The sequence below is a fragment of the Capricornis sumatraensis genome, chromosome 2 (assembly GCF_032405125.1).
Source record: "Capricornis sumatraensis isolate serow.1 chromosome 2, serow.2, whole genome shotgun sequence".
In the NCBI taxonomy this organism is placed as follows: domain Eukaryota; kingdom Metazoa; phylum Chordata; class Mammalia; order Artiodactyla; family Bovidae; genus Capricornis; species Capricornis sumatraensis.
The window spans coordinates 106,058,060-106,202,238 of record NC_091070.1 but is presented as its reverse complement, the minus strand read 5'-3'; positions in this window follow the sequence as shown (position 1 = coordinate 106,202,238).

The following is a 144,179-nucleotide window of genomic DNA, read 5'->3' as shown; positions in this document are numbered from 1 at the left end:
ATCTCATGGGTCATGATCTACAGAAATAATAAGCATGAAAGTGTCTTGTTATCATGATAATTTTAACAAATATTTTGTTATGATATGATATGAAATTCACTCAGTCATGTCCAACTCTTTGTGACCCATGGACTATAGAGTCCAAGGAATTCTCCATGCCAGAATACTGAAGTGGGTAGCCTTTCCCTTCTCCAGGGGATCTTCCCAACCCAGGAATCAAATCCAGGTCTCCCGCAGTGCAAGCACATTCTTTACCAGCTGAGCTACAAGGGAATCCCAGACATTGTGTTATAGTGAGATAATTTTTCATTACTGTATCAAAAAGGGGAGTGAGAAAATGATCATAGCATCCAGACAGTGCTGGAAAGGTGATGCAAATTTTTGTGGTTGAGAGGCAGTATAACTCTGAGACAGTTTTATCTGGATCCAGATTCAGCCAGGTATAAGATGTTGTATGACTGGGGGATAGGTTTTACCACCTCATTGAGTCTCAAGTACCCCATCCGCCAAATAGAAATAATAAAACCCATTTTGCAGGAGTTTCTGCAGAGGAACAAAAGCTAATGTAAAGTACCTGGAACAACAGAGACATTCAGTAAAGATGTCTGCTAGTCTCATCATTATTTTCTCCATCACTATCATTGTTACTTTGTATTTTTTTCTGTTCTGCAAATTTCAACCATGGCCGTGATGGGAAAGAGATCTGTTCCAACAGAAGCACAAGTGGAGACTTTGCATTTCTTATTGAGCTCCAAATCCACTGGGAGGAAGCCCCCCTTTGGAATATAGTAGATTTTCAAATTTCTCCATTCTGCCATTGAAATCCAACTAAAGTTTGTAAATGACACTTCTTTGAGCTAAAAATGGAAACCAACAAGAACCCAAATTTTGTCAATGCAATAATGATCTGGCTTCAATAATATGAGCAGAGTGAAATAAGGCAGAAATCTATTTGGAGATCACAAGGTCAAATTTTATTTCTATATTTTTAAATATATTATTTCTATATTTTATTTCTATTCAAATTTTGTTTTGCTTATTTGATATGATTGTGTATAAGATGCTAAATAAATAGAAGCTATAATTTTGGCAGTCTTAATGATTGCTACTTCAGTGTTTGAACACTGAACAATACTCACAGAGTAAGCAATTTAATAAACTAGCAATTGCTCATGCAAGGGCAATTACCCCCATTTTGGTTTAATTATTAATGTGGGTTTTTTATATTCCCAACTTTAGCAAGCAATCTTGTTGTAATGAAAAAGTACAAACTGTTACATGCTACAATGATTATAAAATGATCATTTTATTAATATAATGGAATATTATTCCTAATTTATTAACAGGAATATTCCGCTAATAATATCTCTTGAGGCTCTGAAATTCTGTCTTAATTCTGTCTTTATCCATGGGGAATGCCAAAGTTAGAAAAGCCAGTTCTGTACAGGTAAAGTTATAGAGAAACTTAAGGGGCACTGGATAATCTGTGACCATATTTATTTCTTTCAGAGACCTAGTATGATTCTTGAAGTCTCATTGTTAAAGGGAATTTGTGCAAGGAAAAGAATAATCCTGAACCACTTAGTGCTATATGTGAAAGGGAATCCTGAAGAAACTCTGTCATGGGGTACTAGAAATACTAATATCCAGAGGTAGGAGTGTGAGGTGGGAGAGAGATCAAAACACAAGGGGTGGGGCACTTCCTCGATGTCCAGGGGTTAAGACTATATGCTCCCAGTTCAGGGAGCCCAGGTTTGATCCCCTGGTCAGGCACCTAGATCCTGCATACCTCAGCTAAGACCTGGTGTAGCCAAATAATTAATTTTTTAAAGGCAAGGGGTAAACTTCAAAAGCCAGTTCTGTTTTTTTTTTCTTTTTTCAATTTATATTTATATACATATATATATCATGAAGTCGCTCAGTCGTGTCCAACTCTTTGTGACCCTATGGACTGTAGCCCACCAGGCTTCTCCATCCATGGCATTTTCTAGGCAAGAGTATTGGGGTACTGCAATGTACTTTTTTAGATCCTTTTCTTATACAGGTTATTACAGAGTATTGAGTAGAGTACTCTGTGCTATATAATAGGTCCTGATTTGTTATCTATTTTATATATAGTAATGTGAATATGTCAGTCCCAGTCTCCCAGTTTATCCCTTTCCTCTCCCCTCCTGGTATCTGTGTTTATGTTCAACATCCATGACTCTGAATAAATCATATAAGGCATCCTTCAAATAGACTGGATTGTGAAAGGGCATCTTCCCTGGACACCACTATAGCATTAAGAACTGCAGTACTGGAACTAAACTCCTGCCATTACTACTCCATCGAGCCTCCCATTCCTGATGACCTCAGTCATGACTAGAAGTCCAAGCCTCCTAGGCTATTCATCACCGTAACTCCACACCACATATTCTTTACATATTTGTTAGTGTGACTCAATCCTTCCCTCCTCCAGCTCTCCTAAATCTTCACTGCCTTCTGGAGCTGTCATTCTGTAACCACCAGCTCCCTCAAATGACCCAATTTCATTCCACATCCTCTTCTGGAAATTTCACTTTACAAAAAAAAATTAACCATATCCCAAATTCTTTACTTCCTCTACTGTCTATTCCAATGTAAGCGTATTCATCTTACACTAGCAGACCAGAAAGTAGGATTAGTTTTATTTTGTTCTTTATAGCTAACTATATTTCTGTTCCTCTTATAATAATTCCTTCCTCCTCTAAGAAACTACCCAGTTTTACTTTCTGTTCTTACCATTATCTCTGTTAATGTGCACCATTCATTGAAATCTTGAACTCCTTGCACACAGTACTTCTTTCCAACCTAATTCTAGTTATAATATGTGGCAATTTCAATTGGTTATTCGTGTAACTCTGTCCTCTCAAAGCCTTGACCTTTCAGATCTTTGAGCTTTTCATCCCCAAAAACCATTAGCTCCAGTCTACATCAGCCATTCTATCTGTATTAGTCAGTTTTTGCTTAAGGGTCAGTAAGAAACAGCTCCAACATCTCAGCACCTTGTAACAGGAAAAGATACATGTTTTTTCTTACTCATGTGAAATGTCAGCTACTGGTAAGCTGCAGCTCTGCTCCATATGTCTGGAATCTAGTGTGAAGGAGCAGTCCCTGTTTGAAACATATTGGGTTGTAGGGGGAAAAAAACACAGAGAGAGGGAGGTCAGGAATGACAGAGTCATATGCTGGTTCTTACAGCTGTTGCTCAACAATGATCAGTGTCACTTCTGTTCATATCCTATTGACCAAAGCAAGTCACATGGCCAAGCCTAACTCAATCAATAAAGAAAGTATTAATATGTCCCTTTCACAGGGTATAACATGAGGGAAATCAAGGCACATGTTAGGGAAAATCAGGCATAATACTGATACAGGGAGGAGAATATTACATAATTTAGAATAATAGTATAATTTATCACACTATTCCTTTTTCCAAAAAATATTTTATTATCAGAAACATCTTGATCATGCCTAAAATCTTGAATGCTAACTTCCAACTCTCTGACACCAACTTTTTATCCTATCAACTTTCTTATTCAAGTGTAACTACTATAGTTAATTCTACATCATTATGACCTATATACCATTGTTTCACTACTTTCTCACTATCAATCTATCTTCTTCTTAATTAATTTCTATTCTTGTTCTGTTTAGAAACCATGGTCCTAATAAAAACAATAATAAAAATTATAGTGGAAGCCATTCCATATTCTGCACTGGTCTAAACATTGTCCATGTAACAATGTGTTCAATATGTGCAACAACCACAAAGTATAGGGGCTTTTATTACCTCTGTCTTCCTGATGAGGAGACTGAGGTGCACATATACTAATACTGTGTCCAAGATCACAAATTTAATAAAAAGAAAGCAAATACCTCACATTTAGCAGTTGTACAGTATTGTGCAATTACTCCTTTCCTTAAACCTTCAACTCCCTTAGGAAAATCACACAAGTAGATTAAAATGTTTTGCATTAAGCATGATCTCAAATGTAGTTGTACTCTCTATACTGCTTGGCATATCTACTCCATGTTTCCTGGATCTCCAAGAGGATTCTTTTTTATCTTCTCCACTTTCTTCTCTTCTCATAAGTCATACTTCTTCCCCTTACCCCTCATTCTCTGCTGATGACCTTGACTCTTCTATACGGTCGTTCCTTGGTCATTGCAAGTACCCCTGGAAGTGAAGTCGCTCAGTCGTGTCCGACTCTCTGCGACCCCATGGACTGTAGCCTACCGGGCTCCTCTGTTCATGGGATTTTCCAGTACCGGAGTGGATTGCCATTTCCTTCTCCAGGGGATCTTCCCGACCCAAGGATCGAACCCAGGTATCCTGCATTGTAGACAGATGCTTTACCATCTGAGCCACCAGGGAAGTACCCCTGAAGGACACCAAAATCTGAGGATGCTCAAGTTCCTTATATAAAATGGTACAGTATTTGCATATAACCTAGGCACATTATCCCCTATATGTCAGATCATTCCTAGATTACTTATAGTGTCTAATACAATGTAAATGTTTTACTTTTTGAAGTTTTCTGAAGTTTTTTCTGAATATTTTTGATCCATGATTGCTTGAATTTACAGATGCAGAAGAACCCACAGATATAAGGACCAACTGCATTTAGATATTCTAAATACATAAATATTTAGTCACTCAGAAATCCTTGATGGCCCATTACTACATCTACAAAACCAGCTGCATCTATATCTATTTTTCTTTTTGTTCTTTCTTTCAGTTACAGTGGAATAATTTATTTTGTTTTTCTAAGGGTTATTATTTCATGTGGGTTCTGAAACCCCTTACTTTTTATAGACATCTCTCCTCTTTTGCATCACAAAATTTTTATTCCTCTTTAGTGGCATAATTCAGCCAGAAATTCTTTATTTTCTCTCATCCTAAAACAGCTCTTCCTTGATGTGTATCTTCTCCACTCCTCTTCACAGTCTAAGTGCTCACAAGAATTGTCTATGCTCTTCTCCCCTTCCTTACATTCTATTAACTCTTCAAGCCACTCTAATCTGACTTCTGCCCCCATCATACCATAGCAGCTATGACTGCCAAGGTTATCAAGGGCTGAAACAAAGAGTTACTTATCCTACCTTATCTTATTTTCTTCCTTAAAAAAGTGCTTTCATGGTTTTGTGTTAATCTCTCTCTTATGGTTTCCTCCTACAACTACAGTTACTATTCATTGTCACTGGAACATGCTTTTCCTTCACTTAACCTCTAAAAGCCAAAGTTTATGGCCAGTAGAACCTTAACCCTTTATTCTTCTCCTTCCTTTCTGGAAGATCTAACAGTGCTCCTCCATTCATATGGTTTTAAATGCCATCTATATGTCAACAATTACCCACTTATTTCTCAGCCAATACTGCACCTCTGTGTTTTCTTGTATAACCAATATTTACCAAATATCTCTACCGTGAGGCTTCTTGATTACCTCAAGCTCAACATATGTCAATTTAAATCCTTCAGTTATCTCCTCCTTCATATATATCTATTTATTTTGCAGTATTTCTCATCTCAGTTCATAGCAGAACTAATAACACAGTTTCTCAAGATAGAAACTTGCTTTCACCCTTGAGTTATCCTTCTCTATCATCCCAAATTCTAATTGATTATCAGTCTTGTAACGTCTCTTTTATTTTATTTTTTTGATTTTACTTTAAAATATGTATTGGTTTTGCCATACATTGACATGAATCCACCACGGGTGTACATGAGTTCCCAATCCTGAACCCCCCTCCCACCTCCCACTCCATATCATCTCTCTGGGTCATCCCAGTGCATCAGCCCCAAGCATCCTATATCCTGTATCAAACCTAGACTGGCGATTCATTTTTTACATGAGAGTATACATGTTTCAATGACATTCTCCCAAATCATCCCACCCTCACCCTCTCCCACAGAGTCCAAAATTCTGTTCTATACATCTGTGTCTCTTTTGCTGTCTCGCATAGTGGGTTATCATTACCATCTTTCTAAATTCCATATATATGTGTTAGTATACTGTATTAGTGTTTTCCTTTCTGGCTTACTTCACTCTGTATAATTGGCTCCAGTTTCATCCACCTCATTAGAATGGATTCAAATGTATTCTTTGTAATGTCTGAGTAATACTTCATTGCGTATATGTACCACAGGTTTCTTATCCATTCATCTGCTGATAGACATCTAGGTTGCTTCCATGTCCTGGCTATTATAAACAGTGCTGCGATGAACATTGGGGTACATATGTCTCTTTCAATTCTGGTTTCCTCAGTGTGTATGCCCAGCAGTGGGATTGCTGGGTCATAAGGCAGTTCTATTTCCAGTTTTTTAAGGAATCTCCACACTGTTCTCCATAGTGGCTGTACTAGTTTGCATTTCCACCAACAGTGTAAGAGGGTTCCCTTTTCTCCACACCCTCTCCAGCATTTATTGCTTGTAGATCTAAATGTAAGACCAGAAACTATAAAACTCCTAGAGGAGAACATAGGCAAAACACTCTCCGACATAAATCACAGCAGGATCCTCTATGATCCACCTCCCAGAATACTGGAAATAAAAGCAAAAATAAACAAATGGGATCTAATTAAACTTAAAAGCTTCTGCACAACAAAGGAAACTATAAGCAAGGTGAAAAGACAGCCTTCTGAATGGGAGAAAATAATAGCAAATGAAGCAACTGGCAAACAAGTAATCTCAAAAATATACAAACTTATGCAGCTCAATTCCAGAAAAATAAACAGCCCAATCAAAAAAATGGGCCAAAGAACTAAATAGACATTTCTCCAAAGAAGACATACAGATGGCTAACAAACGCATGAAAAGATGCTCAACATCACTCATTATAAGAGAAATGCAAATCAAGACCACAATAAGATATCATTTCACACCAGTCAGAATGGCTGTAATACAAAATTCCCTTTTAGAATATAACCTGGAGGGACTTCCCTGTTGGGCCAGTGGTTAACACTCTATGTTTCCAAAGAAGGGCACAAGTTTGCTCCTTGGTCAGGAAACTAAGATTCCACATCCCTGTGACGTGGCCAAAAGAGAAAAGAGGAGACCTAATATAATAAAATATACCTGGAATCTATCAGTTTCTGTCAGTTTCCACTGCCTTAAATTCAGCTACTGAAATCTCCTACTTATATTACTAACATATTTTCTTTATGATGCTTGTACATCCTTCTCTTGTTTCTGTAAATACTATGTCTTGCAAGGTAGATAAACTAATGAAAATAAAACTCACAGTTAAAATTTCCAAATAACTCATCAAATTCTTTCCTCCTTACAAACCCTGAATAATCAGACTCCTACCCCATTCTCCATCCTCATTTGAGGTTGCTCACCCCTCATCCAATACTCTTCCTCCTCTTTGTCTTGTTTCATTTCCTTGGACACATAAAGTTTTCTTTCTACCTCAAGGGATACATACTTTCTTTGTGAAATACTTTTCTGTACTTTTCACATGTGACTAGCTCATTAGTTTCCTTTAGGTCTCTGTTTAAACGTTTTAAATCTCAACCATATTTTTCCATCTTTACCACCTGGGTTCTCATGTTTCCGTCAAGGCCCCCATAGGTTATTCTATAGCATCTTCGACTCTTTCGTGGCTCTTATTACAATGACTGCATGTGTACTTCTTCATATGCTTGCCTATTATTAGACTCCTCATCACACCAAGACCCCCATAAGACAGGATCCATGCCTGTTTGATTTATGAACATGTACTAGTTGTCTCCAGTAGACTGACATACAGTAGATGCTCAATAAATATACTTCTTGAACAAATGTATGAATTTGATTTCAAGTTATCCAAATCTCAGTTTCCTCACATTTAGAAAAGGAGAATTATTATCTAGGATTATGCTAAAAAATCAATGGTCTAAATAAAATAACCCCTGATAGAATCTTTACACAATAAATACAAAGTCTTCTTTCCTGTATTCATGTACATCTTTCAGGTCATATCACAAACAGGAGGGCCTAAAGTATAAAACAATTATTTCGATGAATTAAAAAAAAAAACAGAATTCAGAGCCTAAAAGAGCTAGAAATTGTAGTTAGGGTACCAGAGAAAAGGGAGCTACAGGCAGAGAGGAAAAGACCTTGAAATCTCCTTAAAGTCACTGTGAGTCTAGCTGAATAGTAAGCCATTTATGCATAGAGTGAAATTCCTTAAAATGAGGCAGCCCTAAGTTGAAAATTTTCCATAACTCACACAAGATTGGGAGATGTTTGCATTCTAACCAAAGTACACAGACTTTACTGAATATCTGAAATAACAGGAGAGAAATGAAAGATCAGACCTCAGTCCAGGGTCTGAATTAGTCCTAAGAGAAAGTTACTACCCTAGACTTACTCAGCCATTAAAAAATATATACAAATCAACTTATTTGCAAAGCAGGCTTACAGATTTAGAAAACAAATTTATGGTTACCAAAGGGGATTGTGGGGCTGAGGGAGGAATAAATTAGAAGTTTGGGATTAACATATACATACTACTGCATATCAGATGGATAATCAGTAGGGACCTCCTTTATAGCACAGGAAATCCTCAATATTCAGTAATAACGCAAATGAGAAAAGACTCTGAAAAAAAATAGATACATGTGTAATGGAATCACTCTGCTATACACCTGAAACTAACAAAATATTGCAAATCAACTGTACTCCAATATAAAATAATCTTTTTATTAAAGGCTACCACCCTAGGCTTACTCAGCAAAGAAAAAATAGTCTCAGAAAGATGTCTGAACTGCAAGTAACTTAATGATCTAGCAAAATAAAATCATCACAATTTATATTAAACATAAAAGTGCCAACATTAAAGTTGTAACATGATAATATCTAGAATCCAAAAAAATAAAATAAAATACTAGGTATACAAAGAAGTAGAAAATGTAAATTATAATCAAAAGGAAAAAATAGTCAATAGGAACAGGCACAGAAATAGCATACATGGAATTTAAAGGAGCTCTCAAAAATCTGATCAAGGCTTCATAGGGAAGCATAGACATAATAAGGAAAATATGAAAACTACTGAAAAAAGTCAAATGGAATTGGAGGATCAAAAAACATAATATCTGAAATATAAAAACTTCAGTGTGGGTCTACTACCAAATGAATGATCAGTGAAACTAAAGCATAGCAATAGAAACTAGACAACTTGAACCACAGAAAGAAAAGAGGCTACACAAAACAGATGCAGAAAAAAGACTGAACACCATCCATATGACTAGTAGAATATAATTGTTTATCATGCAATCATGCATGTAATTGGAATCTTAGAAGGAGATGGACCCAGGAAAAAATATTTGAAGAAATATTTCAAAATTTTTCAAAAATATGGTAAATCACAGATACATGAAGCTTAATAAATATCAGGAAAAAAAAACACACAAATAAAATTACATCCAGATACATCACAAACAAATCACTGAAAACCAATAGTTAAGAGAGAAATTTTAAAGAGCCCGGGGGAAAAAAAAAAAAAAGGTAAATCATATTCAGAGGAAAAAATAAAAAAGAATTACTACTAACTACCTATTGGGGGGAAAAAGTGCAAATCAGAAAATAATAGAAAGATATCTTAAAGTGCTAAAAGCAAAAAAAAAAAAAAAAGTGTCAACCTAAGATTCTATACCTTTGAAAATATCCCTCAAAAACAAAAGTAACATAAATATCTTTTAAGACCAACAAATCTGAAAGAATTCCTCACATCAGATCAGCAATATAAGAATGTTAAGAAAGAATATTAAACTAAGTTCTGAAAGAAAATGATACCAAGATAGAAACTCTTATCTACCCAACAGGAAATGAAGAAGACTAGGGGTAGGGAGGAGAAAGCAATGGCACCCCACTCCAGTACTCTTGCCTGGAAAATCCCATGGACAGAGAAGCCTGGTAGGCTGCAGACCATGGGGTCGCTAGGAGTTGGACATGACTGAGAGACTTCACTTTCACTTTTCACTTTCATGCATTGGAGAAGGAAATGGCAACCCACTCCAGCATTCTTGCCTGGAGAATCCCAGGGATGGGGGAGCCTGGTGGGCTGCCCTCTATGGGGTCGCACAGAGTTGGACACGACTGAAGTGACTTAGCAGCAGCAGCAGGGGTAGGGGAGAGATAAACTGGGAATTTGGGATTAGCATATATATACTGTGTGTGTGTTAGTCGCTCAGTCATGTTCAATCCTTTGTGACCCCATGGACTGTATGTAGCCTGCCTGCTCTTCTGTCCATGGGGATTCTCCAGGCAAGAATACTGGAGTGGGTTGCCATGACCTCCTCCAGGGGATCTTCCAAATCCAGGGATAGAACCCAGATCTCCAGCATTTCAGGTGTATTCTTTACTGGCTGAGCTACCAAGGAAACCCAGCATATATACACTGCTGCTTCTAAGTCACTTCAGTCATGTCTGACTCTGTGCGACCCCATAGACGGCAGCCCACCAGGCTCTGCCATCCCTGGGATTCTCCAGGCAAGAACACTGGAGTGGGTTGCCATTTCCTTCTCCAATGCATGAAAGTGAAAAGTGAAAATATATAAAATAGATAAACAAGATAAACAACAAGGACCAACTGTATAGCACAGGAAACTATTCTACATCTTGTAGTAGCCTATAATGGAAAAGAATATAAAAAAGAAATATATATATTCTGAATAACTTTGCTATGTAACTGAAATATTATAACCCAGTTATCTGATAATATTTTTTAATGCCAGAAATAGTGGATGTGTGGGTAAATACAAAACACTGAAAAGCACTCAAGGTTTTTCAAATAATAATTGATTATTTAAAACAAAAATAATATATTTTGGAGTTTATGACATATGCAGAAGTGAAAAACATGAAAGTAATAATGAAGAAATTAATGGGTGAAAATGCATATTATAAACATTTTATATGTTACCTGGTATAGTAATCTAAATTAGAGTAGGATGAATTAAGGATGAGATTTTAAATAATAGAGCAAAAAGTAAAAGCTTAAAAAAGATGTGCAGTTATTAAGGCAATAAAAGAAATAAAAGTGAAATTACATAAATATGTAATAAGTCAAACAAAGCAGGAAATATGTAAAATAGAAACAAAGAGCATAAAAGATAAACAAAATAGTAAATGACACAAAACCCAACTATATCAACAATTACATTAAATTAGATTAGTATATCAAAGGATATCATCAAGAGAAAATACAATCCCCAGAACAGGAGAAAATATTGTAAGCCATGTATCATATAGGCTTTTAACCAGATAAGATATTTGTATTCAGAATATATAAGAATTCTTACAACTAAACAACATAAAGACAACCTGATTAAAAATTGACAACAGGATTTAAACAGACATTTTTTCCAAAGATAAAAAAATGACCATAAGATGCTTAACACCATTAGTCTCTAGGCCATCACTTCAGCCACATCCGACTCTTTGCAACCCTATGGACCACAGCCCACCAGACTCCTTTGTCCATGAGATTCTCCAAGCAAGAATACTGGAGTGAGTTGCTGGGCCCTCCTCCAGCGGATCTTCCAAACCCAGGGATCGAACCCACATCTCTTCTCTCCTGCACTGATAGGCAGGTTCTTTACCACTAGCACCACCTGGGAAGCCCCATTAGACCTAGAGAAATGCAAATCTAACCCATACTGAGATACCATTTCACACCCTCTGGGATGTCTAAACAGACAGACAATAATAAATGTCTTCCAGAAGCTAAAGAAATTTTTGAGAACCTTCATACATTGCTGGTAGGAAGATTAATAGAGCAGCCACTTTGGAAAACAGTTTGGCTCTTCTTGAATATGTCAAATATAATAATTATCATGAAAGTGAAAGTGAAAATCGCTCAGTTGTGTCCGACTCTTTGCAACCCCATGGACAGTGTGTGGAATTCTCCAGGCCAGAATATTGGAGTGGGTAACCTTTCCCTTCTCCAGGGCATCTTCCCAACCCAGGGATCAAACCCAGGTCTCCCTCATTGCAGGAAGATTCTTTACTAGCTGAGCTATCAGGAGTAATTACCATATGATATAGCAATTACAATCCTAATATATAGATAATATGTAATATCTGTATGTTAGACATATGCCCAAGGAAAATGCATGTCCACACAGAAACACGTACACAAATATTATAGCAAAATTATACATAATAAACAAAAAATGAAAACAATTCATATGTTCATTGGTGGAGGAATGGATTTAAAAAATGTAATATATCCACACAGTGGAATATTATTTGACCATTTATAGGAATGGAGTGCTGATTCATAGTGCATGAATGAAACATTATGCAAAGTGAAAGAAACCAGTCACCAAAATACCAAAGACCATATGTCATATCATATATTTAGTGATAGAAGATAGATTACATGCTGGTGGTCTGAGGGCTGGAGTGGTGGAAAAGGAAGCAAAGTGGGGAAGAAAAGGTTGATGTGTGACTAGTCCCAGACATGGTTTCTTTCTGGGTTGATGAAAATGTTCTGAAATGCATTAGTAGTGATGGTTTCACAAGTCTGTGAATATACTAGAAATCACTGCATCATACAATTTCAAAGGAAGAATTTTATGGTATGTGAATTTTATGTCAACAAAACCATTAATTTTTTAAATGCACACACACACACACACACACACACACACACACACACATATATATATATATATATGTCTTTAGTCAGTTATAGCTGAGACCACCTGGCAGAAATGGCTGAAATAAGGAGAGAGAAGGTTGAAAATGACCTTGACTTACTAAGAAAGAATCTGAATTCTAAGCCCTGCTCTTAGGCAGCTTATTGCAGGTGTCTTCTTCTTAATACATCTGGTCATGTTTAATATAGACTTTAAAAAAAAAAGAAAGAAAGAAAGCAGCACCAGGAAATGGAGGAGAAGAGAGAAGAGGAGAATAGAGGAGAGTTAGCAGGATCACAGAAAAAGGCTGCTAACAGAAGGTGCCTAGTTACTTTCAAAATAGTCTATCTTTGATTAATAAGCTTGGTGAGAAACATAGATGCCCTACAAGAAAAGAATATGGATGTTTTGTTGCAGGCTAAGAAAATAAATTACAGGACAGTGATTTAAAGAAAGAACAGCCTTGTTTTGCCTTTAAGGGAAAAGGACATTTCCAGTATACTTTCCATGCTGGTCAGGAGGAGGAACCAGAAGTTCTGCTCTGGTGTTAGGTCCAGGTTCAAATATAAATTCCCCATCAGTTGTTAGCTGTGTAATTTGAAAGTCATCCTTTCTGAACCTCAGCATTTTCATTTGTAAAATGTGAATAATAAAATATATTTCATGGAATTGATATATAAATTAAATTAGACAGTAAACAGAAATTTTTATGTCGTGTCTATCACAATAATCCATCTATATCCTCTGCTTTTCCTCAACTTGTTTCTCCATTATTTCCCAAATATTCATTAAATGTGTGCTCTGAACAGCACTGTGGATACAGAAACTTCCCAAATGTTGGGATATATTTTGGGTGGAATTAGCTGTGCACAACTCTAATCTGGTAAAGCCGTCATGCAGAAAGAGAACATGTCTCATTCATCTTTTTTAACCTCAGTATCGAGAACAGTGCCCTGGTGAAAAACAGGAATTTGATAGTTATTAGCTGAATAATTGAATGTACTAATTCAAAGCCATGCCTCCAGGGCAACCCAAGATGGGTGGGTCATGGTGGAGAGGTCTGACAGAATGTGGTCCACTGGAGAAGGGAATGGCAAGCCACTTCAGTATTCTTGCCTTGAGAACCACATGAACAGTATGAAAAGGCAAAATGATAGGATACCGAAAGAGGAACTACCCAGGTCATTAGGTGCCCAATATGCTACTAGAGATCAGTGGAGAAGTAACTCCAGAAAGAATGAAGGGATGGAGCCAAAGCAAAAACAATACCCAGTGGTGGATGTGACTGGTGACTGGTGATAGAAGCAAGATCCGATGCTGTAAAGAGCAATATTGCATAGGAACCTGGAATGTCAGGTCCATGAATCAAGGCAAATTGAAAGTGGTCAAACAAAGATGGCAAGGGTGAACGTCGACATTCTAGGAATCAGCGAACTAAAATGGACTGGAATGGGTGAATTTAACTCAGCTGACCATTATATCTACTACTGCAGGCAGGAATCCATCAGAAGAAATGGAGTAGCCATCATGGTCAGCAAAAGAGTCCAAAATGCAGTACTTGGATGAAGTCTCAAAAACGACAGAATGATCTCTGTTCGTCTCCAAGGCAAACCATTCAATATCACAGTTATCCAAGCCTATGCCCCAACCAGTAACGCTAAAGAAACAGAAGCTGAACGGCTTTATGAAGACCTACAAGATCTTTTAGAACACCCAAAAAAGATGTCCTTTATTATAGGGGACTGGAATCCAAAAGTAGGAAGTCAAGAAACACCTGGAATAACAGGCAAATATGGCCTTGGAATGAGGAATGAAGCAGGGCAAAGACTAATAGAGTTTTGCCAAGAAAATGCACTGGTCATAGCAAACACCCTCTTCCAACAACACAAGAGAAGACTCTACACATGGACATCACAGATGGTCAACACCGAAATCAGATTGATTATATTCTTTGCAGCCAAAGCTGGAGAAGCTCTATACAGTCAACAAAAACAAGACCAGGAGCTGAATGTGGCTCAGATCATGAACTCCTTATTACCAAATTCAGACTCAAATTGAAGAAAGCAGGGAAAACCGCTAGACCATTCAGGTATGACCTAAATCAAATCCCTTATGATTATACAGTGGAAGTGAGAAATAGATTTAAGGGCCTAGATCTGATAGATACAGTGCCTGATGAACTATGGAATGAACTTCTTGACATTGTACAGGAGACAGGGATCAAGACCATCCCCATGGAAAAGAAATGCAAAAAAGTAAAATGGCTGTCTGGGGAGGCCTTACAAATAGCTGTGAAAAGAAGAGAGGTGAAAAGCAAAGGAGAAAAGGAAAGATATAAGCATCTGAATGCAGAGTTCCAAAGAATAGCAAGAAGAGATAAGAAAGCCTTCCTCAGCAATCAGTGCAAAGAAAAAGAGGAAAACAACAGAATGGGACAGACTAGAGATCTCTAAGAAAATTAGAGATACCAAGGGAATATTTCATGCAAAGATGGGGTCGATAAAGGACAAAAATGGTATGGACATAACAGAAGCAGAAGATATTAAGAAGAGGTGGCAAGAATACACAGAAGAACTGTACCAAAAAGATCTTCACGACCCAGATAATCATGGTGATGTGATCACTAATCTAGAGCCAGACATCTTGGAATGTGAAGTCAAGTGGGCCTTAGAAAGCATCACTATGAACAAAGATAGTGGAGGTGATGGAATTCCAGTTGAGCTGTTTCAAATCCTGAAAGATGATGCTGTGCAAGTGCTGCACTCAATATGCCAGCAAAGTTGGAAAACTCAGCAGTGGCCACAGGACTGGAAAATGTCAGTTTTCATTCCAATCCCAAAGAAAGGCAACACCAAAGAATGCTCAAACTACCACACAATTGCACTCATCTCACACGCTAGTAAAGTAATGCTCAAAATTCTCCAAACCAGGCTTCAGCAATACGTGAACCATGAACTTCCTGATGTTCAAGCTGGTTTTAGAAAAGGCAGAGGAACCAGAGATCAAATTGCCAACATCCGCTGGATCATGGAAAAAGCAAGAGAGTTCCAGAAAAACAACTATTTCTGCTTTATTGACTATGCCAAAGCCTTTGACTGTGTGGATCACAATAAACTGTGGAAAATTCTTCAAGAGATGGGAATACCAGACCACCTGACCTGCCTCTTGAAAAATCTGTATGCAGGTCAGGAAGCAACAGTTAGAACTGGACGTGGAACAACAGACTGTTCCAAATATGAAAAGGAGTACGTCAAGGCTGTATATTGTCACCCTGCTTATTTAACTTCTATGCAGAGTACATCATGAGAAACGCTGGACTGGAAGAAACACAAGCTGAAATCAAGATTGCCAGGAGAAATATCAATAACCTCAGATATGCAGATGACACCACCCTTATGGCAGAAAGTGAAGAGGAACTAAAAAGCCTCTTGATGAAAGTGAAAGAGGAGAGTGAAAAAGCTGGCTTGAAGCTCAACATTCAGAAAACTAAGATCATGGCATCCAGTCCCATCACTTCATGGGAAATAGATGGGGGAACAGTGGAAACAATGTCAGACTTTTTTTGCGGGGACTCCAAAATCACTGCAGATGGTGACTGCAGCCATGAAATTAAAAGACACTTACTCCTTGGAAGAAAAGTTATGACCAACCTAGATAGTATATTCAAAAGCAGAGACATTACTTTGCCGAATAAGGTCCGTCTAGTCAAGGCTATGGTTTTACCTGTGGTCATATATGGATGTGAGAGTTGGACTGTGAAGAAGGCTGAGCGCTGAAGAATTGATGCTTTTGAACTGTGGTGTTGGGGAAGACTCTTGAGAGTCCCTTGGACTGCAAGGAGATCCAACCAGTCCATTCTGAAGGAGATCAGCCTTGGGATTTCTTTGGAAGGAATGATTCTAAAGCTGAAACTCCAGTACTTTGGCCACCTCATGTGAAGAGTTGACTCACTGGAAAAGACTCTGATGCTGGGAGGGATTGGGGGCAGGAGGAGAAGGGGACGACCAAGGATGAGATGGCTGGATGGCATCACTGACTCGATGGACGTGAGTCTGAGTGAACTCCGGGAGATGGTGATAGACAGGGAGGCCTGGCGTGCTGTGATTCATGGGGTCACAGAGGGTCAGACACGACTGAGTGACTGAACTGAACTGAACTAATTCAAAGAAAATTTTCAATTTTCCTACCTCATAACTTGAGCTTTTTTATCAAGTGCAGAACTAACTTGGAAAAAGTTATTCTATAAAACCCAGATGGGCCAGTTTTAATGAAAATTAATATAAGAAATCAAGGTAGCCTGATATTCAAGTCACTTCTACATAAATTGTCAAAACCAAGATGACTGCTGTTCTGCTGGTGGAAATTTTATGATGTGAAGACTGCAATCTGGCTCCATCACTTATAGGCTATGCTGTGTTGGACAGGTCATTCAGCACTTTCAGCCCCAGCTTCAACTTCTAAACAATTCCGTTGTTCAGTTGAAAAGTCGTTTCAGACTTTTTGCAACCCATGGATTGCAGCATGCCAGGCTTCCCTGTCCTTCACCATCTCCCAGAGATTGCTCAAGCTCATGTTCATGTAATCAGTGATGCCATCCAACCATCTCATCCTCTGTCACCCTCTTCTCCTCCTGCCCTCAATCTTTCCCAGCATCGGGTTCTTTCCTGATGAGTCAGCTCTTCACATCAAATGGACAAAATATTGGATCTTCAGCTTCAGCATCAGTCCTTTCAATGAATATTCAGGATTGATTTCCTTGACGATTGACTGGTTTGATCTCCTTGCTGTCCAGGGGACTCTCAAGTGTCTGGTGTGTCTGGTGACAAACATCAATTCTTTGGTACTCAGTTTTCTTTATGATCAATAGGGATCATTATATATAAGTCAGGGAGTTGACAGCAATGTCCAAAGAATACATGTAAGTATTTTGCATACCAACAAAAATTTGTGTAAATATGAGATATAATCATTTTCATAATATGTTTAATACCTGTTTTAACTTTTACCAGTTAAAGTTGTCCAGAACAATTTTTCTACACTAAAGTGTCACAAGTATAACTTTAGAACAGTGAATATGTATGCACATCAAAAAATGCTAAAATTCACTAATAAAACATTTTTAAGACATTGAATTTTTTAACAATGGGCTCACTATTATATGGTGGGTTTCTCAACAGTCAACTACAAATAAAAAATTTATCTAAATGCTTATATGTGAAATCTAAAAAATGATACAAATGAACTTATTTACAAAATAGAAATAGACTCATGGACACAGAAAACAAACTTGTGGTTATCAAAGAGGAAAAGAGGGGAAGAGAGGGATAAATTAGGAGTTTGAGATTAACATATAGATTACTGTATATAAAAGAGATAACCAATAAGGACCTGCTGTATGACACAGGGAACTATAATCAATATCTTGTAGTAACTTAAAATGGAAAATAATCTGAAAAAGTATATATATATATGTATATATATATATATATGTATATATATATATATAAAGCAAGTTCAGTTCAGTTCAGTCGCTCAGTCCTGTCCGACTCTTTGCGGCCCCTTGAATCGCAGCACACCAGGCCTCCCTGTCCATCACCATCTCCCGGAGTTCACTCAAACTCACATCCGTCGAGTCTGTGATGCCATCCAGCAATCTCATCCTCTGTCATCCCCTTCTCCTCCTGCCCCCAATCCCTCCCAGCATCAGAGTCTTTTCCAATGAGTCAACTCTTCGCATGAGGTGGCCAAAGTACTGGAGTTTCAGTTTTAGCATCATTCCTTCCAAAGAAATCCCAGGGTTGATCTCCTTCAGAATGGACTGGTTGGATCTCCTTGCAGTCCAAGGGATTCTCAAGAGTCTTCCCCAACACCACAGTTCAAAAGCATCAATTCTTCGGCACTCAGCCTTCTTCACAGTCCAACTCTCACATCCATACATGACCACAGGAAAAACCATAGCCTTGACTAGACGGACCTTATTCGGCAAAGTAATGTCTCTGCTTTTGAATATACTATCTAGGTTGGTCATAACTTTTCTTCCAAGGAGTAAGTGTCTTTTAATTTCATGGCTGCAGTCACCATCTGCAGTGATTTTGAAGCCCAAAAAACTAAAATCTGACACTGTTTCTCCTGTTTCCCCATCTATTTCCCATGAAGTGATGGGACCGGATGCCATGATCTTCATTTTCTGAATGTTGAGCTTTAAGCCAGCTTTTTTGCTCTCCTCTTTCACTTTCATCAAGAGGCTTTTTAGTTCCTCTTCACTTTCTGCCATAAGGGTGGTGTCATCTGCATATCTGAGGTTATTGATATTTCTCCTGGCAATCTTGATTTCAGCTTGTGTTTCTTCCAGTCCAGCATTTCTCATGATGTACTCTGCATAGAAGCTAAATAAGCAGGGTGACAATATACAGCCTTGATGTACTTCTTTTCCTATTTGGAACCAGTCTGTTGTTCCACGTCCAGTTCTAACTGTTGCTTCCTGACCTGCATACAGATTTTTCAAGAGGCAGGTTAGGTGGTCTGGTGTTCCCATCTCTTGAAGAATTTTCCACAGTATTATATATATGTATGTGTATATGTTTTGCTCTATATCTGAAACTAACACAAAATTATAAATCAACTATACTTCAGTATATTTTTTTAATTTTATGTAAATAATAGCACCATTATTACTCTAACAAAGAGATACAACAAAAATGCAGAGAAACATTTATGTTTGTCACTGAACCACAGAGGTGAACATTCCAAGTTGGGGAGCTACTACATTCCATGTACCATTCATGGATCAAAGGTTCCTTCTACTCTGGTGCTGCAGGGTATTGTCCTCCTCTACATAGCTGGAATAAGTTCAAAAAGTTGGGCTGGAGAGAGGAAACAAAGAGGAAGGACTATATGGTCTGAAGAAGTCACTCACCTAGAAGCAGCACATTATGCAGAATTCTCATATTAGTCATGATCTACATTAGCAATGATTGCACAATAACACTACAGGAAAAGTAGGGTACTAGGTACACATTAAAAAAAAAACCATGATAGCAAGTGCTACCTTTCATTCAGTGCCATTTGTATTTATTTTTTCCCCTCAACAGCCCTGAGACATATTATCCTAATGTCAGAAGTGAAGAGATGAGGACCAGAGTGACTCTAACATTCTAAGGTCAAGTAGATATGAAATGACAACCAGAATCACCCTGGTCTGTCTGATCCATAGTGTATGACCTTTCTATTTCACATTTGTTTCTTATTAGCCACAAAAATTTAGAAAACTGCCAGACTTTCAGAAAAACAACTTTTCACCTAGACTTGCAAGAACTTCATATTAGGTGGAATTTTTTCATTTTTATAGCTCCTTACAATTTACAAAGTGGTTCATGCTTGGCCTCATTTGCTTTTCATAACTCAGTGAGGCCAAAATCAATGCATGATTACCTCCATTTCTTAGATGAGAAAGGGGAGGGTAAAAGTATTTAAATAATTTCCTCTAAGAGGGAAAAACATCAGTGTTCACCATCCTGATCCCACGTCAAGGAATATTTTTTAAACAGCGTGATTATGTTATACTGATATTGATTACAATAGGATTTTACTTGTATAATCACTGGGAAATTTATATGATGATGAAACATGTAGAGAATTTGGAAGAGAGCCACCAAATTCAAGAATTAGGAATAACATTTAAAATAGAAATTGAGGGACTTCCCTGGAGGTCCAGTGGCTAAGACTCCATGCTCCCAGAGCAGGGGGCATGGCTTCAATCCCTGGCCAGGGAATTTAGATCCCACCTGTAGCAACTAAGAAATCCTGAGTGCTGCAGTTCAAATGCAAGCAGTACCAGGCTCCTCTGTCCATGGGATTTTCCAGGCAAGATTACTAGAGTGGGGTGCCATTTCCTTCTCCAGGGGATCTTCCCGACCCAGGGATTGAACCCCAGTCTCCCGCATTGTAGGCAGATGCTTTACCCTCTGAGCCACCAAGGAAGTCCAAAATAAATATAATAAAATAAAATAGAATTGGCTACGTTTTAGGAAATGAAACAGAATGTGATCAAAACTGGCTTTATGTTTCAAGAGAAAATAAATTAGTTTTAAATTGCAGCAGGAAAAGAAAAAAAAAAAAAACAGCTGTTAGATATTAGAAAGGACTTTTGCACCAAAGGAAAAGAAAAATCATATTGAATCTCCTTACCTAAAATCCTCTGATTCAGGATCAACAACTGAATTAGACAACACTTAGGTGCAGCTGAGTAGTGTCTTGCCCAGAGCTTTGAAGCTGGAGCAGAGGTTCCTAGCCTGCACCCACATATGTTCTAGACAACTCTGGGATCAGGAACCTAAGTCTGTTTTATGTTCATAATTATGCCCCATGTAATTCATATGATGTTAAGCAAGGCACTAAATCCTATTGAACCTACATCCTCAACTGGAAAAATTTGATAGCAATCCCTGCCCTGTGTCATAAACCTTACATGAGATGACCTAGGTAAGGGCACATTGTCAACCATAAATGCCTTCACAGTCACATTCATATTTCATAATTTTCTTGATTTAACCAATGTCAGTATATTTCACTTTTTACATACACAATTGCCCTCGATACTCTATCTTGTTTTATTTCTCATTTCATTTAAAATAAACACTTTACAAAGTCTTACTGTATAGCACAGGAGGATATCCTGTGATAAACCAAGATATGGAAAGAATAAGATATGTGTGTGTATATATATATATGCACATATAATATATGTGTATTATATATATATACATATATATATAATTGAGTCACTTTGCTGTACAGCAGAAATCAACACAACACTGTGAATCAATTATACATCAATAAAAATGTTTTAAATAAATACTTTGATGTTATTTTTCATATGTCTGCTTAGACAATCAAGAGATTTTCTGCAAAAATCAAGACTGTATCAACCTCAATTAAAGCATCTGTAAACCAGAGAATATTTTGTTAGCCCTTCAACTGTCAAAGATACTTCTAAACATATTCACAAGTCTATCCATTTCCTAGGGTTATCACCTGGCCCTTTTGGAGCTGCTATGTTATTATTAATATTGGTGCTAACTTGTTTTGGCTTTGCTTTTTAGCATTATCTTTTTCCTTATTGGTGTGTTTTTCTAAATGGAGATGCTACAAGTCCCCCTTCCTCATGCTAAGTGGTCCTATAAAAATTGAATTTTCCATGAAGATATTCCCTAGAGTGTGAAATCAAAGCAGAATTAAGCCTGAGGCATCGCTGCAGGATTTGGTATGAGGTTGAGACTTATAAACGCTTCTCTGGTGGCTCAGAGGGTAAAGTGTCTGCCTGCAATGCAGGAGACCTGGGTTCGATCCCTGTGTCAGGAAAATCCCCTGGAGAAGGAAATGGCAACCCATTCCAGTACTCTTGCCTGGAAAATCCCATGGACAAAGAAGCCTGGTAGACTACAGTCCATGGGATCGCAAAGAGTCAGACACGACTGAGCGACTTCACTTCACTTCACTTCACTTCATTTCACTTCACTTCACTTGAGGCTTATAAAGGGCCAGCCAACAGGAAACACGAAATATGAAACCAACTCTTGAGGCAAATCATCCTCATCTGTCAGTTTTTCAGTAACTGGAAGATACACTAGCATATTTCAACCAGTTGAAATCAAACTGTTGAATCAAAAACTTTCAACCAGTTTTATTTTTCATGACAAAATTGCTTTAATGCCAGATAGTTTTGTGGTAAAATGCTTGTGGAAAACATTTATGGCAAACAAGTTCATGGAGAAAACACTGGACTCTGACACCCCCACACACACACGTTGCCATGGATGTAACAGATGGCAGAGTAAAAGGGCATGCCATCTTCTCCTATGAGAACTCCAGAATTACAACTCACTGCTGAACAATCATTGACAGGAGAATATTGAATCCTACCAAAGAAAGATACTCCACATCCAAGGTCAGAGGAGAAGCCCAAGGAAGACTATAGGGCCGACTGTTTGAACTCAAAGGGTTCAAACAAAACCCTGTATGCACTAGGGCACAGAGACCCCACAGAGACTGAGGCAGACCTTCCTTTGAGTGTTTGAGTGTCTCCTACAGAGGTACAGGTCAGCAGTGACCTACTGCAGGGTCAGGGGTTCTGGGTGCAGCAGACCTGTCTCACACAGCCTATGCCATAAGCCCACTTGGAGGAGGTTGCCATTAGCACCACCATAGAGCCAACAGGCAGATGACCCACAAACTGCAAAACAATTATACCAAAGAAATCCTCACACTGTTAAGAAAGTTCTAGAACCCACAACAGATTTTCCAACCTGGGGAACTAGCAAAGGAACTGAGAACCCCCAGGGAATTTGACTTTGAGGCCAGTGGGATTTGATTACATAACTTACACAGGACTAAGGAAATACACTTGTGGAGGGCACAAACAAAACCTTCTGCACACCAGGACACAGGAGAAAGGAGCAGTGACCACACAAGAGACTGACCCACACTTGTCTGTGAATGTCCAGGAATCTCTGGTAAAGGCATGGGTCATGCAGCATGTGGGCTACAGAAGGGTTGGGGGCACTGAGTGCAGCAGTGTTTGCATGGGACTTTTTGAAGGAGGTCACCATTATCTTCATTACCTCAACCATAATTTGGTATCAGGTCAAACAACAGGGAGAAAACAGTCTCACTCATTAACAAAAAAAAAAAAAAAAAACTGGATAAAACATTTACTGAGCATGGCCTCTCTCATCAGAATAAGACCCAGATTCTCCAACAGTCAGTCTGTCCCATCAGGAAGCTCACATAAGCCTCTTATCCTTATCAATCAGAGGGCAAATGGAATGAAAATGACAGCCACAGAAAACCAACCAAACTGATCACATGGACCGCAGCCTTGTCTAACTCAGTGAAACTATGAGCCATGCGATGTTGGGCCACCCAAGGTAGATGGGTCATGTTGGAGAGTTCTGACAAAATGTGGTCCGCTGGAGAAGGGAATGGCAAACCACTTTGTTTTTCTTGCCTTCAGAACCCCATGAGCAGTATGAAAAGGCAAAAAGATATGACACTGAAAAATGAACTCCCAAGGATGGTAGGTCCCCAATATGCTACTGAAGAAGAGTGAAGAAATAACTCCAGAAAGAAGAGATACGGCTAGAGTGAAAACAATGAACAGTGGTGGATGTGATTGGTGATGGAACTAAAGTCTGATGCTGTAAAGAGCAATATTGAACAAGAACAAGGAATATTAGGTTCATGAATCAAGGCAAATTGGAAGGGGTCAAACAGGTCAAGAGTGAACATCGACATTTTAGGAATTGGTGAACTAAAATGGACTGGAATGGTTGAATTTAACTCAGATGACCATTATATCTACTACTGTGGGCAGGAATCCCTTAGAAGAAATGGAGTAGCCATCATAGTCAACAAGAGTCTGAAATGCAGTACTTGGATGCAGTCTCAAAAACAACAGAATGATCTCTGTTTATTTCCAAGGCAAACCATTCAATATCATGGTGATCCAAGCCTATGCCCCAACGAAGTTGAAGCTGAATGGTTCTATAAAGACCTACAAGACCTTTTAGAACTAACACCCAAAAAAGATGTCCTTTTCATCAAAGGGGACTGGAATGTAAAAGTAGGAAGTCAAGCGATAACTGAAGTAACAGCCAAGTTTTGCCTTGGAGTACAGAATGAAGCAGGGCAAAGGTGAACAGAGTTTTCCCAAGAGAACACAAACACTCTCTTCCAACAACAAGAGAAGACTCCACTTGTGGATATAAACATATGGTCAATACCGAAATGAGATTGATTATATTCATTACAGTCAAAGATGGAGAAGCTCTATACAATCAGCAAAAACAAAACTGGGAGCTGACGTGGCTCAGATCATGAAATCCTTATTGCCAAATCCAGAATTAAATTGAAGAAAGTATGGAAAACCACTAGACAATTGAAGTATGACCTAAATCAAATTCCTTACAATTATACAGTGGAAGTGAGAAGTAGATTCAAGGGACTAGATCTGATAGAGTGCCTGAAGAACTGTGGGAGAAGGTTCATGATATTGTACAGGAAGCAGTGATCAAGACCATCCCCATGCAAAAGAAATGCAAAAGATAAAATGGTTGTCTGAAGAGGTCTTACAAATAGCTGTAAAAAGAACAGAAGCAAAAGGCAAAGGAGAAAAGGATAGATATACCCATTTGAATGCAGAGTTCCAAAGAATAGCAAGTAGAGATAAGAAAGACTTCCTTGGCAATAAATACAAAGAAATAGAGGGGAAAAACAAGATGGGAAAGACTAGAGATCTCTTCAAGAAAATTAGAGATACCTAGGGAATATTTCATGCAAAGATGGACACAATAAAGAACATAAAAGGTAAGGACCTAACAGAAGCAGAAGATATTAAGAGGTGGCAAGAATACACAGAAGAACTGTACAAAAAAGATCATCATGACCCAGATAACCATGATGGTGTGATCACTCACCTAGAGTCAGACATCCTGGAAGGCAATGTCAAGCGGGCCTTAGGAACCATCACTATGAACAAAGGTAGTGGCAGTCATGGAATTCCAGTTGAGCTATTTCATCCTAAAAGATGACCCTATAAAAGTACTACACTCAGTATGCCAGCAAATGTGGAAAACTCAGCAGGGGAGACAGGGCTGGAAAAGGTCAATATTCATTCCAATCCCAAAGAAAGGCAATGCCAAAGAATATTCAAACCACCACACAATTGCACTCATCTCATACGCTAGCAAAGTAATTTTCAAAATTCCTCAAGCCAGGTTTCAACAGTATGTGAAGCATGATTTTCCAGATATTCAAGCTGGATTTAGAAAAGGCAGAGGAACCAGAGATCAAATTGAAAACATTCGTTGCATCATCAAAAAAGCAAGAGAATTCCAGAAAAACATATATTTCTGCTATATTGACCTCGCCAAAAACTTTGATTGTGTAGACCACAACAAAACTTTGATTGTGTAGACCACAACAAACTGTGCAAAACTCTTAAAGGGGTGTGAATATCAGCCCACCTTATCTGCCTCCTGAGAAATCTGTATGCAGGTCAAGAAGCAATAGTTAAAACTGGACACAGAAAAACAAACTGGTTCCAAATTGGGAAAGGAATACGTCAAGGCTATATATTGTCACCCTGCTTATGTAACTTTACAGAGTACATCATGAGAAATGCTGGGCTGGATGAAGCACAAACTAGAATCAGGATGTAGGGAGAAATATCAATAACCTCAGATATGCAGATGACACCACCCTTATGCAAGAAAATGAGTAGGAACTAAAGAGCCTCTTGATGAAGGTGAAAGAGGAAAGTTAAAAATTTGGCTTAACAATGTGGAGAAAGAAGAATGGAACTGGAAGAATCAACCTGCCTGACTTCAGACTATGCTACAAAGCTACAGTCATCAAGATGGTATGGCACAGAGACAGAAATATAGATCAATGAAACAAAACAGAAATCCAAGAGATAAATCCACACACCTATGGACACCTTATCTTCAACAAAGGAGGCAAGAATATACAATGGAGAAAAGACAATCTCTTTAACAAGTGGTACTGGGAAAACTGGTCAACCACTTTTAAAAGAATGAAACTAGAGCACTTCCTAACACCACACACAAAAATAAACTCAAAATAGATTAAAGATCTAAACATAAGACCAGAAACTATAAAACTCCTAGAGGAAAACATAGGCAAAACACTCTCTGACATAACTCATAGCAGGATCCTCTATGACCCACCTCCCAGAGTAATGGAAATAAAAGCAAAAATAAACAAATGGAACCTAATTAAACTTAAAAGCTTTTGCACAATGAAGGAAACTATAAGCAAGGTGAAATGACAGCCTTCAAAATGGGAGAAAATAATAGCAAATGAAGCAACTGACAAAGAATTATCTCAAAAATATACAAGCAGCTCCTGCAGCTCAATACCAGAAAAATAAATGACCCAATCAAACACTGGGCCAAAGAACTAAACAGACATTTCTCCAAAGAAGACATACAGATGGCTAACAAACACATGAAAAGATGCTCAACATCACTCATTATCAGAGAAATCCAAATCAAAACCACAATGTGGTACCATCTCACACCAGTCAGAATGGCTGCTATCAAAAAGTCTACAAACAATAAATGCTGGAGAGGGTGTGGAGAAAAGGGAAGTCTCTTACACTGTTGGTGGGAATGCAAACTAGTACAGCCACTATGGAGAACGGTGTGGAGATTCCTTTAAAAAACTGGAAATAAAACTGCCATAGGACCCAGCAATCTCACTGCTGAGCATACGCACCAAGGAAACCAGAACTGAAAGAGACACGTGTACCCCAATGTTCATCACAGCACTGTTTACAATAGCCAGGACATGGAAGCAACCCAGACATCCATCGGCAGATGAATAGATAAGAAAGCCATGGTACATATACACAATGGAATATTACTCAGCTATTAAAAAGAATGCATTTGAATCAGTTCTAATGAGGTGGATGAAACTGGGGCCTATTACACAGAGTGAAGTAACTCAGAAAGAAAAACATCAATACAGTAAATGAACGAATATATATGGAATTTTAAAAGATGATAATGATGACCCTATATGCGAGACAGCAAAAGAGACACAGATTTAAAGAACAGAATGTTAGACTCTGTGGGAGAAGGTGAGGGTGGGATAATTTGAGAGAATAGCATTGAAACATCTATATTATCATATGTGAAATAGATCACCAGTCCAGGTTCAATGTATGAGACAGGGTGCTCAGGGCTGGTGTACTGGGATGGGATGGGATGTGGTGGGAGGTGGGAGGGGGGTTCAGGATGGGGAACACATGTACACCCCTGGCTGACTCGTGTCAATGTATGGCAAAAAACACCACAATATTGTAAAGTAATTAGCCTTCAATTAAAACATATAAATTAATTTTTTAAATATCTACCTTAAAACTCAATATTCAAAAAACAAAATCATGGCATCTGGTCCCATCACTTCATGGCAAACAGATGGAGAAACAGTGGAAACAGTGGCAGACTTTATTCTTCGGGCTCCAAAATCACTGCAGATGATGACTGCAGCCATGAAATTAAGATGCTTGCTCATTGGAAGAGAAGTTATGACCAACCGAGACAGCATATTAAAAAGCAGAGATGTTACTTTGCCAACAAATGTCTGTCTCATCAAAACAATGGTTTTTCCAGTAGTCACGTATGGATGTGAGAGTTGGACTACAAAGAAAGCTGAGCACCAAAGAATTGATGCTTTTGAACTTGTACTGCAAGGACATCAAGCAAGTCAATCCTAAAGGAAATCAGTCCTGAATAGGCATTGGAAAGACTGATGCTGAAGCTGAAGCTCCAGTACTTTAGTTCTTTAGCCAGATGCAAAGAACTGACTCATTGGAAAAGACCCTGACTCTGGGAAAGATTGAAGGTAGAAGGAGAAAGGGACGACAGAGGATGAGATGTTTGGATGGTATCACTGACTCGATGGACATGAGTTTGTAGAAGCTCCGGGAGTTGGTGATGAACAGAGACGCCTTGCGTGGTGCAGTCCATGGGACCACAAAGAGTCAGACACGAATGAGTGACTGAACTGAACTGGACTGAACAGGAGAGAAGATGGGAGGGCTTTCAATCAACTCTAATTTTGCTCAGTGTCACCCTCAGTCATTCTCTCCCATCAGGAAGCTTCCATAAGCCTCTTATTCCTTTTCCATCAGAGGCCTGACAGATGGAAAGACACAATCACAGAAAACTAACCAATCTGATCACATGGACAACAGACTTGTCTAACTCTAATGAAACTATGAGCCAGACCATGTAGAGCCACCCAAGATGAATGGGTCATAGCAGAGAGTTCTGACAAAATGTGGTCCACTGGAGAAGGGAATGGCAAACCACTTCAGTATTCTTGCCTTCAGAACCCCATGAAAAGGCAAAAATATAGGACACTGAAAGATTAACTCCCCAGGTCATTAGGTACCCAATATGCTATTGGAGATGAGTGGAGAAATAACTCCAGAAAGAATGAAGAGATGAAGCCAAAGCAAAAACAACAACCAGTTGTGGATGTGACTGGTGATAGAAGCAAAGTTTGATGCTATAAAGAGTAATATTCCATACGAACCTGGAATGTTAGGTCCATGAATCAAGGCAAATTGGAAGTGGTCAAACAGGAGATGGCAAGAGTGAACATCAACTTTTTAGGAATCAGAGAACTAAAATGGACTGCAATGGGTGAATTTAACTCAGATGACCATTACATCTACCAGTGTGGGCAAGAATCCCTTAGAATTAATGGAATAGCCATCATAGTCAACAAAACAGTCTGAAATGCAGTACTTGGATGCAATCTCAAAATTGAAAGAATAATCTCTGTTCATTTCCAAGGCAAACCATTCAATATCACTGTAATCCAAGTCTATGCCCCAGCAAGTAATGCTGAAGAAGCTGAACTTGAATGGGTCTATGAGACCTACAAGACCTTCTAAAATGAACACCCCAAAAAAGATGTCCTTATCATTATAGGGGACTGGAATGCAGCCCCCTATAATAGGAAGTCAAGAAACACCTGGAATAACAGGCAAATTTGGCCTTGGAGTACAGAATAAAACAGGGCAAAGGCTAATAGAATTCTCCCCCCCCCAAAAAAAAAATGCACTAGTCATAGCAAACACCCTCTTCCAACAACACAAGAGAAGACTCTACACATGGACATCACCATAGAGTCAATACCAAAATCAGATTGATTATATTCTTTGCAGTCAAAGATGGAGAAGCTCTATACAGTCAGTAAAAACAAGACTGGAAGCTGACGTGGCTCAGATGATGAACTTCTTATGTAAAATTTAGACTTATATTGAAGATAAGTATGGAAAACCACTAGACATTCAGGTGTGGCCTAAATCAAGTGCCTTATGATTATATAGTGGAAGTGAGAAATAGATTCAAGGAATTAGATCTTATAGACAGAATACCTGATGAACTATGGACAGAGGTTCGTGACTTTGTACAGGAGACAGGGATCAAGACCACCCCCAAGAAAAAGAAATGCAAAAAAGCAAAACGGTTGTCTGAGGAAGCCTTAGAAATAGCTGTAAATAGAAGAGAAGTGAAAAGCAAAAGAGATAAAGAAGATAAAGATAAAGAAGGATATAACATTTGAATGGAGAGTTCCAAAGAATAGCCAGAAAAGATAAGAAAGCCTTCTTCAGTGATCAGTGCAAAGAAATAGAGGAAAACAATAGAATAGAAAAGACTAGAGAACTCTTCAAGAAAATCAGAGATACCAAGGGAATATTTCATGCAAAGATGGGCTCAATAAAGTACAGAAATTGTATGGACCAAACAGAAGCAGAAGATATTAAGAAGAGGTGGCAAGAATATACAGAAGAAATATACAAAAAGGATTTTCAGGACCCAGATAATCACGATGGTGTGATCACTCACCTAGAGCTAGACATCCCGGAATGCAAAGTCAAGCAGGGCTTAGGGAAGCATCACTGTGAACAAAGCTAGTGGAGGTGATGGAATTCCAGCTGAGCTATTTCAAATCCTAAAAGATGATGCTGTGAAAGTGCTGCACTCAATATGCCAGCAAATTTGGAAAACTCAGCAGTGACCACAGGACTGGAAAAGGTCAGTTTTCATTCCAATCCCAAAGAAAGGCAATGTCAAAGAATGCTCAAACTACCACACAATTGCACTCATCTCACATGCTAGTTAAGCAATGCTCAAACTTCTCTAAGCCAGGCTTCAGTAGTATGTGAACAGTGAACTTCCAGATGTTCAAGCTGGATGTAAAAAAAGCAGAGGAACCAGAGATCAAATTGCAAGCATCTGATGTATTATCAAAAAAGCAAGACAGTTCCAGAGAAACATCTATTTCTGCTTTATTGACTATACCAAAGCCTTTGACTGTGTGGATCACCACAAGCTGTGGAAAATTTTTAAAGAGATGGAAATAACAGACCACCTTACCTGCCTCCTGAGAAATCTGTATGCAGGTCAGCAAGCAACAGTTAGAATTGGACATGGACATGGAACAATAGACTGGTTCCAAACTATGTCAAGGCTGTATATTGTCACCCTGCTTATTTAACTTATACACAGAGTACATCATGAGAGATGCTGGGCTTGATGAAACCCAAACTGGAATCAAGATTTCCATGAGAAATATCAATAACCTCAGATATGCAGATGACACCACCCTTATGGCAGAAAGTGAAGATGAACTAAAAAGCCTCTTGATGAAAGTGAAAGAGGAGAGTGAAAAAGCTGACTTAAAACTCAACATTCAGAAATTGAGATCATGGCATCTGGTCCAATCACTTCATAGCAAATAGATGGGGAAATAGTGGAAACAGTGAAAGACTTTATTTTTTTGGACACCAAAATTACTGCAGATGGTGATTGCAGCCATGAAATTAAAAGACACTTGCTCCTTGGAAAAACAAAAAGTTATGACCTACCTAGACAGCATATTAAAAAGCAGAGACATTACTTTGCCAACAAGGGTCCATCTAGTCAAAGCTATGGTTTTTCCAGTAGTCATGTATGGACGTGAGAGTCGGACTGTGAAGAAAGCTGAGCGCTGAAGAATTGGTACTTTTGAACTGTGGTGTTGGAGAAAACTCTTGTGAGTCCCTTGAACTGCAAGGAGATCCAACCAGTCCATCCTAAAGGAGATCAGTCCTGAATATTCATTGGAAGGTCTGATGTTGAAGCTGAAACTCCAATACTTTTGCAACCCTGATGCTGGGAAAGATTGAAGACAGGAGGAGAAGGGGACAACAGAGGATGAGATGGTTGGATGGCATCACCAACTCAATGGACATGAGTTTGAATAAACTCTGGGAGTGGTGATGGTCAGGGAAGCCTGACTTGCTGCAGTCCATGGGGTCACAAAGATTCGGACATGACTGAGTGACTGAACTGAACTGAATTTAGGTCAGTAGATTCAATGAATGCCTTCGAGGGGTGGATAAGAAATGGCTCTGGCACTGAGCTCCCATGCCAATAGCTACAGATGTCAAGTATCTAGTCTTCTTCATATGTAATTTTATTGCATTTCTCAATTTATTCTGCTTGGTAGATATTTTAGAATTTTAATTCAGATAGTTTTTGACATCTAATCATTAAAATCAAGAAATTAAAAATGAGAATCCATCCTATTCAATAATTTAATAAAGTTTAATTTGAAGCCGATAGTTTTCCTAAAAGATCAAATACGTGGTAGGGGAAGAATGAAAAGTAGAAAAAACATAACAAATTTTCTTTTCACAAGATTTTTCTGAGACCGGCACAGCTCCAATTACACATTGCCAGCTCTTCATCTCAAGATGCCCTTGACTGTTACATTTTTCTCTATTAAAAAATAAAAAGTAAATCAAACAACTAAGCTTGAAATTTAAGACAGACCCACTATCTCTAGCACTGTCCCTATTGAGTAAGTATGGGCTTCTCCTATGTCCCTTTTTCTTCATCACAAAGCTGGATAAATACCCTTTGCAACTCTGGCTTTTCTCATAATATTTAAGTTCTCAATTCACATTTTTAACTGTAGAAAGCCACCAAAAGAGTGTGGTAACTCATACAAGATACCTAGAAGAGTCAAATTCATAAAGTCAGGAAGTACACTGGTAGATGCCAGGGTGTGGGGGGAGAGCGGGGGGAATGGGTACTTCGTGTTTCATGGGGACAGAGTTTCAGTTTAGGAAGGGTAAAATTTTTGGAGATGGATGATGACAAGAGTTGCACAACAATATGTATGTACTCCATGTCACTGAACTGTACAGTTAAATATGGCTAAAATAATGTTTTATATTATGAGACTTTTGCCACACACACATACACACAAAACATTTAAAACAAAAGTGGTGAAATGGATTTCCTATAATTTTATTTTCTTTTCCCATTTACCTACAAACTAACTCTTCTGTAGCTTTCAAAGTTTGGCCTTCAATGTACACTAAAAATCTCTACAGTTCTGCCTCAAACTTCTACATTTCTCAACTCTTAATTTTGACATTACAGGAGGAAAAAAAATTGCTCCCACTTTTTCTCTTCATCTCTTATGTTCATTCTCAGACTTTTAACCTCTCTTGGAGGAGACCTCTTCCTTGTCTTCTCTCAAGTTTCCTTTGAGAGAAGTGGGCATCTCCTCTACCCTCCAGAAAGGAGAAATACTTGAGTGAGCTCCACCATCCTTCCTTTATTCCCTGTCCACCCATCCACATGATTATGAGAAAAATAATTAACAGATAACTGAGACTAGGCACCGACTGAGAGTCCAAGAGCAAAAAAATAAAATTATGAAATAAACTCTATCTTATCTTGCTCTTTATCCCTCAAAAACAACCTGGTCTACAGTGAGATGAGTTTCTCTCTGCTAGCTGACCCTGTGGGGTCAGCTCTTCATAGCTAGATCCTTACCCGTGGGGGAAACTTGCTCATCTCTAGATTCTCATCCTGTGACCAAAGTGGGTACGTTTGTTAGAGAGCCAGACACAGAAGGTTCTATTGTGCTCCCCAATCCAGTCCAACCAATTAAAAAGCTAATATCACAATCTCTATTTGGCTTCTTGTCTGTTCTTAATTGCTTAGAAGCCAAAACAGAGACTGGTGAGTGATTAACATCCCCTAACACCAACACTTCCTCTTCTTTTTCTGTCTCTTTGCCTCTTGATCTTAATTAATTCTGTGCAGCATAATATGTCCTGAGCTTCTTTGTCTGTAAGAAGCTACTTAAAATTAAATCATGGACATAATGAAGAATTCAAAATAGCCCTTTAGTAAGAAAATTCTGACTCTCTTTCTGTTAATATGTGAAATAAATAGAGAGCATATTGTGGGTCTAGCATGACACCTGGCACACAGTAAGTATAAAACAATTATTTGTTGAAAGAATACTAACTACAGAAATATTTTTTGACAATTTGTCCAAGGACTTACAGAGTAGCATATGAGAAAATGTATAGATTTTTTTTTAACCTAAGAGTACCATATTTCCTGATTTTAAAAATCTAACATTTAGATATTTTAAAGTAATGATTATATGAACCTTACAGATTAATTGGGGAAAAAATGTAAATTTCAACTGTTTGACCAGAGACCTTATTGCTAATCAATCCATCATCAAAATGGGGCATTTTTCAACCAAACTGATTCAATATAAAAACATCAAGGAGTTTTCCTAAGTTATCCATTCATTCATTCACTAACTGAACTTTTATTTCTGCTATAAGAAAGATACTGCACTTGGAAATAAATGAAGAATGAGACTTTTTCTGCCCTCAGGAGCTTATAAAATAATTCACATATATAAATGGTTTTAATATAGGAGCCATTTCATGATATATAAGATGTATTTTAAGTAGTAAAAAAGGCCTGGGAGTTCCCTGGTTGCCTAGTGGTTAGGATTCCAGTCTTTCACTGCCATCACCCAGGTTCACTCTCTGGTTGGGGAATTGAGAAGCCAAATGGTACAGCGAAAAATAAATAAGCAGAAAGACAGATCAGCTATGCTCTGTTTTTGTTGTTGTTGTCGTTGTTGTTGTTGTTGTTGTTGTTGTTGTTTTAGTAGCAAGGTGGAAGATTTGGAGGGATGGGGAAGCTTACTTATAGTCATGTAAATAGATAAATGTTAGGAATTAAGGTAGTTTAGGGAAGAGCTGTGGAGAGGGAAGTTCAAGAAGAAGGAAGACCAAAAACAGTAACACAGAAAAGAATGCAAATCGAAGCACAATTCACAGTAGGCAAAAACTCCAAATAGCCCAAATTTATATCATCAGAATGCATGTACTATGGTATATTTATATAATATAGTACCATGTGCTGTGTGCTGTGCTAAGTTGCTTCAGTCATGTCCAAATCTTTGTGATCCTATGGACTGTAGCCCACCAGGCTCCTCTGTCCATGGGATTCTCCAGGCAAGAATATTGGAGTGGGTTGCCATGCCCTCCTCCAGAAGATCTTCCCTACCCAGGGATCAAACTCGAGCCTCTTACATCTCCTGCATTGGCAGGCCGGTTCTCTTACCACTAGCACCGCCTGGGAAGCACATATAATACCATTAGACTTACCTTATGGCTCAAATGGGATCTCAAATGGGAATCTGCCTGCAATGCAGGAGAGCTGGGTTCAATCCCTGGGACAGGAAGATCTCCTGGGGAAGGGCATGGCAACCCACTCAAGTATTCTTGCCTGGAGAATCCCATGGACAGAGGAGTCTGATGCATACAGCAATGAAATTCATGAGCCAACACTAAGTGCAGCAACATGGATGGACATCATGTGTATAATTTTGAGCAAATTAGGCTAGATATAAAAGAGAATATATTGTATACAATTCCATTTATATAACTTCCCAAGAGGAAAACTGATGGGTTAGGATAAAGATAGTGGCTGTGGTCACCTTTGTGAAATAAAAGGGGTAGTGACTGGGGAGTGGGGAGCACCAAGAGAAGCTTCTGGTGGACCAGGGAACAGGTAGAGTTATATTTATTGATCTATGTTGGTGCTCACATGTATGTATTTGCCTTGTGAGAATTCATTAAGCTGGACATTCATGTGTTATGCATTGATAACATATGTATATGTGTGTGTATATATATGTTATCCCACAATAAAAACAAAACAAAAAGTACCCACAGAGATGAAAAGCTCAAGATATATGAAGAGGGAGAGAACGAGATGGTGGAGGAGTAGGTGGACACGGAGAACATCTCTCTCCATGGATACATCAGGATACACCTTCAGACACAGAAGTGTATGCAGAACACCAGCTGAGAGTGGGCAGAAGTACCTGACCAGAGGAAAAGAATGTATAGAATCACACAAAACTCAGTAGGATGAAGGAACTATGGGGAAAAACAGGAGTGTTCATAGGACTGGACCTGCCTTCGGCGAGTGGGGGAACTGAAGGAGGGGTTCAATCCCCACACTGGGGCAACAGTCTGAGTCAGAGGAGAAAAATTTAAGGCTGAGAGTGAAACAGCTGATCTGCAGCAGTCTAAGTGGCATGAGAATCAGACAGTCCTTGCTGCAGCCATACATATCCCAGAGATTAACGGTGGTCTCCTGGAAGGCGCAGAGGCTGGGAGATGGAGTTTAGGGATTGTGAAGCAATCCCAGGATGAGGGATGCTGTGGACTGCAGAGAGACGGATTGAGGGGAGGTGAGGGAGGAGATCATGGTGGGAAATGCTGGTGGAGGAAAGCCAGGCAGCCGTGGAAGCAAGGGGATACTGTTGAGTCACGTGTAGGGGATGGAGCCATCACCATAGCCTCTCTCTCCCCACACACCAGCATCAGGAGCTGAACAATAGAGAGGCTGGCCCATCAAATGCCTGATGCACTGAGCTACAGAGTAGGATTACACCCAGGGTGCTCCTGTCCATGACTGATGTGCCAAACTACAGAGTAGGACCCCAGCCAGGGGGGAGCCCTTCTATGTGCCTGATGCCCTGAACAACAGAGAATGACCCCAGGCAAGAGAGCCCTCTAAGTGCCTGAACAGGCAGACTGGCCAAAGAGGCCTTCTGATTGCCAGCTACAAGAGACTCAAAAAAGACTCTGATAGGGCCATAACTCCTGTAGCAGACACAGTCTGTGCCCCTGCACACTTGGTACCGCCAGGGTCCCCACAAGCCAAGCAGCTATGCCACCTTCATACTCAACTCTCACTGGGGCAGAGCTGCCACAGGGGGAAAAAAAAAATGTCTTGCATCTATGGGTGCAGGGTTGCTTTGGTCATGTCCAACATTTAGTGAACCTGTACACTGTGGCCTGCCAGCCTTCTCTGTCAGAGAGGTGGTTCTCCAGGCAATACAGAAGTGTATTGCTATACCCTCCTGGAGCACTATATTTCCTGCTGCCCTAGCCTCCAACTCCCCTGAGTACCTGGTGCTGCCAGAACCCCTGTGACCCAAGCAGCTGCACCACCTCCATACCCGGCCCTCACAGGGGCAAACCCAAGCCCTCCAGTGCAGCCTCAGAAGCTAAGCCCCAGTGGACGACCCACTATAGAGGTGGAAATAAAACCACAATTGAAACTGAGGGGCAGTATGGCTAAGGAAGAAGCCCCAAAACCTTCCCACCAGCTGTGCTAACTGTAGATTAAATCCACAAGATCAACTAGGCAGACTGTGTCTATGGAATATAAAAAAAGGACAATGAGAGCTCCCACAAAAGAAAATGCACTAGTTCTGATACTTGTGGACAACAGAGGCAAGAACACACACGACTAGGACCAGATTAGAATCTGAGCTGCCCCCACAGCAGGTCCAGAGATTAGCGCAGTGTTGGAGGGCATTCTAGGGAGGTAAGGTGGACTGTGACTCCCAGCAAGGGAAAGGACCCTGACAGCAGTGACTCAAAATCAACAACAACAAAAAAAAATTTATTCTTATTTTTTGACTTGTTGTGTAGATACTTTTGGATTCTTTCTTCAGTTTTTCCCCCTTTGTTGTAGTTGTTGATTTTATTGCACTAAGAAATCCAATTAAGCTTTTGAGTTGGCTTTTTTTCCCAGCCACATTTTTTAATTGTTGTCACAAACCTCTGCCTCTACATTGGGCTTTTGCAGTTTGGTAGGAGTTTTCCTCTTTTTTATTTTTTTCTCTTTTTTTAATTTTAATTTATAATTTTTGGAACCTATTATTATTTTTCTATATTTGTTACTTTGTTTGCTTTTCCTACCACACTTTCTCTTTGCAGTTAACCTTTAATATATATAAATCTTCTTTATCTACCTGTATTTAATTTTGCATATCTATTCTTTCTTTCTTTTCTTTCTCTCCTTTCCTCTCAACATAATTGCTACTTTTATTTTATTCCCCGAATGGCACCTTGCTTCAGTTTTGTTTTCCAGTTTGTGTTTGTTAGTTTTGTTCTTAACTGGTAAATATAATTTTGATTTCCTTTGTTCACCAGATCAATCTACTGTACTTTATTTTTGTTGGACTGTTTTCACTTTGCTCATGGGTATATATGTATATGTATATATTCCATTATTTTACTTATTATTTGCCTGATTTTGTAACCACCATTTGTCTGAGGTTCATCTTTGGTTTCTCATTTTTGGATATTTGTTTTAATCTCACTTAATGCCATAAGGAACCACCTGTAGAATCTTTGTTCCTGACCAGAGATCAAGCCCTGAGCCTTTGGAGTGGGAGCACTGACTCCAAGACCCTAGACTACCAGAGAACTAACCGAAGGGAGTATCAGATAATGAGAATTCACACAAAGGAAACCACTTGAAAACAAGATCCTGAATCACCCAACCAACAGTAGCAATCTGTGCAGGACGCCTCATCTAAACAACAAACAAAACAAAAATACAAACCCAATCATCAGCAGACAGGATTACAGCCTCACTCAGCCTTGCCCATCAAAGGAAAAACAAACAAACAAACAAAAATTCAGCACAAATCTCACCCCATAGGAAGCACACACAAACCACTGGACCAACCTTAGGAGGGCAGAAACCAAAAGGAAGAAAGAATTCAACCTTCAAGGAAAGAATTCAACTTTCCTTGAAGTCAAGGAAAGGAGACCTCAAACAAAATAACTTAAAAAAAAGAAAAGGTGGAAAAATACTGCACAAATGAATGAATAAACTAGAAACACAGAAGTCCAACTAAATGAAGAGGAAATAAGCAAATTACCTGAAAATTATTCAGAAAAATGATAGTAAAGATGATCAAACCCTTTGAAAAGAAAATGGAGGAAATGCAAGTATCAATTAACAAAGACCTAGAAGAATTAAAGAATAAACATACAGAGACAAACAATACAATTACTGAAATTAAAAATACTCTAGAAGGAATTAATAGCAGAATATCTGAAGCAGAAGAATGAATCAGTGAGCTGGAAGATAAAATGGTGGAAATAATTTCTGAAGAGCAGAATAAAATAAAAAGAATGAAAAGAGCTGACATCAGCCTCAGAGACCTCTGGGACCATATCAAATGCACCAACATTTGAACTATAGGAGTTCCAGAAGAAGTAGAGGAAAAGAAAGGGTATGAGAAAATTTTTGAAGAGATTAGAGTTGAATACTTCCCCAACATGGAAAAGGAAATAGTCAAGTCCAAGAGGCACAAAGAGTCCCATACAGGGTAAACCCAAGGAGAAACACACCAAGACACATACTAATCAAACTAACAAAGACTAAACACAAAGAAAGAATATTAAAAGCCTCAAGGGAGAAGCAACAAGTAACATACAAGGGAAACCCCATACACTTAACATCTGATCTTTCAGCAGAAACCCTGAAGGCCAGTAGGGAATGGCAAGATATGTTTAAAGTACTGAAAGGGAAAAATCTACAACCAAGAATCCTGTACCCAGAAAGGATCTCATTCAATACCGATAGAGAAATAAAAAGCTTTTCAGACAAGATAAAGGTAAGAGAATTCGGTACTACCAAACCAGATTTACAACAAACGTTAAGGAGACTTATATAGCCAAGAAATACAAGAGAAGAAAAAAAGATCTACAAAACAATTGAGAAAATAGCAATAGAAACATATATATCATAATTACTTTAAATGTAAATGGATTAAATGTTCCAACCAAAAGACACAGACCGGCTGAATGGATACAAAAACAAGACCCATACATATGCTATCTACAAGGAACCCACTTCAAACCTAAAGACACATATAGACTGAAAGTGAGAGGATGGAAAAATATATTCCATGTAAATGGAAATCAAAATAAAGCTGGAGTAGCAATCCTCATATCAGACAAAATAGACCTTACAATAAAGAATATTACAAGAGATAAGGAAGAACACTACATAATAATCAAAGGATAAATCCAAGAGGAAGATATAACAATTGTAAATATCTGTGCACATGACATAGGAGCACATCAATACATAAGACAAACACTAACAGATATAAAAGGAGAAACTGACAGTAACACAATAATAGTAGGAGACTTTAACTCCCCACTCACACCAGTGGACAGATCATCAAAACAGAAAATTAGTAAGGAAACACAAGTCTTAAATGATATGTTAGATGAGATGGATCTCATTGATATCTTCAGGACATTCCATTCAAATGCAGAAGAATACACCTTCTCAAGTGCACATGGAACATTCCCCAGGATAGACCACATCTTGGGTCACATATCAAACCTCAGTAAATTTAAGAGAATTGAAATCATATCAAGCATCTTCTCCAACCACAATGCTATGAGACTAGATATCAAATACAAGAAAAAAAGTGTAAGAAACACAAACACATGGAGATTAAACAACACATTTCTAAGTAACCAACAAGTTACCGAAGAAATCAAAATGGAAATCAAAAAATTTCTAGAAACAAATGACAATGAAAGCATGAAAACTCAAAACCTATGGGATGCAGCAAAAGTAGTTCTAAGAGGGAGGCTTATAGCAATACAATCCTACCTCAAGAAAGGAGAAAAACATCAAATAGACAACCTAACTTTACCCCTAAAACAACTGGGAAAAGAAAAACAAAAATAACCCAAAATTAGTAGAAGGAAAAAAATCGTAAAGATCCGAACAGAAATATATGAAAAAGAAATGAAAGAAACAAGAGTAAAGGTTAATAAAAGTAAAAGCTGGTTCTTTGAGAGGATAAACAAAATTGACCAGCATTTAGCCAGACTCATCAAGAAAAAAAAAAAAAGAGAGAGAAGAATCAAATCAACAAAATTAGAAATGAAAAAGGAGAGATTACTACAGACAATGAAGAAATACAAAGAATTATAAGATACTATTATGAATAACTACCTGGCAATAAAATAGGTAACCCAGAAGAAATAGACAGATTCTTAGAAAAGTTCAACCTTCCAAGACTGAACCAGGAAGAAATAGAAATTATGAACAACCCAATTACAAGCACTGAAATTGAAGCTGTGATAAAAAATCTCCCAAAATACAAAAACCCAGGACCAGATGGCAGCACTATTTACAAAACATGGACGCAATCTAGATGTCCATTGACAGATGAATGGATAAAGAAGTTGTTGTACATATGCACAATAGAATATTACTTGGCTATAGAAAGGAATGGATCTGAGTCAGTTCTAACGAGGTGGATGAACCCAGAACCTCTTATACAGAGTGCAGTTAGTCAGAAAGAGAAAGATAAATACCATATTTTAACACGCATATATGGAATCTAGGAAACAGTACTGGAGAATTTATTTACAGGGCAGCAATGGAGAAACAGACATATGGACGTGGGGAAAGGGGAGGAGAGGGTGAGATGTATGGAAAGAGTAACATGGGAACTTACATTACCATATGTAAAATAGATAGCCAACAGGTATTTGCTATATGGCTCAGGAAACTCAGACAAGGGCTCTCTATCAGCCTGGAGGGATGGGATGGGAAGGGAGATGGGAGGGAGGTTTATAAGGGAGGGGATATATGCATACCTATGGCTGATTCATGTTGAGGTTTGACAGAAAACAGCAAAATTCTGTAAAGCAATTATGCTTCAATAAAAAATAATCAATTAAAAAAGATACATAGAGAGACTAACAAATCCATCTGGACTAGAAGTTTAAAGTGAATGAAAGGGAAATAATTTGTAGAGACCAAGCATCTTGATTGGGCTTCCCTGGTAGCTTAGATGGTAAAAGAGTCTGCCTGCAATGGAGGAGACCCAGGTTCAATCCCTGTGTCGGGAAGTTCCCCTGGAGAAGGAAATGGCAACCCACTCCAGTATTATTGCCTGGAGAATCCTGTGGATGGAGGAGCATGGTGCGCTACAGTCCATGGGGTCAAAAAGAGTCAGGAATGACTGAGCTACTAACATTTTCACTTTTTTTTCAAGCATCTTGGTAGGAAAGTAGCGGGGCGGGGGGTGGGGGTGGGGGGTGGGGGAGAAGCACCATTCAGTAATTATGCATTCCCTGTCTCTTCCCTACCAAAAGCCCACCCAAACTCCTAAATATTGTCATAATTCTTTCTAGGTTTGTAAACTTAGGAAAGGGTGTTTGGGACATGATGTTTGGGAGAGATATGCAGTGTTTGGTTTAATGTTGCTTTATACTTTGTGGCAGAGGAAGGAGTTGAAACAGCTTGGTAATGACACAGTTTATTCTCAGTTTAGCAATTCTCTCCTACTCTCAAATTAGAACAAATTACCTGTCTGACTACTTTGTGGAGGGGTCAGAAGTTTCACTGGTGATGGAGAGGTGAGAGGGCTTTTTTTTAAATATTCCTGAGTTTTGTTGACTATAAAACAGGGTGAAAGAAATGGAAAGAAAAGCAGTTTCCTACAAATGTCTGGCATTTGTTAAGTACTTCTGTCAATATTTTCTCCTTTCAACAACCACTTCTTGAGCACCTACTGTGTGCCAGGCCCTATGCTGTGTTCTGGCAACACAGACCCAAATAAGACATTGTATGAACTAAGTAGTATTCAGATGTGTTCAACCAGCCTGTCTCCCCTAGAAGAGTGTGATCATTAGAAAGAGAAAATACCCTGAGGGTTATGGGAGTCCAGTGGGCACTGGGAGTGCCCTCCTGTTCATAGTCATAAACTTTGCTGCTTTGGACTAGAATCAACTTGGCAATGGAGTATTTTGTAGAACATTTGTAATAGATTTTGCCAGTAATAGGGCAGAAAGGATTTGCCCAGCAATTTACTGATGGAAACAAGGGAAGTGTTAGCCTAGTTGAAAATGAAGGGCTTTAGAAAGAACATTTGCATTCAAACAAAGAATATGCTAATTATAACAGAATCTCACTCGCTTGTTAAAGCAGTTACAAGAATTACCAATGCAGATACTTCTGTTCCTTCTTTCCCCACTGACAGGGTTACCATAAGGACCTCAGATTAATAAGCATATCTATACATCTACATGTAGTATATACAGAAATCTCACATCTTCGGATCTACTTTTGAACTCTCTTCTAAAACTCTGGACATGTTAAACCAAATAGACATTCTGCAGGGTCATTATAGCTTCCCTCTAGAATCTGCTCCTGTTTCAGGGCTGTCTGTCCCAATTACTGGCCAGTCAAGTCCCCCAAACCAGAAGCCTCAGAGCCTTCCCAGACTCCTGCTCCTCCCTTACCCCCAAGCAACCTACCAATTGAATCATTTTGTTCCATCTTCCAATTATCTCATGAATTCTTTTCCTCCTCTCCATCACAAGTGCACTAGTTTCTAGTCCTTAGTGAACATGTCTCAGTGAACTTTTAACATGAATTATATTTCTCAGTATTCTTATCTCCTGCCTCTCCTGGCTTCAACCCACTCTCCTCAAGGCCTCTGCTAAAGATAGCTTTCTAAAATGTAATTCTGATCACATCAGGTCCTTTCAAAAACTACTGCCAGGAGAAGAAGGAAATTCAACTCAAAACACTAAACAATAAAGTGTGGGCAAAGGACATGAGCAGATGTCTCTTAGGAAAGGAAAAAAGCAAAAGTTTCTTACACATTCACAATAAGAGAAATGCATATTAAAATGACATGGATTCACCTGTCAGATTGACAACGCAAAAGCAAAACAAACAAAAAGTTTCATAGCAGTTTCTACTGGGGAAGCCATAAGGAATTGGCACTTTTGTATAGTGCCCGTGGGAGTGTAAATTGGAAGAATCCTTTTGAGAGCAATGTGGCAATATTCCTCCAAATCACAGAGACCTGCAACACTACTTCAAAAAATGTATCTTATAGATACACACTCACACTGGAGAAATTACTCATGTACAAAGTTTTGGGGTTTTTTGTTTGTTTTTTGCAAAAGCGAAATATTAGAAACATAAATATTCTTTAATAGGAGACATTAAATAAACTATCATGTACCCACAGAATGGAATTATGTGGCTGTTTAAAACAAAGAAGAAAAGGGTAAAAAGAAAATAACAGAATAGTTTTGCATATACCTATATGGAAAGATCCTCATTATGTGTGAATATAGGCAAAGGGCAGAAGAGTACAAAGTCTGTTTGTATTAAAAAGAAGAAATAAATACCCACATATCTGTATTTAAATAAACACAGACAAAATAAATATTGGAGCATTAAATAAGGCACACATAGGAGCAGTTACATATAATGTGTGTGTAATTTTGACTATATTTCTTTTTATGCATCTTGATTGTTGGACCATATGAATATATTACATGTTCAAATAGTTAAATAAACTTATCTCTCAGATCATGCCTTGACATGGCACCAACACCTCGTCTTCATTACTGCCCTGCCCACCTCTGTGTTCTTAGCTGCTGCTCTTCCACCTCAACCACAACTCACCCAAAGCACATCAGTTCACTGAAACTCTCATTAGTCTCTTTTCTTTAGTTGACTGTGAACAAATTTTCCTGCTCAGAACACCTTCCTACCCTTCTCCCTACTCTTCCCTCCCTACCCCATCACAGAACACTGTCAGTCTCTTAAGAATTCTCTCCCAAGAAACAATGAGAGAAAGCAAGCAAAGCATGCTTTCACGTGCTCACTGTTTCCAGAATTTGCTCCAGTACCACCCTTCTTACAGGTATTTTTTTGAGGAGCTTACCATCAACTTAGGACACACGTCAAGGGTTGCTCCTAGTGATGCTTACCTGCTCTTCCCTGAAAAAGCTCCTTCTCCCTCCTCCCATAATATCCCTCAAAGCTATAGCATTTAACCGTGTTGTTTCCATGTTTCATTGTCTAGTTTCTTCAGTAGAGTGCAAACTATCTAAGGGAAGTGCTTTTCCCTTAATAGTAATAATAGCTAATATTTATCACTTCTACGCTCTATGACACTACTACCCAAAAAGAATTTTCTCTGATAATGGAAATATCTGTAGAGGCGGCCAAGAGGAGCTATCCCACTTCTGAGGTCAGGGGTGGAGGCCGAGAGGACCAACCCCACGTTCAAGGAACAGCGGCTGTGCAGGTGCAGGAGGGCCAAGAGGAGCTACTCCACATTCAAGGTCAGGAAGGGTGACCTCGTCCAAGGTAAGGAGCAGCAGCTGCACTTTGCTGGAGCAGCCATGAAGAGATACCCCACGTCCAAGGTAAGAGAAACCCAAGTAAGATGGTAAGTGTTTCGAGAGCGCATCAGAGGGCAGACACACTGAAATCATAATCACAGAAAACTAGCCAATCTGATCACATGGACCACAGCCTTGTCTAACTCAATGAAACCAAGCCATGCTGTGTGGGGCCACCCAAGATGGACCAGTCGTGGTGGAGAGGTCTGACAGAATGTGGTCCACTGGAGAAGGGAATGGCAAACCACTTCAGTATTCTTGCCCCATGAACAGTATGAAAAGGAAAAATGATAGGATAATGAAAGAGGAACTCCCCAGGTCGGTAAGTGCACAATATGCCACTGGAGATCAGTGGAGAAATAACTCCAGAAAGAATGAAGGGATGGAGCCAAAGCAAAACAATACCCAGTTGTGGATGTGACTGGTGATAGAAGCAAGATCTGATGCTGTAAAAGCAATATTGCATAGGAACCTGGAATGTTAGGTCCATGAATTGAGGCAAATTGCTGCTAAGTCACTTCAGTCATGTCCAACTCTGTGTGACCCCATAGATGGCACCCCATCCCTGGGATTCTCCAGGCAAGAACACTGCAGTGGGTTGCCATTTCCTTAGCAAGGCAAATTGGAAGTGGTCAAACAGGAGATGGCAAGAGTGAACATAGACATTCCAGGAATCAGCTAACTAAAATGGACTGGAATGGGTGAATTTAACTCAGATGACCAATATACCTACTACTGTGGGCAGGAATCCTTAGAAGAAATGGAGTAGCTATCACGGTCAACAAAACAGTATGAAATGCAGTACTCAGATGCAATCTCAAAAACGATAGAATGATCTCTGTTTGTTTCCAAGGCAAACCATTCAATATCACAGTGATCCAAGCCTATGCCCCAACCAGTAATGCTGAAGAAGCTGAAGTTGAAAGGTTCTATGAACACCTACAATACCTTTTAGAACTAACACCAAAAAAAAAGATGTCCTTTTCATTATAGGGGACTGAAATGCAAAAGTAGGAAGTCAAGAAACACCTGGAGTAATAGGCAAATTTGGCCTTGGAGTATGGAATGAAGCAGGGCAAAAGCTAATAGAGTTTTGCCAAGAGAACACACTGGTCATATCACCCTCTTCCAACAACAAAAAAGAAGACTCTACACATGGACATCACCAGATGGTTAACACCAAAATCAGATTGATTATATTCTTTGCAGCCAAAGATTGAGAAGCCCTATACACTCAGCAAAAACAAGACTGGTAGCTGACTGTGGCTCAAATCATCAACTCCTTATTGCAAAATTCAGACTTAAATTCAAGAAAGTAGGGAAAACCACTAAACCATTCAGGTATGACCTAAATCAAATCCCTTCTGATTATACAGTGGAAGTGAGAAATAGATTTAAGGGCCTAGATCTGATAAACAGAGGGCCTGATGAACTGTGGAATGAAGTTCATGACATTGTACAGGAGACAGGGATTAAGACCATCTCCATGGAAAAGAAATGCAAAAAAGCAAAATGGCTATCTGAGGAGGACTTACAAATAGCTGTGAAAAGAAGAGAAGCAAAAAGCAAAGGAGGAAAGGAAAGATATAAGCATCTGAATACAGAGTTCCAAAGAATAGCAAGGAGAGATTAAAAAAAGCCTTTCTCGGAGATCAATGCAAGGAAATAGAGGAAAACAACAGAATGGGAATGACTAGAGATCTCTTAAGGAAAATTAGAGATACAAAGGGAACATTTCATGCAAAGATGGGCTCGATAAAAGACAGAAATGGTGTGGACATAACAGAAGCAGAAGATATTAAGAAGAGGTGGCAAGAATACATGGAAGAACTGTACAAAAAAGATCTTTATGACCATGATAATCATGATGATGTGATCACTCACGTAGAGTCAGACATCCTGGAATGTGAAGTCAAGTGGACCTTAGAAAGCATCACTATGAACAAAGCTAGTGGAGGTGATGGAATTCCACTTGAGCTATTTCAAATCCTGGAAGATGATGCTGTGAAAGTGCTGCCAACAAATTTGAAAACTCAGCAGTGGCCACAGGACTGGAAAAGGGCAGTTTTCATTCCAATTCCAAAGAAGAGCAATACCAAAGAATGCTCAAACTACTGCAAAATTGCCCTCATCTCACATGCCAGTAAAGTAATGCTCCAAATTCTCCAAGCCAGGCTTCAGTAATACGTGAACCGTGAACTTCCAGATATTCACGCTGCTTTTAGAAAAGGCAGAGGAACCAGAGATCAAATTGCCAACATCCGCTGGATCATCAAAAACACAAGAGAGTTCCAGAAAAACATCTATTTCTGCTTTATTGACTATGCCAAAAGCCTTTGACTGTGTGAATCACAATAAACTGTGGAAAATTCTGAGAGAGATGGGAATACCAGACCACCTGACCTGCCTCTTGAGAAATCTGTATGCAGGCCAGGATGCAACAGTTAGAACTGGACATGGAGCAACAGACTGGTTCCAAATAGGAAAAGGAGTACGTCAAGGCTGTATATTGTCACCCTGCTTATATGCAGAGTACATCATGAGAAGCACTGGGCAGGATGAAGCACAAACTGGAATCAAGATTGCCAGGAGAAATATCAATAACCTCAAATATGCAGATGACACCACCCTTATGGCAGAAAGTGAAGAGGAACTAAAAAGCCTCTTGATGAAAGTGAAAGAGGAGAGTGAAAAAGTTGGCTTAAAGCTCAACATTCAGAAAACGAAGATCATGGCATTTGGTCCTATCACTTCATGGGAAATAGATGGGGAAACAGTGGAAACAGTGTCAGACTTTATTTTGGGGGGCTCCAAAATCACTGTAGATGGTGACTGCAGCCATGAAATTAAAAGACACTTACTCCTTGGAAGAAAAGTTATGACCAACCTAGATAGCATATTGAAAAGCAGAGACATTACTTTGCCAACAAAAGTCCGTCTAGTCAAGGCTATGGTTTTTCCAGTGGTCATGTATGGACATGAGTGTTGGACTGTGAAGAAAGCTGAGCACTGAAGAATTGATGCTTTTGAACTGTGGTGTTGGAGAAGACTCTTGAGAGTGAGTCCCTTGGACTGCAAGGAGATCCAACCTGTCCATTCTAAAGGAGATCAGCCCTGGGTGTTCTTTTTGGAAGGAATGATCCTGAAGCTGAAGCTCCAGTACTTCGGCCACCTCATGAGAAAAGTTGACTCATTGGAAAAGACTCTGATGCTGGGAGGGATTGGGGGCAGGAGGAAAAGGGGACAACAGATGATGAGATGGCTGAATGGCATCACTGACTCGATGGACGTGAGTTTGAGTGAACTCCAGGAGATAGTCGTGGACAGGGAGGCCTGCCGTGTTGTGTGATTCATGGGGTAGCAGAGTCAGACACGACTGAACGACTGAACTGAACTGAACTGAATGGCTAAAAATGTTGTGTATTTATTTATCATTTCTAGTGTTAGGACTTTGTGTGGTGTCTATATCTTTGCTCATTTTTCGCTGAGCTACCTTTGTTATTATTTTTCAGAAGTTCTTTCTGAATAAGGCCCTTGGTCACTCACTGGTTCACCAATGAGATTTTCTGTCAATCTATTGCTTCTCTATTCTTATCTTTGTTTGTATTATATTGAATTGTCCTTTTGAGTCAATTGTACAGTTAAATTGTTTTAACTGTACAATTGTTAAACTAATTATACAGTTAAATTGTACAGTATAATTGTTTAATTGTTTAAAGAGGTTTAATTGTACAATTAAACCTCTTGAGAGATTTAAATTTTTATGACTTCAAATTTTTCAAATTTTCCTCTATTGTTATTACATGTGTGGTCCTGTTTAAGAAATATTTGCCTACCCTCTGTTGCAGATATTCTCTTATTTTTTTCTAGAAGTGTTAAGGTTTTAGTAGCTGACTCTGTATGGAAGCATATTTTGCAACTGTACAAAATTGTGTGAACAATAAAGTGTAGAAGTACAGGAGTATGCTGGACTGTTGTTTAGTTGCTAAGGCGTATCCAATTCTTCTGCAACCCCATGGACTGTAGCCTGCCAGACACCTCTGTCCACGGGACTTACCATGCAAGAATACCAGAGTGGGTTGTCATTTCCTTCTCCAGGGAATCTTCCTGACCCAGGGATTGAACTCACATCTCCTTCATTGCCAGGCGGATTCTATAGCAGATGCAGAAACACAAAGTTCCCATGCTCTCGCTCTCTTTCCCACTTTATACCTAGCTCTTCTTTCTAACAACTTGACCTTGTGACCAACAGCCTACTAGAAACTGCTATGAATTCACAGCAGCTTTAGCCATGAAGAACCAACCACCTTTTAGAGGCTTCTATGCCACCCCCTTCTGTGGTCCTTCTCTGGCAGATTTACTGCAAGCATTGACTTGTTCAGCTCTACTGGGGCTGGTTAGCAAGCTCTCTTTCTTCAGCCTATACTTCCCTGCTTACTTCCACATTTGTGTAAAGACTAAATTCTATGACAAATGCCCTGTTTCATTATACTCAGAGTAGTGAAGCTTCCCTGATTGAATCCTGTGAGGATTGAGACTGAGGAAGAAGTGGTGCACAGAATGGAAGGAGGAATGGAGGAGGGACTGTGAAACTCAGTGTCACAGAGGCTATCGGAAGCCACTGGCTTCTTCCTGCAACTGCAGCTGAAACACTGTGGTGTCATGGCTGAATAGTATAAAGGAAAACAGACTATGTTTCATTCTCTTTTTTGCCATTTATTGTGTCCTCTTTGATAAGTCTTTTTAGCATTCATCTTCAGTTACATTGCTTTTTTTTTTTTTTTTTTTTTTTTGGCTTGTTCTCTTGTCTCAAGAAATTCTTTTAAGGATACCATAAAATACAGTGTTCCATGCTCTGATCACTAACACATGCACTTTAACGTGTAAGCATTACTATCCTCATCATTGCTGTTATCATTCTTATAATTATTTGTTTGCATCTATATCAGGTAAGATAAGACTGTCATTCTGGATACCTTTGAAAGACCCAAATGAAAATTTAGAAGAGAAAAAAGGATTGAGAGCTGCCAAGTTGCTCTGAAGTTTTTGGATTCCCTGTGGAGTTCTGTTATTTTCCTTACACCAATTCCCCTTGACCACATAAACCAGAGCTGGTTGAACCACTCTTGCCCATGGGAGAATTAATGTATATTAAGGTTAAGAAATCATGTCTAGCCTTACAAAGCATCCTATCCAATAAGCTCTCAGCCACACCACAGGGTCTCCCACTCAAGGTGATTTTATCTTAGATGTAAAAAAATAAAATAAGTACTTCAGAAGACAATAGTTTAGTGACATGCATCTGCCTTTTTCAAACTAATTGATGTTACAGTCCACTTTCTTTCCTTTGACTCAGTGAAGCAGAGTGGGAGTGTGGGAGATCTGAAATAACCACAGAAATAATGATAAAGGAAAAACATGGTATCATTGGAAAACCGTTTATTCAGTGGGGCTGAGTTCCAGTCTCAGCTTAGGGAGTAAACTTGGGGAGCTCCAATAAACTCTGGCATCTGAAAAGCTATAAAGTGGTGCCAGCAAAGTTGTTACCAAACTGATGTTCTGTGTTGGGGACAAGGCTCTGATCTGGCCTGTGGAATAGCCAGGGCATGGAGTGCAGGGCTGTACATCTCCTCTTTGCCTAGTTCAGTTTTGCACCTCTCTGCCTCCTAGTTTATAAAGTTCAAAATAATATTTTACTAAAATTAAAATTATTTTGCTAAAAGAAAAAATAAAGCTTAAAAACATACTATGCCAAATATTCTGTAAAATGATCTGCAAGTCTAAATACTGTGAAATATAAGTTACAACCAATTTTCTATATCCTAGCAGGAACCACACATTGATTTCAATCATGTGAAACCTTATTTACTCATTCTTTTGTACTTTAATTAATTAATTCAACAAAAAGTTATTGAATACTAAATATAGAATTTAAGGCTGAAGGGGAGAAAAAATAGTTTTAAAACTTCCCTTTTCCATGGTCTCTCAGAGGTCTAGGGGGTCAGGCAGACAAATAAAAAGCTATAACAAGATGTGATAAACATTATAATAGAAATCGGTAAAAATTTCTATAAGAATGTAAAGGAGTCCATTTATTCTGCTAGAGGGCTTTTGAAATGTACCCTATGAAAGTTTTCTATTTTTGCAATTCATTGACCTGCAGAATTTTGTTTGCATTTATATTCAAATGAGCTCTTCATTTTCTGAGGAATGAAAAATAGTTCTAAGATATGCTGGATAACAAGGATAGGCCATCAGAGTTAGAAAATGTGCCACAGATAATTCAAAAATGCAAAAACCTACATATGGACAATTCAGAAATTGTTTGACTGTCAAGTTGAAGAAAATCTTATGAAGACCATCCAAATGTATCCTTTCAAGTACACATTCTGTACATTACTGTAATATGAACAATAAGTATACTGGGGAAAGAGCTATGTTTTCCAGGTGCCTAAATCACTGCATCATGATCCTCTCTCACTAGGTTTGCATTTACTCTCAAGACACATATTTCACTTGGCTTGTTGACAGTTTATGAAGGGCAAGAAGAATTTCTCCCTCTCATGTCTGATCAAATGCACAAAGAGAGGTGCCAGCAATTAACTTAAAACTTTGGCAGCATCATGTCCCACGCCTCATTTAACAGTAGGTCTACAACTTCTGACCCCAAAATAACATCGTTCATCAGTAACTTTTTCCTTCAGTTGCCTGCTGCTCACTTATCATAGATTTGTAGCCTTGAACCCCTCTTTGCCCCTATAAATTTCCAAAATCACAACCTTTCATGCAATTTGTGAAAATGTTTAATGCCAAACACAGAAAGTTATGCTTCCTTGTCTATAGTGAACAGTGTGAAACAAAAAGTTATAAAAAATTGGATTTTGAGGCTTATTTTCCAAACAAGTTTTTCATAATGCAAAACCTATTTATTTGTAGACACCATTAATTTCCTTATTACTACTGATGACTACTCTAACAAGATCCACTGAATATAAAAGTATTAATATTTGACATAGCTGGAATGTTATTCAAAGTGCTTTATTCATAACCATTTTGTCATTATCAATACCTTGATTGTTTTCCAGCTGGAGATAGAATTCTAAATAAATTAAAACTCAACAACTCAAATGTATGCAGTTCATTACTTTCCGCACCAATTATTGGATTTCTATGATTATTTTTCTCTGATGCATCCTTTAAGACTCATCTTAAATGCCACCTCCTCTATGAAACCAGTCACCATCTCAACTCATACAGACTCTCTCTTCTAGGAAGGAAGAGCTTCAATACCTTGATTGTTTTCCAGCTGGAGATAGAATTCTAAATAAATTAAAACTCAACAACTCAAATGTATGCAGTTCATTACTTTCCGCACCAATTATTGGATTTCTATGATTATTTTTCTCTGATGCATCCTTTAAGACTCATCTTAAATGCCACCTCCTCTATGAAACCAGTCACCATCTCAACTCATACAGACTCTCTCTTCTAGGAAGGAAGAGCTTCCTAAGTGGTTTACTTACCACCAATTCACTTTAAAAATACACCATGTCTTGGAGTAAAATTTTGCTAACATTCCTGTTAGTGGTTGTCTTCTTTACACAAAAGTATCTCCTTTCACCAAGGAGTAATGATTTCATATTTTATTTCATGTGCTGCGCACCAGCAACCACTCATTGATTTATTCAATCATGCATTCATTTAGTAGCTATTTGATGAACCATTCAGTTCAGTTCAGTCACTCAGTCTTATCCAACTCTGCAAACACATGGACTGCAGCACCACAGGCCTCCCTGTCCATCACCAACTCCCAGAGTTTACTCAAGCTCATATCCATTGAGTCGATGATGCCATCCAACCATCTAATCCTCTGTCGTCCCCTTCTCCTCTCACCTTCAATCTTTCCCAGCATCAGGTCTTTTCAAATGAGTCAGCTCTTCACATCAGGTGGCCAAAGTATTGAGTTTCAGCTTCAACATCAGTCCTTCCAACGAACATTCAGGACTGATTTCCTTTAGGATGGACTGGTTGGATCTCCTTGCAGTACAAGGGACTCTCAAGAGTCTTCTCCAACTCTACAATTCAAAAGCATCAATTGTTCGGCACTCAGCTTTCTTTATAGTCCAACTCTCACATCCATACATGACCCCTGGAAAAACCATGGCCTTGACTAGATGAACCTTTGTTGGCAAAGTAATGCCTCTGCACTTTAATATGCCATTCAGGTTGGTCATAAATTTTCTTCCAAAGAATAAGCATCTTTTTATTTCATGGCTGCAGGCACCATCTGCAGTGGTTTTGGAGCCCCAAAAAAATAGTCTGCCACTGTTTCCACTTTTTCTCCATCTATTTGCCATGAAGTGATGGGACCAGACTCCATGATCTTTGTTTTCTGAATGTTGAGTTTTAAGGTAACTTTTTCACTCTCCTCTTTCACTTTCATCAAGAGGTTCTTTTGTTCTTCTTCACTTTCTTCGATAAGGTTGGTATCATCTGCATATCTGAGGTTATTAACATTTCTCCTGGAAATCTTGATTCCAGCTTGTGCTTCTTCCAGCCCAGCATTTATCATGATGTACTTTGCATATAAGTTAAATAAGCAGGGTAACAATAAACAGCCTTGACGTACTCCTTTTCCTGTTTGAAACCAGTCTGTTGTTCCATGTCCAGTTCTAACTGTTGCTTCCTGATCTGCATACAGGTTTCTCAGGAGGCAGGTCTGGTATTGCCACCTCTTTCAGAATTTTCCACAGTTTATTGTGATGCACACAGTCAAAGGCTTTGGCATAGTCAATAAAGCAGCAATAGATGTTTTTCTGGAACTCTCTTGCTTTTTCCATGATCCAGCAGATGTCGGCAATTTGATTTCTGGTTCCTCTGCCTTTTCTAAAACCAGCTTGAACATCTGAAAGTTCACAGTTCATGTATTGCTGAAGCCTGGCTTGGAGAATTTGGAGCATTACTTTACTAGTGTGTCGGATGATTGCACTTGTATGGTAGTCTGAGTATTCTTTGGCATTGCCTTTCTTAGAGATTGGGATGAAAACTGACCTTTTCCAGTCCTGTGGCCACTGCTGAGTTTTCAAATTTGTTGGCAGCACTTTCACAGCATCATCTTTCAGGATTTGAAATAGCTCAAGTGGAATTCCATCACCTCCACTAGCTTTGTTCATAGTGATGCTTTCTAAGGTCCACTTGACTTCACATTCCAGGATATCTGGCTCTAGGTGAGTGATCACACCATCGTGATTATCTGGGTCATGTAGATATTTTTTATACACTTCTTCTGTGTATTCTTGCCACCTCTTCTTATTATCTTCTGCTTCTGTTAGGTCCCTACTATTTCTGTCCTTTATTGAGCCCATCTTTGCAGGAAATGTTCCCTTGGTATCTCTAATTATCTTGGTGATATCTCTAGTCTTTCCCATTTTGTTGTTTTCCTCTATGTCTTTGCACTGATCACTGAGGAAGGCTTTCTTATTTCTCCTTGTTATACTTTTGAATTCTGCTTTCAAATGGGTATATTGTTCTTTTTCTCCTTTGCTTTTGGCTTCTCTTCTTTCACCACTATTTGTAAGGCCTCCTCAGACAGCCATTTTGCTTTTTTGCATTTCTTTTTCTTGGAAATGGTCTTGATTCCTATCTCCTCTACAATGTCATGAACCTCTGAACATAGCTCATCAGGCACTCTGTCTATCAGATCTAGTCCCTTAAATCTATTTCTCACTTCCACTGTATAGTCATAAGGGATTTTATTTAGGTCATACCTGAATGGTCTCATGGTTTTCCCTATTTTCTTCAATTTAGGTCTGAATTTGGCAATAAGGAGTTCATGATGAACAACTACTATGTCAGAAACTGTCCTGGACACCAGGATTACAAACCTGTGTCCCAAACCTCAAGTAACACAGTTTAATAGGGAAACAAATCAGTACTTACCATGTAACATGAATAACATATTAATAAAAGTAAACACTGGGAGAAGGGGCCACATAGGGATAGTAGATTTAGAGGCATAAACTACTATGTATAAAGTAAGCTACGAGGGTAAGGCTTCTCAGGTGGCATTAGTGGTAAAGATCCTGCATGCCAGTTCAGGAGATGTAAGAGATGAGGATTTATCCCTGGGTCTGGAAAATCCCCTGGAGAAGGGCATGGCAACTCACTGCAGTATTCTTGCCTGGAGAATCCCATGGACAGAGGAGCCTGTCAGATTACAGTCCATGGGGTCACACAGAGTCAGACACAACTGCAGCGACTTAGCACACATGCACATGAGCTACAGGGGTATATTGTACAACACAAGGAACATAAACAATATTTCATAATAACTATAAATGGAGCATGACCTTTACAAATTGTGAATCACTATACTGTACACCTGTAACATATAATATTGTACTTCAACTATACCTCAATTGTAAAAAGAAAATTAATAGGACCTATGAAAAAAATAAAACAAAAGTAAGCAGTGGGGGATTGGGAAACTCATAGGAAAGACCCTTAAACTAGAAAGTGGGTCATTGTTGGCAACCTCTCAAGTGGGAAAGTAGGGAATATATTCGAATGAAAGGATGATCATAAACAAAAAAGCCTCGAGTAAACATAGCTAGCACAGAACTACTTAGAAAGAGGTAGTCTGGAACTCATTTGATAGTTGAAATAAAATGAGCAGAGTAGGACCTAGTGAGGCTGGGGATTGGGGTGAAAATATAAGCTAAATAAATTTTAGGTTTTCCCCATTTTAACACAAAATATTAAAAAGTATGTGCAATTTTATTTCATAGTTGGAAGTCTTATGTGGAAAACTACTCTATAAACAACGCAAATAAACTAATTACTAAATATTAGATTCACTTCTTAAGAGAACAAATAAGATACTCATTGGTGAAAAAAGAGATATTTAGCTACCTGAGGCAGCTTGCCTTATACAGGAAGCTAAATATTTTTATTTCCAAGGATGGGTGTATTTTACTCACTAAGATAAGCCTTGATTATACCCTTCCTTTCTAGGATACCAGAGGGCTGGGTGCTGTGTTGGTGCTGTTCTTCTTGAGCTAAATACCTGTGTATGTGCTGGAAGGACAGGGTAGGAAGGAGGGGTCAAATAAGAAACTAAGAATATACTTAATTGAACCATTTTATTTATTGTGTAGGAGCCAGAGATTCACAACAGGAGGATTTTCTAAAATAAACCAACCAAATAAATAGTGACATTTGCTTGCCATGACTCAAATCTATCAGGAGATAATAATGATAATAATATCTACCAGTTATTAAGAATCTATTTTGCACCTGAAAATGTACTAGCAACTCTATGTATTCTTTTGTCATCAAGACAACCCTAAAACCTAGATATTATTATTTGCACTAGAAAGTAATTAATAAGTGTTTGTTCAATAAGTGAATAAAATCTCTGCCTAACAAATTACTCCCAAAAGCAATTCAATTCACTCATCCAACAATAAAAATTGAGGAAATGCCACGGGCCATATACCTAAAAAATCTTTCAGTTTCCTGGGAACCTGAACCCAGTTGGCCCTTGTAGAAAACACAAACATCCATGCACATATAACTCATCCAAGTTATACAACTTACTTAACACATACTAGGTATTTACTGAATAATTGAACAGATTGAATGAATGAATGAATATATCCATGCTTTCACTTCTCATGGTTACTCCAGGTCATCCACAGTCCAAAATATTAAATGGAAAGGTCCGGAAATAAATAATTCAGAAATTTTAAATTGTGCAACTTCCAGGTAGCATGATGAAGTCTTGTGCTGTCCAGCTCTATCCTACCCAAGATGTGAGACATTCCTTTGTCCAGTATACCCTGCTCATTAACCACTTTGTAGCCCTTTCACTTATCAGATCGACTGTCACAGGATTACATAACAGGATTACAGTGCTTGAGTTCACCTAACTCTAATTTTCTTAATAATAGCCCCAAAGCACAAGAGTAGTGATGCTGGCAACTTGGATGTGTCAAAGAGAAGCATAAAGTGTTTCTTTTAAGTGAAAAGACAAAAGTTCTTGATGTAATAAGGGAAGGAAAAAAAAAAAATCACATGCTGGGGAATTCCCTAATTCCCAGCAATTAGGACTCAGTATTTCCACTGTGGGGCCCCGGTTTCAATTCCCAGTCAGAAAACTAAGATCCCTTAAACCAGACTGCACAACAAAAAAAAAAAAAAAAAGAAAAGAAAGAAAGAAAGAAAAGTCATATGCTGGGATGACTAAGATTTAAGATAAGAATAAATCTTCCTGTAAAATTGTGAAGAAAGAAAAAAAATGTGTGCTATTTTTGTTGTCACACCTCAAACTGTAAAAGTGACAGCCATAGTGTAAGTTAAATGCAGAGTTAAGATGTGAAAGTCATTAAATTTGCACAATTAGCTATTTTGAAAGATACTACATTCACATAAATTTTATTACAGAATATTATTATATTTATTCTATTTTATTATTCTGTTATGAATCTCTTACTGTGTCTAATTTATAAATTACACTTTATCAAAAATATGTATGTGTAGGATAAAACATAGTATTAATATATATAAGTCAAGTACCATCCACGGTTTCAGGCATCTATGACGGCATTAAGGGTCTTGGAACATCCCCCAGGGATAAGGGTGGAATACTGTATACTAAGGGACCACTAGAAAGACCAAAGAGAGAAACCACACTGCTTCATTCTGAAATAGAAAACCAAAACAAGCCTTTTTCCTTCAACTTTGGGGGGTGGTAACTTTCATTCTCAAATTCTGGGCTTTCCCACACTGCCACAAAGCACCCCAAAACCAGATAGAAGAAAGAAAGTAGCAAGGAGAGAGAAACTGAATGTCACCAGTCTCTGCCTTCACAATAAAAGAGTTGGGACAAATTCGATGGATTTGATCAATGGATCTAACAAAATAATTTGAAACTTTATGGCTTATTGATCAACGAACTATGCCTGAGAGGTGCCCATCCATCACCTCTGAGGCCAGAGAACTCCCAGAGAAAACACTGCTCCTGCTGCACATCACAGTCACCCTTCTGTATTCAGAAGTTCAGTGACTCTGTCTGCCAGAAAAACATCAGCAGGGCTGAACAAGGCAGTGTTCTTTCTGCAGGGGAAAAGGATAGGATGAACTGTCAGTAGTCAAAATGAACCAGAAACTGAGAACATTGTGACTATAATGCTCACCATGACTTGTCAGGTTGATGTAGGAATCCTAATTCCACAGACAAGGAAAGTGAGGCTCACAGCAATTAAATGACTTATCACACAGCTAGTAAGAACATTTGCTCCAGAACTTTACACTCCCTTCCCCACTCCTCCTCTCCAGCCAACTCATTGGACTCTATAAGGATATAATTTCTAGGGGAGTCCTGGGCCAGAATAGTTCAGGAACTACAATATTCATTTTAAAAATATTTTATTTTTTTTAATTAATTAATTTTTTTATTTAATTTTAAAATCTTTAATTCTTACATGTGTTCCCAAACATGAACCCCCCTCCCACCTCCCTCCCCATAACATCTCTGTGGGTCATCCCCATGCACCAGCCCCAAGCATGCTGTATCCTGCGTCAGACATAGACTGGCGATTCAATCTTACATGATAGTATACATGATAGAATGCCATTCTCCCAAATCATCCCACCCTCTCCCTCTCCCTCTGAGTCCAAAAGTCCGTTATACACCGCTGTGTCTTTTTTCCTGTCTTGCATACAGGGTCGTCATTGCTATCTTTCTAAATTCCATATATATGTGTTAGTATACTGTATTGGTGTTTTTCTTTCTGGCTTACTTCACTCTGTATATTTCCATCCTTCTAGAATTCATTTTTCAAGGAAAAAAATTATTAAGCAGTTCCAAGGTGCCATGTATTAGTCGCAGTCATGTTTGACTCTAGTCCCATGGACTATAGGTGCCAAGCTCCTCTGTCCATGGAATTCTCCAGGCAAGAAAAGTGGAGTGGGTAGCCATTCCCTTCTCCAGGGGATCTTCCTGACCCCAGGATCGAACTCGGGTCTCCTGCATTGCAGGTAGATTTTTTACCATCTGAGCCACCAGAGAAGTCCTTTCCAAGGTGCCAATATTCTTCTAAACACTGGGATAAAACAGTGAACAAAGGAAGACAAAGTCTTTCCCCTCGTGCAGTTTACCCTCTGATGTATAAGACAGAAAATACATAATAAGTAAATGTGCATGTGTATTAACTAAACAACTTAGATTCCATGGAGTGTGAACCAAAAATTATCATAAGCTCCTTTGAATCATCATAAACTTGTTTGCATGCACTATGCTGAAACTTTTCTCCAGAATCCCCAGTGATATCTAGGGCACCCAGCCTATCTTTTCTTATCATTTCCAGATAGTATTGAATGAGTCTCATTTTTTTAAATTTGAAACTCCAATTCAAATTAATATTGACATACTACTCTCTCTTCAACTTTTAGGTTTCAGTGTATTCTCCATCCTGGGCTAAGAAATGGGCAGCAGGAAAGGCGTGGGGTACTTTATGAGTTTCCTCTCTTTTTTAGTTCTCTTTACTTCTCATTCTGTTACCTCCTATTCCTTCAGGATTGGTGGAGAGTGAGGAGAGAAAGTAGATGCACAATTAAGGGACAGGATAAGGTCTTAATTCTCTTCCTTTTTCTATGATACAACGGATGTTGGCAATTTGATCTTTGGTTCCTCTGCCTTTTCTAAATCCAGTTTGAACTTCTGGAAGTTCTTGGTTCATGTACAGTTGAAGCCTCACTTGGAGAATTTTGAGCATTACTTTGCTGGCATATGAGATGATTACAATTGTGAAGTAGTTTGAACATTCTTTGTCATTGCCTTTCTTTGGGATTGGAATGAAAATTGACCTTTTCCAGTCCTGTGGTCACTGCTGAGTTTGCCAAATTTGCTGGCATATTGAATGCAACAGTTTAGCAGCAGCATCTTTTAGGATTTGAAATAGCTCAGCTGGAATTCCATCACCTCGACTAGTTTTGTTCACAGTGATGCTTCCTAAGGCCCGTTTGACTTTGCACTGCAGGATGTCTGCCTCTTAGTCTTAGTTCAATGCCACCAAACCAGCACTACAAAACAAGCTTTATGACAAAGCTAAAGGAACTTCTCTAGGTGGAAAAGAAAATGCCACAACTAGAGACAAGAAAATAATGAAATAAGAAATCTCACCAGTAAAGGTAAACACACAGTAAAGGTAGAAAGCCATCCACACACAAATACGATATCTAAACCAGCAATCCTGAGAAGAAGAGAATACAGGATATTTGAAGTGCATTTGAAACTACGAGATCAGCAACTTGAAGCAACCATGTGTGTGTGTGTGTGTGTGTGTGTGTGTATGTGTATATGTGTGTATACACACACAGACACACATGGTTGCTTCAAGTTATATCAAACCCAAGCTATATCAAACCCTCGTGGTAATCACAAACCAAAAATCTATAATAGATGTACACACACAAAAGAAAAAGAAAGAAAAGAGACCTGCAAAAACAAATCCAGGAGGCGGTCCTAAGATGGCAGAGGAATACGACGGGGGAGACGACTTTCTCTCCCACAAATTTATCAAAAGAACATTTAAACGTTGAGTAAATTCCACAAAGCGACTTCTGAATGCTGGCAGAGGACATCAGGCACCCAGAAAAGCAGTCCATTGTCTTCGAAAAGAGATGTTTTATCATCGGTGCTGTATAGAAGGAGAAGTCTTGAGACTACTGTAAAAATAAGACTGAAAACCAGAAGCAGAAGGCTTAAGTCCAAATCCTGAGAACATCAGAGAACTCCTGACTCCAGCGAACATTATCAATAGGAGCTCATCAAACGCCTCCATACCTACAGTGAAACCAAGCACCACCCAAGAGCCAACAAGTTCCAGAGCAAGACATACCTTGTAAATTCTCCAGCAACACAGGAACACAGCCCTGAGCTTCAATATACAGGCTGCCCAAAGTTACTCCAAAACCATTGACATCTCATAACTCATTACTGGACATTTCATTGCACTCCAGAGAGAAGAAATCCAGCTCCACCCACCAGAACACTGACACAAGCTTTCCTAACCAAGCCATCTGTACAACCCCACCCATAGCAAGGAAACTCCACAATAAAGAGAACTCCACAAACTGCCAGAATACAGAAAGGCCACCCCAAACACAGCAATATAAACAAGATGAAGAGGCAGAGGAATACCCAGCAGGTAAAGGAACAGGATAAATGCCCACCAAACCAAACAAAAGAGGAAGAGATAGGGAATCTATCTGATAAAGAATTCCAAATAATGATAGTGAAAATTATCCAAAATCTTGAAATAAAAAAAGAATCACAGATAAACAGACTGGAGACAAGGATTGAGAAGATGCAAGAAAGGTTTAACAAGGACCTAGAAGAAATGAAGAAGCATCAATATATAATGAATAATGCAATAAATGAGATCAAAAACACTTCGGAGGCAACAAATAGTAGAATAACAGAGGCAGAAGATAGGATTAGTGAAATAGAAGATAGAATGGTAGAAATAAATGAATCAGAGAGGAGAAAAGAAAAACGAATTAAAAGAAATGAAGACAATCTCAGAGACCTCCAGGACAATATTAAACACTCCAATATTCAAATCATAGGAGTCCCAGAAGAAGAAGACAAAAAGAAAGACCATGAGAAAATACTTGAGGAGAAAATAGTTGAAAACTTCCCTAAAATGAGGAAGGAAATAATCACCCAAGTCCAAGAAACCCAGGGAGTCCCAAACAGGATAAACCCAAGGCGAAACACCCCAAGACACATATTAATCAAATTAACAAAGACCAAACACAAAGAACAAATATTAAAAGCAGCAAGGGAAAAACAACAACACACAAGAGGATTCCCATAAGGATAACAGCTGATCTTTCAATAGAAACTCTCCAGGCCAGGATGGAATGGCAAGACAGACTTAAAGTGATGAAAGAAAATAACCTACAGTCCATATTACTGTACCCAGCAAGGATCTCATTCAAATATGAAGGAGAAATCAAAAGCTTTACAGACAAGCAAAAGCTGAGAGAATTCAGCACCACCAAACCAGCTCTCCAACAAATGCTAAAGGGTATTCTCTAGACAGGAAACACAAAAAGGGTGTATAAACTCAAGTCCAAAACAATAAAGGAAATGGCAACAGGATCATACTTATCAATAATTACCTTAAACGTAAATGGGTTGAATGCCCCAACCAAAAGACAAAGACTGGATGAATGGATACAAAAACAAGACCCCTATACATGTTGTCTACAAGAGACCCACCTCAAAACAAGGGACACATACAGACTGAAAGTGAAAGGCTGGAAAAAAGATATTCCATGCAAATAGAGACCAAAAGAAAGCAGGAGTAGCAATACTCATATCAGATAAAATAGACTTTAAAACAAAGGCTGTAAAAAGAGACAAAGGCCACTACATAATGATCAAAGGATCAATCCAAGAAGAAGATTCAACAATTATAAATATATATACACCCAACATAGGAGCACTACAATATGTAAGACAAATGCTAACAAGTACAAAAGGGGAAAATAAAAATAACACAATAATAGTGGGAGGCTTTAATACCCCACTCATACCTATAGATAGATCAACTAAACAGGAAATTAACAAAGAAACACAAACTTTAAATGATACAATAGACCAATTAGACCTAATTAATATCTATAGGACATTTCACCCCAAAACAATGAATTTCACCTTTTTTCTCAAGAGCACATGGAACATTCTCCAGGATAGATCACATCCTGGACCATAAATCTAGCCTTGGTAAATTCAAAAAAATTGAAATCATTCCAAGCATCTTTTCTGACCATAATGCAGTAAGATTAGATCTCAATTACAGGAGAAAAACTATTAAAAATTCCAACATATGGAGGCTGAACAACACACTGCTGAATAACCAACAAATCACAGAAGAAATCAAAAAAGAAATCAAAATATGCATAGAAATGAATGAAAATGAAAACACAACAACCCAAAAGCTGTGGGACACTGTAAAAGCAGTGCTTAGAGGAAAGTTCATAGCAATACAGGCATATCTCAAGAAACAAGAAAAAAGTCAAATAAAGAACCTAACTCTACACCTAAAGCAACTAGAAAAGGAAGAAATGAAGAACCCCAGGGTTAGTAGCAGGAAGGAAATCTTAAAAATTAGGGCAGAAATAATTGCAAAAGAAACAAAAGAGACCATAGCAAAAATCAACAAAGCCAAAAGCTGGTTCTTTGAAAGGATAAATAAAATTGACAAACCATTAGCCAGACTCATCAAGAAACAAAGAGAGAAAAATCAAATCAATAAAATTAGAAATGCAAATGGAGAGATCACAACAGACAACACAGAAACACAAAGGATCATAAGAGACTACTATCAGCAATTATATGCCAACAAAATGGACAACGTGGAAGAAATGGACAAATTCTTAGAAAAGTACAACTTTCCAAAACTGAACCAGGAAGAAATAGAAAATCTTAACAGACCCATCACAAGCACAGGAATTGAAACTGTAATCAGAAATCTTCCAGCAAACAAAAGCCCAGGTCCAGAAGGCTTCACAGCTGAATTCTACCAAAAATTTAGAGAAGAGCTAACACCTATCCTACTCAAACTCTTCCAGAAAATTGCAGAGGAAGGGAAACTTCCAAACCCATTCTATGAGGCCACCATCACCCTAATACCAAAACCTGACAAAGACGCCACAAAAAAGAAAACTACAGGCCAATATCACTGATGAACATAGATGCAAACATCCTTAACAAAATTCTAGCAATCAGAATCCAACAACACATTAAAAAGGTCATACAACATGACCAAGTGGGCTTTATCCCAGGGATGCAAGGATTCTTCAATATCTGCAAATCAATCAGTGTAATACACCACATTAATAAATTGAAAAATAAAAACCATATGATTATCTCAATAGATTCAGAGAAGGCCTTTGACAAAATTCAACATCCATTTCTGATAAAAACTCTCCAGAAAGCAGGAATAGAAGGAATATACCTCAACATAACGAAAGCTATATATGACAAACCTGCAACAAACATTTTCCTCAATGGTGAAAAATTGAAAATATTTCCCCTAAAGTCAGGAACAAGACAAGGGTGCAACTTTCACCACTACTATTCAACATAGTTCTGGAAGTTTTGGCCACAGCAATTAGAGCAGAAAAAGAAATAAAAGGAATCCAGACTGGAAAAGAAGTAAAACTCTCACTGTTTGCAGATGACATGATCCTCTACATAGAAAACCCTAAAGACTCCACCAGAAAATTACTACAGCTAATCAATGAATATAGTAAAGTTGCAGGATATAAAATCAATACTCGGAAATCCCTTGCATTCCTATACACTAATAATGAGAAAATAGAAAAAGAAATTAAGGAAACAATTCCATTCACCACTGCAACGAAAAGAATAAAATACTTAGGAATATATCTACCTAAAAAACTAAAGACCTATATATAGAAAACTATAAAACACTGATGAAAGAAATCAAAGAGGACACTAATAGATGGAGAAATATACCATGTTCATGGATCAGAAGAATCAATATAGTGAAAAAGAGTACACTATCCAAAGCAATCTATAGATTCAATGCAATCCCTATCAAGCTACCAACGGTATTTTTCACAGAGCTAGAACAAATAATTTCACAATTTGTATGGAAATACAAAAAACCTCAAATAGCCAAAGCAATCTTGAGAAAGAAGAATGGAACTGGAGGAATCAACCTGCCTGACTTCAGGCTCTACTACAAAGCCACAGTCATCAAGACAGTATGGTACTGGCACAAAGACAGAAATATAGATCAATGGAACAAAATAGAAGGTCCAGAGATAAATCCACACAGCTATGGACACCTTATCTTTGACAAAGGAGACAAGAATGTACAATGGATTAAAGACAATCTCTTTAACAAATGGTGCTGGGAAAACTAGACAACCACTTGTAAAATAATGAAACTAGAACACTTTCTAACACCATACACAAAAATAAACTCAAAATGGATTAAAAATCTAAACGTAAGACCAGAAACTATAAAACTCTTAGAGGAGAACATAGGCAAAACACTCTCCGACATAAATCACAAAAGGATCCATTATGACCCACCTCCCAGAATACTGGAAATAAAAGCAAAAATAAACAAATGGGATCTAATTAAATTAACAGCTTCTGCACAACAAAGGGAACTATAAGCAAGGTGAAAAGACAGCCTTTTGGAATGGGAGAAAATAATAGCAAATGAAGCAACTGATAAAGAATTAATCTCAAAATATACAAGCAACTTCTGCAGCTCAATTTCAGAAAAATTAATGACCCAAATCAAAAAATGGGCCAAAGAACTAAACAGACATTTCTGCAAAGAAGACATACAGATGGCTAACAAACACATGAAAAGATGCTCAACATCACTCATTATCAGAGAAATGCAAATCAAAACCACAATGAGGTGCCATTTCATTACCCAAAAGTCTACAAGCAATAAATGCTGGAGAGGGTGTGGAGAAAAGGGAACCCTCTTACACTGTTGGTGGGAATGCAAACTAGTACAGCCACTATGGAGAACAGTGTGGAAATTCCTTAAAATACTGGAAATAGAACAATCCCACTGCTGGGCATACACACCAAGGAAACCAGAATTGAAAGAGACATGTGTACCCCAATGTTCATCACAGCACTGTTTATAATAGCCAGGACATGGAAGCAATGTAGATGTCCATCAGCAGACGAATGGATAAGAAAGCTGTGATACATATACACAATGGAGTATTACTCAGCCATTAAAAAGAATACATTTGAATCAGTTCTAATGAGGTGGATGAAACTGGAGCCTATTATACAGAGTGAAGTAAGCTAGAAAGAAAAACACCAATACAGTATACTAACACATATATATGGAATTTAGAAAGATGGTAACGATAACCCTGTATGCAAGACAGCAAAGAGACACAGATGTATAGAACAGTCTTTTGGACTCTGTGGGAGAGGGTGAGGGTGGGATGATTTGGGAGAATGGCAATGAAACATGTATAATATCATATAAGAAATGAATCTCCAGTCTAGATTCAATGCAGGATACAGGATGCTTGGGGCTGGTGCACTGGGATGACCCAGAGAGATGGTTACAGGGAGGGAGGTGGGAGGGGGGTTTAGGATTGGGAACACGTGTACACACATGGTGGATTCATGTTGATGTATGGCAAAATCAATACAATATTGTAAACTAATTAGCCTCCAGTTAAAATAAATAAATTTAAATTTTTTTAAAAAAATCCAAAACAATTAACAAAATGGCAATAAGAACATGCATATCAATAATGACCTTAAATGTACCTGAATTAAATGCTGCAACCAAAAGACATACACTGGCTGAACAAACATATGCTGCTTACAAGAGACCCACTTCATATCTGGCATGGCCTTTTCTGTTATGGGGCTCTTTGTGGTTCCTTTGATGATCTCCTCCCTCTAGTGACCCTTAGAAACATGTCTTGGCACGGTTCTTGTTCCTCTCATTCAGGTGACCTCCAGAATTATGATCATTATGACCCCCACCCACTCACTTACCTTTCTAACCCACACCCTTCCTGTGATGGTCTATATTACACCTCCAATCTTTCTGCTGGGTGCTTTCCACTGGCAGGAAATCCTCTTGAGAAAGATCCTCTTCAAGAAGATTAAAGGCTTGATTGGTGATTCAGATGTATCTGGTGTGCTGAAAAATGTGATTATCTTGGTCCTGCCATCAGTGAAGAAGGCTTGTTCTCACTGTGGTTTCTGCTCACTCTGCCTTCTGAATGGCTCCAGCTAGTCACTCTGGATCCAACCAGAATGACTGGTCTCTATAGACAGGAATCTGGTGTTGATCCCCATGTCTACCAGTCTCCTACACAAACCTAGATCCCAGGACACAGGTTACATTTGCTAAGCAGTTTTCATGTAGACCATTTACTCGGCTGATTTTAAAGGGGAAGTTCGCCTTCCCCCAAAGGGAGTCAATGACCAGCATTGTTGTCATTTGGTTTATAAGTCATGTCTAGCTCTTTTGTGACCACATGGACTATAGCCCCCCAGGCCCTTGTGTCCATGGGGTTTCCCAGGCAAGAATACTAGAGTGGGTTGCCATTTCCTTCCCTGTGGGATTTTCCTGACCCAAGGATCAAACTTGTGTCTCTTGTATTGGCAGGCAGTTTCTTTCCCACTGAGCCACCAGAGAAACCCAGTACAGCCACTGGCAACTCTTTAGAGAGATACTTGCCCTAGTCTTCCTCTCATCAATCATCTCACCTCTGCTTCCATGTCCTTGAGATATGTGAAGGGCCAAGAGCTGCTGGACAAGTTTTAAAATGTCCACTCACAGATATAAAGATCTGACACTTTTAAAAGATATATCAGCAATCCTAAAGGAATCAACTCTGACTATTTATTGGAAAGACTGATACTGAAACTGAAGCTCCAATACTTTGGCCACCTGATGTGAAGAGCTGACTCATTAAAAAAGACTCTGATGCTAGAAAAGTTTGAAGGCAGGAAGAGAAGAGGACAACAGAGGATGAGACGATTGGATGGCACCACTGACAAAATGGACATGAGTTTGAGCAAACTCTGGGAGATGGTGAAGGACAGGGAAGCCTGGCATGCTGCAGACCATGGGGTTGCAAAGAGTCAGACACAACTAAGTGACTGAAAAACAACAGCAATTAACACATCTTGCTCCTACCTTTGAAACCTCAGATAAATCTAAGACAACAGAAGTATATCCTTGTATACACAATGTAATTTCACATAGTAATGAGTGTTATGAAAAACAAGAAAACAGAGATATGACAGAGAATGTCAAAATGCTAAGTTGTAGGGACAAATCCAGATAGGGTCATAAGAGAAATCCAGTTGAAGGAAAAGACATTGAAGCAGATGCCTGAGCCCTAAGGGGTAAGTCATGCAAAGATCAGGGGCAAGAGCATTAAGCAGAGGAATTAGCAAATGTGCAAGCCCTAAACAGTAATTAAATTGATGTATTCAAGAAGTAAGAAGAAGGTCAATGCAAGAAGAGTTCAATGAAGGAAAGAAGTGACAGAAGTTAATATAAGAGAGGTGGGTGGAGACAAAATCATGTGATCACACAAGGCTTTGAGAGTGATGGACATCTTTGAAGAATTTTGAGCAGCATAGTACTATGAGTCTGGTTTCGTATTTCAAACATCACTCTGGCTGTTAAATGAATTCTAGATGGTGGAGTTGTAACCATCCATATGTGCAAACTATGTTGAGGATCTAGTGAGAGCATCATGCTTGATGTGTATGTTCAGCTTAGTTATAAAACAGATACACACCAGGGCAATGAAGGAGAAATATGATGCTGAGACTCTTTCTACCTTTCTTGAAGTATTATTCAGTCCAATGTCTCAGATTTGAGACTAGAGGTTGGAAAGGATGTATTCAACATCCCAGCAAGAGTTGAAAACAATGTAGTAAAGTTAACAAGTGTTAAGGAGAGACAAGAAAGCCTTATCTCTCCTTAAGGAGAGATAAGAAAGCCTTCCTCAGTGACAAATGCAAAAAATAGGGAAAAACAATAGAATGGGAAAGGCTAGAGATCTCTTCCAGAAAATTAGAGATACTAAGAGAATAGTTCATGCAAAGATGGGCACAATAAAGGACAGAAATGGTATGGACCTAACAGAAGCAGAAGATATTAAGAAGAGGTGGCAAGAATACACAGGAGAACTGTACAAAATTGATCTTCATGACCCAGATAATCATGATGGTGTGATCATTCACCTAGAGCCAGACATCCTAGAATGTGAAGTCAAGTGGGCCTTAGGAAGGAACATTACAAGCAAAGCTAGTGGAGGTGATGGAATTCCATTTGAGCTATTTGAAATCCTAAAAGATGATGCTGTGAAAGTGCTGCACTCAATATGCCAGCAAATTTGGAAAACTCATCAGTGGCCACAGGACTGGAAAAAGTTAATTTTCATCCCAATCTCAAAGAACGGCAATGCTAAAGAATGTTCAAACTACTACACAATTGCACTCATCTCACACGCTAGCAAAGTAATGCTCAAAATTCTCCAAGCCAGGCTTCAACAGTACATGAACCGTGAATTTCCAGGTGTTCAAGCTGGATTTAGAAAAGGCAAAGGAACCACAGATCAAATTGCCAACATCCGCTGGATCATAGAAAAAGCAAGAGACTTTCAGAAAAACATCTACTTCTGCTTTATTGATTATGCTAAAGCCTTTGACCATGTAGATCACAACAAACTGGAAAATTCTTCAAGAGATGGGAATACCAGACCACTTTACCTGCCTCCTACGAAAATCACAGTGTTTATAAGGATGAACCCTAGTCTGATCTCTCATCTGGGAAGCACTTCAGTGATCACTGCCTGGTGTCACTTAGAAGAAGGAGAAAGGTGGGAGTTATTTCTTCAACCAGATCTTTGCAAAGGACAAGTGCCTGAACTATCAATTGATGACAAAATGCAGTGTCTAAGCAATGTGTAGTCTATTTGAAACAAATATTTAACTTGAAAAAGATGTTATAAAAAAAAAAGAAAAAGATGTTATGTATATTGTAGCAATATAACTTTGGGTTTTTCTGATCCATAAGGAGCAAATTTATACCTGTTTCTGAATTAAGCACAAGATAGAGAACAGCTGTTAATATTTTTTAAGAATATTTTAAATGGTGATTTTATATAATTGAAGAAAAAGGCTTGCTAATTTTACCTAATGTTTCATCATTAATCTCACGACAACTTACTTCAGGGCCCAAAAAAAAAAAAAAAAAAAAGTGGGGGGGAAATCGTTTCCCAAACAGGACTATGAGAGTGGATGTAGGCACTAAATTCTTGAATTTTTCTAATCCATCTCTGACATAATAGAATCATCAATTTTGTGTAAGAGATTTAAATCTAAAACCTGAAGATGCTTTTAAAACAATATTAACAACTGTTAGATTTTAAAAGAATAACTGATCACATTTGTCTTCAGTCATTATGCATTGCTTTGTTTCGATCACAGTAATTTTTTCTTCAGTGCTTTGTAATCCTACTATTAGGAAAAAGTAAAGGGCTCATTGCTGTGTGATTTTAGTAGATTTGGCTAAACTACTAACAGGGGATTTTAAAAGTATCTGAGGGGTTTGATGGCTCCGTATAATGTTCTCCCCAGAGAAGACAATGGAACCCCACTCCAGTACTCTTGCCTGGAAAATCCCATGGACAGAGGAGCCTGGTAGGCTGCAGTCCATGGGGTCACAAAGAGTCGGACACGACTGAGTGACTTCACTTTCACTTTCACTTTACCTGCCTCCTAAGAAATCTGTATGCAGGTCAGGAAGCAACAGTTAGAACTGGACATGGAACAACAGACTGGTTCCAAACAGGGAAAGAAGTATGTCAAGGCTGTACATTGTCACCCTGCCTATTTAACTTATATGCAGAGTACATCATGCAAAATGCTGGGCTGGATGAAGCACAAGTTGGAATCAAGATTGCCGGGAGAAATATCAATAACCTCAGATACACAGGGCTTCCCTGGTGCCTCAGAAGTTAAAGCGTCTGCCTCCAATGCAGGAGACCCGGGTTCGATCCCTGGGTCAGGAAGATCCCCTGGAGAAGGAAATGGCAACCCACTCCAGTATTCTTGCCTGGAGAATCCCATGGACTGAGGAGCCTGGTGGGCTGCAGTCCACGGGGTCACAAAGAGTCGGACACGACTGAGTGACTTGACTTTACTTACTTCAGATACACAGATGACACCACCCTTACAGAGAAAATGAAGAGGAACTAAGGAGCCTCTTGCTGAAAGTGAAAGAGGAGAGTGAAAAAGTTGCCTTAAAACTCAACATTCAAAAAACAAAAATTATGGCATCCGGCCCCATCACTCCACGGCAAATAGATGGAAAAACAATGAAACAGTGGCAGACTTTATTTTCTTGGACTCCAAAATCTCTGCAGATGGTGACTGCAGCCATGAAATTAAAAGACGCTTGCTCCTTGGAAGAAAAACTATGGCCAACCTGGACAGCATATTTAAAAGCAGAGACATTACTTTGCCAACAAAGGTCCACCTAATCAAAGCTATGGTTTTTCCGGTAGTCAGGTATGGAGGTGAGAGTTGGACTATAAAGAAAGCTGAGTGCCGAGGAATTGACGCTTTTGAACTACGGTGTTGGAGAAGATTCTTGAGAGTCCCTTGGACTGCAAGGAGATCAAACAAGTCAATCCTACAGGAAATCAGTCCTGAATATTCACTAGAAAGACTGATGCTGAAGCTGAAGCTCCAATACGTTGGCCACATGTTGCGAAGAACTAACTCGTTGGAAAAGACCCTGGTGCTGGGAAAGATTGAAAGCAGGAGGCAAAGAAGATGACAGAGGATGAGGTGGTTGGATGGCATCAGCGACTCAATGCACATGAGTTTGAGCAAGCCCTGGGAGTTGGTGATGAACAGGGAAGGGTGGCGTGCTGCAGTCCACGGGATCGCAAGGAATTGGGCGACTGAACTGAACTGAACTGAAACATATTCAAGAGAAAAGCCTTAAAGAAAAGTTATTTGCACTCTATTTCTGCATAGCAAATTACTCCAAACTTGATAGCCTGAATCAAGGAAAGCATCTTTTTATAAAACCTAATTGTTTCTATGGGCTTCCCTGGTAGCTCGACTAGTAAAGAATCCTTCTGCAACGCGGAAGGCCCTGGTTCGATTCTTAGGTAAGGAAGAGGCCACCCAATCCAGTATTCTTGTCCTTTCCTGGTGGCTCAGAGGTTAAAGCATGTGCCTCCAATGCGGGAGACCCAAGTTCGATCCCTGGGTCAGGAAGATCCCTTGGAGAAGGAAATGGCAATCCACTCCAGTATTCTTGCCTGGAGAATCCCATGGACGGAGAAGCCTAGTTGGTTACAGTCCATGGGGTCGCAAAGAGTTGGACACGATTGAGCAACTTCACCTTCACCTTCACCTTCAGATGGTAAAGACTTTGCCTGCAATGTGGGAGACTGGGTTTAATCCCTGGATTTGGAAGTTCCCCTGGAGGAGAGCATGACAACTCACTCCAGTATTCTTGCCTCGAGAATCCCCATGGACAGAGGAACCTGGCAGTCTACTCTCCATGGGGTCGCAAAGGGTCAGCCATGACTGAGTGACTAAGCACAGCACAGCACAATTGTTTCTATAGGTGAAGAGCTGAGGGAGGGCTCAGCTATTGGCTTCTGAGTCAGGGTGTCTCGAGGGGCTACGGTCAGATGGAAGCTGAAGCTGGAGCAGTGAGTAGAAGGTACGAGGGCCTGGGTATGCATTGCTCCATCTTCATTTAGTATTAGGGCTTCTCCATGTGGTTTCTCAACCAGGGCGACTTTGAATTTCCTCATATTATGGTGACTGCAGTGCAGTTGAAGAAGGCAATGGCACCCCACTCCAGTACTCTTGCCTGGAAAATCCCATGGATGGAGGAGCCTGGTAGGCTGCAGTCCATGGGGTCACTAAGGGTCGGACATGACTGAGCGACTTCACTTTCACTTTTCACTTTCATGCATTGGAGAAGGAAATGGCAACCCACTCTAGTGTTCTTGCCTGGAGAATCCCAGGGACAGGGGAGCCTGGTGGGCTGCCGTCTATGGGGTCGCACAGAGTCGGACACGACTGAAGTGACTTAGCAGCAGCAGCAGCAGCAGCAGCAGCAGGGCAGTTAAATTATTTACATGAAGGCTTAGGGCTCCAGTACAAGAATTCTAGCTCACCAGGTGGAAGCTGAATCTCTTCTGCCACGTTCTTTGGTTACAAATGTATCATAGTCCCTTTCAGATTCAGAGGAAGGGATACAGAACCCCACCATTTCCCAGTGGAAAAAATGCCAAGGTCACATTGCTGATAAAGAATTGGAAGTATTATTGCAACCAACTTCTGAGGAGTTATTTATTTATTTGGCTTATATATCTATTTTATTTACCCTTCAGTTGCTAAGTCATGTCTGACTCTTTGTAACCCCATGAATGGCAGCATGCCAAGCTTCCGTGTCCTTCACTATCTCCCAGAGTTTTCTCACACTCATGGCCATTGAGTTGATGATGTCATCCAAGCATCTCATCCTCTGTCACCCCCTTCTCCTGCTGTCAATCTTTCCCAGCATTACAGTCTTTTCCAATGAGTTGGCTCTTTGCATCAGATAGTCAAATTACTGGAGCTTCAGTTTCAGCGTCAGTCCATCAAATGAACATTCCAGGTTGATTCCCTTTAGGATTGACTGGTTTGAACTCCTTGCAGTCTAGGGGACTCAAGAGTCATCTCCAACACCATAGTTTGAAAGCATCAATTCTTTAGCACTCAGCTTTTTTCATGTTCCAACTCTCACATCCATACATAACTACTGGAAAAACCATACCTTTGACAATATGGACATTTGCCAGCAAAGTGGTATCTATGCTTTTTTATATGCTGTCTAAGTTTATCATCCCTTTTCTTCCAAGGAGCAAGTTTCTTTTAATTGCATGTTATCATATTACTCCTCTATATTACTGTCGTATTTTTTTTTTAAATCAGCTCTTAGTTGTCCAGAATTTCATTCATTATATTCCTTAAGTTTATGTCCCCATGACAGTGTCACCATTGGCTCATATACTGGCTCAAATATTGTTGATTTATTTAAAAAATTCAGATTTTTGTCTTCTCTTGAGAAATTGAATAATCCTCTAAAATAATGGTTCTATTTCACAGCACAGCAAAAATTAACGGCAACTCAGAGAGTTGTCCCCGTTCATACAAATTTCAGCTGTCTCCTGATCAAGAAATTTCATGTTAGTTGAACCACTGGGCTTGCACTGTTATTCTTCTAATCAAGTGGAAAGTAAACAATTACATTGTGTTGAGGAGGATTTTTTTTTTTTGCCTTTTTAAATTGAAGTATGGTTGCTATATAATACTATAAGTTACAGGTGTACACTATAGTGGTTCACAATTTTTAAAATTTGTACTCCAGTTATAGTTATTATGAAATATTGGTTATATTATTTTGTTGTAAAATATATTCTTGTAGCTTATTTCAAACCTAATAATTTGTACTTCTTAATTCCCTATGCCTATCTTACACCTCTTCCCTTCCTTCTCCCCACTGGTAACAGTGATTTGTTCTCTACATCTGTGAGTCTGCTTCTTTTATGTTATATTCACTAGTTTACTGTATTTTTAGATTCTATATATAAATGTTATCATACAGTATTTGCTTTCCTCTGTCTGATTTATTTCACTTAGCATAATGCCCTCTAGGTTCATCCTTATTACTGCAAATGACAAAATTTCATTCCTTTTTATGGTTTATATTCCATTGTATATGTATTAATATACCACATCTTTTTATTTATTCATCTGTCATTGGAAGCTTTGCTTGCTTTCATATTTTGATAACAGTAAATAGTACTGCTATGAACATTGGGGTGCACGTATCCTTTTGAATAATTTTTTGCTTTTTTCTAATATATGCCCAGAAGTGGAATTATTGCAGCCGACTTTGGAAAATACAATCTGCCCATGATACCTAAAGTATAGAAAACTATTACAGGAAGGGTTAAGAGAATAATGAAAACACAGGGAAGAAACAGGAAAAATGGCTTTTGGCAATCAGAAGTATTTAGTGGTAAATCAAAAAAAGGGAATAGAATCAAGACACTTATTTTGTACAACACTAGGAACAAAAGTAATATCTGCCTATAACAATAGATGCCTATAATCATGTAGATCTATATGTGTGTGTGCGCACACACACACACACACACACACACACAACTGTAGCTCCCAGAACCCTCTAGCCCAACACTGTAATGACGTCTACTCTGATCAGTATTTTTTATCCGCAGTGATTGTGGCAACTGGCGCCTGAGCTCCACCACCTCTATATACATTTATATATCCTTGGAGAGCTTCCTCTGACCTTCTGGAGAGGGCTTGCTAATGGTTGTCCTCTCAGCTCAGGGCAAAGTAATTTCCTTGGAATCCTATTGTCATCCATCCTCCTCACATGAACAGCCTGAAGAAGTGGAGTTGCAAAGTGCATGGCTTGGATGCCAGTGGATTGGCAGGGCTCCAGCTTCTTACTCTCAGCAACCTTGTTGTGCCATTTCATGTTAAATATAGAACATAAGTGGGCACGGTGAGCATGCTAGTGTCCCAGACAAATTCTAATTCTTCCTGTTCCCCATCTGTCACTATCTCTTTATCTCTCTCTTTTATATACTTATCATCACAGTGCTTACTTAATTCCAGTCCTTTTATTTTGTAACAAGCTGATCCACACTTTTATAGTGGGACAGTCTGCTTAAAAACATCACAAGTAGATTTCCCCGGCAGTCCAGTGGTTAAGGCTCCACACTTCCACTGCAGAAAGCACAGGTTTGAACCCTGCTCTGGAAACTAATCCTGCCACCCATGCCCGTGCAATCAGAAAACAAGCAGAGAAACAAGACACATCACAATTACACATTCAACTAACTAATGTTAGTTGAAATTAACATTTCATCTAACCAGCACTATCTCACCAGAATCCTTAGTAAACCAGAAATGAGAGTAAAAAAACATCAAGTCATAGAAGCCAACTTTATATTTTAAAAAGTTGCCAAGAGGTTTTGATTTGCATTTCTCTAATAATGAGTGATGTTGAGCATCTTTTCATGTGTTTGTTAGCCATCCGTATGTCTTCTTTGGAGAAATGTCTATTTAGTTCTTTGGCCCATTTTTTGATTGGGTCGTTTATTTTCCTGGAATTGAGTTGCATAAGTTGCTTGTATATTTTTGAGATTAGTTGTTTGTCAGTTGTTTCATTTGCTATTATTTTCTCCCATTCAGAAGGCTGTCTTTTCACCTTGCTTATATTTTCCTTTGTTGTGCAGAAGCTTTTAATTTTAATTAGATCCCATTTGTTTATTTTTGCTTTTATTTCCAGAATTTTGGGAGGTGGATCATAGAGGATCCTGCTGTGATTTATGTCGGAGGGTGTTTTGCCTATGTTCTCCTCTAGGAGTTTTATAGTTTCTGGTCTTACATTTAGATCAAGAAATGCAAATCAAAACCACAATGAGATACCACTTCACACCAGTCAGAATGTCTGCGATCCAAAAATCTGCAAGCAATAAATGCTGGAGAGGGTGTGGAGAAAAGGGAACCCTCCTACACTGTTGGTGGGAATGCAAACTAGTACAGCCACTATGGAGAACAGTGTGGAGATTCCTTAAAAAATTGCAAATAGAACTGCCTTATGACCCAGCAATCCCACTGCTGGGCATACACACCGAGGAAACCAGAATTGAAAGAGACACATGTACCCCAATGTTCATCGCAGCACTGTTTATAATAGCCAGGACATGGAAACAACCTAGATGTCCATCAGCAGATGAATGGATAAGAAAGCTGTGGTGCATATACACAATGGAGTATTACTCAGCATTAAAAAGAACACATTTGAATCAGTTCTGTTGAGATGGATGAAACTGGAGCCTATTATACAGAGTGAAGTAAGCCAGAAAGAAAAACACCAATACAGTATACTAACACATATATATGGAATTTAGAAAGATGGCAATGATGACCCTGTATGCAAAACAGCAAAAAAGACACAGATGTGTATAGTGGACTTTTGGACTCAGAGGGAGAGGGAGAGGGTGGGATGATTTGGGAGAATGGCATTGAAACATGTATACTATCATGTAAGAATCGAATCACCAGTCTATGTCCGATGCAGGATACAGCATGCTTGGGGCTGGTGCACGGGGATGACCCAGAGGGATGTTGTGGGGAGGGAGGTGGGAGCGGGGTTCATGTTTGGGATCGCATGTACACCCGTGGTGGATTCATGTCAATGTATGGCAAAACCAATACAGTATTGTAAAGTAAAATAAAGTAAAAATAAAAATTTTTTTAAAAATAATAAGTATAATAAGCAAAAAAAAAAAAAAGTTGCCAAGAGGGAGAAGAGGTGTGGGAGGGATAAATTGGGAGTTTGGGATTAGCAGATGCAAACTAATATATATAGCATGAATATCACTGTTTCCATTGTTTCCCCATCTATTTCCTATGAAGTGATGAGACTGGATGCCATGATCTTCGTTTTTTGAATATTGAGTTTTAAGCAAATTTTTTCATTCTTCTTTCACTATCATCAAGAGGCTCTTTAGTTCCCCTTTGTGTTCTGTCATAAGGGTGGTGTCATCTGCATATCTGAGGTTATTGATATTTCTCCTGGCAATCTTGATTCCAGCTTGTGCTTCATTCAGCCCAGCATTTAACATGGTGTTCAGTTCAGTCACTCAGTTCAGTTGACTCTTTGTGACCCTAAGGACTGAAGCACACCAGGACTCCCTGTCCATCACCAACTCCCAGAGCTTACTCAAACTCATGTCCATTGAGTCAGTGATGCCATCCAACCATCTTATCCTCTGCCATCATTCCCTTCTCCTCCTACCTTCAATCTTTCCCAGCATCAAGGTCTTTTCCAATGAGTCAGTTCTTCACATCAGGTGACCAAAGTATTGGAGTTTCAGTTTCAACATCAGTCCTTCCAATGCATATTGAGAACTGATTTCCTTTAGGATGGGCTGATTGGATCTCCCTGCAGTCCAAGGGACTCTCAAGAGTCTTCTCCAACACCACAGTTCAAAAGCATCAATTCTTCTGCACTCAGCTTTCTTTATAGTCCAGCTGTCTCATCCATACATGACTACTGGAAAAACCATAGCTTTGACTAGACGGACTTTTGTTGGCAAAGTAATATCTCTGCTTTTTAATATGCTTTCCAGGCTGGTCATAACTTTCCTTCCAAGGAGCAAGCATCTTTTAATTTCATGACTGCAGTCACCATCTGCAGTGATTTTGGAGCCCCCCAAAATAAAGTCTGTCACTATTTCCATTGTTTCCCCATCTATTTGCCATGAAGTGATGGGGCCTGATGCCATGATCTTAGTTCTCTGAATGTTGAGTTTTAAGCCAACTTTTTCACTCTCCTCTTTCAGTTTCATCAAGAGGCTCTTTAGTTCTTCTTCACTTTCTGCCACAAGGGTGCTGTCATCTGCATATCTGAGGTTATTGATATTTCTCCTGGCAATCTTGATTATAGTTTGTGCTTCATCCAGCCCAGCATTTCTCATGATGTACTCTGCATATAAGTTAAATGAGCAGGGTGACAATATACAGCCTTGACATACTCCTTTCCCAGTTTGGAACCAGTCTGTTGTTCCATGTTCAGTTATAACCATGTTCAGCTTCCTGACCTGCATACAGATTTCTCAGGAGGCACGTCAGGTGGTCTGGTATTCCCATCTCTTTAAGAATTTTCCATGGTTTGTTGTGATCCACACAGTCAAAAGTTTTAGCATTGTCAATGAGACAGAAGTAAATGTTTTTCTGGAATTCTGTTGCTTTTTTGATGATCCAGCAGATGTTGGCAATTTGATCTCTGGTTCCTCTGCCTTTTCTAAATTGAGTTTGAACATATGGAAGTTCATGTACTGTTGAAGCCTAGCTTGGAGAATTGTGAGCATTACTTTACTAGTATGTGAGTTGAGTTCAATTGTGCAGTAATTTGAGCATTCTTTGGCATTGCCTTTCTTTGGAACTGGAATGAAAACTGACCTTTTCCATTCCTGTGGCTCACTGTTGAGTTTTCCAAATTTGCTGGCATATTGAGTGCAGCACTTTCACAGCATCATCTTCTAGGATTTGAAATAGCTTAGCTGGCTGTTTGTTTTTTCTGATATTGAGTTGTATGAGCTGCTTGTATATTTTGGAAATTAATTCTTTGTCATTTGTTTCCTTTGCTCTTATTTTGTCTCATTCTGAGCGTTGTCTTTTCACCTTGTTTGTAGTTTCCTTTGCTATGCAAAAGCTTTTAAGTTTTATGAAGTTCCACTTGTTTGTTTTCATTTATATTTCCATTACTCTAGGAGGTGGGTCATAGAGGATCTTGCTTTGATTTCTGTCATCAAGTGTTCTGTCTATGTTTTCCTCTAAGAGTTTATAGTTTCTGGTCTTACATTTAGGTCTTTAATCCATTTTGAGTTTATTTTTGTGTACAGCATTAGTAGTGTTCTAATTTCATTCTTTTACATGCAGCTGTCCAGTTTTCCCACCACCACTTATTGAACAGGCTATCTTTGCCCCCATTGTATAGTCTTACCTCTTTTGTCACAAATAAGGTACTCATAGGCAAAATGCACCTCTCCTATTACCTGTTAAGTGCAAGGCCACTGAATGTCAGCTCTATAATCTTTGTCAACCACTCTAGACCTCAGTTTCATAGTCTGTTAACTGAGAAAATGCAGTGGATAATTTCTCTGTCCCTATTTAGGTTTCTGACTTAAAGATTCAGAATATTGCATGTGGTATATCACAGTTAAATAGAATATTCAATTAATTAGAAAATTCATTACCTTCATTCTACTTAGTTAGGTTCTACTACAGTAGTGACAATAGTTATAGAATTTACCTGTACATCATTAAATTTCATAAATGTTTTGACATTTATTTATGCTTTTATTTTAACTTCAAAATCTCCATAACAAGTTGGTGACCCATATTTTTGTGTCCTACCAGGTAAATAATATTGAAGGGAGAGAAGCAATTATATAACAGGCAAGAGATTCGGTTTGGTATAGTTTGTATGGTTCTTCTTTTCTTGAGTTAGAAAAATACTTTAAGGTCTTTCAAAATGAAAAGTAAAACTATGGAGATATAAGTCATTCAAAATTTTCCTGTATCAGAACTTTATAATAATTTTTCACAGACACATAGAAGAAATACCTAAGCTCATCTATAGACCTAAGTCAAGGTTAAATTTAAATCAACTGTCTAAGAATTATATCTCATACATCTGTGTCTCTTTTGCTGTCTCTGTGGGAGAGGGAGAGGGTGGGATGATTTGGGAGAGTAGCATTGAAACATGTATAATATCATATGCGAAGCAAGTCACTAGTCCGGGTTTGATGCAGGATACAGGATGCTTGGGGCTGGTGCACTGGGATGACCCAGAGGAATGGTACGGGGAGTGAGGTGGGATGGGGGTTCAGGATGGGGAACACGTGTACACCCATGGCGGATTCACCATGGCGTGTACACTATGTTGATGCATGGCAAAACCAATACAATATTGTAAAGTAATTAGCCTCCAATTAAAATAAATAAATTTAAATTAAATAAATAAAATCATGTTACCACACAAAATAAATAAATAAAAATTAAAAAAAATTATATCTCATAATTTTAGAGCACTTTCAAGTTAGCTAATACTTTCACAGACTTTATTTCATCTGAATCCCACAAAGACCCTGAGTCACTGTTAACTGAAATGAAAGTGCTGATCTCATTTTATAGATGAATCAACTAAGATCAAAGAGGATAAGTGACTTGCCCAAAAACACAATAGTAATTAGAGAAAAAATCAGGACCTATTAGAACCGTAGAATTCAAAGTTCATAGGAATCTTAATGGTCACCTAGTGAAATTTCTCATGAGGCATCAGTCCTATGGCAATGATGGCCAACCATCACAATTAGGGCCCCCATTTCCATAGTAGAGATTTATAACTGGGAGGTGTCTTTCCACCCAGGACCACATATCCCAGTCTTTCTGGTGTCTGCTGCTGCTAAGTCGTTTCAGTCATGTCCAACTCTGTGAGACCCCATAGATGGTAGCCCACCAGGCTCCCCAGTCCCTGGGATTCTCCAGGCAAGAACACTGGAGTGGGTTGCCATTTCCTTCTCCAATGCATGAAAGTGAAAAGTGAAAGTGAAGTCACTCAGTCATGTACGACTCTTAGCTACCCCATGGGCTGCAGCCTACCAGGCTCCTCTGCCCATGAATTTTCCAGGCAAGAGTACTGGAGTATGGTGCCACTGCGTTCTCCTTCTGGTGTCCAGATATGACCAATTATCACCTGTATCTGATATCTAGGTATGACCAATTATCAGCATGATTGAGCAGAAGTTCTCTTTATTTTTTCTCTATCCTTTTCCACCCTAATTCAGAGGACACTGAAGCTCAAGGAAACGGTAGCCAAAAACAGAAAGTGCCTTGAATCACCCAAAGGAAGAAAGTTGTCTGCCAACTGGAACACTTGTACATGAACAAGAAATAATCTGAATTTGTGTTAAAACAGCAGCATTAGATATTTACTGTTTTCCATAGTTAGCATTATCCTAAAAAATAAAATTGCTTACAAACCCCATACCTCCAATTAAATAATATCGAGGGGATTGCTCCTACCATAGCAGTTCATTTCGTGTTTGAAGAGCTTCTGACTATGAAAAAGATTTCTCTGCATTAAGCAGATATTTTTTCCTGTTACTTCAGTTTGGTCTTGTTATGCCTCTTGAACACACACAAAACTGACCTTCCACTTATGTCAGCCTCTAACACATTATTACAGATGATCTTTGTTATAGGAGAATGAGTCTTCATAGAAATTACATTTCCATTATAAGATTCTAAGTTTCTCCTCTCAGGCAATGCTTGCAATTTGGGACAAAGAACAAGGGTTTAATAAATACTGAATATCTTATGGAAGCTTGTCCTGATTTTGGAGTTGTGTTGTCACTTTTCTTCGAAGCATTTGTCAATTCATTGAGACCAAGTTAACTTCCCTGTTGTACCCTCACAGCAACTCACAACTTTTTCTATTGAAACCCACCCCGCATGATATTATAATTGTAAATCTATCTACATCTGAACTAAGACTATAACTAGCAAGAAGCCCCCTATGGCTCTTTCATTTTACCTGGAGCTACAGCTTATATAATAATTCCATGGGATTTCATCCCCATTATAGTCCTTCAGTATGTGCTATAAGGTGACCTTAAGATTCTCTTAGAGCCCAGAAAATAATGCTCATGTGCCCATCTTTCTCTTTCCCTTAGGTTGCCCCTCAGTCTACTTTGTGGGTACCTGGAAGTCTCGTGTCCTGTTTCCCTTGCTCACTCATTTTCTATCACTTGCACTACACACACACACACACACACACACACACACACACACACATACACACACACCTGCTTCATCCTACCTGAGCTTCATCCCTTGCATTCAAGCAGAGCACCACTGAGATAACAAATTGTAAACTTGCTATTAATATTGATACAACTCATAGCATAGCTTGAGAAATCACTATGCAAATTGAAGAAAGTAGGGAAAAACACTAAACCATTCAGGTATGACCTAAATCAAATCCCTTATGATTATACAGTGGAAGTGACGAATAGATTCAAAGGATTAGATCTGATAGACAAATTGCATGAAGAACTATGGATGGAGGTTTTTGAAATTGTACAGGAGGCAGGGATTAAGACCATTCCCATGGAAAAGAAATGCAAAAAGGCAAAATGGTTGTCTGAGAAGGCCTTACAAATAGCTGTGAAAAGAAGAGAAGTGAAAGGCAAAGGAGAAAAGGAAAGACATACGCATTTGAATGCAGAGTTCCAAAGAATAGCAAGGAGAGATTAGAAAGCCTTCCTTGGTAATCAATGCAATGAAATAGAGGGAAACAATACAATGGGAAAGTCTAGAGATCTCTTCAAGAAAATTAGAGATATCAAGGGAATAGTTCAGGCTCCATAAAGGACAGAAATTGTATGGACCTAACAGAAGCAGAAGATATTAAGAGGTGGCAAGAATACACAGAAGAAATATACAAAAAAAAAATATCTTCATGACCCAGATAATCACAATGGTGTGATCACTCACCTAAAGCCAGACATTCTGGAATGAGAAATCAAGTGGGCCTTAGGAAGCATCACTACAAACAAAACTAGTGGAGGTAATGGAATTAATTCCAGTTGAACTATTTCAAATCCTAAAAAATGATGCTGTGAAAGTGCTGCATTCAATATGCTAGCAAATTGGGAAAACTCAGCAGTGGCCACAGGACTGGAAAAGGGCAGTTTTCATTCCAATCTCTAAGAAAGGCAATGCCAACGAATGCTCAAACTACTGCACAATTGCAATCATCTCACACATTACTAAAGTAATGCTCAAAATTCTCCATGCTAGGCTTCAGCAATATGTGAACTGTGAACTTCCAGATGTTCAAGCTGGTTTTAGAAAAGGCAGAGGAACCAGAGATCAAATTGCCAACATCTGCTGGATCATCGAAAAAGCAAGAGAGTTCCAGAAAAATATCTACTTCTGCCTTTGACTGTGTGGATCACAATAAACTGTGGAAAATTCTGAAAGAGATGGGAATACCAGACCACCTGACCTGCCTCTTAAGAAATCTGTATGCAGATCAGGAAGCAACAGTTAGAAACAGACATAGAAAAACAGACTGGTTCCAACTAGGGAAAGGAGTATGTTAAGGCTATATATTGTCACCCTGCTTATTTAACTTTTATGCAGAGTGCATCAAGAGAATTGCTAGGCTGGATGAAGCACAAGCTGGGATCAAGATTGCTGGAAAAAATATCAATAACCTCAGATATGCAGATGACAGCACCCTTATGGCAGAAAGTGAAGAGGAGCTAAAAAGCCTCTTGATGAAAGTGAAAGAGGAGAGTGAAAAAGTTGGCTTAAAGCTCAACAGTCAGAAAACTAAGATCATGGCATCTGGTCCCATCACTTCATGGCAAATAGATGCGGAAACAGTGGAAACAGTGACAGAGTTTATTTTCTTGGGCTCCAGAATCACTGCAGATGGTGACTGCAGCCATGAAATTAAAAAACACTTGCTACTTTGAAGAAAAGTTATGACCAACCTGAACAGCATATTAAAATGCAGATACATTTCTTTGCCAACAAAAGTCCATCTAGTCAAAGCTATGGTTTTTCCAGTAGTCATGTATGGATGTGAGAGTTGGACTATAAGGAAAGCTGAGTGCAGAAGAATTGATGCTTTTGAACTGCGGTGTTGGAGAAGACTCTTGAGCATCCCTTGGACTGCAAGGAGATCCAACCAGTCCATCCTAAAGGAAATCAGTCCTGAATATTCATTGGAAGGACTGATGCTGAAGCTCAAACTCAATACTTTGGCCACCTGATGTGAAGAGCTAACTCATTAGAAAAGACCCTGATGCTGGGAAAGGTTGAAGGCAGGAGGAGAAGGGGATGACAGAGGATGAGATGGTTGGATGGCATCACTGACTCAATGGACATATGTTTGAATAAACTCCGTGAGTTGGTGATGGACAGCGAGGCCTGGCATCTTCAGTCCATGGGTTCACAAAGAGTTGGACACAACAGAGCGACTGAACTGCACTGAAGACCCCTCCTTATGGTGAGGAGAATTCATGTGTGATGGGCGATTGAGGAGCTGGATGGGGAAGGGAAAAGAATGAAAGAATTTGAAATCCCCTTCACTGCATGTGACTCTTAGATTTGTCTATATGTCTTCTCTTCCAAATTAGTATATGTTTATTTAGTCATTTATATAAAACTTCTGTAACACTTACTAAATGTTAGGATTATTGTAAGAGTTTTTGTAAATGTTAACTCATTTTACCGTCATAATCACTCCATAAAGCAGAGTATCTTGATGTCCCTATTTTATAGATGAGGAAATTGGAGACAGAGGTGGTGTAATTTGCCTAATGTCACTAACCTGTAAAGGCTGCCTCAGGATTTCATGGACTCACAAATTTATTATAAAAATAAATATATTGGATTATTTAAAAAACATTATAAACTCTTAAGGACATCAGTCCAATGTGCTGTGGTCACAAATGTCAACAAAATGATGAGTATTATTCACACAGGTATGGTAAAATACAGAGCAGACTACATTCAGCATTTGCCCAGAAAAGAGAGCGAATATACTGCCCTCTGAAATACAATGCTCTTCTAATTCCTATACCTCTAGAAACAGACTGAGAAATTAGAACAAATCTAGAATGAGAACATTTTAATGGCTTAGAGCATGGAAAGTAGTAATCATAGAAGGACAGCCTGAAAAGATTTAAATTACACTATGATTATAAAAAAGCAATTCTCTGCCATTAGTATCCCATATAATATTTAACAACATTTCTTAATTTAGTTATACATACATATTTAAAGTCTCAGATTAAATAAAGTAAAATGTTATTTTAGAAATAATGTTTCTTCTAACTCACATTTCACGAAACAATTATGCTCAAACTCTTCATATGCACTTTTAGTATGAATAACTCTTTCATTATTAAAGTCACATTTTGAGTCATCTAGCACAGTTTTGCAAAGCACATCCTCTTCACTGTCATTGAAATCATTTGAGTTGCAGTACTTTGAATCCATTTCTGATGCCTTACCAGAAATTGGATTCCAAATCACAAGCACCCATTCACATAGCACTTGGATAATTCATTTCATTCGCATATTATAATAACAGCACTATAATTTGTTACATGTTTTCTCTTCAATTTAATTACCTATCTGTTCTGCTTTTATAAAGTTGTTCACAATGACACCAAACACTTGGAACTGTGAGATTATACCCACCCAGATAATGGCTAAATTATGAAAATCTTCGTCTCCTTTTATTTTAATAATTTCATCAGATGATTTCTCTAACCAACACAAGGTAGCATTGATGGAAATGATCTGAGTATAATTTGTCTTCTTTGAAAAATACTTTATTGTTTCAGTTCAGTTCAGTTCAGTTCAGTCACTCAGTCGTGTCCGACTCTTTGCGACCCCATGAATCGCAGCACACCAGGCCTCCCTGTCCATCATCAACTCCCGGAGTTCACTCAGACTCATGTCCATCGAGTCCGTGATGCCATCCATCCATCTCATCCTTGGCCGTCCCCTTCTCCTCCTGCCCCCAATCCCTCCCAGCATCAGGGTCTTTTCCAGTGAGTCAACTCTTCGCATGAGGTGGCCAAAGTACTGGAGTTTCAGCTTTAGCATCACTCCTTCCAAAGAAATCCCAGGGTTGATCTCCTTCAGAATGGACTGGTTGGATCTCCTTGCAGTCCAAGGGACTCTCAAGAGTCTTCTCCAACACCGCAGTTCAAAAGCATCAATTCTTCGGCACTCAGCCTTCTTCACAGTCCAATTCTCACATTAGTTATCTATCTGTTCTGCTTTTTTAAAGTTGTTCACAATGACACCAAACTCTTGCAACTGTGAGATTATACCCACCCAGATAATGGCTAAATTATGAAAATCTTCGTCTCCTTTTATTTTAATAATTTCATCAGCTGATTTCCCTAACCAACACAAGGTAGCATTGATGGAAATGATCTGAGTATAATTTGTCTTCTTTGAAAAATACTTTATTGTTTAGGAAAATATATTTCAGAGAGCATGCCATAATATGAGAGATTGTAGGCTCAAAAGTAACCGTTCCTTCTTCTCTAAGAGATTATTAAATGATCATTAAAAGATCATTCACACATACAGATGTTAATTATGAATTTAAAAATTATAATAAAAGCTAAAGCTTTATTATTTCTTTTATACTTTATTGCCTAGGGCTTTGATTGTTCATGGTTCAAAAAGATGCCAAACATTCATTGAACACTTACTTTGTACTGAGGGCTAATGTATATGATTTCCCAGAAGAAGTAAAATAACATTCAGGTATAAATTTAATTATGTCGAGCGTGCAAGTGAATTAATTGGGACTCAAAAAGTTTTTAAATACCTTGTTTCCCATAATCACTAAAGTGGTGAATTAGAACTGAGATGTCTCTGAATCTAAAACCCTTGTTTTTTCTATCATGTAAGAAAGCTCAAACTATTAGAACAAAGACCTATATCTCAAAGGTTTAGAGAAAAAATATAAAATAGAGTATATGTTGCTTTATGTAATACAGGAATTTATGTTTTTATAATGCCTTATAGTTTTTATAGTCTTATTATCTCATTTTATAACTGTAAAAATTAAATGTCTCCCAAACAAGATATGGTCTAAAAACATGAAGTGACTCATTAGCAGTAAGTATTCCTGCAGCCTATCCATTATAGTATGTTATCAAAACTTAGAAGTTTATCCATCTGAAAGGTGAAAAGTGATATTTAATTCTCATTTTGTCTTGCATTTCTCATTATAATAAGTGAGACTAAACATATTTTATTGTTTTCAGGCCCTATGCCTTTTTTCCCCCTGTGAACTCTGCATTCATAACTTTCATCCATTTTTTCTATAAGGTATTTGCAGGTTTTTTTTGTTTCTCTGTTTTAAGCTTTTTATATCTTAGGGGCATTAACCCTTTTTGGTGTAATTTGCAAATATTCTTCCATATTATTGTTTATGTTTTTATTTAGTTTATAGTCTTTATTGTCATTACATGATGGAATTTTGGGTTTTGTTTATTTATAAAGTCAAATTTACTAACCTTTTTCCTCATTGCTTCCAGAGAGTGAGGCATGTCTTGTTTGTTTTTAGGTTGTGAAGCACTTCCCCTGTGTTTTCATCTAGTCTATCTATGGTTTTACTTTTCACCACTAGTATTCATTTGGAACTCATCCTGGTACATAGTGCAAGGAATAAACCAACTTATATCCTTTTCTATATATCATTCCAGCTCCTCTGTTTCTTTTTAATTCTTAAATTTTTGAATATGAAATTTTTTCATACATTACCAATCATAGAGCTTCCCTGGTGGTTCAAATGGTAAAGAATCTGCCTGCAATGCAGGAGACCCAGGTTCAATCCCTGGGTTGGGAAGATCCCCTGGAGAAGGAAATGGTAACCCACTCCAGTACCAATTTTGCCTGGAAAATTCCATGGACAGAGAAGCCTGGAGGGTTCCAGGTGATGGGATCACAAACAGCTGGATAGGACTAAGTGATGAACTTTCACTTTTCAATCATTAACAGTTTAAATGGCTATAGAATTCTTGATTGGAAATAATTTCCTTGGAATTTTTAGCACCCAGCATCCTCTTACACCCAATCCTGTTCTTGAGACATTTCATGTCATTCAAATTTCTTTTTTGGTGAGGAGGGGAGTGGTGTATGAAATCTGTCTTTTCTCCCCTCCTCTCTCTTCACGTCCTTTCCTTCTTTATCCTTTTTTCATCTCTCTCTTTTAGGTTAGGATCTTCTCTTGTGTGTTCTTGAAATTTCATGCCAAGATATCTTTCTGAGTTTATTATTTTTACATTGTGCTGAACAGTTTGTGAATCTTTTCAATCTACAACCATATATCCTTTAACTTTTGAAAATTTTCTTATGCTATTCCTTTGCCAATATCTAGCTTTCATTTTCTCTACTTTCTTTCTAGAAATAACTAGTGATAAAATGTGGATTAATTTTCTAATTTTCTTACCTACTTCTCTCTAATGTTTCATCACTTCAACTGATTCTACTTTCCAGGAGAGCTCCTAAATATTTTTCTCCAACTATAATATGGAAATTTATATTTCAACAGACTGGTTCCAAATAGAAAAAGGAGTACATCAAAGCTGTATATTGTCACCCTGCTTATTTAACTCATATGCAGAGTACATCATGAGAAACTTTGGGCTGGAAGAACCACAAGCTGAAATCAAGATTGCCGGGAGAAATATCAATAACCTCAGATATGCAGATGACACCACCCTTATGGCAGAAAGTGAAGAAGAACTAAAAAGCCTCTTGATGAAAGTGAAAGAGGAGAGTGAAAAAGTTGTCTTAAAGCTCAACAGTCAGAAAATGAAGATCATGGCATCTGGTCCCATCACTTCATGGCAAATAGATGGGGAAACAGTGCCAGACTTAATTTTTTGGGCTCCAAAATCACTGCAGATGGTGATTGCAGCCATGAAATTAAAAGACGCTTACTCCTTGGAAGAAAAGTTATGACCAACCTAGATAGCATATTGAAAAGCAGAGACATAACTTTTCAACAAAAGTCCATCTAGTCAAGGCTATGGTTTTTCCAGTGATCATGTATGGATGTGAGAGTTGGTCTGTAAAGAAAGCTGAGTGGTGAAGAATTGATGCTTTTGAACTGTGGTGTTGGAGAAGACTCTTGAGAGTTCCTTGCACTGCAAGGAGATCCAACCAGTCCATTCTGAAGGAGATCAGCTCTGGGATTTCTTTGGAGGGAATGATGCTGAAGCTGAAACTCCAGTACTTTGGCCACCTCATGCGAAGAGTTGACTCATTGGAAAAAACTCTGATGCTGGGAGGGATTGGAGGCAGGAGGGAAAGGAGACAACAGAGGATGAGATGGCTGGATGGCATCACTGACTCGATGGATGTGAGTCTGAGTGAACTCCGGGACTTGGTGATGGACAGGGAGGCCTGGTGTGCTGCGATTCATGGGATCGCAAAGAGTCCGTCACGACTGAGCGACTGAACTGAACTGGTTGCTTTTTTCCAAACTTTTTCCCTGAATATCTATTATAATAGTATTCTTATCTTTGTTTCTTAGAAGCAATATTTTTCTCTTATTTCTTTGGAGATTATAATTTTGAATGTTTATTTTATTTTTCCCACCTGCAATGTCAGTTTCTTCTAGGTCCATTTTTGTCTTTTTTGGCTTTAGTCATTCTTTTTCATTCTGGAGGCCTTCCTCAACCATCTGACAACTTTGGCTTTTATTTTTAAGAGTGAATGTAGGGCTTTCTCTCAGAAAGCCCTGCAGGCAAAAAGTAGGGCTTTCTCTCAGAAGTTTCTTGAAAAAGAATAGGAATTAGAGATTGGCATTCAGTGGAAGCCATTGAATATCCTATCTCCAGAAACAAATCTTTCATTTTACGATGATGGGGGGTGGATAGAAGGAAGGAACACAGCAGGTGTCTCTGGCTGTTGCACATGAGAAGAAAGTTGAAGCATATTATAGTATGCCATGTCAATTCTCATTTAATCCATTTGTTTTTAACCCATATCTCAATCCTGTACTCCTGTATAACCACTGCTATCCCAGAGACTGATGTATATACTTTCTCTACACCTCTGTTCTACCACCAGGAGAAACTGGAGACCACACCTAACCCCTGCTTCATGGGCAGGAAAGTTCACACGGACTCCAAAGACTGTGTGAAGACTTTCATGTAACGCCACTTAGTGCAGTGGCTCACTTTGCCTTCCACATATGCCTCAAATACTGAACTTCTCAGGGCTTTGCAGGATGAATCGGAACATTTCATAACAATGTCCAAAACTGCAGGTAATTAGTTATAACTTCATCCATTCCACTGACAAGTAACTCGTCTCTGCTTTTTTTTCCAAATGCATCAAATTTTCCCACCTATGGTTATCACCTTTTCTTCTTCTGCTCTTGAAGGTTAATAATGCTTTTTAGTCCTTTTTTTTTTTTTTTTTTTTTAGTGATTGATTCTACCCTACTTCAAATTTTTTCTGCCAAAATATTCTGGCCCAAAGTAAATATACAAGCCCTATGATAATCTTATTTTGTCACCCACAGATAGATGGACAAATTCATAAAGAAATGAAAAAAGGAAAGAAGGCAAGAGGAAGGAAGGAAGGAAGGAAAAGAGACAGTTTAGATTTAAGAAAGGGTATGGCTTGCAGAGACTATATGACCCTGACATTTAATGTAAGAAATCTTGCCAAGTTATTATAATCTCTGGCATTTCCACTGAAAAAGAAATCCCCATGCCTGGCCCCAAAATTACACCTCCTGGCAGACAGTATGAAAGCCCTGGCTGCCTCTAACTATCATATATTCTCCCCTCTACCAGGCATTTTCCTGGATGAAAAGAAGAATTGGTAGAGTGAAGTGGAGAAGGGACAGTGTGGAAGTATCCAGCTCTCCTCTTTGCCCAGCAGGGCATTAATATGCTTTCCAGCCAGCATCGGGAAACCAGCACCCACAGAGACCCTTCAACAGAGTTGCCCTGAACACAGAGTTGGACACGGTCCCTAACTTGGTGACCTTTTGAAAGAGATGTGCTCCCCAAATGCCAGCAGGCACTGCCAGGATGGCTGAAAGGAGCCTTTACTAGGTTTCCTAGGTTTCTGCAAACACACTTCAAGAAGGTTATATGTGGTTTGTGCTGAGATGGTAATAAATTAAATTATAGCTCTGGACTAATTATCTACCATATAATGGTAGATTGTTTCACTCCCTGAAAAATCAGAGACTCAGTCCTTTTTCAGCTGCCTTTGATTTTCCAAGCAGATGTCCTAGAAATTTTTAAAGAACAGGTTCTGTTCTCATCTGAACATCTGCCATCTTATAAACACAGCAATTCTGATAGTCAAAAAATGTTTATACTTTTACTATGCCATTCACTTTTAAAGTGTCAAGTGATAGCAGATAAAACTTCTTTCTTCTCCAGTGTCCTTGTCACTGTCCTAGTTCAGGTTCTCATTCCTGCTAGTTTACTGCCACAGTCTTCTATCTGCTCTCAACTTTAACCTTCCCCTTGATTCAAATCTTGGGCTATCTGACTTCAAGAGTACACTCTTTCTTTCTAGCCTGCTCAGCTGATGTAATAAGGAAAGGAATGCACCTCTGAGTAAATTAACCCTCTTTCTCTCTCTTTCTCTCTCTCTCTTCCTGATTCCCTCTCTCCATCTTTCTGTAGTTCATGCTGTCACAGACCCTAGAAACCCACTTTGCTTATTGTTGAGTGCTTAGATAATCTACTATAGTATCTGATACATAGTAAATGTTCAGTGAATATTTATTAAAGAAATAAACCATTAATGTACAGAAGTCATAATTTTACAGCAAGTTGTGACTTTCTTGAATAGATGAAGTACCTGAAGTAAAGGAGCAGACAAAGCAAATAACTGGATTGGGTGGATTGTTCCAGAGTCTGCACCAGGTGGATGTGTTGGAGAGATAAGGAGACAAAGTGACAAGAGTCCTTGTTGGTTGTCTGTTTTAAATATAGCAGTGTGCACATGTCAATCCTAAACTCCCAATCCTCACCTCTACCCTTAACCCTGGAAACCATAGGTTTGTTCTTTAAACCTGTGAGTCTATTTCTGTGAGTTGACTAAACAAAGAGGATGAAATGGTGTTTCTGCTGATCTGGGGAAGATAAGAAGTAAAGACTTAAAGTGACTCATAGTTTTGAAGAAAATGGAGCAGTTCAGGGATAGAAGGCCTTGAAATATAAAAATGAATGTAGTGCAAGTGAGATGAGCAACTTGGATGGAAAAGAGACTATGCAAGAGATATACTTGTGGGTAAGAGGTGGAGAAGTAACAGACCAATGTAAGGAGCAGGAATGGCCACAGATGGAGACTGAGAATTACATTATTAGAAAAGTTTTAGCAACTAGAATACATCAAAATCGTAAGGCAGTATTGCCAGAGTTTAGAATGGCATCCATTCTAGAAATCACCTGCCAACGCTTTAGCTGGTCACACTGACAGATGATACATGCCTTGAACAAAGAAAGGTTTTGGCATGAAGGTGAAGGGAGCATGATTTATTCCCTTCTCAACAAACAAGAGCCTACGCTGGATATAAGCAGGTAAGATTTGCGCACAAGATAGACTAAACAATGCAGAGTTTTGAATGTAATAGAAACTGCTCCAAAAGAGCTGGAAGAGCACAAAGAAAGAAATATTGAGTACCTGCTGAGAGTCATTACGGACCCTTAAAGAGATCTTGCCTGGAATGGAAAATTCTTAAAGATTTAGGATTACCAGACCACCTTACCTGTCTCCTGAGAAATCTTTATGTGAGTCAAGAAGCAACAGGTTAAAACCAGACATGGAACAACTGACTGGTTCAAAATCAGGAAAAAGACTGCGTTAAGGCTACATATTGTCACCCTGCTTATTTAACTTCTATGCAAAGTACATCATGTGAAATGCAGGGCTGGATGAATAACAAACTGGAATCAAGATTGCTGGCAGAAATATCAACAATCTCAAATATATAGATAATATTAATACCACTCTAATGGCAGAAAGTGAAGAGGAACTAGAGCTTCCTGATGAGGGTAAAAGAAGAGAGTGAAAAAGCAGGCTTAAAACTCAATATTCAAGAAACTAAGATTATGACATCCAGTCTCATCACTTCATGGCCAATAGAAGGGGAAATTGTAGAAGCAGTGACAGATTTTATTTTCTTGGGCTCCAAAATCACTGCAGATGGTGACTACAGCCATGAAATTAAACTTGCTCCTTGGAAAGAAAGCTATGACAATCCTAGACAGTGTATTAATGGTATGGAGAGGGAGGTGGGAGAGGGGTTCAGGATGAGGAACATGTGTATACCTGTGGCAGATACATGTTGATGTATGGCAAAACCAATACAATATTGTAAAGTAATTAACCTCCAATTAAAATAAATATTTTTTTAAAGGCAGAGACATCACTTTGTCAACAAAGGTTCATATTGACAAAGTTATGGTTTTCCAGTAGTCATGTATGGATGTGAGAGTTGGACTATAAAGCAAGCTGAGCACCAAAAAATTGATGCTTTCGATTTGTGGTGCTGAAGTAGACTCATGAGAGTCCCTTGGACTGCAAGGAGATCAAACCAGTCAATCCTAAATGAAATCAACCCTGAATATTCATTGGGAAAACTGATGCTAAAGCTGAAACTCCAATATGCAAAGAGCTGATCCACCTGATGCAAAGAGCTGACTCACTGGAAAAGACCCTGATGCTGGGAAAGATTGAAGGCGAAAGGAGAAGGGGCCAGCAGAAGATGAGATAGTTAGAAAGCATCACCAACTCAATGGACATGAATTTGAGCAAACTCTGTAAGATAGTGGAGGACAGAGGAGTCTGGTGTGCTGCAGTCCATGGGGTTGCAAAGGGTTGAACACAACTTAGTGACTGAACAGCAACAACAAATAAAAAGCGTGAGTGATCTGCTATTTTTTGTTCACTTCTCATTACCTATTAATTCTGACTGTATGTATATATTGGGTTCTTTATAACAGACTTACATATTGGCAGAGTCAAATACATGCCTCAATAGTCTGATTCTAGGACTGAAGGAAGTCTCACTATCTCTTGCCAGCCTGAAATGCAGCCAAGGGGACTGGTTATAGATTCAGAAAGTCATATGAATGTCATTTCTGCAAAGAGAAAATAATAGTTTAACTTCTCCCTGTAGAGAAAGGATGGAGAGTGGGAATGAAGACAGCATGCCAAGAAGGAAAAAAATTAGGTTACAGAACATTTTATTGGAGATGAAGGCATTAAGATGTGGAGAAAGAAGAATGCAGAAAAGGCATTCTCAAAGGCAGTTCTACCTTGCCACTCACTGTCACTAAGGACCTGGGCTGCTTATGCTTGTTCTTAATGACTCATGAACCAAGAACTCTGGTTCCACTTCCCACTGCAATTGGCAAACTATGCTTTTGACTTGAATTGAGGACTATACATCACTAGAGACACAGTGAAAAATTAAACAGAAAAACAAGATAGGCTAAATGAGATACATAAGGTACTTATTTGCTACATAGTTAAGAATATGACAACTGCAGAATCCTGTATCAAAGTTAACTGTTAATTTTGATTTCTTCACATTATCTCTTTGCTGGGAAATATAATGACTGAAACGTTTTCTCTCCCTCCCCACCCATTTCTTTCTCACTCTTTATCTCTTTTCTATATGTCATCTGTCTTCTGTTTCTGTCTCTTTCTTACTTAGTATCCTTCTCTTCTCCCACCCCCTTCCCATCCCCTCTTCTTCTCCTCTTTTTCTCCTTATCTTTCTCCCTCTTTCCTCTCTCTCTTTCTCTCTCTCCCTCACTATCAAGAGCTACCAAGGGAACATTTCATGCAAAGATGGGCTCGATAAAGGACAGAAATGGTATGGACCTAACAGAAGTAGAAGATATTAGGAAGAGGTGGCATTTGAGTATTTAAATTAACTTTGCTGCTGCTGCTGCTAAGTCACTTCAGTCATGTCCGACTCTGTGCGATCCCATAGATGGGAGCCAACCAGGCTTCCCTGTCCCTGGGATTCTCCAGGCAAGAACACTGGGGTGGGTTGCCATTTCCTTCTCCAATGCAAGAAAGTGAAAAGTGAAACTGAAGTCCCTCAGTCATGTCCGACCCTTAGCGAACCCATGGACTGCAGCCTACCAGGCTCCTCTGCCCACGGAATTTTCCAGGCAAGAGTACTGGAGCAGGGTGCCATTGCCTTCTCTGTAAATTAACTTTATGTAGGTATAATTTACATACAAATGGACATTCATTCTAAGTGTACATTTTGATGAATCCTGACAAATGTACACACTTTGGCAACCATTTTCACAATTAACATACACATTATTATGACTCCTGCCCCAGAATTTCCCTTTTCCTTTTCTCAAGCAATACCCCTATCTCTGATATATTTTCTTTCACTATAGATTAGATTGTCTTTTCTAGATTTTCCAATGAATGGAATGATACATTATACTCATTTGTGCCTGCCATCTTCTCCTCAGCAAAATGAATTTTAGATTCATCATGCTGTTACACAGTGTCAGGCTCAATCTTTATTTGCTGACTAGTCTACACATGGACACCATCAGATGGCCAACACTGAAATCAGATTGATTATATTCTTTGCAGCCAAAAATGAAGAAGCTCTATACAGTTAGCAAAAACAAGACTGGGAGCTGACTGGGAGCTGACTGTGGCACAGATCATGAGCTCCTTATTGCCAAATTCAGACTGAAATTGAAGGAAAACTGAAATAGGGAAAACCACTAGACCACTCAGGTATGACCTAAAACAAATCCCTTACAATTATACAGTGGAAGTGAGAAATAGATTTAAAGGACTACTTCTGATAGACAGAGTGCCTCATGGACGGAGGTTCATGACATTGTACAGGAGACAAGGATCAGGACCATACCCAAGAAAAAGAAATGCAAAAAAGCAAAACGGCTGTCTGAGGAGGCCTTACAAATAGCTGTGAAAAGAAGAGATGTGAAAAGCAAAGGAGAAAAGGAAAGATATACCCATCTGAACTGAACTGAACTGTTTCCCCTCTGTTAAAAATACCCTCACCATATGGTAAATGTATGTTTAATATTATAAGAAACATCTCAGTCAGTTCAGTTCAGTCTCTCAGTCATGTCCAATTCTTTGAGACCCCATGGACTGCAGCATGCCAGGCTTCCCTGTCCATCATCAACTCTCTGAGTTTACTCAAACTCATGTCCACTGAGCCAGTGATGCCATCCAACCATCTCATCCTCTGTCAACCCCTTCTCCTCCTACCTTCAATCTTTCCCAGCATCAGGGTCTTTTCCAATGAGTCAGTTCTTTGCATCAAGTGGTCAAAGTATTGGAGTTTCAGCGTCAGTCTTTCCAATGGATATTCAGGACTGATTTCCTTTAGGATGGACTAGTTGGATCTCCTTGCAGTCCAAGGGACTCTCAAGAGTCTTCTCCAACACCACAGTTCAAAAGTATCAATTCCTTGGCACTCAGCTTTCTTTATAGCCCAACTCTCACATCCATACATAACTACTGGAAAAACCATAGCCTTGACTAGAGGGAACTTTGTTGGCAAAGTAATGTCTCTGCTTTTTAATATGCTGTCTAGATTGGTCATAGCTTTTCTTCCAAGGAGCAAGTGTCTTTTAATTTCATTCCTGCAGTCACCATCTGCAGTGATTTTGGAGCCCCCAGAAAAATTAAGTCTCTCACTGTTTCCACTCTTTCTCCATCTATTTGCCATGAAGTGATGGGACCGAATGCCATGATCTTAGTTTTCTGAATGCTGAGTTTTAAGCCAACTTTTTCACTCTCCTCTTTCACTTTCATCAAGAAGCTTTTTAGTTCTTCTTTGTTTTCAGCCATAAGGGTGGTTATACATATCTGCATCTGCATATCTGAGGTTATTCATATTTCTCCCTTGAATCTTGATTCTAACTTGTGCTTCATCCAGCCTGGCATTTCACATGATGTACTCTGCATAAGTTAAATAACTAGGGTGACAATATACAGCCTTGATGTGCTCCTTTCCTGATTTGGAACCAGAAACATTTGGACTGGTTCAAAATGACTATATCACTTTTCATCCCTACCAACAGTGAATGAGAGTCCCATTTGGTTCAAATCCTTGCCAACTCTCCATACTGTCTGTTCTTTTAATTTTCATCATTCTGAAGGATACATGCTGGTATAACAATGTGATTTTCATTTTTATTTTCCTGGTAAGTAATTATGTTGCACATATTTTGGTGTGCTTAATGGCCATTCATTTTTCTTCATCTGTGGAGTATCTATTCAAACTATTTGCCCATCTTTATTATTTTTTTTCTTTTTTAATTGAATTGTGGGAGTTCTTTATATATCATGGATACAAATCTTTTGTTAGATATAAATAGCAGTGGTCAAATGCGATTTTAATTTGGCAAATTTTAAATATAGCAACGCTGGTCATAGAATTCTAGAACTATAAAATAAATGTCTCAGTAAACATTGGCTTTAAAGAACCTCTGAACTCTCAGCTTCAGGACAAAAGTCCCCATTTTTTGTGTCAGTATTTTTCTCATATACTCTGTGTTTAATTTTTCTACAAAAATATTTGTTTGGTTAAAACCTTTTGCCCTAATGAATTTGACCTTGATATACTGGGATAATGAGATTTTCATTCAAATTTTAGTGTATTCTATAGAAAACTATGTGTAAGAGTTTGTTTGTTTGTAGGGGTTGATAAACTGTAAAGAGCCTGGTAGTAAAAATTTTGGCATGGAGGATCAAAGGTCTCTTTTAAAATTACTCAACTCTGCCTCTACATGGCAGAGAGTGTATTGCCACAGACAATACATGAATGAATGCATGTCCCCATGTTCTAAAGAAAACTTTTTTATAAAATAAGTGGTAGTCTGGATTTGGCTTCCTGACTCATTATAGTATAAATGTGCTTACATACACACACATACACACACAAATATGCCAAAAATAATAAACTAAATAAGAATGTTAGTTTATTAATAGTTTTGTGAATTATATCCCTAACAGTTATCTCCATACCACTGCAAAATTGGTCAGACTCTGGCACTGTTGAGGTAAATTTTCAGGTTCAACCTCAGTGTCATTCAGTTAAATTTATAGAGAAAACATTTCTACTGCAAGGTCACAAAATGCGGTCTTATCTCTGATCAGCTATCACATAAATCTATGCCAGTCATCACAAGGGAAACTGGTGGATCAATTCAAACTTAACACTCCCTTCAGTAAAGTAATTCTAAATCCATATGAGGCTGAAGAGGCAGAAGTAACACCATCTAAGGAAACACTCAGAATCTGTAAAACTATTACACCAGAATAATGTATATATTATTTAGGATGAGCCTGTGTGTTTATAAGCAAATTACTCTAAAATTCTCACTCTTTTAGGACCCAGATATTAGTGACTAAGGGTTTCGCAGGTGGTTCAGTGGTAAAGACTCTGCCTGTCAATGCAGGAAACGCAGGAGATGTGGGTCTGATCCCTGGGTCAGAAAGATCCCCTGGAGTAGGAAAATGGAAACCTCCTCCAGTATTCTTACCCGCAAATTTTCATAGTTAGAGGAGCCTAGTGGGCTGCAGTGTGTGGAGTCACAAAGAATTGGACACGACTGAACAACAGAGCACACAGTAAGAGATAAATAACAATAACAAATCTTCCTTTGATCCACCCTTATGCACCATAGTACCTAGATTGCTCAATAATCACTATGAATATATACATCCTCTATCTTCACTTGTATCCAAAATGTATTGAGCTTAAGACCCAGTTAGTAAAATACTAATTCCACTTATTACCCCAAACTGGTTCATCATCCTGAGTCTCTGAATGTTATTAACCCTACATGATTTTTTCAGTCATCCAGCCAAAATCCTACCTTTGACCTGGATGGCACAAGAATCGACTGAGGTTAGAGCTTATCTGAGAATAAACGATAATTCTCTAGTCTGGAGAACCCAAGATTATTAGAAATGTTCTCATACCTTGTTAGTTTTTAGACCCATCTTAGACCCAAGTGCTTATTTCTCCTTCTTATAAGAAGCATTTTAAGATTTATTTCCTTTGATACTTACAACACAAAGTCATTAACTATTATTATTACAATTTTAAATGAGAAAACCAAGGCTTAAAGAGGTTATGCAACCCACACATTTACACAGATCATTAGAGTCAAGGTTTTCATTCAGTAAGACAGAGTCCCAAGACTTGAGGAATTTGTGATCTAGTAGAACAATTTAGGCACATGCAAAATTTAAGCAATAAAGTCAAATATGTGTTATGAATGAAGTATCTACAGGGACCATCCGAGACACAATAGAATAGTGGAGCCTGCGGGGCCAGAACAAAATGAAAAGTTTTAGTATTTTTTTCTTTAAATCAGCATGACTTCTAGGCCAACATTCAGCTTAGCTTTTGCCTGGAGGTATTGTGTATTGAGCACTCAAGCACATTAGGAAGAAAGTTTAAAAGAAAAATGAGATCAGGGCCTGGAAGCAATGAAGCAAAGGTGATGGGATCAGAAAGTTCAGCACAGGGAGACATGGTAGAGCAAGCATTCTGTGGTTTTGAAACTGGACCTCTGATGTCATAGGCCATAATATCATGTTATTTCTCTCTCTCTCTCATGAGCTCCTACAGGTGTCCATCCTATAGAAAAGTAAAAGATAAAATATGTACTAGAAAATCCTATGTATCCAATGTGTCTTAGTTTTAGGTTTCTGTCAATATTGGTCAAAAGTCTCTGGAGTCTACACAAAGACTGGGCTATTAAAATGGGGTGACTTGTGATTCTTCAAGACCAGGATGAGAGGTGGGAATTACCCGCTGACACCCAGAGTCTCATGTTAGCCTCTTGCCTCCAGATTCTCTGAGAATCTCCTCAAGAAGCCTCTTCAACTGTCAAATACTTCACACGTTGTCACCAAAAATGTTTTGGCAGAGGCATCATCTTTAAGTTTTGACATAATCCCGAAGAGAGACTTTTTCAATTATTACTAATGGAACATTACACTCCTCTTTGGGAACTTCTGCATGAATAAAAAGGGTCATTAATGACATCTACTCTCAGCCCGGAAATCATTAGTCAGTGCTTGGTGCAAGGCTTTTTTTAAGCACCTCGTAATTTTCCACTCCCCCATCACCTTTCCAACTCAAATAGCAAGTTATTGAGTTGACTATAATAAAGTCAGTGGTATTGATTCCCTGCAGGTGAATGCTATTTATTCTCCATTGTTTTATTTCCCATTTAACATAATAATATCTCACATTCCTATAGCACTGCTCCTTCTGAAGTGTTTTGCCAGTTCAGTGTTATTTCCTGACACTGAGTAATAGGAACTGCTTTGGGGGTAGCTCCTATGTTCACTTTCACGTGTGAAAGACTAACTCAGGCTATTGAAACACTGCACTGGGAAGCCTTACCTATCTAAAGTGTATTGCAGGATAATTGCTAAGGAATACTTTGCCTACTGCATGGCCAATTCCACATCTAAACCCAGTCAAGAAAAGAGGTGATCTATTTAAATGTTTACTTACATTATCCACAAGAGGATTCCCACCATTGAGCCAAAACAAACAGACTTTTGAAGGTCTAAAAATGTCAAATTGATCATACCTCTTACTTCAGCTAACTAACCTGCATGGTATACCACTATATCTGATAGGATAGACCAATGGTTCTTAACCTCTCTTTCCTAATGTGTTCAAATATGCAAGACAGATAAAATAGGAGTTAAATTTGTTTCCCAGTAACTATGACTCAAAGCATTGTTTCCTAACATAGGAAAACTTATGGGAGCACAAATGAGCAGACTGATTATAATAAAATAACCCTGAAACTACTCTGATTTATATAAAAAGAAAGTCAACCACAAACTTTGGTCCTTTATTAGTAGCAATTTGCCTTTGATATACCTCATAACACACCAATAACAAAGCATATTATCAAAAATTGCTGGTTATATTGAAAATTACAGACATATTATTTCAGTATCAATGAAATTTATTGATTCCTTCTCCCCCTACCATCTGTAATTATAGTTTTATACAGGAAATCATAAAGATTATCTGCTTGTATGGCTATAATTTCAGATCTGTTCATTTCAGTCGCTCAGCTGTGTCTGACTCTTTGCAACCCCATGGACTGCAACATGCCAGGCTTCCCTGTCCATCACCAACTCCCAGAGCCTACTCAGACTCATGTCCATTGCATCAGTGATGCCATCCAACCATCTTATCCTCTGTGGTCCCCTTCTCCTCCCACCTTCAATCTTTCCCAGCATCAGGGACTTTTCCAATGAGTCAGTTATTTGCATCAGGTGGCCAAAGTATTGGAGTTTCAGCATCAGTCTTTCCAATGAATATTCAGGACTGATTTCTTTTAGGATTGACTGATTAGATCTCCTAGCTGTCCAAGGGGCTCTCAAGAGTCCTCTCCAAAACCACAATTCAAAAGCATCAATTCTTCAGCACTCAGCTTTCTTTATGGTCCAACTCTCCAGTCATCCATACATGACTACTGAAAAAACCATAGCTTTGAGTAGACGGACCTTTGTTGGTTAAGTAACGTCTCTGGCTTTTAATATGTTGTCTAGGTTGGTCATATATTGAAAGTATTCTGGATATTCATAACATTAAAATGCTTTCTTAACAAATGTTAAAAAGAAACAAGGGATGTCTTTATGGTAAGAAGAGCTTCCATGACTAAAAACAGAATTATATCTAGAAAATGTAGTATAGCATAGTTGATAAGAGGCTTCTGTGGTAGCTCATCTGGCAGAGTCCGCCAGAATTAGCATTGCGGGAAACCCTGGTTCAGCTCTTGGATCTTACCCTGGAGAAGGGATAGGCTACCCACTCCAGAATTCTTGGGCTTCCCTGCTGTTTCAGATGGTAAAGAATCCACCTCCAATGCAGGAGATCTGTGTTCGATCCCTGGGCTGGGAAGATCCCCTGGAGGGGGGCATGGCAACCCATACCAGTATTCTTGCCTGGAGAATTTCCATGGACAGAGAAGCCTGGTGGGCTATAGTCCACGGGGTCACAAAGAGTCTTGACACAACTGAGTGACTAAGCACAGCACAGCACATGGTTGATAAGAGCACAAACTCTGGAGCAGACTGCTAAAGTTTGATCCTTATTCTACCACTTACTGGCTGTGTGATTTGGGGCAACATGTTTAACTTTCTGTGCCTCCATTTCTTCATCTGTAACATGAAAATAATAATAGCACATACCTTACAAATTTGTTGTGCAGATTATATATAAATCAATTGGAACATTGCTTCATGCACAGATAGTAAGTATTCGATATATGTGAACTTTTATTATCATCTAAGGAATAAGTGATGTTGATAGGGTGTCAGATTCTTTTAATTTTTACTTGAAAATCTCAAACACATGTAAATAATGACTTTTTCATTTGAATGGAACCATGAAAAAAAATGAAAAGCTGGAGATTACATTTTTTCTCTTGTATTCATTCTCCTCTTTAGCTCAAAGCACAAAATCTATTGATAAATATAGTTGCTTGAGGTTGCAGAAGCAGGGTGAAACAAGATTAAACTATATATAGATATAGTATTGGTTTGTTTGCTAATTTAGCAGTTTTGCTAAGGCTATGTTCTGTGAGTGAAGCCAGAGGTGGGCTCTTTTCCACATAACTTCAACTTATGAGATGGAAGCTCCATCTTGGAGTGGCATTTTGAAGAGTATCAGGACCCCAATGTCCCATTTCTGGATTTAGTTCTATATACTATGTAGAGAAGACTGTCCTTCAAGTTGCAATTTTCAGACCACAACAGACAAATGTAAATACGTGACATTCACTACATATACAAGTAGAACTTAATACACCAAAATGTGAAATAGATGCTGTATCAGTTGGGAATGACTGAAAGTATTAGTCACTTAGTCATGTCCAACTCTTTGTGACCCCACAGACTGTAGCCCACCAAGCTCCTTTGTCCTTGGGATTTCCTAGGCAAGAATACTGGACAGGATAGTCATTCCCTTCTCCAGGATATCTTCCAGACTCAGGGATCAAGCCCAGGTCTCCTGTATTGGAGGCAGATTCTTTACTATCTGAGACACCAGGGAAGCTCCTAGAAATGATTGCTGCCTACTACTACTAGAAATTAAAAATGTGTAGCTTAAGCAAGGTAAAAGTTTGTCATTCCTATTCCTATCAGGGTCACTGTATAGGAGCCAGTCTTCAGTGCCATCATCAGGAATTCAGTTCCCTTCTATCTTTCTGCTCTGCCATCCTTAAAATGCTGTTTCAATTCTCAAAGGCATCTCTAGGACCAAAGTGACTCCTGGTGCTACAGTCATTATGCCACATTCAATGCAAGAAACACTGAAAAAACGGAAAGAGTACAAAGTCTAATCGAGTTGCATAACCCCCTCTTAAGGAGCTTCTCAGAAGCTAACTCAGTATCTTTCACTTATACCTCATTGATCAGAACTGAGTCATGTGGTCACACCTAGCTGTCAGGAAACCTAGGAAATACAGTTGTTTTAGTTGAGTACATTCTAATCCCAAGTAAATTTGGATCTGGTGCTAAGGGAAAGAAGAATACAGGTAATTTGCAGCCTCTGCCATATTCAGGTTGTCTAAAATATTAATTTCTGTTTATCAAATTTTGTGTTTGCAATTTTATATATTCCAACTATAAATACAGATAGATAGATGACAGTTTTTTTGGCAAATACTTTCAACAAATGTTAAGCATTTAATATAAGCATTAAATTATAGTAGGCACGAGGAATACAAAGGTAAGTCAATTAGTAATTTTCTCAGTTTGTTTCCCTGGTGGCTCTGATGGTAAAGAATCTGTCTGCAATGCAGGAGACCTGAATTTGATTCCTGGGTTGGGAAGATCCCCTGGAGAAGAGTGTGGCAACCCACTCCAGTATTCTTGCCTGGAGAATTCTATGGACAGAGAAGTCTGGTGGGCTATATAGGGTCTTAAAGAGTCAGACACGACTGAAGCAACTTAGCATGCATGTGGACAAAATAAGTGATAATTGCAATAAAAACTGTTTTTAAAAAATTGGGGGAGTTCCAGTTCTGTCGAGGTAGCATTAGGAGTTTCCTGACTGTGAAACTGATAAAAAAAAATTTTTATTAACTATCTGGATATGACCTTAAAAGTTTATAGCAGACAAACATTCATTCAAGAAAATCTACTAAAATTTGATTAGAACAACAAGACTCTGATATTTAAATCAAGATCTGTTTCCTCTCTTCCTCCTCTCAACTCAGTGAGACTGATGAGGCCAAGAACACAGGGCTTCCTCTCTACCCAGCTCTGAGTTGGAGAGCTGTCTTCCTAAGACTGGCAGGATGTCACTCGTTCTCATCCAGCTCCTAGCTACTTGTTGCTAAGACTACGTTCCAGGTGAGTGCAGCCAAAAGATGGAGCTCCCTTCTTCCACCTAGCTTCAACTTATGAGACAGAGCCTCCATTTTGGAGTGGCACTTTCAAGAATATTGGGGTCCCAGTGTCCCTTGCCCTAGCTCATATGGTGAAGATGTCATGTTAGGAGAGAGAAACTGAGGTTACTGCCCTTTCTTCACCAAATACTCAGAGTTGTCATGTTAAATATATTTGAAGAATTATAGAAGAAAATTATCATTTTAAAAATTATTAAAGGTTGCTTCAAATAAAGATTACCAATAAGGAGACAGAAGTTATTTTTAAAATAACAACAGCAAAGGAAATTCGAGAGTTGGAAAGTACAGAAACTGAAATCAAATATTCAGTAAAGGGGCTCAACAGTAGATATGAACAGGCAAAAGAATTAGTGAACTGGATGACAGACTGATAGAGATTATGCTCTTTGAAGAGCAGAGAAAAAAAAAAATGAAGTGAAGAGACATTCAGAAATATCAGACTCCATGAAGAACACCAATACATGCATTATAATATTACCAGAAGGAGAAGAGAGAAAGGAGCTGAAAAAATATTCAAAGAAATTATGGCTGAAATGTCCCCAAATTTATGGAAAAACATTAATTTGCACATTCAGTACAAATGAGGTGGGTGGGAGAAAAACTACTGGACTAAGGAAATGACCCTAGATAATAACTCAGATACACAGAAGCAAATGAAGAGAACCAGAAATGATAAATAAGAAGGTCAATATAACAAAAGTATAAAGGCATATGACTTTTCTCTCAATCTTCTCTAAAATTAGAGAGGGAGGTTCAAGAGGGAGGGGACATATGCATGCCTATGGCAGATTCAACTTGATGCATGGCAGAAAGAAACACAATGTTGTAAGTCAATTGTCCTCCAATTAAAAATTAATTAATTTTAAAAAGAAACCACGTTTTAAATTGCAAAAAAAAGAAAAGTCACAAAATCATATAAAGTGGTAATTACAACAATGTAGTATTGAGTTTCTAACATTTATAAATAGAAAATATCTAACAATAATACCATGAAAACAGGGACTTTTTCTTAGATAAATACCAGTGATAAACTTATCAACTGGGCTGCCATGTTGTCCTGGGACCATCCTTTCCCACAGACTACTCAAGATGGGGTCTTTCTTTACAGTTGGGCAATGAATGGACCTGTCTTAAGTTTCATCTTACTGCCTATTTTCTTGGCCCACTCCCAATAGTGCTTTCATCCATTTGGGTCCTCTAAGAAGCAGATGTCAAAATGACATGAGATATATAAAATATTTATTGGGGAACATGCTTAAGAAGGATAAAAGGAGAGAGAGCACACAGACATGATGCAAGACTTACATCTGCAAAAAGGGAAAGAGAAGGAAAAACTGGGTAAGAAGAACTTCAGATGGCAGAGAAGTTCTCAGAGGTCTTGGCCAGATCAATGGGAGTTCCTGACCAAAACTGTCTGTTAGAGAAATCCTGTCTCAGGAAGGAATGGCCTGATTCTAGTAACACCCTTGTTCAGTCATTGGCTGGGATTAGCCTATGAGAAGAATGACTTCAAAGTGAATGCCGTGATAGGTCCAAAGGAGCAGCAACTAGAGAACGTCCATCAACTATGTTCCAGCAGCAGATCCTTTTGAAGGAAAATCTGAGCCGGGCATTTCCAAGGCTTCCACGAGACTGTACCTTTTTTCCTTGTAAATCCATTGTAGCCCCCATTAAAATGCTCACAGAACTGCTATGAATTGTTTTTACTTGAGATATCACTTTATAAAACATTACACTATTGTCAGTTATACACTAAAGTCATGCCCACATGGCATTTGAAAAGTCAGTGCAGGATTTATATAGAGGAATAAAATGACAGAGTTCATCCAAGTGCTTCTGAGCACTGAGCAAAAGCTCTGGGCTGTTTAGCCAAGCTGGATGGAGCGTGGTGCTGAGTCCAATCACCAGGATTATATAGACAGTAAGCACTGCTTGATACTCCAGACAGCTGTCTCACCAGTGCGTGCCCTTGGTCACAAGGGAGAACTGGCAAGGGGTTATTTAACACAAACTTATCCCTTTAATCACAAAGCTTGTTAGTGCCATACCAGGGGCAAAAGCTGGATCTACTAATGACCAACATCAGCAGTTTTCTTCTGAATGATTCTGCTTCTAAATTGTAAATGCAGACATAGCAGTCCCACATCCATGTCTTTTTTTCTCAGTGAAAGACTTCACTGGTTTCATTAATAGAGACAAATGGGCAACCATACCAAGAAGACTTATTTTTATATTTATCCTGCCTTGACTTAAAATTACTGTCTATTATATCACTGGCCTACACTCCAAGTTCACAAAGTATTGGCCTGTATGCAGCAGGCCCTCCCCTTCTCAAAGAAAAAGAGAAAATTGTCCCCTTGTCCAGTGATGACATCAGGCAGCCCTGATATGTCACCGTGTGTTAATCATCTCAATAGATTAAAGCCTGTTCCAGGAAGCCTAATTGAAAGTGGCTTGTGATTGTCTTCAAAGTCCTTATTGTGAAAAACTCTCAAAGGGAACAGCCAGAGTCAATTTCCCTGAAGGAAGAGTGAGTTCACAATGGCAACCCCCACTCAACAAACGTCTGTGAAGCAGCAAACACCATAGCGATTCCATGCTTAAACTCAGCTATTAAAGTCAATATGCTAGCATTTCAATCTTGCTCTGTTCTCTGTGTCCTTTCCTAGAAGAAGAATCATGTGAAAGAAGAGAGGATGAACACACCTCAGGTGTCCAGGGTCCAGTGAGCTACCTTGTGAAGAGTAAGGGAGAAGGGAGGGAAGATACGCTTCATTGCAGCACAAAAGCAAAAGCATCCATGTCTTTGAACAATGTATTATGCGTATTATATGATTTCTAACTTTGTAAATGAAATTTCTAATGACCAAATATAGGCATATCCTCACTATTAGTAAGGCCATTTACTCCATATACCCAGCACAAAATAGTTAAAATAAGTTATAGGAAAAATATATTTGGTTTTCATCCACAATTCCTGGCTCACAACTACCAAAACCCTTAAAATTTCCCAGGCAGCAAGAAAAATGGAATAATATTTTGTCTGTTATGCTCAGTTTCTGAAAAAACTTTAAGTTTTCTTTTGGTTCCAACTCAAGACCTTCCCAGGTGGCGCAGTGGTAAAGAATCTGCCTGCTGATGACACAAGAGACACAGCTTCAATCCCTGTGTCAGGAAGATTCTCTGGAGGAGAAAATGGCAACCCACTCCAGCATTCTTGCCTGGAAAATTCCATGGACAGGGAAACCTGTGGGCTACAGTCCATGTGGCCAGAAGAGTGGGACACAGCTGAGCACAGAGCACACACAAGGGTGGGTGCTGGTTGCCAGGAGAACCCACTATGTAATTAGATGGTTGGAGCTTCTAATCCCAGTCTCTGATTTCCTGGGAGGTGAGAGGGATTAGAAGTTGAATCAGTTGCCATTGGCTGATAATTGAGTCATGACTATGTAATGAAGCTTCCATAAGAAACAGAAGGAAAGCTTTTTGTTTCTTTTTTCCCCTAAGAGTTTCCATGTTGGCAAATCAGAATAATTCCATGTGCAAGGCCCCACACTCCACAAGGCAGAAGCTCCTTTGTTTAGAATCTCACCTATTTCTCTCTTTATCTATCAATTTGTATCTTCTAATACATATCTTTTTATAATAAATTGGTAAGAGTCAGACACAACTTAGTGACTAAACAACAGTCTAGTGAAGACACAAGTTTTCTAGAGTTCTGTGAGCATGCTAGTAAATAATCAAACCTGAGGAGGGGGTCATGGGAACTTCTCATTTATAGCTAGTGGGTCAGAAACACAGATCAAAACCTGGGCTTGCATCTGGTGTTTGAAATAGAGGTAAGGATTGTGGGATGGAGCCCTTTAGCTGTGGAATCTGATTCTTTCTCTGGGTAGATAATGTCGGAATTGAGCCAAATTCTTGGACACTCTTCTGGTCTCCAAGAAATTTCTTGCTGGCCTAGGGATACCTGCACACACACACACATTTTGGAACTGGATCCAGGAACCCTTTGCATCCAGGAATGCAAGCATACATATGCAATCCACATAAATCTGTTGTCTCATACACACATTACTTCAGGATTTAACTAGCCATTTAGAGTTCCCACAGGCATACAGGGCTCATTGTATCCAGGGATCTTCCAGGGTCATTTGAAATCCAGGGTTGCCCTAGTGTGGCAACTTTATCCTTGCCTTTCAGTCTTATCTGAATTGAGGTAGAACCAATTAAATTATTTCCAAGAGCTGATTTCCAACAGATATTGGGACAGGTAGGACAACACTCTGCCTGGATTTGACACCAAAGGAATGTCATCTCTGTGTCAGCTGCAACCTGGTGTCAGGGAAGATCCCGGCCCTGAGAGTGGCGTCAGCATTTCTTAATGACCTCACGTGTTCTGTGGAGAGAAGGATGATAGCCCAGAGCTCGGTGGGACTAAGGGCCTTAAGGGCAAAAGAGCCGTTACTCTTGTCAGGGAGGAATGACTGGAGCCATGTTAGGCCTGAGGCCATATCATTATCTGCCTTAGTTTGCTATATCTGGCTCACTTAACTGCCTCTGCAATGCACACTTTTATTCCATAGACCCTTCGCAGAGAAATAGATGGCTGCCATCCATATAAACACCAGGAAGCTTGTAATTGCCCTCTGTTCCTTAGCCAGCATGACTATGGCTTACTAAGGGTAAGAAGTTCAGGAAAGCATTAATAAATTTACAATCACACCCCAAACCAACAGTTCCCAACTATCGTGTCACAGCACTCAGGGAAATCATGATGGATTATGAAGTTTACTGAATGTAGTCTCTTACTAAAAATAAAGCATGGCCATTTTCAAATTGTTTGCTTTAAAAATAAAAATAAATGGAAATTTATCCCAATGATAGTAATATCACTCCCTCCTACTTTCATTCTGATATGTAATCTTGAGATAGAGAGAGAAGAGCAGAGTAAAAGAGGGAATCTTGGGGTAAAATGTGTATAATCTTGGCCTGTTCTTATCTGTGTAGCTGCCTAAGTATGGTAAGCATTTGGGAATATGTGCAGAGGTCATTATCAATGGTCACATTTTCAGGGGAAAATAAAGAGAGAGAGAGAGAAAGATCAGATGCCCAGATTTGTTTAGACATGCAATCCTTGGTTTACAGATGAATCATGTTCCAAAAGAATATCTGTGACTCAGGCATTTTCCATAGGCTAATAATATTCTTGATGCTAATTTCTAACACCATTAAATATATTCTCAGGTTTTCAATGGATAGAACAATGGAAATTCACCCCTTTCTGGGGGCTGAAATGAAATACTGGGCTGATGGGAAATAGAACTGAGAGAGAGAATGCTTCTGACTTCCATTCACATCTGGTGATGCTTCTGATGTCAATCTCCCTAGGAACTACCTATCACAGACAGAGTTGAGTGAAGAATTTTATTCTCTAGAAGTGTTCCATGAGAATTCTTCAAAAGAAATGTAAGATAAGAGAAAATAGGCATTTCTTCAAACGAGAGAGGACCATAAAGCATGGCGCTGACAAAGAAGAGAGTGACCTGTCCTGGACAGAAGTAGGAGCTGTTGTAGGTCGTAGGAGGAACAACATGACAGGTTTACGGAAGGAAGTAAGTGGCAGAAGCAGTCCAGCAGGAAAGAAACAGGATTGACAAATGACAGCGGAGGGATTTTCCTGAGCATTGTCCTAAGGATAGAACTTTGGGCGGGGGGGGGGGGGGGGGGGAATTAACATCTAGAGAAAAACAGTCTGGGAGGCTTTCTGTTTCACCCCAGGACAAAACCTTAGATTAACCCCTTTCAGGAAAATCTTCGGTGAGAACTGACATCATTCTTCAAAGCTTCTGAAGTTGGGGTGGTTTCTCTTCATCACATGTCACATGACTGTGCAAAGGCTGGACCACCACCAACTCTTATTCACAAAGAGGTCACATAAAGATTGATTCCTGCCCTTAAATTCACGAGATACACAGTATCTTTCCCTTGAATAAGTTAAACCTCCTCCAAGAATGCTTTGTTGCTGGATACTTGTAATACTACAGATTCTATCTTATGAAAATTATTAAGGATTGGAGCTAATTACTAAGCAAAAGTGAATAAAATTATTTTTAGAATCTCAATATACATAAAGTAGCCTTATAAGTTCCACTAGGTTGAAGATGCTGTAATAGTACATTTTTTAAGTATTTGCATTGTACATTTAAGCTTATAATGGATTTTTATCTACATTCTATCATTTAGGGCTTATAATAACCTAAGATAAAGGCAAGGTCAATGTCACAAGATGAGGAAACCAAAACTTACAGAAGTTACTTAACTTGCCAATGTTCATCACAGTAACAAGCTAGAGAACTGAGCAAGCACCCATTACTTTCCACTTCAGATATAGTGACTGATCTTCCTGTTATGGGAGATTAAAAAAAAAGAAAGAAAGAAAGAAACAAAAAATTATCAACCTAAGACAGAAATGGCACCTAATACTGCAAGGAAATGGGAGATTATTATACATAGTGGAATTAGCTCAGCTTTTGTTTATCTTCCTTTCTATCATGTGACCATTGAAATGCTCCTGAGCTTTAACTGGCTCCCCTGGATATCAACTCATTTCCATTATAACAACCTTGAAAAAATAATCCTCAGCATCATTTATATAAGAATGATTAGAGTCTATTGTTGCTTAATCTTAGATCCTTTGGACCATTTATCCACATTTGACCTCAGTCTTTTTCTAGGACCAGCATGTAAATTGAAGATGATCTTTAAAATAAATGAACTGAGGAAGTGAAATTTCTCCTTTGACCTACCCAAACAGTAAATCATCAAGATGTTAATGGGTGGGACTTCCTTGGTGGTCCAGGGGCTGAGACTTCATGCTCCCAATGCAGGAGGCTTGAGTTCGATCCCTTTTCAGAGAGCTAAGATCCCACATGCTGCAACTTAGAATTCACATGCCACAACTAAAGATCTCACATGCCGCCACTAAGACCCAGCCAAATAAATACGTACATTTTTCAAATATGTTAATGGGCAAGTAATGTCATGTGAATCTTGAATAAATGTCTTAAGCATGTTGTTGTTGCCATTCAATCAATCACTCAGTCTTGTCCAGCTCTGAGACCCCATAGAATGCAGCACGCCAGGCTTCCCTGTTTTTCACTATCTCCGGAGTTTGTTCAAACTCATGTCCATCAAATTGGTGATGTCATCGAACCATCTCTTCCTCTGTCTCCCTGTTCTCCTCCAGCTATCAGTCTTTCCCAGCATCAGGGTATTTTCCAATGAATTGGCTCTTCACATCAGGTGGCCAAAGTAATAGAACTTCAGTTTCAGCATCAGTCCTTCCAATGAATATTCAAGGTTGATTTCCTTTAGGATTGACTTGTTTGATCTCCTTGCAGTCCAAGGGATTCTCAAGAGTCTTCTCCAGCACCACAGTTCAAAAGCATTAGTTCTTCAGTGCTCAGCCTTCTTTATGGTCCAACTCTCACATCCATACATGACTACTGGAAAAACCATAGCTTTGACTAGACAGACATTTGTCAGCAAAGTGATGTCTCTGCTTTTCAATACACTATCTAGGTTTGTCATGGTTTTACTTTCAAGGAGCCAGAGTCTTCATTTCAGGACTGTAATCACCATCTGCAGTGATTTTGGAGCCCCAAAAAATAAAGTCTGTTTCCATTTTTTCCCCATCTATTCGTCATGAAGTGATGGAACCAGATGCCATGATCTTAAGCACATGGGTTGTTTTTTGTTTTTAAATCACTGGATATATTTTTTTTCCATCTAGAATTAAGCTCAAAACAATCTTTTGACCAATTGATACACAGAGCCTTGTACAAGCTCATCAGAAATTCAGGCTTTATCTGTCAAATCACTCAAAAACTCTATGTGTCTCAGTTTTTTTTTATTTATAAATAGGGTAAATTGTATCTAAGTTGAATTTTTTTTGTGGGAGTTAACTGGGCTTTTATACATGAAATTGCCTAGCCATAGCACAAAAAAAGAAAGAAAGAAAATTGATCCTAAACATGATGTATAGCTAACCTGTTTTTGTTTTTTCTGGGAAAATTAAGGATAGGTTCCAAAATTCTAGCCAATTTTCTCTATCAGTTTTTTCAAACTGCATTACGATCATACTCAGTATATATTTCCTGTCCCTAATCTGTTTTTCTGTGTCTGTGAATGTTTTAAATAGCTTCTGCATCCCTCCCTTGATGTAGCCTGAGTACTCCCAGGTATACCATGTCATTGTCCAAAGTCTGAGAGACTCTCTTCACCTCTATCCTGAACACTTTGTGTTGGTGGATGCTGTTCCCAGCATACTTGCCATGGCAGGTTTTATACAGATCTGATGATCTGCCTGAACTAAAACATGCTGTATGTTCCAGTGTATCAGATTCAAAAGAGGTCAAACTGATTGAGAAAATGGTAGAGGTGAAGAATCTAAGCTACTCCATTTTGTTAACAGAAAAACTCCATTTTGTAAGGTTCCAGGAAAAGAGCCTTTGGAAATCCCCTGACTTCACCCCACCACCCATGAGCCAATCGGACCCCAGACCAGAATCTCCTGACAATGTTCAGGAACTTGTGGTCTACCTAGGTAATAGGGACCAATCAAAAGCCAACACACAACCCTTCAAAAGAAAGTGACCAATCAGACGTCCCCCTACCTAGAAATTCTTTTTTTTATGAACACTCCCTATACAAGCAATGTAATCCAAAACCCGGGGCTCCTCCCTGTAGCCGCTGCGTCGGTAACGGTGGGAGCCCTAGCTCGAGCTTGGTGATAAAGACTCTCTTGCTTTTGCATCGGATATTGGCTCCCTGGTGGTCATTGGGAGATTTCGCAACTTGGGCATAACATTTGGGGGCTCGTCCGGGATCTCCCACTGGCTCCATGGGAAGACCAATCCGGAGAGTCATCTATGGCCGGTAAGCTTTTTTTCTTTCTTTCTTTTCGTTTCTGACAGGGCCTATTTTCTGAGACCAGTATATGACCCAGGTGGACGCGCTGACTGGTCACCGGTGTGGGTCATTGGGAGATGTCCCCGACCCCCTCGGAGGGGATGGAGTGCCCCTGTTCTCTGTAGACAATAGTGGGTCGCTCCTGCTGAACGGCCAGAGGCCGTCGTCTTACTTTCAGTTTTGCCTCCGGACTCCCGGAGGTCTATTTCTCCTGTCTCGCTGTCTGTCTGTGTGGCTGTTTGTATTGTTGTATTGTCTGTGTTAATTTACCAACATCTGACTGATCCAGGAACGATGGGGCAACATCAATCTAGCCCTACTCCTCTATCTCTGATCACTGACCATTTTAAGGAGGTCAAGATGCGCGCTCATGACCTCAGTGTAGAAATTAAAAGTAATAAATTAATCACTTTTTTCAGCTCAGAATGGCCGACCTTCCATGTAGGCTGGCCCTCAGAAGGCACCTTTGACTTGGGAACTGTACACCGAGTCCGGGATATCATTTTCCGACCGCGGATTGGACACCCTGACCAAGTTCCCTATATCATAGTATGGGAAAATATCATATTGCACCCCCTCCCCTACTGCTTAGGTGTTAGTGACACGTGTAGGAAAGAACCTGAAGAATCCCAAGGAGCCTGAAGCAACAGCGCTGCTATACCCCATCTTGCAGGGGGAACAGAAGAAGAACTCCTCTTCCCTCCCCCTTACCAACCCCTCCAACCACCGCAGGCCCCTGCCATCCCTCCACCCAGGGCCGAAACACAGGAAGGGGGGCCCACACAAAATACTCGCCATAGGCGAGCCATGTCCCTGGAGGGGCCAGCAGACTCAACAGTGGCCCTCCTTTTACAAGTGGCCGGCCCCCCCGATGAGGAAGGAAACCAACCTCATCAATATTGACCCTTCTCTACTAGTGACCTATATAACTGGAGAGCCCAGAATGCTAAGTTCTCAGACAACCCTAGAGATCTAACTAACCTTCTAGAGACTGTGCTTTTTACTCATCAGCCCACCTGGGACGACTGCCAACAGCTGCTCCAGATTCTCTTCACCACAGAAGAGAGAGAAAGAATACAGAATGAGGCCCGTAAAAGGGTCCCAGGGGCAAATGGAGAACCCACCACTAATAGAGATGAAATTAACACCTCTTTTCCTTTATCGCGACCTGACTGGGATTACAGTATGGCACAAGGTAAGGAGAGGCTCCAGGTCTACCGCCAGACTCTTTTGGGGGGGCTTAAGGCAGCTGCACGGAAACCTACTAACCTAGCTAGAGTAGGAGATGTTCAACAAGGCCCCACTGAGAGTCTCGCCGCTTATCTGGAAAGGCTGGTGGAGGCCTCTAGACAATACACCCCCATGGATCCAGAAGCAGAAGGCACTCAGGCTACTTTGATAATGCATTTTGTCAACGAGGCGGCCCCCAACATTAGGAAGAAGTTACCAAAACTAGAACGCCTGGGTGAAAACAGTATCCAGGATTTAATAACAGTAGCAGAAAGAGTCTACAACACCCAAGAAACCCCTGAGGAAAAACAAGCCAAAGCAGCAGATCGCCAAACCTGTAACATGGAATGCATCCTGCTGGCTGCAACAGTTCCTGACTCGGGAGACAGGGAGCGCCAGTTGTGCCGCCTGGCTGCTAAAGGTAAGAGCTGTCCCCATACGCGACCAGCGTTAGGAAAGAACCAATGTGCCTATTGTAAAGAGAAGGGACATTGGGCCAAGGACTGCCCTAAGAAAAAGAAGGAACCATGAAAGACCCCCATCCTGGCCATCGAAGAACTGAGCGATTAGGGAGGGCAGGTTTTGGCGCCCCTCCCCAAACCCAGGGTAACCCTAAGAGTGGAGGGGACCCCAACTGACTTCCTTGTTGATACGGGGGCTCAATATTCAGTTTTGCTAGAGCCCCAGGGAAAACTGGCTGGAAAGACCTCTTGGGTGCAGGGGGCTACTGGAATGAAACAATACCAATGGACTACCCGAAGATCAGTGGACATGGGTGCAGGCCGGGTATCCAACTCTTTCATGGTCATTCTGGAATGCCCCTTCCCTCTGTTGGGAAGAGACCTGTTGACAAAAATGGGGGCCCAGATTCACTTCCCCCCGGGGGAAACTAAAATACCTGACCAGTTGGGCAGACCGATTCAAGTACTGACAGTTCAATTAGAAGATGAATATCGGTTGCACCAAAAACTGATGCTCCCCAAAGCGGACATTCAAAAATGGCTAGACGAATTCCCTGATGCGTGGGCCAAGACAAGGGGAACCGGTTTGGCCAGACACCGTCCTCCTATATATATAGATCTCAAGCTGGGAGCTTTTTGCCTTTGAATGGTCTGACCCAGAAGAAGGAATCAACGGCCAGCTGACCTGGACCCGGCTGCCACAGGGATTTAAGAATTCTCCCACCATCTTCGATGAGGCCCTCCATGAGGACCTGGATGAGTTCAGATAACAACACCCCCAACTAACCTTGTTACAATATGTAGATGACCTCTTAATTGCAGCAAAGGACCAACAGACTGGCCTTATGGGCCCCCGAGAACTATTGTAGACCCTTGGAAAATTAGGGTACCGAGCCTCAGCCAAAATGGCTCAGATATGCCAACCAGAGGTCACCTACTTAGGGTATGTATTAAGGGAAGGACAGAGATGGCTGTCAGAGGCACGAAAGGAGACGGTACTCAAAATTCCTACCCCAGATTCACCTCGAAGGGTGAGATAAATTTTTGGGGTCCGCTGGTTTCTGCCATCTTTGGATCCCAAATTATACAGAACTGGCTAAACCTTTATATGAAGCCACAAAAAGTACCACCCCTTTCAGTTGGACAGAGCAGATGGAGACCACTTTCAAGACTATTAAAATGACCCAGCTGTCAGCCCCCACCCTAAGGTTGCCTGACGTTACAAAACCCTTTCTCCTGTATGTAGATGAAAAACAAGGAGTGGCAAAGGGGGTACTGATGCAGCATCTGGGACCTTGGAAGCGCCGGTGGCTTACTTGTCTAAACGCCTAGACCCCGTGGCGTCAGGCTGGCCCCCATGCCTCCGCATGATTGCAGCAGTGGCCCTAATGGTCAAGGATGCAGATAAACTGACACTGGGGCAAGAGTTGCAGATCACCGCCCCCCACGCCATTGAGGGCGTCCTAAAACAACCCCCAGATAGGTGGATCAGCAACGCTCGGCTGACCCACTACCAGGGATGACTGCTAAACCCCTCCAGAGTCATCTTTCTGCAGCCTACTGCTCTCAGTCTGGCTACACTGCTTCCTAACCTGGATTTGGAAGCCCCAATCCATGACTGCAGCGACATACTAGTCCAGGTACATGGGACGAGAGAGGACTTGCAAGATCGCCCTCTAGCAGATGCTGAAGTTACCTGGTATACGGATGGAAGCAGTTTCCTCCGAAATGGGCTCAGGTATGCAGGGGCAGCCGTAACCACGGAAACCCAAATCGTGTGGGTAGAAGCACTACCTCCAGGCACTTCGGCTCAAATCGCCCTAGCAAAAGCCCTCCAGCTGGGGAAGGACAAAAAACTTAACATCATTACTGATAGCCGATACGCCTTTGCTACTGCCCATATACACAGAGCCATCTACAGAGAGAGAGGACTCCTCACAGCCAAGGGTAAAACGATCAAAAATAAAGAAGAAATAAAAGCCCTCCTCTCAGCATTATGGCTTCCTAAAAAACTAGCCATAATACACTGCCCGGGACACCAAAAGTCAGACACCCTGACCTCAAAGAGAAACAATTTAGCAGACAGAGCAGCCCGAAATGCAACCTAGGGCACTGTGATAGAAGCCACCCTTCAATTGCCTGATCCGGGAGCTCTGTTCTGCCAGCTTTACCCAACTACTCACCAAGAGACTTAGAATGGATAAAAAGTTTACCTATGACCCAACAACTGGCTGGGTGGTGTCAGGCAGCGGACAGCTCCCTGATCCTCCCAGAGGAACTAGGAAAGCAGGTGTTACTGAGGATGTATCTTGCCACTCACCTGGGAACCCGCAAGATGCAGGACCTGATTAGACATGCCAAGATTACCATGAGAGACGTCAGATCGACAATAGAAAATATCGTTTCAACCTGCAAGGCCTGCCAGCTCACCAGCGCTGCCCATCATCCAGCCAACCACGGGTCTAGAGAACTCGGGAGTCGGCCAGGAGCATACTAGGAGGTGGACTTCACTGAGGTAAAAGTGGGTAAATATCAATACAAATATCTACTGGTATTCATAGATACCTTCTCAGGGTGGGTAGAAGCCTTCCCCACCAAGAGAGAAACAGCACAGGTGGTGGCCAAAAAGCTGATTGAAGACATCTTGCCGCGGTTCGGGGTTTCCTGCACAGGTGGGCTCGGACAATGGGCCAGCCTTCGTATCTCAGGTAAGCCAGGGGGTAGCCGGGCTTTGGGGGCTAGGTGGAAGTTACATTGTGCTTATAGGCCCCAGAGCTCAGGACAAGTAGAAAGGATGAATAGGACACTCAAAGAAACATTAACAAAACTAGTTGCTGAGACTGGCAGGGACTGGGTGGCTCTTCTCCGCTTTACCGGGTGCGAAACTCCCCCTACCAACTGGGACTTACCTCCTTCGAAATTATGTATGGGATACCTCCCCCAATAATTCTGACCTAAAAACAGAGGTGCTAAAAGAAATAGATGATCAAAGATTACTCTTTTGTCTCCAGTCCTTACAATACTCCCACAGGGACACGTGGAAGAGGCTCAAGGCATTATATGAATCAGGCCCGCCACCTGAATCCCACTGCTACCAACAAGGAGACTGGCTGTACATGTGCTGCCATCGTCAAGAGACCCTAGAGCCTAGGTGGAAAGGGCCCTTCCTAGTTGTGTTGACGACACCCACTGCTCTCAAAGTTGACGGCATATCCACTTCGGTTCACTACACCCATGTACGGCCTGCGGACCTGTTCTCCCTAAGGGAAGAATTCCTTCCCCAATGGAAGACCAAGCTGGACAAAACAAATCCACTCAAACTCAAGCTACAAAGGCGATAAAATTACTGTTTATGCTGTTGTCCCTACGGCTTAGTGCTGCCGCTAACCCTCATCAACCAATGAACCTGACTTGGATGAGTCTAAGCGCAACTATGGGAGAAGTAATTAAGTCCACCTCGGCTATTCATCCCAAAAACACCTGGTGGCCAGACTTGGAATTCAACCTCTGTCTTCTGGCCGCTGGATCTTGGGACATCGGCAAATGGGAGGTAAAGACACCCGGCAAGCCTGAATGTGGAGCTGGCATTAATAGGTGCAATACTCGGCCCCCCACTAACTCAGGACCTGGATGCAGCCACTACATTCAACGGGCAAGCTTACGGGAAACACCCTTCTATGTGTGCCCTGAAGGGAGACAGAACCGGGCGACCATCAGTAACTGCGGGGGGGCTGACAAGTTTTACTGTGCCACTTGGGGATGCGAGTCAATGGGGACAGTCGATTGGGAGCCCCCTATTCGTGGTGACTTGATTACCTTGGGTCGAGTTCTGGGGCCCACTGGGTCAACTGGGGGACATGGAAGGGAGTCCCTGGCCAAGATAAGAGAAGGGCTGAGTCAGAGAAAAAGAGAAAGAGAAAAGTCTCAAAATTGGTTTGAACTCATCCCCCCTGGTTCAACTCATCCCCCTGGTTTGCAACTCTCATATCTTCCTTGGTGGGGCCCCTGATTATCTTGTTACTGCTACTCACCTTCGGGCCATGCTTACTAAACAAATTGGTGGCCTTCATTAAAAGCCGCATCAACATGGTGCAACTCATGGTACTCAGACCCCAATATACGGCCCTGCCAATGGTCCCCTTAGTGGGAGACAATATAGAGCTGACCCCAGACCCATGATTGGGTCTGTCCTGGATCCTAGAGAAGGGGGGAATGAAGAACCTAAGCTACTCCATTTTGTTAACAGAAAAACTCCATTTTGTAAGGTTCCAGGAAAAGAGCCTTTGGAAATCCCCTGACCTCACCCCACCACCCACGAGCCACCCCAGACCAGAATCTCCTGACTTAACAATCAGGAACTTGTGGTCTACCTAGGTAATAGGGACCAATCAAAAGCCAACACACAACCCTTCGAAATAAAGTGACCAATAAGATGTCCCCCTACCTAGAAATTCTTTTTTTTATGAACACTCCCTATATAAGCAATGTAAACCAAAACCTGGGGCTCCTCCCTATAGCCGCTGTGTCGGTAACAGTGGGAGCCCCAGCTCGAGCTTGGTGATAAAGACTCTCTAGCTTTTGCATTGGATATCGGCTCCCTGGTGGTCACTGGGAGATTTCATGACTTGGGCATAATAGAGGGACAAAAACTAGCTGAGAAAAATAATTTTTTAAAACTATGCGGGAGACCCAGGTTCGATCCCTGGGTTGGGAAGATCCCTTGGAGAAGGAAATGGCAACCCATTCCAGTACTCTTGCCTGGAGAATCCCATGGAAGGAGGAGCCTGGTAGGCTACAGTCCATGGGGTCGCAAAGAGTCGGACACGACTGAGCGACTTCACTTCACTTCACTTCACTTCAAAGTTTAACCTCAAGTCAAATTCTTGGACCACAAAAATCTTGAACATTGATTAAGTTCATTCCTCCCTACTCCATGTCCCTAGGACTTTACACACCTACACTGAATTATCCCAGAAAGAGAGAGGGTGGTTAGTGCCTTCCTATGTAAAATGCATTTCTGGAGGAACTTAAAGTCTGATGAGAGTGATAGAACCTTGAGAATGATTCCATTTTCACATCTTCCTAAATGTGAACACTATTGAATGATTTCACCACAACCCATCCAACCACAACCCCAACTTTCACTGGACATGCTATACTCCCACACCAAGAGTAAAAAACAGAATAGGCTTCAAAGTAGGAATCCACAGGAGACCACAGACGATTCTTAGGACCATGGGATTATAAGATTTTATGTTCTTTTATGTAACTGCATCTGTGGAATGAATTATCAATGATGTGAATTAAAGAACTCTTCCTTAAGGCCTCCCTGAAGTTTAAAACCCAGGGTTCGTATGGAGAAAATAACATGAGTAAGAAACGGTAGTCGATACTGTAATCTGCTTAGCAGCTTCTTCTCAGAACTGAGGTCCTGATTTCCCCAGGATCAAGAAGACACAGCTTCTTATAACAGACCACTGAGCCCCTCTTTGGGAATTGTCTTTAGCCAAAGGGAATCACCTCACCCAAAATTCTGCCCTCCCCAAGATGAGCATGTATCCAGTACCCAGTGTAGGGTACAGCCTCCTTACCTTGATTTAGGATGGCTCTGCAGGGCAATCCCAGTGCAATTCTCTGTAAGACAGGCTGAGGCTTCATTTGCAAATTCTTGGTAGCTCAAACTCTCCATTTCCCCATTGTTTCCTCCTTCGCTCCCTTACAGATGTCAGATGTCGAACTGATAGGTCTCCTGCATGCAAATCTCCATCCAGACTCTGCTTCCCAGGGAACCTGACCCAAGACAGAGACAGAGACTGTGTCTCTCCCAGGCCTTGTGTCTCTGTTGCAATTACTTAATTCTGCCAGTGTTAATGCAAAAGCAGCCACCAACACTGCATGAAAATAAATGGCCAAGGCACTATTTCAATAACAATTTATTTCCCTAAAAATAGGTAATGGGCCAGATTTGGCCTTCAGGTCATAATTTGCTGATCCCTCCCTTACATTTCCCAGAAATTAATACTTATTAAATCTACATTGATAGATTTAATTGATCTTTAAATCTACAATGATCAACTTAATCTTATGGTTTACTCTTCACTCACCTAAAAATTATTTAGCCTAGAATTTCTTTCCCGGTTTATTAATGAGTAATTTGCAAAGGACGAGTTCAAAAGCCTTGCAAAATTGAGCTAGGTTATATCTATTATTCCTGTTTAATTAACCAGCCCTATAAACTTATTAGAAGAAAAATAAAAACCTCTGTGATATAAATTTATATGTCATTCCTTCTCTATAGAAAGCTTATGTTCCAGAAAAACTGGATATTAGAAACTAATTCTACTTGGAACCCTTTTTTCAAAACTCAGGTCAAATGTCACTTGCAATACAAGTCTTTCACAAGTTTCAGGAATGTTGAAGCATTATTTTTTTTTTCAATCCTTCTATCTCTCAATGTTTTGCACACTGTATGGTACTCATGAAAAAATCAGTGGCAAAAAAACAGTGACTGAACATTACTCCACAGAGAATAAGGTTTACATGAGTTGTTACTCAGTATATTGCCCTGTTACAAAGACTTTGTAAGTTCTTTTTCATTAAAGAATGTTACTAGAACCTTACCAAGAAAGTTTTGTAATGTCCATAGACTGGTCAAGATTTCATTAAAACTATAGTCTTTTTCCAGAGAATCCCATTAGTGCAGAATAAACACTGGCTGGAAACTTAGGCGATCTGAGTTCCAATCTCAGCTAGATTATTTTGCTGGATGACTCTGAATAAGCTTTGCTTTGGGCCTCAATTTCCTCCTATGTGAAATAAATTAATGGGACTAGATGCACCCTAGAGTAACTTCTGTGTGCTAAACAATGCTGCCTAAAAAGGCCAGGCATTTATCTCCAACCCAGTGGTCTCTACTCATCATTGTCCTTGCCTGAAATCCTGGAAGAACAGGAACACTAGGGGTTGGACCCTTCCACCCTCCTCCAGAGTTCCAGCACTCCTTTTCATCTCAAAAATTTCACCTGGAAATTATTTCTTGCTTCAATATAAAGGGCACATACAGAGAAGTTTGGGACTCAGAACATTTGTGCAAATTCTCTATGATATTAGATACTTGCTCTAGGAAGGATGAGTCTTCCAGCAAGAGTCTTGGGTAACAAAGCGCCCCTTAATCCCTCTGGTGAATCTCCCCAACATAGTTGTGCCACACCTGCAGGGACAGAGGTTAATTGTCACAGAGTCAAAAGAAGAAATTTTGTCAATTCCTCATGAGTCATAGGGATACCTGAGAAGAGAGTTGTGGCAGACAAGCACAGAAGCTAAAAAATAAAAAATGCCTAAGGAAAAGAGAAACATAGGAAGTATTAACTGGAGAATACAGAAGACTTAATGGAGAAATGACTTATACCCATGTGCCTTTTTTAGGGAAGGCAGATTGAAACTCCACAGAGCTTCAATTTTCCTCTAAATGCTTGTGATTTCAGACACTCCCTGGGGTCCAAGCTCCCTCTGGAGAACTCTTAGCAGGGAGGAAGTTCTGCCACACTTGCTGCAGAAAGAGATGGCTTTTGTACAGGGACAGAGTAGGATATCCCAGTGACAATGGGAAGGAAAATGACGCCATTCATTTGAAAGAGGGGGCTTAGCCAGAGAGGGAGCAATCTTAGTGAGAGGTTTCTAAGCTTTACATGTTCCACAGGTTTCACCTTCCACAGCAGTTGTCAAGGCAACATAGTGAGGTCACAACCAAAGAACAAATAGCGTCAGCCTCATTGAGTGTCACCGCCTTTACCTGCCAACTACAGGTACAAATAGTACCCTCTCTTGTCTGGCAATAGCATCCTAGACCTACTCCCAGACTCACAGACCATAGAATGCAGAGAAAGAAAGACAGACATTCTATTGTTTTCCACATGTGCAGCTTCTTCATAATCCTATAAAGAAGCTGCAACTGTCTAAGGATCTCTCAAGTATAGCAACCTTTAAAAATATGTTATTTTTAACCATTCTGGCAATTTAGAGTTTCACACCATGGGAAGAAAGTCTTCTGTTTTGAAAAATAACCAGCCAAGGAATCTCAGAAAATAGAGCCAGCTTTTTTTTTTCCCAAAAAAAACAACTAGGCGTATGACTCTAAATGCTTTCCTTATTCATAATTTCAGAGGACAAAGTAAACAGTCAAATTAAAATGGGCCCAATAGCTCCAGGACATAAAGAACACAGACAACCTCAAGGACATCAGACTGTGCACAAGAAAGAAGTAAATATTCAAATTGTGGTGAGTCCCGTGCAGCTAACCATCAAGTGAAGCGACTGCCTTCCTCTCAGCTCCATCCCAGCCCAGTTATAAGATGCACCCCATCTGTGATCTTTCTAAGTGGGAAAAAAACTAGGGAAACTTTATAATCAATTATATACTGAAATTAACTGATTTGCTCTAAATTTACCCATTTGCCCTAGAAATAAATTAGAAAAGCCATAAAAATGTATAAGTATGTATTTATCCTGGTTCCAGTGATAAAGGCCACTTGGTGGCTTACCCAGATATGCCAAAACTGGCTGCCTCTGTCTGCTAATGTGTTATCCTCACACTGTGCACATCATTTTTTAAAAACACCACTGACACACTGTCCAAAATTGAGTTATTTTTATACCTGTCTTATTTCTTCATTAGATGGGATGGACCTGGATATTATCATACTAAGTGAAGCAAGTCAGACAGAGAAGAACAAATATCATATAATAGCTCTTATACACAAAATCTAAAAACAAAATGATACAAATGAATTTACTTACAAAACAGAAATAGGCTCACAGATTTAGAGAATGAACTTATGGTTACCAGGAGAGAAGGAAGATAGGAAAGATAGATTGGGAATTTGGGATTAACATGTATGCACTGCTATATTTAAAAATTGATAACCATCAAGGACCTACTGTATAGCATAGGGAACTCTCAATATTCTGTAATAACCTAAATGGGAAAAAAAATGAAAAAGAATATACACATTCATATGTATAACTGGATCAGTTTGCTGTACACCCAAAACTAACAACACTGTTAATCAACTACACTCCAATATAAATAAATAAAGTTTTTTTTTTTAAAAAAGGATTTGAACTGCAGTGGCACCAGGGCCAGGTCATATACAAATACTAAAAAGAAAAGTTCCAGATGACACAGCTCATTAGAACAGATCAGAGGGAGAGATATTTTGAAATCTCTTTGATTTATGACCTACTGTAAGATATGGAGAAGTTATTGATGATCAATATGTATACCTGCTAGCATCTCACTAGAGTCACTGGTTGGTCAGCCCAATCCAATGGACATACTCTCTGTGTTCTTTTTATTGGCGTGTGTGTTAGCTGCTCAGTCATGTCCAACTTTTTGTGACCCCATAGACTGTAGCCTGCCAAGCTCCTTTGTCCGTGGGATCTTCCAGGCAAGGGTAATGGACTGGGTTGCCATTTCTTTCTCCAGGGGATCTTCCTGACCCAGGGATCAAACCCGGGTCTCCTGCATTGCAGGTGGATGCTTTACCATCTGATCTACTAGGGAAGCCCATCTTGGTGGGCTGGTACAGGTTCTACTGGTACAGGCAATGAATCTAGATGTGGTAACTAACATCCCTGAAAAAGGGACTGATTACTCCAATGCTTGGGGACCTGACCTAGAGATAGGAGTTTTCAGGGAGAAAGCAAGTTGGTACAAAGAAGATAGACTATAACGAACTTCCCCCCACAATTTTCATTTGCAATTCCTTACAACAGCATCCTTCTATATTCACCTTCCTTAAAGAATCATGCAGAATTATTTTCAGGCCGTCTGGATGCTCACTATAAAACTTCCTCAACTTATTTCTTCTAATGCTGATACAAATGGAATGCCAATAAAGATAAAAACTAATCTAGATTGCCATATAATCAATCAAACTTTATATACCTTGAAAGTGAAAGTGAAGTCACTCAGTCGTGTCCAACTTTTTGCTACCCCACAGACTGTAGCCTACCACGCTCCTCCATCCATGGGATTTTCCAGGCAAGAGTACTGGTGAGGTTGCCATTTCCTTCACCAGAGGATCTTCCCAACCCAGGGATAGAACCTGGGTCTCCTGCATTGTAAGCAGACGCTTTACCCACTGAGCCACCAGGGAAGTCCTTTACCTTATATTATACTAAAAGATATGGGAAATATAAATTAGGAAGTATAAGACATTAAATATTTTGTGCATATAAAGTATAAAAATTTTATGTGAATAAAATGTTAAATAGGAGTGCTCTTGTTTTAAGAAGTTTCTTCTTTCGGTAGGGGCAGGGGAAAGATCCTCTTTCCCTAGAAATTTATAGATCAATCATATGTCTCTCCTTCCACTCAAATATAGGAATTTGAAGAGAAAAAGCGAGTTGGTAGAAAAGATAGACTCTAACAAGCTTCCCTCCATAATTCTCATTTGCAGTCTCTACAGCAGCATCCTTCTATATTCACCTTTATTAAAGAACCATACAGAATTCCATGTGCCTTCTCAGTTCCAGTATTTTGAACATGGCTCCCAATGCCTGCATCATTATCACTACATATACATCTCAGCTTCCCACTCAAAGGGGCTTCCCTGATAGCTCACTTGGTAAAGAATCAACTTGCAATGCAGGAGACCTGAGCTCGATCCCTGGGTTAGGAAGATCCCCTGGAGAAGGAAAAGGCTACCCACTCCAGTGTTCTGGCCTGGAGAATTACATGGACTCTATAGTCCATGGGGTCACAAAGACTAGGACATGACCAAGTGACTTTCACTTCACTTCACTTCCCCTTCAAAATCACTCATACCAAGCATCACTTGACATTACAAATCTCTATCTTGCTGGTAAATCTCAGTTTAAATATTCGTTTTTCCAGGAGCCTTTCCTCAAGACCCTAGACTAGATGAAATTCCCCTAAAATGTGTTATGATAGCACCCTATATTCCCTCTAGCATAATACTCATCACAGTTCAGTTCATTCACTGTCATGTCCAACTCTTTGTGACCCCATGGACTGCAGCACACCAGGCTTTCCTGTCCATCACCAATTCCAGGAGCTTGCTCAAACTCATGTCATCGAGTTTGGTGATGCCATCCAAACATCTCATCCTCTGTCATCCCCTTCTGCTCCTGCCTTCAATCTTGCCCAGTATCAGGGTCTTTTTCAGTGAGTCAGTTCTTCGAATCAGGTGGCCAAAGTATTGGACTTTCAATTTCAGCATATTCATTCATTCATTCATTCATCCCAATGAATATTCAGGACTGATTTCATTTAGGATTGACTGATTTGATCTCCTTGCAATCAAAGGGACTCTCAAGAGTCTTTTCCAGCACCAGGTTCAGAAGCACCAATTCTTCAGTGCTCAGCTTTCTCTATGGTCCAATTCTTACATTCTTACATGAATACTGGAAAAACCATAGCTTTCACTACAAGGACCTTTGTTTGCAAAGTAATGTCTTTGCTTTTGAATATGGTATCTAGCTTGGTCATAGCCTTTCTTCCAAGAAACAAGCGTCTTTTAATTTTCTGGCTGCAGTCACCATCTGCAGTGATATTGGAGTGCGAAAAAATAAAGTCTTCACTATTTCTATTGTTTTCCCATCTATTTGTCATGAAATGGTGGGACCAGATGCCATGATCTTAAGTTTTCTTAATGTTGAGTTTTAAGTCAGCTGTTTCACTGTCCTCTTTCACTTTCATCAAGAGGCTCTCTAGTTCTTCACTTTCTGCTAAAGGGTGGTGTCCTCTGCATATCTGAAGTTATTGATATTTTTCCCAACAATCTCGATTCCAACTTGTGCATCATCCAGCCCAGCATTTCACATGATGTACTCTGCATGTAAGTTAAATAAGCAGGGTGACAATATACAGCCTTGAAGTACTCCTTTCCCAATTCGGAACCAGTCTGTTGTTCCATGTCCAATTCTAACTGGTGCTTCTTGACCTGTGTACAGATTTCTCAGGAGGCAGGTAAAGTGGTCTGGTATTCTCATTTCTTTAAAAATGTCCCACAGTTTGTGGTAATCCACACAAAGGCTTTGGCATAGTCAATAAAGCACAATTAGATGTTTTTCTAGAATTCTCTTGCTTTTTCAATGATCCAACAGATGCTGGCAATTTGATCTCTGGTTCCTCTCCTTTTTCTAAATCCACTTTGAACATCTGGAATTTCACAGTTCATGTACTGTTGAAGCCTGGCTTGGAGAATTTTGAGTGTTACTTTGCTAGCTCAGAATTTGTGGGGTGAGTGCAATTGTATGGTAGTTTGAGTATTCTTTGGCATTGCCTTTCTTTGGGATTGGAATGAAAACTGACATTTTCCAGTCCTGTGGCCACTGCTGAGTTTTCCAAATTTGCTGGCACACTGAGTGCAGCACTTTCACAGCATCATCTTTTAGGATTTGAAAGAGCTCAACTGGAATTCCATCACCTCAACTAGCTTTGTTCGTACTGATGCTTCCTAAGGCCCACTTGACTTCACATTCCAAGAAGTCTGGCTCTAGGTGAATGATCACACCGCTGTGGTTACTGGGTCATTAAGTTCTTTTTTGTATTGCTCTTCTGTGTATTCTTGCCACTTTTCTTAATATTTTCTGCTTCTGTTAGGTCCATACCATTTCTGTCCTTTATTGAGCCCATCTTTGCATGAAATATTCCCTTGCTATCTCTAATTTTCTTGAAGAGATCTCTAGTCTTTTCCATTCTATTATTTCCCTCTATTTCTTTGCATTGATCACTAAGGAAGGCTTTCTTATCTCTCCTTGTGATTCTTTGGAGCTCTGCATTCAGAAGCTTATATCTTTCCTTTTCTCCTTTGCCTTTAGCTTCTCTTCTTTTCTTGGCTATTTGTTAAGGCCTCCTCAGACAACCATTTTGCCTTTTTGCATTTCTTTTTCTTGGGAATGGTCTTGATCACTGCTTCCTGTACAATGTTACAAACCTCCACCCATAGTTCTTCAGGCACTCTGTCTATCAGATCTAACCCCTTAAATTTATTTGTCACTTTCACTGTATAATCATAAGGGATTTGATTTAGGTCATACCTGAATGGTCTAGTGGTTTTCCCTACTTGCTTCAATTTAAGTCTGAATTTTGCAATGAGTTCATGATCTGAGCCACAGTCAGCTCCTAGTCTTGTTTTTGCTGACTATATAGAGCTTCCCCATCTTTGGCTGCAAAGAATATAATCAGTCTGATTTCAATATTGACCATCTGGTGATGTCCATGTGTAGAATCTTCTCTTGTGTTGTTAAAAGAGTGTGTTTGCTATAACCAGTGCATTCTGTTGGCAAAACTCTGTTAGCTTTTGCCCTGCTTCATTTTGTACTCCAAAGACAAATTTTCCTGTTATTCCAGGTATTTGTTGACTTTCTGCTTTTTCATTCCAGTCCCCTATAATGAAAAGGACATCTCTTTTGGTTATCAAATAAAGTAGTGGAGTAGAAGGACGTGCGCTCAACTTCTCCTGTGGAACTCCAAAATTACAACTCACTGCTGAGCAATCATTGAAAGGAGACTATTGGATCCCACCAAAAAAAGATACCCCACATCTAATGGCAAAGGAGAAGCTCCAGCAAGATGGTAGGAGAGGCGAAATCACATTTAGAATCAAACCCCATACCCACCAGAGATGCTTGAAGGGCTCAAACAAAACCTGTGCACAACAGGAGACCCCACAGAGACTAGGCCAGACCTGCCTTTGAGTGTTTGAGTGTCTCCTGCAGAGGTACAGGTCAGCAGTGGCCTGCCACAAGAGCAGGGGCTTTGGATGCAGCAGACCTGGGTGTGGCATAAGCTCTCTTGGAGGAGGTCGCCATTAACCCTTCCATAGAGCTGCCAGAACTTACACAGGACTGGGGAAACAGACTCTTGGAGGGCACAAACTAAACCTTGTGCACACCAGGACCCAGAAGAAAGGTGCAGTGACCCCACAAGAAACTGACCCACACTTGCCTGTGAGTGTCAGCAGAGATGGAGGTGGTGGCAGGGGCCTGCTGCACGGTCAGGAGCACTGAGTGCAGCAGTGAGTACATGAGACTTTTTGGAGGAGGTGGCTATTAACTTCATTACCTCCACCATAGTTTGGTTTCAGGTCAAACAACAGGGAGGGAACATGGCCCCACCCATTAACAGAAAATTGGATTAAACATTTATTGATCATGGCCCCGCTCATCAGAACCACACCCAGTTTCCCCCTCAGTCAGTGTCTCCCATCAGGAAGCTTCCACAAGCCTCTTATCCTTATCCCTCAGAGGGCAGACAGAAAGAAAACAACAATCACAGAAAACTAATCAAACTGATCATCGAATTCAACTAGCATTACTTGCTTGATAGTCTATTGTGTCAGCTAGACTGTAAGTCCTCTAAGAAAGGGGACCATGTCTGTCTCAGTCACACCAATCCAATAAACATACCATCTGTGTTCTCTGGCACAGCTTATAAATCCAGACATAACAACAGCCATTTATCTGTCTGAGAACATTCCTAGTTATCTGTTAGGTAAGAAGTTAGGCTTGAGCTAAAAGGGGTGACCTAGCCAAAAATGATTCAAACTTATCTCTAAACCCCACCCCAAAATGCCTCTATGCTGCCCAGGAGAGCTCACAGATACACTGCAAAATAACCACAGAGCCTTTTTCAACTCCAGCGCATGTACCCTTGAGGCACAGCTGTGTCCTCAAGTGACCTTAGGCAGCGGGAGCCTATTAAGGGTTCATAAATATTCTATACATACACACATCTGATTATAACAGATTGAATTATGAGAAAGACATGCGCAGTAGAGCGTGTTGTTATGTAACTTGCAACTGTCGATCAAAACTGTCAGTCCACGCCTGTCTAGATGAATATGTAAAAGTTCTGTCTTGAAAAACCCCCTACCTCATTATATCAGTGCCAGTGCCTCTCTTGGCTTGGCCCACCTCTCCCTTGAGGTGTTCTTTCTGTTCTTTCTTCAATAAACTTGTTTTTGCCACAGGTAAGACCTCAGATTTTTCTTTGTGTCCTTACCAAGAACCGAGGCCCACAAGGAAGGGTCTTCTTTGACTCTCCTTATACGGTAACATTATCCTCAGAGGCTAACTCAGAGTTCTGATTTTGGGGGAAGAAGATAGGTTGCTTAAAGGAGGATTTTGTGCAATACAGTGACCTGCAGAGTTCCAAGCAAGTAGGAAGTGTTTGGTACATATTTACTACAGAATAAATATCAATGCAGTTAAGAATAAATCAAAGAATGAAATTATTACAAAATGTTCAGTGCTTATCAGAGAAGTGACTATAAATGCAATAACAGTGAATGAAAAGTAATGAGTCAGTCTAATGTTGTTTTTGATTTAGCTTAGTTCAGTGTTTGGAAACAAGAGTCGACTGCTTTTTGTGACTTGAACATCCTTCCCTCAAAAAAGTCCACCTTTTCTTTTTTTTTGCTTAAGAAGTATTTCTTCTTTCAAACTTGAAACTTCAATTTTATATTGGGGTATAGCTGATTAACAATGTTGTGACAGTTTCACATGAATAGTGAAGGGACTCAGCCATACATATACACATATCCATTCTCTCCTAAACCACTCTCCCATCCAGGCTGGCACATCACATTAAGTAGAGTTCCATGTGTCATACAGTAGGTCCTTGTTGGTTTTCCATTTCAAATAGAGCAGTGTGTACGTGTCCTTCCCAAACTCCCTAACTATCCCATTACCCTGGCATCATAAGTTTATTCTCTAACTCTGTGAGTCTGTTTCTGTTTTGCAAGTAAGTTCATTTGTATCATTCCTTTTTAGATTCTACATATAAAGGATGTCATGTGATATTTCTCCTCTGTCTAACTTACTTCACTTAGTATGACACTCTCTAAGTCTATCCATGTTGCTGCAAATGGCATTATTTCAATCTTTTTAATGGCTGAGTAATATCCCATTGTATATATGTACCACATCTTCATATGAACATTTAGGTTGCTTCCATGTCTAGACTGTTGTATACAATGGTCCAATGAACACTGGGGTGCATGTATCCTTTCAGATCATGTTTTTCTCTGGACATATGCCCAGGAGTGGGCTTTCAGGGTCATATGTTAGCTCTGCTTTTAGTTTTTTAAGGAATCCCGATACTGTTTTGCATATGGCAGCACTAATTTACATTCCCAGCAACAGTGTAGGAGGGTTCCCTTCTCTCCACACCCGCTCCATCATTTGCTGTTTGTGGATTTTTTGATGATAGCCATTCTGACTGATCCACCCATTAAAAAAAAACTCTTCCTGTTGCTTGTAACGGAGACTAATCCATTCCTATCTTGACATCACCAGATAGTTCAGTTCAGTTCAGTCGCTCAGTCATGTCCGACTCTGTGCGACCCCATGAATCGCAGCACGCCAGGCCTCCCTGTCCATCACCATCTCCCGGAGTTCACTCCGACTCACGTTCATTGAGTCCACGATGCCATCCAGCCATCTCATCCTCTGTTGTCCCCTTCTGCTGCCCCCAATCCTTCCCAGCAGCAGAGTCTTTTCCAGTGAGTCAACTCTTCGCATGAGGTGGCCAAAGTACTGGAGCTACAGCTTTAGCATCATTCCTTCCAAAGAAATCCCAGGATTGATCTCCTTCAGAATGGACTGGTTGGATCTCCTTGCAGTCCAAGGGATTCTCAAGAGTCTTCTCCAACACCACAGTTCAAAAGCATCAATTCTTCGGCACTCAGCTTTCTTCACAGTCCAACTCTCACATCCATACATGACCACTGGAAAAACCATAGCCTTGACTAGATGGACCTTAGTTAGCAAAGTAATGTCTCTGCTTTTGAATATACCATCTAGGTTGGTCATAACTCTTCTTCCAAGGAGAAAGTGTCTTTTAATTTCATGGCTGCAGTCACCATCTGCAGTGATTTGGGAGCCCCCCAAAATAATGTCTGACACTGTTTTCACTGTTTCCCGATCTATTTCCCATGAAGTGATGGGGCTAGATGCCATGATCTTCGTTTTCTGAATGTTGAGCTTTAAGCCAACTTTTTCGCTTTCCTCTTTCACTTTCATCAAGAGGCTTTTTAGTTCCTCTTCACTTTCTGCCATAAGGGTGGTGTCATCTGCATATCTGAGGTTAGTGATATTTCTCCCGGCAGTCTTGATTCCAGCTTGTGTTTCTTCTAGTCCAGCATTTCTCATGATGTACTCTGCATAGAAGTTAAATAAGCAGGGTGACAATATACAGCCTTGACATACTCCTTTTCCTATTTGGAACCAGTCTGTTGTTCCATGTCCAATTCTAACGGTTGCTTCCTGACCTGCATACAGATTTCTCAAGAGGCAGGTTAGGTGGTCTGGTATTCCCATCTCTTTCAGAATTTTCCACAGTTTCTTGTGATGCACACAGTCAAAGGCTTTGGCATAGTCAATAAAGCAGAAATAGATGTTTTTCTGGAACTCTCTTGCTTTTTCCATGATCCAGCAGATGTTGGCAATTTGATCTCTCATTCCTCTGCCTTTTCTAAAACCAGCTTGAACATCAGGGAGTTCACGGCTCACGTATTGCTGAAGCCTGGCTTGGAGAATTTTGAGCACTACTTTACTAGCATGTGAGATGAGTGCAACTGTGCGATAGTTTGAGCATTATTTGGCATTGCCCTTCTTTGGAATTGGAATGAAAACTGACGTTTTCCAGTCCTGTGGCCACTGCTGAGTTTTCCAAATTTGCTGGCATGTTGAGTGCAGCACTTTCACAGCATCATCTTTTAGGGTTTGAAACATCTCAACTGGAATTCCATCACCTCCACTAGTGGACCACCTCAAAGTCCCCATTGCCTCTCTCTGGAATGTGCAATGCAAGGCAGAAGATAAAAACCAATTTAATGATGTGTCTTCATTTGATCAATAACCCAAGCTCCATAGGTTTCTGTCTAGAAAACAGGCTAAAATGAAAAGAAGAAGTGAAAGACAAAACCTGATCACAACTGTAAATTAATAGAAGTTGGATGTTCTTCACTTGGAAACCTTTGTGGTTGAAGTTATGAGGAGGAGACAATGGTCATTGCCCAGTGAATCACAGGTTCCCCTGCAACTGCTGATTAAATGCTTTTGTCTGTGGTACAGGAGCCCCTATTCCAGCTTCTCATCCTATTCGCCTAAATTGACCCTGACCACTGATGTGATAACTACTGATTGGTATTCAGAGTTCCCAATTTCAATACATTATTCATTTCACAATAATTTGTTGAGTTTCTATTATGTACTGGATACATGGGGTTCTGAGGTAAACAGAATAAACCATGGCTGTTGTCTTCATGAAATTTATAATCTAGTGAATGGGAAGGATTAGATCATAAAATAATATTGCAGATCATAAATGCAGAATTACAGATGGTGATGCATATCAGGAAGAAAAGGTATAATGTGTTATGGGAGATTTTAATGAGGAAATGTTTTAAATTAAGGGATGCTAGAAAGCTTCTCTAAGGAACCAGGAGCCTAGGGAGTGGATGGATTCAGCCAGGAAAAGACAGGGGACATCATGCTCCAAGCTAAGGGAAAAGCTTATAGGAAAGCTCTGAAGTGGGAAAGAATTTAGCCCATTTGAAGACATGGTAGAAAAACCAATGCAGACACAACATTTTGGGAGAAGGAGCAAGAAAAGCTTGAGGGGTAAGCAGAGGCCTGATCTCATAAGGCTTTTCCAGGGTGCCATGTAAGTTGTTCAGTTGTGTCTGATTCTTTGCAACCCTATGGGCTGTAGCCCACCAGGCTCCTCTGTCCATGGGATTCTCCAGGCAAGAATACTGGAGTGGGTAGCCATTACCTTCTCCTGGGGATCTTCCTGACCCAGGGATTGAATTCAGGTCTCCTGCATTGCAGGCAGATTCTTTACCGACTGAGCCACCAGAGAAATCCACGTAAGGCTTTGTAGGCAATGGTAAAGATGTGGGTTTTCTCCATGAGAATATTTTGGCAGTGGATTGAGGTGATCTTAAGACTACTGCAGCTCTGGAGGAGAACAGATTGGAGGAAGTGGGGCAGAGAGGATGCAAGGAGCTCAGGCTGGATGCCCAGAAAGAAAAAGAAGTGGACAAATTTGAAGCTCAAATTGGCAAAACCTCTTTCTCCACTGAACTCCCATGAGTTGCTGGGTCTGCTTAAGCTACACGTGCTCATGTTCAGGCTGACTCTGCCTCAGTGAGAATCAGCTGAGAAGACTGTCAACTCAGCAGACCAAAGCTGTGTCTGCCGCTCTGGTTATTTTGGTCACACAGACATGGCCTTAATAACAGTCTCATCCTATCTATAGACTCAGTGTCAAATCTGGTTTCCGTTGAGCTAGATTTTTTCATCCTACTCAGCTTTGTGAGGGAAATTTCTCTCTTCAGGAACAACACAGAGAGAGAACCTGGACATAGAGCTATCAAATTGGAGGTGGAGGGACCTGATACAAGGTATCATTTTTTAGAACAACAATTTTATGCTTCAGATTCTAATTAATTTGTGGATCTCTCTTCCCCACCAAGGGAGTTGGCTGAGATGTTGAAGTTAGCAATTCGCCTGCCTCATACAGGCGCCATGTCCATTTCAGAATGTTTTCTGTGGATTTTTCCCACATCATCTATTAATTACCTAATTACATCGTCTAATTATGTGATTCTTCATGTATTTACACTGATTACGTAATTGGGTGCAATTACACTAATTAGGTTAATGATACAGGATAACAGACTACAAATTGCTTTAAAGGGACACTGAGAAGGCTGGTAGATCAAAAATCCTTTGGTGGTAGGTCAGAATCTGTCTACTAGTAGCTCAGAGCTTTCCTGGGCTTCATCTTCATCTTGACCTTCAGATCTGATCTAGGGAGCAATGTGGAAAATTAGCAATTATTTCCCAAGATCAAGAGACCTGTGTGTGTGTGTGCTTAGTACTTCAGGCAAGTCTGATTCTTTGCAGTTCCATGGACTGTACCCACCAGGCTCCTCTGTCCAAAGAATTTCCCAGGAAAGAATACTGGAGCAGGTAGCCATTTCTTTCTCCAGGACATCTTTCTGACCCAGGGATTGAACTCATGTCTCTTGCATCTTCTGCACTGGCAGATGGATTCTTTACTACTGCACTACCTGGGAAGCCCAGGAGACAAAGCTAAGAAGTAGGCAAAGTTTTCCAGACCCATCCTTGTGGTAGACAGAGTAATACACCTCCTCACAAAGATGTTTATCCCCTAATACCCAGAACCAGTGAATATATTTCCTTCCATGAACACTGCAGACGTGATTGAGCATAATGACCTTTAAATGGGAAGATTATCCTGAATTATCTTGGTGGGCCCAGCCTAATCATATGCATCTATAGAAATGAAGAGATTTTTCCAGCTGGATCAGAGAGATGCAACAATGGAATGCAAAAAACATCAGTTGGAAAACAGCAACATAAGAACAGCAAGGAGATCCAACCAGTACATCCTAAAGGAAATCAGTCCTGAATGTTCATTGGAAGGACTGATATTTAAGAACTGAAGCTCCAATACTTTGGCCACCTGATGCGAAGAACTGACTCATTGGAAAAGACCCTGACGCCGGGAATGATTGAGGGCAGGAGGAGAAGCAGGTGACAGAGGATGAAATCGTTGGATGGCATCATCGATTCAATGGACATGAATTTGAGCAAACTCAGGGAGATAGTGAAGGACAGCCTGTTGTGCTGCAGTCCATGGGGTCACAAAGAGTCAGACATGACTGAGAGACTGAACAACACAAGGCAAGCTTGTAAAGCAGGATTAATAGTATCTAACTCACAGTGTTGTTACAAATATATAATGGAATTATGAATGTTGAATGCTGAAAACAATGTCTGAGTCAGACAATGTTTATTGGATTTTCTTCTTTTCTCTGAAAAGAAACTGAGCCATCAGTGACCAACTTGGGGAAGTAATAAAAGAACAGGAGAACTTCCCTACACCAAAAAAATCACAATATCCTGAGACAAAATAATATGCGAGTTGATTTACCTCATATTACCTTGAAACTACTAGAAGGTCTAAAAGATGTTAGGTCATCACCCAAAGGAATCTGGGCAGGGGAAACCACCAGAAATATTTACTAACCTAGACAGCTGCTTACTATACATGAAAGGGATATGAGCAGCGACAACTAGGTGGTGGAGTCGTCTCCTTCCATTACTGCCCGATGCTCACAGGTCTTAGAGAAACGAGAGAAAAAGACAGATCAGCACCTGCATTTCTGTCTCTGACTCCTGGCTTTTTTTTAAATAGATGACCCTAAGTGGTCCCTGAGAATATGTATGCTGGCAGAGAGAAAGGTGAAAATTATACAGAAAGATAATAATAATAGAAGTTGCCAAGACTTGCATAACATTTATTCTCTTGAGAGCAAAGCACTAATCTAGGCATTTTCTGTATGTAAAAAAAATCACTTATCTCCCAATAACCCTTTTTGGAATGTGAGTACACTATTCTTATCTGCATTTGCAGTTGAGGAAAGTGAAGTACAAAGAAAGCAATTCTCTCAAGATTACCAGCTATTAGGTGGCAGACCTGGGATTTGCACTTAGTTGGCTGGCACTAGACACAATGCTGTTAACAGGATGCCATATCCTAATACTAGAGATTGGGGCCCAGCATCACCAGAAGGAGCATCTCTTGGTGAGTTTTGGCTGAGCTTTTCCAGTTCACATCAGAGCAATTAGAGTCTTCTTCATACTAAGGTAGTCAAAGTCCCAGTGCAATTGGATTGATCATATTCAGTTCATTTCAGTTCAGTTCAGTCGCTCAGTCATGTTCGACTCTTTGCAACCCCATGAATCGCAGCACGCCAGGCCTCCCTGTCCATCACCAACTCCCGGAGTTCACTCAGACTCACGTCCATTGAGTCAGTGATGCCATCCAGCCATTTCATCCTCTGTCGTCCCCTTCTCCTCCTGCTCCCAATCCCTCCCAGCATCAGAGTCTTTTCCAATGAGTCAACTCTTCTCATGAGGTGGCCAAAGTACTGGAGCTACAGCTTTAGCATCATTCCTTCCAAAGAAATCCCAGGGCTGATCTCCTTCAGAATGGACTGGTTGGATCTCCTTGCAGTCCAAGGGACTCTCAAGAGTCTTCTCCAACACCACAGTTCAAAAGCATCAATTCTTCGGCACTCAGCTTTCTTTACAGTCCAATTCTCACATCCATACATGACCACAGGAAAAACCATAGCCTTGACTAGACGGACCTTAGTCGGCAAAGTAATTGATCTTATTAGCTTTCTTTAAATTTGGTCCAAATTAGGGTAAGAACAGCATCATAAGAGTCAGACTGATCTTGTTTAGAATTCCAGTCAGTTATGTCCTAACTGTACAGTCTTGGAGAGGTTACTTAACCGGAGTCCTTATTGATGGATAACGATGTCTTAAAGGGCTTCCCTAGTGGCTCAGACAGTAAAGAATCTGCCTGCCATGAGAAGAGGGATTCAGATTCTCATATATCCTTGTAAACATTTTATTTAAGTCATTAAGTCCATGGCAACTGGGTTTCATGGTATAACTTGAGGGATGAAAAGCAATCTTCTGTCTCCTACAAAATGTTAACTTGTGTTATTATTAACTTGTGCTAATGTCTTATAGCTTCCCTTGTAGCTCAGTCGGTAAAGAATCTGCCTGCAGTGCAGGAGACCCCAGGTCAATCCCTGGGTTGGGAAGATCTCCTGGAGAAGGAAATGGCAACCCACCCCAGTATCCTTGCCTGGAAAATCTGATGCACAGAGGAGCCTGGTGGACTGCAGTCCATGGGGTAGCAAAGAGTCAGGCATGACTGAGTGACTAACATTAATGTCTTATCTGAAGTTCATATCTGGGTCAGGATATTAATCCACATTAAAATGGATGGACTTCTGGAGTAGCTGTACACCCATAAACTTAGTTTTTGACACCAAAGTGTGAATTAGCAAATAAACACCATTTTTGATGTATCAGTACTTCAAGCAGAAAATGACAAAAATACTAATGTCTATCTATCTTGAAGGGTTATTCTAAGGAACTTATGAAACAATGCATGTGAAAACAATTAAGTGAAAAGTGCTCTTTAGTTTCAATTCCAACAACTCTTATGTGGCACCTCCTGTATGCCAAGAATGTGGAAATAATTGTTACTGAACCAAATAGGTATTCTTTGAGGTCTTTTTTAGGGAATTCATCTAAGAAAAATGGAGATTAAAATCTTAAAATACAGAATGAGAAAGAACCCATGTGCATATCTCCATCATGCGATATAAACTAATGTTTTATAATTATCAAGTTTAATTTCATTTCCATCTGACCCACTGAGCCATTTGCTTCTTGGGGCCTTTGTCCTACTTATCTTCCCAGTATATAACAAATTGCTTGACCCACAATAGGTGCTTAGTAAGTAATCAATAGTAAATCAGTGAATAAATGATTGAACAAAAGAGAATTTCTCACTAGAAAACTAACTGTAATCTTTTTACTCCTCCCAGTTCTCAGACACCAGGACTCTGTGAACCTCTACCCTGGACTCTAAAATTCTCTTCTGGTTTCCAGGGTGACTCTGCAACCCTCACCCACACCTGGCTCTGTTACCACATCTGTCTCAGCCAGAAGACACACTTGTTTTTCCTGTCTGCCAGACTGGCCCTTTGGGCAGCATTCCTGCACTTATTCCTGGTGTCAGAGCTCAGACACTGGTGAAATCACTTATCTGCTTCTTCATTAGCTATGGCTGCTACCTGGATGCTGCACATAACATTACCCCACAGTTATTGATTTCGCATTTCAGGACCAGGTAGAATGATTTCACTTTCAACTGACTAACTGTGTAGGGAAAGGGCTTTAAAACAAGAAAGGAAAAATTCATTAAATTCTCTAAGACAAAACTGAGGTCACCCTGCTAAGTACAACACCCATACAGATGTGCTATTAAAACAGATGTTCATGCAGACAAGCCTAAACTGTTAACAAGATTGCCATTTCCCTGAGGATGTCTTGTTTTCAAATGACTTCCTAGGTTGTTGGGGGGCTTTGGGGAGGGTAAGGGGACAAGATCCTGGAAACATACGAGGCAAACAATTCTATTAGTTTCTCCGACTCCTGTGGTTGTCATCACATAGCTGTTGTCCCAAACAGGAAAAGTTAAAGACTATCCAGTTACATTCTATGGGACTTAGACAACTTTAAGGGTAAAAGATTACCTAGGCCAGTTTTTCAGACTATATTCCTTGGAGTTTTAGAGTCCTAAGAAGCTGCTTTAAGGGTTTTTGGGGTGAGGGGATGAGGGGGATCAATGGCAGCAGAGCTTGTGGGCTATTGGTTTTTATCATCTTTCACCCACTGCTTCCACCATGATTAATTTGTTGTATATGAATCATAAGATTATGTTTCTAAAAAACATAATTTCCCTGTTTAAAAATATTTTAAGCTATAGCTTCATGGCAAATAAATGGGGAAAAAGTGGAAACAGTGACAAATTTTATTTTCTTGGGCTCCAAAATCACTGCCAACAGTGACTGCAGCCATAAAACTAGAAGATGATTCCTCCTTGGAAGAAAAGCTATGACAAATCTAAACAGTGTATTAAAAAACAGAGACATCACTGACAAAAAACGTCCATATAGTCAAGGCTATGGTATTTCCAGTAGTCATGTATGGACGTGAGAGTTGGACCATAAAGAAGGCTGAGTGCCAAAGAATTGATGCCTTCGGAATCCAGATTGGAAAAGAAGTAAAACCCTCACTGTTGCAAATGACATGATCCTCTATATAGAAAACCCTAAAGACACCACCAGAAAATTACTAGAGTTAATCAATGAACATAGTAAAGTTGCAGGATATAAAATTAACACAGAGAGATCCCTTGCATTCCTATACACTAACAATGAGAAAACAGAAAGAGAAATTAAGGAAACAATCCCATTCACCATTGTGATGAAAAGAATAAAATACATAGGAATAAATCTACCTCAGGAAACAAAAGACATATATATAGAAAACTATAAAACACTGATGAAAGAAATCAAAGATGACACAGCTAGATGGAGAAATATACCATGTTCATGGATCAGAAGAATCAATATAGTGAAAATGAGTATAATACTCAAAGCAATCTATAGATTCAATGGACTCCCTATCAAGTTACCAGTGGTATTTTTCACAGAACTAGAACAAATAATTTCACAATTTGTATGGAAATACAAAAAAAAAAAAAAAAACCTTGAATAGCCAATGCAATCTTGAGAAAGAAGAATGAACTCTAGGAATCAACCTGCCTGACTTCAGAATATACTACAAAGCTACAGTCATCAAGACTGTATGGCACTGGCACAAAGATAGAAATTTAGATCAGTGGAGCAAAATAGAAAGCCCAGAGATAAATTCATGCACCTATGGGCACCTTATCTTTGACAAAGGAGGCAAGAATATACAATGGGAAAAAGACAATCTCTTTAACAAGTGGTACTGGGAACACTGGTCAACCACGGGTAAAAGAATGAAACTAGAACACTTTCAAACACCATACACAAAAATAAACTCAAAATTAATTAAAGATCTAAAAGTAAGACCAGAAACTATAAAACTCCAAGAGGAAGATATAGGCAAAACACTCTCTGACATAAATCACAGCAGGATCCTCTATGACCCACCTCCCAGAGTAATGGAAATAAAAGCAAAAATAAACAAATGGGACCTAATTAAGCTTAAAAGCCTCTGTACAACAAAGGAAACTATAAGCAATGTGAAAAGACAGCCTTCAGAATGGGAGAAAATAATAGAAAATGAAGCAACTGACAAAGAATTAATCTCAAAAATATACAAGCAGCTCCTGCAGTTCAATACCAGAAAAATAAACTACCCAATCAAAAAATGAGCCAAAGAACTAAACAGACATTTCTCCAAAGAAGACATACAGATAGCTAACAAACACATGAAAAGATGCTCACCACCACCCAATATCAGAGAAATGCAAATCAAGACCACAATGAGGTACCATCTCATGCCAGTCAGAATCAGTTCACCTCAGCTCAGTTCAGTTGCTCAGTCGTGTGCAACTCTTTGTGATTCCATGGACTGCAACACGCCGGGCCTCCCTGTCCATCACCAACTCCTGGAGTTTACTCAAATTCATGTCCATTGAGTTCATGATGCCATACAACCATCTCATCCTCTGTCGTCCCCTTCTCCTCCCACCTTCAATTTTTCCCAGCATCAGGGTCTTTTCCATTGAGTCGGTTCTTCGCATCAGGTGGCCAAAGTACTGGAGTTTCAGCTTCAGCATCAGTCCTTCCAATGAATATTCAGGACTGATTTCCTTTAGGATGGACTGGTTGGATCTCCTTGCTGTACAAGGGACTCTCAGGAGTCTTCTCCAACACCACAGTTCAAAAGCATCAATTCTTTAGCACTCAGCTTTCTTTATAGTCCAACTCTCACATCCATACATGACTACTGGAAGAACCATAGCTTTCACTACAAGGACCTTTGTTGGCAAAGTAATGTCTCTGCTTTCTAATATACTGTCTAGTTTGGTCATAGCTTTTCTTCCAAGGAGTAAGCGTCTTTTAATTTCATGGCTGCAGTCACCATCTGCAGTGATTTTGGAGCCCCCCAAAATAAAGACTGTTACTGTTTCCACTGGTTTCCCCATCTATTTGCCATGAAGTGGTGAGACCAGATGCCATGATCTTTGTTTTCTGAATATTGAGCTGTAAGCCAAATTTTTCACTCTCCACTTTCACTTTCATCAAGAGGCTTTTTAGTTTCTCTTTGCTTTCTGCCATAAGGGTGGTGTCATCTGCATATCTGAGGTTAGTGATATTTCTCCCAGCAATCTTGATTCCAGCTTGTGCTTCTTCCAGCCCAGCGTTTCTCATGATGTCCTCTGCATAGAAGTTAAATAAGCAGGGTGACAATATACAGCCTTGACATACTCCTTTTCCTATTTGGAACCAGTCTGTTGTTCCATGTCCAGTTCTAATTGCTGCTTCCCAACCTGCATACAGGTTTCTGAAGAGGCAGGTCCGGTGGTCTGATATTCCCATCTCTTTCAGAATTTTCCACAGTTTATTGTGATCCACACAAAGGCTTTGGCATAGTCAATAAAGCAGAAATAGATGTTTTTCTGGAACTCTCTTGCTTTTCCCATGATCCAGCAGATGTTTGCAATTTGATCTCTGGTTCCTCTGCCTTTTCTAAATCCAGTTTGAACATCTGGAAGTTCACAGTTCATGTACTGTTGAAGCCTGGCTTGGAGAACTTTGAGCATTACCTTACTAGCGTGTGAGATGATTGCAATTGAGTGGTAGTTTGAGCATTCTTTGGCATTGACTTTCTTTGAGACTGGAATGAAAACTGACCTTTTCCAGTCCTGTGGCCACTGCTGAGTTTTCCAAATTTGCTGGCATGTTGAGTGCAGCACTTTCACAGCATCATCTTTTAGGATCTGAAATGGCTCAACTGGAATTCCATCACTTCCACTAGCTTTTTCATAGTGATGTTTCCTAAGGTCCACTAGCATTCCAGGATGTCTGGCTCTAGGTTGGTGATCACACCATGGTGATTATCTGGCTTGTGATAATTTATATATATATATATAGTTCTTCTGTGTATTCTTGCCACCTCTTCTTACTATCTTCTGCTTCTGTTTGGTCCATACCATTTCTGTCCTTTATTGTCCCTATCCTTGCATGAAATGTTCCCTTGGTATCTCTAATTTTCTTGAAGAGATCTCTAGACTTCCTCATTCTATTGTTTTCCTCTATTTCTTTGCATTGATCACTGAAGAAGGCTTTCTTATCCTGCCTTGCTATTCTTTGGAACTCTGCATTCAAATGGCTGCTATCAAAATGTCTAGAAACAATAAATGCTGGAGAGGGTGTGGAGAAAAGGGAACCCTCTTACACTGTTGGTGGGAATGCAAAATAATATAGCCACTATGGAGAACAATGCAGGGATCCCTTAAAAAACTGGAAAATAGAATTGCCATAAGACCTATCAATCTCACTGCTGGGCATACACACCGAGGAAACCAGCACTGAAAAAGACATATGTACCCCAATGTTCATCACAGCACTGTTTATAATAGCTAGGACAGGGATGTAACCTAGATGTCCATCAGCAGACAAATGAATAAGAAATTTGTGATACATATACACAATGGAATATTACTCAGCTATTAAAAAGAAAGCATTTGAGTCAGTTCTTGTGAGGTGGATGAAACTGGAGCCTACTAAACAGAGTGAAGTGAGTCAGAAAGAGAAACATCAACACAGTATATTAACACATATATATGAAATTTAGAAAGATGATAATGACGACCCTATATGTGAGACATCAAAAGAGACACAGATATAAAGAACAGACTTTTGGACTCTGTGGGAGAAGGCGAGGGTGGGATGATTTGAGAGAATAGCATTGAAACGTGTATATTACCATATGTGAAATAGATCGCCAGTCCAGGTTTGGTGGGTGAGACGGGGTGCTCAGGGCTGGTGCACTGGGATGACCCAGAGGGATGGGATGGGGAGGGAGGTGGGAAGCGGTTTTTGGGACAGGGGACACATGTATACCCATGGCTGATTGGGTGTGTATGTCAATGTATGGCAAAAACTCCCACAACATTGTAAAGTAATTAGCCTCCTATTAAAATAAACAAATCAATTTTTTAAAAAAAGAATTGATGTCTTTGAATTTTGGTACCAGAGAAGACTCTTGAGAGCCCCTTGGACACCAAGGAGATCAAACCAGTCAATATTAAAGGAAATCAACCCTGAATTCATTGGAAGAACTGATGCTGAACCTCCAATACTTGTCCACCTGATGTGAAGAGCTGACTCATTTGAACAAGACCCTTATGCTGGGAAAGACTGAAGGCAAAAGGAGAAGGGGCAGCAGAGGGTGAAATGGTTAGATAGCTTCACTAACTCAATGGATGTGAATAAGAGCATACTCTGGGAGATAGTAAAGGGCAGGGAAGCCAGGCATTCTGCAGTCCATGGGATTGCAAAGAGCTGGACACAACTTAGCAACTGAACAACAGCAAAAATAGGCAGTATACCATAGCAAATATAAAGGTAGACTCAAAGAAAGTAAATAAATAAATAAAGATGGACCCTACCACCAGACTGGCTGGGTTTCAATTTGCCCTTCGTCATGTGTTGGCTGTGTGATTATGCCAAGCCATCCACCTATGCCCCAGATTAGATTCTCTTACATAAGGAGTTTATTTTACTTTTTCTCTCTCCTGTTTCATCATTTTTTTTTCCTTAATTGAATTATCCTATCAGCATGTAAATATCTTTTTAAAACAAAAAGAAATGATCTTTTGTTCACTTTTTTACCTGCTGTTACTATCTCTCCTCTCTTCTTTATTTTTTTAAATAAATTTATTTATTTTAATTGGAGGTTAATTACTTTACAATATTTGGGAGAATGGCATTGAAACATGTATAATATCATATATGAAACGAGTCCTCTCTTCTTTTTACAACAAAATCCTTCAAAAGAATAGTTCATCTTACTTTTTCCACTTCTTTATGCCCCCATGACCTGTGAATCTACTCTAGAAATATTGCTTTTGCCAAAGTCAATGACTTCATGCTTCAACTTTATTGGACAATTCTCAG